General features: G+C 39.1%; 2 protein-coding genes across 3 annotated transcripts; both read right to left on the bottom strand.

Moving 5' to 3' along the window:
• Positions 1–24,549: 24,549 nt before the first annotated feature.
• Positions 24,550–28,356, bottom strand: KCNE4 (potassium voltage-gated channel subfamily E regulatory subunit 4). The gene is made up of 3 exons (XM_063306106.1): positions 28,258–28,356; positions 26,424–27,209; positions 24,550–26,381 (listed from the first exon to the last, which is right to left on the bottom strand). The coding sequence occupies exons 1-2, from the start codon at positions 28,307–28,309 to the stop codon at positions 26,677–26,679; spliced, it is 585 nt and encodes a 194-aa protein (XP_063162176.1). The 5' UTR covers positions 28,310–28,356; the 3' UTR covers positions 24,550–26,381; positions 26,424–26,676.
• A 22,918-nt stretch (positions 28,357–51,274) lies between these two features.
• Positions 51,275–115,556, bottom strand: ACSL3 (acyl-CoA synthetase long chain family member 3). 2 transcript variants are annotated; one of them, XM_063306696.1, is made up of 17 exons: positions 115,396–115,556; positions 96,111–96,209; positions 94,993–95,091; positions 93,691–94,119; positions 86,207–86,384; positions 77,533–77,642; positions 75,872–76,010; positions 74,411–74,564; positions 73,829–73,952; positions 73,235–73,306; positions 70,848–70,987; positions 70,225–70,397; positions 69,963–70,037; positions 64,946–65,137; positions 63,877–63,991; positions 61,583–61,740; positions 51,275–55,323 (listed from the first exon to the last, which is right to left on the bottom strand). In XM_063306696.1, exons 4-17 carry the CDS (start codon positions 94,048–94,050, stop codon positions 55,160–55,162), a joined length of 2,154 nt encoding a protein of 717 aa, XP_063162766.1. In that variant the 5' UTR covers positions 94,051–94,119; positions 94,993–95,091; positions 96,111–96,209; positions 115,396–115,556; the 3' UTR covers positions 51,275–55,159. The 2 variants fall into 2 exon arrangements, with proteins under 2 accessions (XP_063162766.1, XP_063162765.1); XM_063306695.1 differs by having other exon boundaries at positions 94,988–95,091.
• Positions 115,557–144,179: the final 28,623 nt, after the last annotated feature.

The following is a 144,179-nucleotide window of genomic DNA, read 5'->3' on the forward strand; positions in this document are numbered from 1 at the left end:
CATATGAAAAAAACTTGTTGGAAAAATGTGTTCAAAAAATGGGGAATTGATGTAAAATTTGTTTTTGAATAGTATTAATTAGGGCTTTGAAAGGTAATTTGATATGGACTCTACTGAATCATCTCTTTGAACTAAATATTCAAATTAAATCTTCAGATCAATTTCCAGATATTAAATTAAAGTAGATTAATCTCTTTGGAGATATTCAAAGTGAATTTGAAGATTTAAGGGACTTTCTGGTGCTTTATGACTTTTCAAAGTCTTAATATCTTGTTGTACCTTTCTGTCTGCATAAAGGCAAAGGTGGGGAAGGAGGATGGAGTATCATGATAGGTTTTTGCCATTGATTTGAGTAGCCAGCCAATAGGTTCATTACTTCTGCAAACTTTGCCCTCTAGAGGGGAAGGCTGTTCAGCTGTTTGTATCCCGCTTGCCAACTTCCAATCTCAGTACTGGATTTCAAATAGGATCTTGGTTGATTTACATACAGGTAGGCTTCATTTAACAACCATTTGTTTAGTGATGGTTCAGACTTACAACAGTGTTGAAAAAAAGAACTTATAACCGGTTCTCACACTTATGACCGTCACAGCATCCTGTGGTCACATGATTGCCATTTTCTTTTTTTTAATAAAGAATTTTATAAAGTTTGAAACAAAGATAAAAACTACAAAAAAACGAAAAACGAAAGAACACTAAAAAAAGTGTGAAACAAAAGAAAAAAGAGTTTTGAAGATTATATAAAGAAGTGACTTCCAACTTTCAACAACAAGAATATACAGCAATTTCCATAATCAATCCCTTACTCTATATCAAACCAAAATCACATTATTTCTATAAATCCTTCCATCAGCACATATACAAATCACTAATGTAATTACTCCTTCCCCTTATATTATATATGTATGTATGTGTGTGTGTGTATGTATGTATGTGTATATATATATATATATATCAACTTTCCTCCCCCCAAGACATTTATTTAATTATTTCCTTCCTACCACTATTCTATATATTTCTGTCCACTATAATAAAAATCAAATTATAAAAAGCTTTTATAATTAATACTACAACAATCTTAACCCTATTAAACCTAAAAACCAAGCAATTTTTATTATACCTTATAGATACCTTATAAATCTTGCAAATCAAACAAACCTTAAAAGAAGTCCAGTAAATCTTAATCCAAATCATTAAAGAGAAATGAAATCATAATAACCTCATTATCAATCCAATTACACATTCTTAATTTTTTACCCCACTTCAAAGTATACCAAGACATTTACATATCTCCCTATTACATATAAGGCATTTTTCTTGCAAAAATCAAACTGCCTAACTGCCCTGAAGGCACCACTAGCTCTTAAACTCTTAAGCAAATGAAAGCAATCTGACCTGTTTGTAGAAACAAACAATCTTTGAATTTATGCAATTGAAAATGGAGGTAAAGTTAAACACACAGACACACACACTCTTAAGAGGAAGACTAAGTTCGTCTGAGTAAGAAATTAATTGGGGTAGTGGATATATTTATTGCACCAATTTGGGAGTTCTGAGTTCAGATGGAGATACTGGGTAACTATACCTTCAAGCCACTTCCTTATTTTGCAAAATATGGGTGATATAACCCACACAAGAATGTTTTTTGTGAAAGTATTTTCAGCATAGTTGGAAAAAAAACAAGACGTTCCTTAGGAACAGTAAGACAAATTGTAGCCAGAGTGTATGTAGGCTGTGTGGATATTAGAAATAGTCTCTATATAGATGGCATTCAAAATCAATATATACAAATTAACACAACCATATGAATGGTCACCAGTTACAGATCTAAGCCACACAGCAACATCGCTACATATAGAAACCTGAAAGGAAGGAATGAAGATTTTTAACAACTTGGGTAGATTTGTAAATGACAAATTCTGCCATAGACCAGTTAATTCTCATTTATTACTTAGAAGTATTTCCTTGTTTTAGTTCCTACAGTGGCAAATCTGCTCTAATTACTTATGTCTTGTTTTGTTGGGTCTATGTCTTTAGCATTTAAGACACAGACGTTTTTAAAAAGTGTATGTTGTACACAGAATGAAAACGTGTGCAAACCACATGCTTTGTTTTATCTTGGCATGTTGGCAGGTGTACATGGCCTCCCCCCTCCATTTTTTTATAGTAATTTTATTAAAGATTATAATTACAACAGTAAAAACTAATGCAAACTAAAAAAGGTAGAATAAAAAGAAAGAATACAAGGTGCAGAAAAGAAAGAGAAAGAGAAAAGAAAGGAAAGTAAGAATATAGAAAAGAAATAGAAAAGAAATATATGAAGAAGTAACTTCCCACCTTCAGCATAAGTATAAACACTTTTAGTAACTTTTCACCTCCTCTTAATTTACAACAAATGATCTCTTCTTCCAATATCCCATCTCTTATCTATAAACAAATCCACAAAGCCTCATCATTTCAGCCCTGGTGTCAGCAAAGGTCCATTAAGTGTTATCAGAAATAACAACGTATCTATTTTAACCTTGATCAAATAAACCAACTTTATATGTCTTTCCTTTTGCTTCTAACAGTCTTAATCTTTAGTCCATTCAAATAATGTCACAGAACTTGATTTCTTTTCATTTTTCTTTGTCCCTTCTCACAAGATTCTTCAAACTTTTAACAGACTTCTTTTGAAAATCCAATATAGGAAAATTATCCGGGTCAATCTCTTGGCTTATTGTTTGTTTGTTTTTATCCCGCCTTTATTATTTTTATAAATAACTCAAGGTGGTGAGCATACCTAGTACTCTTTCTTCTTCCTATTTTCCCCACAACAACCCTGTGAGGTGAGTTGGGCTGAGAGATAGAGACTGGCCCAAGGTCACCCAATCAGCTTTCATGCCTAAGGCAGGACTAGAATTCACAGTCTCCTGGTTTCTAGCCCAGCACCTTAACCACTAGACCAAAACCCTTTTAATTATTAAAACATCAGCTGGTTTCTTTTGTACATCCAGCATAACATCTTTTTCCATGTCATTTTTGTAACCTGTCATTCGTAAATCTACTTTCAACTTAGTCTTGATCTTGTCAGGTAAAACTTGTTCCTCTTCCAAAACATCTTTTAGACACAGTCTCTCCATAGAGGCAGATGTCTTTGTTGACACTATTAACTTCTGAGTCCATTTTTCAAAAATATCCTTCAATATGTCCAATGTTAGACTATTTTGCTTCATTCTGTAATTGTAAGTCGAGTTTATGTGTTCTTCTTTAACTGTAATTTTTACTTCCCTCTAGTGTCCAATTTTTTAAATCTTAACATTTATGTTTTTTTAAAAAAAATTCAAAACAAAAGCATTTTCCAGTGGGAAGGATTCTTTATAATTATTTCCAAAATCTTATTTAAAATTTATCTAGTCCATTTATAACTTTCTAAAATCAAAGCTTTAATCCCCTTTTGCTGTTTATTCCCCAATTTTTTTTTTAAGTTCTTAAACTTGTAGTTAAAACTTTCTTTTGCTAAGGATTGAAGGAAACTCACCTGTTGCTGTCAAATTTGTCAATCCAAAGGTTCCTAGTAGCTGAAAAGCAGTTAACAAGCAATTTCTGCAAGTGATTAGAAAAGGAAGTAAGCAAACTTTGTGTCCTTTCAAAGGTGCCAACTGCGGTTTGAGGAAAATGGCTATTCCCTCATCTCTCCAAGCTCTAAACTCACTGGAGACCACTATCTTGCAGTCTCCTTGTGAGGAGCAGCTGTCTGAAGCACTTGTGGGCGATCTCAAGTCCTCCCCTTGTCCGGAGAGGTTTCAAAGAGCCAGTCTACTTGCCGGCTCTTCATTCTGCTGTGGTTGTCAGCTCTGCTTTTTGCAGGCCTGCCATTTCTTCCTCCGAAGGGTCTCCCCTCTCCCCTCTATTTCTGATGTATTCCTTCTGAAAAAATTTAGCTGGGACTACAAGTGATGTGTTCTTGCTTTGTCTTCTAGGTTTGTCTTGGAACAGTTTATTTCAGGATACTAGTTTGGACCTGTTGATCTGTTTATTTGTTTTCACTTTACAGGATGTATATTCTACTTTCAGAAATGCCTGAGTAAAATCTCTTATGTATTTCTACCAGACGAGTCTAATACTGTGTTATGAGGCTCAGTACAAAGTAAAAAAAAAAAATTATTACAGTACAGTAAAAAATTTTGTGACGTATTCAGGACAGAAGAAGCATGTGAGTACTGTATATATAATGTTCTTATTCAGTTTTCCATATAAGATGAGGCTTCTATATCCATAATGTAGCTTCATAATGTAGTCTAGAAGTGAACCTGGACTTAACCTGAAATAGCAGGAACTGATATTTCACAGGTCTTAGGTGATAAACCAGGATGATATATAGATAACATGTAGTATATACACATGCACACTACTATGCTATACTGTATAGAGCATATGGTACAGGCAGCCACCATATCTTAATCAGCTACTAACCAGTAACAATATACAGTGACCTAGTGATACCCCACTGCTGACCCAGATGCCAATTCTGCCCCCAAATCTATTCTGACAATTCTATTACAGGATCTAAGAATGCTACCAGAATACTTCTGGTGTAAAATGATAGGTTCATAGTTCATACACTTATCTCCCAACAAGGTATACGGTATATCATCTGTCAAGAATATCCCATTGTAATATTGTATTATTTTACATTGTATTAAATGAATAGACACAAATGTGACACCAGAAATGTCAGCATAAAAAAAATAGGGTGCATTTTTTCAGAATATTCTGTCACTAAGCCTTCCAGTATTTTCAGAACTTCACCTTAGGTGCAGCAATAAGTCTATAAACAGGCAAACATATTCATGAGCTTGGGTGATGAAGATTTAAAATCAAGGCTTAGATACATAAATTGCTTTTACTGCAGATGTGAAAGAAGCTCTTATAATGACAAATATCAGCTACTAAAGCATCCAAGAATCTAGCCATATTTATATCAATTCCAGGATTTAAACTCTACTTCTCCTTTCCCATCCTTGCATGTTAATGGACTTTTTGCTGCCTGCTCCTCAGCCTTGAATGTTAAGGTACCAGCACAATGTTTTCTTTTTGGCTGAATCTGATCTCAGACTATTTCCAGCTTTGCTGTCTTCATCCCTGCCAAGAAATCCTTCAGCATATTTCAGCAAGAAATAATTGAACAGGAGTTTATAAGTGTGTGGGGGGGAGGTTAATAGTAGTTCTTAACATTTCTTATCATACTACATGTGTTAATCAACATAATAATGCACAACTGTGACACACAAACGACTGTGTTGTAAATGGCAATTACCGGTGTCTGCATTTGCTACATTTATTCTCCACCTATTACTTCAATATATTAAGTATTTATGCATGGCTCTTTCATGATGTTTTGGGTGTTCCATCAAAATTTTAGGCCACAGAATATCTGTAAATTCTTAAGGTGTTCTTGCAATATCCTGTACCTTTTCACATTTATCTTTGATTACCAAAATGAAGAAGGGCTTTAGAGGTAGGATATTGGAGGTTATCTGTGTTCTCTCCTGCATTGCAGAGATGGCTGAACAGTTGTTTTTTATTTTATGTTTTTGAGGGTATTTTCCAAAGTGCAGCTGCAAATAAATGCAATAAGTATAAACATGCTGGTGTTATCAGCATAAGGATTACTGCTCTTTTGATCTGCAGATCTCCTACTTAACTCATAGTTGCAGTATACATTGAAGGCTCGGGCTAAAAGACCCTAACCCGAATACATCTTCCAAGGGAAAGCAAAGCACTAGCTCAGCTAAATGATGTCAAAGTACTGTTGGCAACTACTCCCATCACAAATACACTTTCCCAGGCAAAGTGAACTGTCGCTCAGTCATAAAATATTAGAACACCAAAGAAAGCTGATAAGCTAGGAAAAGATACTGGGAGGCAAGCAGAATTCTGGGAAAGCAAAAGAACCCCCTTGAAAGAATTATGTTCATGGAATGCTGCCTGTTGTTCTTTCAAAACCTCATTGTCTTTGTAGTCCTGCCCCATTATCTCATAGCTATATTCTAACGGCCTCACTTAGCTCACTAGGTATATGATGTGCTATATCCAATGATACTTGCTGTTGTCTATACCCAGTCAATTACCTTGCTGTTGTACCTGTATACATGTGTACTCCATACCAAATCACATTTATTTTCTGCACAAATCTATAAAAAGGGACTATAACCCCTCCCTTCTTTAGGCCTGTCTTTGCCTCCAGTGCTGCCAATAAAGCAGTTTGTGCTTCAGTGTAATTCTGTGCTGGTCTCTGGTCTGAGAAAATTCTCCTAAAATGGCAGGACTACACAACTTTTGGGGGCCTGAGTGGCCTAGAGGGGCCATACTTTCAAAATATAGGGGGAAATAGGATAAAGAAGTAGGGACAGACAGGACAAAAGCGAAGTTGATTTAATTAATTTTAATATAATCACAATTAAATATCTTACATGCAGGTAATACAGCTACAGGTATTCACCATGTAATAATTTCCCATTTTTTCACTTAGAAACACTGCCGTTTGTTGGTAATGTTTGTGGAGCTCTGCGGGAATGCTTTTGGGGAAGGGCTGCATGCAGCCCTGGACTTGTTAAAGTTATGGATCAATGCCAAAAAATGATATAAAACCTGTATGTTGCTATACAGGACTAGACAGAGCAGTAACTATATTAGAAACAAGCCAGCAGAGCAAAGCCTTGCAAAGAGAAGATTCAGTGTTGGCTCTGCCCAGAAAACTGTATTGGCGAGTTGGCAGCAGCTTTCATTTTAATCCAAATATAGTTAAGAAAGTGACATTTTAGAAAAAAACCAACCTTAATATTTTAGGCAATATTGGCAGAAGCTCAATCTCTAGGGAACCTTAGTACTTTACATCTATATAGTAGAAGGCTGTACCAGAAACATTGTTATGTTCACTGTGGAAAAGCAAGCTAGCATAAAGCTTGGCAAACTACAACCCATTTTGTCAGTTGTAGCCTGAAAGATTATCCCATTACAAGTATGCTAGTTTTTACAGATGTCACTACAATTTTTTGAAAGAAAATTAATGAAGCTACCAGAGATAATGCACCAACTCTTATATATCGTTTAGCTTTGATTTAGCACTTCAAAAAAATAGCTCAGTTTGAACCATAACAAATTAAAAGCTGGCTTTATTGACCTGAACCAAGTAATAAGCAAGACTCATAAAACTGCATTTTTCTGCATCCTTTTGGTTAACATATAAAAGCCTCTTTCCTCTTTTTAATCAAATGGATGAAATTTGCAGGCTAAATAGATCTTTGCAGAGTTATCCAGTCTCAGAGTAATTCATATGGGATGCTGGAAGCTAACTAGGCTTCTTTAAACAAGATGTTTTTTAAAAGTGGTGTGGGGAACTCTACTCAGAATTAGATGGCTTAGTTGGCATCAAACCCACCAATATTAGACTGATAAGTGCAGGGAGAGATTGTACAAAGTTACTGTATCAGCACGGCTTTTGGACCACATTAAAAGGTTTCTAATTTCTCTCAGTTTTGGTGGATTAACTCTATTACAACTGCCAACTTTATAGAGGAAGGTGACCTTTGGTGAGTAAGCTGAAAAATTGCAGGCTAGGTAGAGTTTTGTTCCATGCTCATTTAAATCCTGTGGCAGAGGGAAAGAGGCTTAAGACTATATGCCTGTAACTTCTTGATTGAACAGAATTAAATGCCATTTGTTCACAATAGTTGTCCCCCAAAGCATTTTGATTGCTGAGTGTCAGTCCTTCAAGGAAGGCAGGTCAAGAAAGAACCATACCTGGAATTCCTTAATGGCCCACTCATTCCTTCCCTATTCTCAAGGTTAGCCCTACATTCTGTAAGGGTTGAGTCTGACTCTGAGGCTGAGGAAGGGGAAATTGAAACTCATGCTAGGCAAAATGGGGAAATCAAAACCAAGAGTGACTCAGCAGAGCGGGAAAGTCTTGAGCAGCTGATTGAGTGAAATCAGGAGCTGGATTCAAAGCTGCCAATCAGCACAAGGGAAAGGTGAGCCAAAAAGTGCACCAAGCAAAAGGAAACTCGATTGGCTCTGGAGGAAAAATGGAGGGAAGGGAACAGCTTATAAAGGAGCCAGTGCAAGGACCAAGCTGCCAGAGACAAACGTTCTACTGAGCTAACAGGTTCTCATGGAGAAGGAAAGCCAGAACCATTCTCAGAGGCCTGTCCTGTAGCTGCTACGGAACCAGAGCCTTTCCAGCCTCCCAATCCTTGCCTTGCTACCTTGCAACAAGCCTCAGCCGAGCCTTGCCTTGTCATCTCGCCATGAGATCCAGTCGAGTCCTGCCTTGCCATCTTGTCACAAAGCCCAGTTGAGTCAAGCCATTGCACCCAGCCATTGCACCCAGCTGAGCTGAATCTTGCTGCTTGCCAAGAAGTCCAGTTGAGTCAAGTCTTGCCACCTTGCCACGGAGTCCAGTCGAACCCAACCTTGTTGCCTTGTTGTGATCCATAGCTGAGTTTTGCCTTGCAGTCTCGCCACGTTCTCCAGCCGAGGCTGGTCCAGTCGCTGTAACGATTGCCTTACTCAAATAAAATGCTCAGACTCCAAATCTAAGTTTAAGGTCTGGTTTTATTTAGAATAGAGTGCAAACAGAGAGAAAGCTGAGAATGAGAAAAGCGCGCCTAAACTCAAACTAAATAGCTCCGGTTCCAACAATGACACCCCCCCCCCTTGCATACAGAACAATCCCACATTCCCAGGTGCTCCTAACGAGCTCTGCTGATTGACGGGCAAAAAGACCTTGACATTTAAGAGATAACCCAAACACATTCCTTCCTGGCACAGCCCCAGACATCTCCCCATACAAGGTTTATCAGCAGCACCCTCCCAGCCAGGAACACGCGTCAACACTCTGGCATGCGAACCGTTACGATGGAGTGAACGTCGCAACGGTGACCATGACAGTCGCCTTGTCTCCATCTCCCACTGAGTCCCATTGTGCTGCCTGTCCGCGAACTCCAGTCAAACTAGCCCAGTCGCCTTGCCACTAGTTCCTGCCAAATCCTGCCTTGCCACCTTGCCACGGTCTCCCATTGAGTCTGTCCAGTCGCCATGCCACAGCCAGCAGTCGAGCCTTGCCTTGCAGCCTTACTGCGTTTCCTAGTTGAGTCCAGTCCAGCCTCCTCGCTGTGCCCTACAGTGGAACATGGCATTGCTGTCTTGCCAAAAACTCTGTCATTGCCAGGCTGGGTTTGAACTGAACCGAACCATTATTTAAGAGATATTCGCCAACTGTATATAGTTGTATTGTAAATAAAGAATTCCATTCTACTCTCCTCTGGTCATCTCCTGGTCTAACCAGAATGCATTCCTTTACACACAACCACTGAGGAAATGTTTCCTGTGACTAGGAGTAGACTAATAACTTCCAATCCATTCTTCTCCTTCCCTTAGGCTTACGTATCTGGGCTACAAAGCCTAGGTGACCAATAGAACACAGGGAAGAGTTCTAGTTTTTGCTTTCCCTCACAACAGCTATTTGTTCCAGGTCACTTTGTATGATAAAGTGCTTTGTGCAGCCTCAAAATCAGGTTAAAGTAGTAGCACTCAAGGCTATAATTCCCAATAGCCTCAACCAGGATAGCGTACAGTGAGGGATGCTGGGAGTTATAATTCAAAAAGTACCACTTGGTTCCTTACTTCTGGTGTAAAGCAGCCTGATTTCAGTTTAGCATTTAAGATTCAGCTTGATTCAGTCTGTGTCTTTAAAGCTATAGAGACAATCAAGGCAAGTATTCAGGATGGTGAGGTGGGAAAATGGGTCCCTTTCTTTTTACTTCTCTTGAAGTTGCTTCTCTACAAATCCTGGGCCACATGGAAACATTCCTTTTAGGGGCTACAGCTAACTTGCAGTATTTCCAAGCATCTCCTAGTGATATAATGTCCTACAAAACTGGGATTTTCATAAAATGTTGTGCTTGTTATTAGTAGAAGGTTTTGGCCTGAGTAAGAAAGATTCATGAGACAAATCATCTGCAAGTCCCACATAATAAAAGCATTTCCGTATCTTAAGATAAAGGTTTCAATATTTTGACATTGAAAAATTGTATCAATTGTTTATTTTTCCTGCATTGAAATCTATAATTTTTCCAGCTGAAGGATGATAGTCATCTTTCAGAACAGAGCCAAGAAAGGAAACATACTCAAGCAGGATGGAAGCCTAACCTTTTTTAAATATTAAACATGTATATTAAATGTGAAATACACATATACACATGCACATGCACATATACATGTATTTGCGGTTTCAAGTGTCTACTTCTGTGGTGTTTTAGACTGAGCTGAGAGTCTGGATCGCTCTGAGTGGGAAACCTAAGGCCTGCCAAATGTTGCTAAACTACAACTCCCAGCAACCCCATTCTTGGCCAGACTTTCTGGAGCTGTTGAAGCAATAATTAGGTTGGGTTTAGTCACCTTAACTACCCCAAGAAAATTACAATGATTCCTTCACAACCTCTTATACAAAATATTTAGTCTGTCTCTGCCTTTGGAAGATTGAAGCTGTTTAATTCATGCTTCTGTTTATGTACCTTCTGATTTTAGCTAGACCAGTTACGTTACAAGCTGTTGAGCAATGTAAACTTGTAGCAGTCTTCTGGAAAATGAGCCAGAACAAGTTGACCTTTGCATGGTATTTTCCCTTTTTTTCCCTCTCCTACACAAATAGATTTTCTGATAATGATCACGGGTAGATTCTGGAAATTAGGCATCACTAACTATACAGCAGCAATCTGACATAAATTAACTTGGGCGAAAGTGCCATTGAACTCAGTGGGATTTATTTCTTTGTATATATTTACATAGTTATCTTTTTAAATAATCAACATTGGTATGATAGTTGCATAACTAACTTTTCTGGGCAATGATATTTGTACATTGGAAAGGTGTCCTGCTAAGGTTCTGCAGAGCAGAATCTGTAGGCCAGTTGTTTATTAGCACATCTGTATATTTTATTTCAAAATGAATAAGATAATCCTGCTCCACAGCCAGTTTGCTCCACATGAAAACTGCACTAATAGAAGAGCACTCTAGAACACTCCAGCACTCCATTTGACCTCCCAGTTTAGAATAGATACTTTATGAAATTTTCATTCTCATTTCCACTCATAATAATTATATGTAATTACAGCAAAATAGATCATAGTAAAAGTAAAGTTTCCACCAAGATGAACTCAGTATCTAGGGAATTCATTAATATATCCATATATTTTTCTTGGAAACAATATGAAAGTGATTTGCTGTTGTTTTTCTCCTCAATATTTTTGTATCCTAACTAGCCTGCAGAACCAGGAACGTTCTTGCTTATCTTCTGAGCTGAGACAAAGTCAGCTAGGTGCCACTGCTGCTGAGAAATGGTGGAAGGACCTAAGCTTGCTAAATAGTTGAGAACATGTCAAGTGTCCTGTAAGTACTGGAACTAACATATATGGGAAAGAATTGAGAAAAAAAGAAGGACCTTATAAATCTTCATTGTGAAACTTTGGAGCTGGAGAAGTAGGTATTTCCCTCTAACTGCATCTCTGATTTGATTTTAATCTTGGCTTTAAGGTTTAATTGTTTTTTCTATTACTGATTTATTGTTATGTTATTTCTCATTTATATTCTTTTGTAATATTGTTGTAAAGAGTAGACATAGAGACTAATTAAGTTGTTCAGATTTTGTTCTGCTTATCTGCAGTTTGCACATTCATAATTGTTTTAGATAATTTTCAATTAATTGCTTTTGGACTTACTATAATGTGAATATTTTAAATAATTTTTAAAGAGAGTATTATATACAAAAGTCAGTGCCTAGATGCTACCTAGCTGTAACATCCATATGCTCCCAAACTAATTCTCTGAAGGCTTCTGGGAAGTTGCCCTTTGAGATGCTGATCTTTCTTTAGAAGATTATGTTTAGAAGCAGCTGTCATACAACTATGAGAGCATAAGAATAGCTTTGTTGGATCAGGCAAAGGCCCATTTTTGTCCAACATTTTGTTTCTCACAGTGATCAAGAAAATGCTTCTGGGGTATTTGCAAGTGGGACATGAAGAAATACTTATCCTATACCATTGTTCCCCTGAAAGTGATTTTTGGAGACATGCTGTCCCCAACCCAGAGACAACACTAACTCTTCAAGACTAATAGTCATTGAAAGATTTATCTTCCATGAATTTATCCAATTACTTTAAAACCCATTCAAGTTCATAACCTTCATCATCACATCTTGTGGTTATGAATTTCACAGGTCAATTATATATACTGTGTGGGGAAAGAAAATCTTAACTTCATTGATGACCTCTAGTGCTAGGGTTTTCAGAGAAGGGTACAAACTTCTCTCTGTCCACTTTCTTCATGCCACATATGGCAATGTTCTAGACTTTTCTCATAAGGAAAATGGTCAAGCCTTGGATTATTTTGATTCCCACTTTTGTACTTGTTCCAGATAGTATAATATATTATTGAATAACAGAATATTTTTTTATTAATATCCTAACATCTTGATTTTTTATAGTTTGTTAAATAGCTCTTTCTAGTTCTTTTCATGGCTGGTACATGGACTCAACTAATTTACTTTGATGGACAGCATATAATGATAACCATATATCAGTTTAAAAATTATTAAAAGAGTCAAGTCAGAGATGAATAAAGACAACCAAATTAATAGGAATCATCTGTCTGAATAATAAGAACTGATCAGAATTTCTAGTTAATCTGAAACAGATCATCCTTAACTTTATGCCAGTCAGACAGAATTTGATGTTTTAAGATCTGATAGTAAGAGAAACCCAAACTTCAGATGTAGTAGAAGTCTATGTGCAGAATTATAATCCATCAATGGCTTCTAAGTTAAAGTTAGTATCAGACTTATTTTTTAAAATATGACATTTTTGACACTGATGCTTTATCTGCCAGAGTTTGATCTGCCAGTCCTCTAATGTTATATATGTTATACATGTTATCATGTATAAAGCTAACTCAGCGCACTTTATATAAATAGAAATAGAAATATGTCAAATCAGTATATAAAATAATTAGGTTCTATCTATCTTTTTGATGCATTAATTATATATAGTTGGAGGTCCCTACAGGGAAAGGGCATCCAAACTATGAGATATTTTGCTGTTTTGTTTTCAGAGCAAAATATTCTGGAGAGATGCTTTTTTCAGTTTTTATTTTTCAAACTATATTCTTCCCTAAATTCAGGCTATGTGCTGAAAAGATCATTAGCCCTACTGCACCATCTTGTGGAAATAAATCAAATGGTTGAAGCACTGCCAGAATCATGCAACAGCTGCAGCCAGCAGAGTTAAGACTGCATACTGTATTTTCATAGCGGTATGATATCTTAGGGAAGTGAAGAAAAGGATTTCTTCATGCAATCAAAAATTCAAACCTTACATCTTACCTTAGCCATTATGGAATGAACAGTCTATTCTTGAACTACAACTTCCAGAATTATTTTACATTGACAAAACTAGCTGGAAGGCTGTTGGAATTTGTAGTTCAGTAATATCTGGAGACGCGGTGGCGCTGCGGGTTAAACCGCTGAGCTGTCGATCGGAAGGTCGGCGGTTCGAAACCGCGCGGCGGGGTGAGCTCCCGTTGCTCGTCCCAGCTTCTGCACACCAAGCAGTTCGAAAACATGCAAATGTGAGTAGATTAATTGGTACCGCTTCGGCGGGAAGGTAACGGCGTTCCGTGAGTCATGCTGGCCACATGACCCGGAAGTGTCCTATGGACAACGCCGGCTCCAAGGCTTTGAAACGGAGATGAGCACCGCCCCCTAGAGTCGGACACGACTGGACTTTACGTCAAGGGAAATCTTTACCTTTACTTAATATCTGGAGGGTCACAGGTTCCTCAGCCTAGCATAGAAAAGTTTTGAATACTGTATTGCCAGTATTTTATGGACTAATTTGCACTGTTCATCCAAAAATGAAAAGCCTTCTGCATCTCCACACTGGGAATCACTTCACCAATAGATTTGTGTGGAGAATGTGTTTTAGTGCACAGGTAAGAAATCAAACGCTATGGCTTTTAAGCCCTATAGAGATTATCCTTGCCTCTTTGGATTCTTCTGTCATCCATATTTTCCATCCCCAGTGAGAGAGAATGAAATCAGAAGTCAGAAGCTGGTGGATTAATCAGAATACGTAAAATGAGTCATCTACAGTACATATTAAATCTTGATTTATTTAGCAATACAATTTCCCACATTTTTAAGTACCATTGATCTGAACAGAGATGTATTTCAGTTCCTTAGTATTTTACTAAAGTAAATCTGGCACCTCACATAAAATGAAAAGTGTTGATTTCTTATGTTGCATAATTTTATATTGCAATCATTGTTGATAAAATTTAGTTAAGGTAGGATCACAATTCTTGTATATTTCTTTACAAATTTTACTTTAAAATCAGATTGTACATGAGAAATGGTACCAAAAGGATAGTTTGAGGATAGTTACTAATAGGCACATGTGTATTAAAACATCTGTGAGGAAGATTGAGAAACCAGTCAAAGCAGGGAATATGCTATTATTCCTCTACCAATTATTGTTTACATACAGTATACAGTATATCCTTTTGTTGGCTGCTTTTCTTCTTACCAGCTTCCAGGAACTGAACTAAGCCTAGTGGGAGGAAAAGCCACTGGGCTGCAGAAAAGATAGGCCTCTAGAGGAGTGTTTCTCAACCTCAGCAACTTTAAGATGTACTGTATGGACTTCAACTCCACTTCAACTTCAACATGCTGGCTGGGGAATTCTGGGAGTTGGAGGTCCACACATCTTAAAGTTGCTAAGGTTGAGAAACATTGCTCTAGAGAAAGAGGTGAGATGGTCAAAAGAAGAGTACCACATCTCATCCCAATTAATTTTTTTTTCCCACTTGCAATTCACCACCATTGGCATTACCCAGATATTTGGTGGTGACCTGAGCTTGAAAGGGCAAATCTGGTCTTTCTAACTAGTTCTTAAGTACCCCTTAGTGAGGGATAGACTGTCAAAGGAATGACAAGCTCAAAATTGCCCTTGTGCCAGAATTATAAGGATCCGTTCTAAAAAAGCAGAATAGCTTTTCTAAATAAGTGCCTTCCATTTCCACTGGACTATTACTGCTACCATGAATAGAGCATCTGGTTGGAGAAGAGTTGTCATAGTGTGCAAAATACTAAAATGCCTTGTGTGTGTGTGTGAACAAAATGGCTATGATCTTTTCTTTTTATGGACTGAGAAGGAAATGGATTCCAATCAGGTTATGGAGGCAATAATTCTTTTTCTTATAGTTGATAAACTCCTAAAAACTAAATAATACAAACCTTCATGGTTTTAACATTAGCTGTTCTTTCAGAGCAAAGTCCTGTACCCTGTTTCTTAAAAAGAAAGTGTGCAGAATTCCAAAGACATTTTTCTCCTGGAAAGAAGCCCATCTGGATTATTTTCCAGAAAGTATGCATGCATACAAGCATGCACAGATGGAGTAGGTTTTTGTAATCATGACCCATATTGTGTATCCATGCCAATTAATCATTCCCCAAGCTGCACTTCACATTTGATCTTAAGGAAGAGCTTCTTTTAAAAAAAATGTTCCCATCTGCTGCCAGTATCTCTCCAGTGACGTAGGAAGCACATGCAGCAGCTCACGTGAAATAGAAGTGCGACACTGACCAAGCAGAAGGAATTTACATCAGAAAAAACCAGCTTGTTTCCAGTGAGTCTACAATGATTCCTGACATTATCCTATAGATTCAACTGTCCCTTTTTAATAGGAATAAGAGAGGGCTGTTTAGCACTAGATGCAACTTGGCATTCATTTTCTGAAACACAGAAAGACCATGCTTTGTTTCCAGAACACTTTTACATGTTTGCTTTATGAGAGTCTTGATGACAATCTAAATCCTAAATGTTCTTTCAAAAACCATTAATCTCCCTGATAAAGTTCAAGGAAACAATGTGTAATTTTCCAGAAGGCAGACGGTAAGTTTTCAATGTATTCAGCCCTGCAATATCCATTATCTATCCATCACACACATATGGGTATGGTACCTTGGGCCTTATCCTGTCAGCACAAAAATCCATACAACTACAAATAAACATTGGCCCATAGAAGGTGGTTATTGTATTAAAGCCATTTTGTGCACAGCCAATCCAAGCTCTTTTCTTGACTTTGCTTCCAGCTCTATTCACTGATTGTCAATTACATATCAGATGAAGAAAGATGATGGTAGAGACAACTGGCCAATAATGTTAGCAAGGGAAAGGAAACGGCTTGATATTGCAGGGTTCTGGATACTTTGGCAGAAGCAATGCCTGAGCTTTAAAAAACATAGTAGTTTCATATGTCTTCAGTGACAAAACATTTCCACTATCTTTCTACAGATTTGAGGTTCTTGGTGTATGTAACACAGAGATCCAAGACAGCTGGAATCTTGCCATCCCTTAGCTAGGGTAGTCTATTTGTCATGATACCCATATTAATCAAAATATCTATATATTAACCAAACATTTTTTTTAAAAAATAACATGATGTGTTCCTTCTTTCCCAGCCTGCAAAATTGTGATTTAATTAGTTTATAGTTCTGGATGCTTGAGTAGGCGTGGGGTTCAGGCATGAGAGAAATCCTGAGGGGAACTTACTGTGAGAAATTGGCATTAGGAAGATGAATTTAGTTCTTCCAGTTACCAAGAAATCTTTTGCATCTCAGATAGCAGCGACAACTATTGAGAAAGGAAAGCTACTTTCAGCCTACTTTTGCATAATTGTAGATCTGTTTCCATAATATTATTATGACTATTAAATTCATGTAGAGAGGAGAAAGATATATCTCTAGCAGATTTCATACTGTTATAAAAATTGTAATCAGGGAACATATGCTTTGGTTCATTTATTTAGAACTTATTGCAACCTGAACAGTTCTGCATAAAAAGATTGTTTATTTAATGCAGGAGAAAGCAAAACAATAAGATTTGCCCATCCAGACAGAGGCCTTTGGCAGCTTAACTCTTATAAATCTTGGGTTGAATTTCTGGTTATCACACCATGTTCATAGCAGTGGAATTGGCTTTTCACCTCATTCCCCCTTTATCTGTAACATCTACAAGACATTCAGATGCAACAGTTCCCCTCCATACTAGGAATAACTATAGCCTTAGAGTTTTTGCTGATACATTTGGTAGGAGAAACTCCACTAACAGATTTATCAAGCCCTAGTAATAAAGAATTAAAAATCAGATGGTTCTTTAAGCAGATGCCATATCTCTGTAACTCTGATGCACATTTTTCTCCCTTTAACACAATTTCTCAGAATAATTCTAAGAAGTGGTACTGAATATACCCACTTCTGGGTTTCCTTATTTATGCTGAAGACTTTGATTCCATAGGCAGCTCAAGTTGGGTCATTTGTTGCTACACAACATCATGTAACACAGCTGGCCAATTACTGACAGACAGATGTAGACATATTGACAACTGCTACCAGATTTGTAATGGCTTCTTGCTATGCACAGCTTTGAATTACTATGCATTTGCCATGTGGTAATAAGCACTGTTTATGTTATAACCACTAGTTAGGCTTGTCATCTATATTATCTTTTCACATACGCAATGAGGTTAGTCTAGCACTTGTCAGTTTCTCTGCATTTCTCTTTAGCTGCAGAAGAGATTTAGTGAGGTCATTCTCATCATTTAAAGTTTACCAAGTAGTTATATGCATGTGGTGGTCAGTTACAAGCTGATAAATGATTCTTTTATCATACAAATATGTACATAGTAAGACAAACTTGCTCTAACTTTGAGCTAGGTTACTGAGAAATAAGCAGGTATAACCTCTATTTTAAATATGAAAATAATTTATGGAGAAGAAATGCCTAATCAAAATGCACATCATTGTAGGAAGGGAAGTGGTAGGAAGAAAATAAATCCTCAAAACAAACACTGAACAAAATGTAGCAGCTATAAATTTTTATGTTAACAGTTGTCCTAAAAAAAAAAGCTCAAATGATTTTCTCAGTAGAAAAGAAGTGGGGTTGTTAGACACCATAACTAAAAAAAATCACAATTACATATATAAATGTATTTTCAACTACCAGAGCCACCAGTTATCCATCTTTTTCAACTAATACATTTAGGTGGTTTTGAAGCAGACACATTGGGTTAGATCTAAATGTTATATTGAGGGACGATCCTCTGAAATCAGTGGGACAAGTGAGTCATTACTATCTTAAGCTCAATTAATAGAACATTATATTTTATTATATTTCTAAGCTAAGGCAAATGTGAGTTCCCTGTGGGGTTCTGCATACTTTCATAAGTCATTCTAGGATTTATTTCTGTCCAAGAAACTATTCTATCTGACTTCAGTATAGCATTTGTGGAGTATAGGATTTGTGAAAATTCAATAGTGTGCAGCAGGATGAGCTTCCAAGAATTCCAGTGGAATACAGCAGCTTTTTCCAACCTGGTATCTTCCAGATGTGTGGGGGCTGCAATTCCCAGTTGAAGTTCCAGAACATATAGTATCAAGGGCAACAGATTGGGAGAAGAAGGGGTGCAGAGAACATGGCTAGAGGAGGTGCTTATTTATATAAAAGTATTATAATGTGTCTTAGAATGAATAACAAGTAGAGTCGATTCATTCTACCCATTACAATAATACAAAATAGGGGCAGATTGGATCAACAGGGGTTTACTTTTCCTCAGGTCGATTCCCATTCAAAAGAGAGCCAGTTTGGTGTAGTGGTTAAAAATCAGGCTAAAACCATGAGTTCTGGTCCCGCTTTAGTTACGAAGCCAGCTGGGTGACCTTGCCCAGTCACTCTCTCTCAGTCCTAGGAAGCAGGCAATGGAAAACCACTTCTGAAAAACCTTGCCAAGAAAACTGCAAGGACTTGGCCCGGCAGTTGCGAGGTGTCAGGACTGACTTGAAGGCACAAACAAATGAAATTCCTATTCAAAAGCTTGTGTGTTTTCCCCCGAAGATCAAGAAAATTGCATGGGGACTAGAGTAAATGTTCCTCTGCTCTGGCTTCATTTGGGATAGAAAAACCGCAACTACTTATAAGTTTTAAAATAGATATAATTATATATTATGGATTTAAATTATTTTAAGGTTAAAATGCAGGAAAGGAAAAAGAAGTTTAATATATTTACAGTTATAAACGTGTTTGGGGTACTTCCAATGGTTAAATTGTCTGTTACTCTAGTTTTCTGATTTCACAGTTAAAATGAAGCAGGGCTTGACTGATGAAACTGATGTGTTCATTTGTTTGCAAATCTGTACCACTGACTGAGAGCCAACAGCCAATCAGATTATGGTGGCAGGCTCCAAGCTGCTTACACTCTTACATTTGGGTCTCTCCTTATGTCCAGCCATTTGGAGAGGACGAGAGCTAGGAAGAAAGCTGAACCAGAAGTCCTCCTACCTCATGGCTACATGGAATGCTCAACACAATCAGTAAAAGGTTGCTATTTCTGCATCAATATTTCCTGCTTGGCAATAGAAGTTCCCAGTTTGATGGAAACATCAGAACTGCAATAGGAAGAAACCTGAATCTAGTACGTGAATAGGTGCCTGGCAATAACACCATATCATTGCTGGGGAGGTCAACTCAATACATGATTGTCTCTGTACTACTTTCTGGAAGTGGCCTGGATTATATCACTTTATACTGTGGATGGGGATATGGGTATTTCTCATGATCTGAGGCTCTTCTTGGCAGTACTATTCTTACATGATTTTCTTCCTTACTTTTCAGTATATAGCTTTCTTTTCTTTCTTTTCTTTCTTTTCAGCTAGAGAAGCACTCTAATGTATACATCCTACTTGTGAAAAGCTTGCAGGCTTGAGGCATTTGGTTGGCTACTATGGAAACAGAATTCTGAGATTTGAATGCAAGTGTTTCATCAGATCCAAAACATCTTTTCCACATGTTATTATGTATAGTCTGATGTGGCAGCACTCCAAAGCTTAAATTTACCTCACTATTGAGAACAGATGAGGGCTCAGTCTAAGTTTGTCATTATTTTTACAATTCCTATTATTTTGGAAGAAATTACTTTAGCATCCAGGAAATAGCTTTGCTTCTTGTCATTGTCAATTAAATATTCAGCTAAGGGGAGTGGTGTGTTGGTGTGTTTTGTTTGTTATTTTTATTCCGGCGAGATGCAAACATTTATGCCAACCTATTCTACCTCCTCCTCCTCTTCCAATCAAATGGGATATATGTTATAGAAGAACATTTTTCTGTTCTTTTCTGAAAGAAACTATTTTATGTCTTGAAAAATACTGTGGATTTATCGGCTAAGTTAAAGTATAGTATATTCATTTTGGCTTATATCCTTTATTAAATTTGTTTTCAGGAACTGATGAATTACATTAAGCTGAACTGCACTGTTACTGCTTCTTATTATTTTCATTGTCGCAGTATGTGGTTAATTTTCTAATCTCCAGACATCAAAGTGAAGGGAAATCGTTGAAGAAACATTCTGTTGAAAACAACTTTTACATTTTTTTACCACTGTTATTCAAACAGATGGAAAAGAAATGGCTTTTTACGTTTGTTTGTTTGTTTGTTTGTTTGTTTTCTCTAGGAGGAAAAATACCAGTGAAATTCTTGGGTAACCTATCAAATTCTTGCACTTTACTATACAAGGTCATTAATGGCTTTTCCCCATTTTCACCTGACCATTGCACAAACTTGCTCTGCCAACCTCTTTTTAATGCTGTGTCCCTATGCAGTTGTCTTCATCTTGTTCCCAGCCCATACCTGAGGCAGCTTAAAGCTGGCTTTAGCTATTCTGGTGGTGTAGTGCTGTTTTCCCCATTCAACAGCCAGCAAGCCACAGTTTTACTAGATGTTCATTCTGCTATAACTCAGTGCCTTTTTCCATGCTGCCTTTGGAGGTAGAATGAGCTACTGTGGCTTTGAGTGAGCATGTCCTCTCCTCCTGGGCTTTGTGCTCCAAGACCATTCTGCTTTGGACAATGGGATAGTTTGGTTCTTCCAAATACACAGGTTTAGCAGTCTTCTGGAATAACATTATACCTGTGTTCTTCAACAACCCAAACAAAATTTGACAGGCATAATGGGAGCACTAAGGCATGAGTGGGAGAGAGAGAGAGACAGAGAGAAAGAGAGGGAGGGAGGGAGGAGAGGAGAGGAGAGGAAAGAGGGAAGAGAGATAGAGGAGAAAGAGAGAGATAGCTTATACAATGCCTCTGTGTCTTATAAGCTGGCCACAGCTCAGCCTCCTGACTTCATGGAGGACCTCAGGAGGCCATCCTGTCATCTTGTGACGTCACTATAAAGACATGGGTAAATTTTTTAAGCATGTTTTTGGGTACAGACTAAGATGTAAGATGTAAAGTATCCTAGATGTAAACTGTTCTGTTTTCCACTCACAGAAGCCAGAAACAGACTGAACCTTTGCCAATAAAATTTGGCTATTTTGCGATTGAATTTTGTTGGCAGGCTATTCAGGTCCTGGGAATTTATGCAGCCACATGTGGTAAGTTACCTAATTCTTCCCTAGGGTCTGGCTGGGTGCTGCTAGGCTCAAAGGAAATACTACTTTTTATTTTAAAATAGCCTATGCATCAGTTGGAGCAAGACTTTCTTTGGTAGGGGGCTTCTTGTGGGGTCATTTGATGGCCATCCCAGATCAGAACACCTAGGCTGCTATCAGCTTCGTAGCACATGGTACTTTTCCACAACCATCTAGAGAGCAAAAGCAGAATTTCATATGACTTTTAAATTTTGGTTAAATTTAAGGTGGGCCTCATGCCATTGGCTCATATTAGCTTATATAATTTTGGAATTTTTTAAATCAATGTTTCTTAACCTCGGAAACTTGAAGCTGTGTGGACTTCAACTCCCAGAATTTCCCAGCCAGCAAGGCTGGCTGGGGAATTCTGGGAGTTGAAGTCCAGACAGCTTCAAGCTGCGAAGGTTGAGAAACACTGATTTAATTAACTGTTTTTTATTCTGTCATTTATTCATTACTCAGACGTGACAGAGAATTCTGAGTACATTACTATCAAACTACTACATGGTTTATTCTATTGTCCTTCCCTTTTTTTCCTTGAGGTATAACTCATGGCATTTCATTTATTTCTTGTGCATCTGCAACACCAGGCATTCACAAATAGTTTGAAAAATGTTATTGACATGTCTTGTGGGAAGAGAGGTCTAAGACCTTTAATGGTGCTTCCCTATGTTTCCTCTAGCAACCATGGAGCATTTTTTAAAAACAAAGTTAAATTTGCAAATTGGCTTCCTGGGAAAAGGAATGTAGGCCAGTTTTAGCCATCTTTTTTCTACCAAACAATGGATTTTAACTTCCAGTGGCTGCTCATCTTTTTATGATTGTCTTGTAAGAGATTTTTTTCCCATTATTTTTCTTACTTTTTATGTTCACTTATTCTCTGTGTGATAGTGTATGCGTAAAATATACACAATAATAAAAGCCAAAATACTTCTAGATTGTAATTTCTCCTATGCTCAAGTGGAAGCGCATTAATAAATAAAATTTTAAAATTTAGCAAGGAAATGATGAGGCACTCCTGCTTTGGTGTAATCAGAAGAGTGTAATAAGGATCTGTGTCTGTTGGTATAATGATATTTTTTCCTCATGATCAGCTATTCATTGTCAATATAGCACTGTGTGCTTTGTATTAAATTCAGTTATAAGAACCTAGGGTGAGCCCATAAATGCTGAAGTCTCATATCTATTTTCCTATCCCTTTAATCATGTTATAATTCTTCACTCAATGGACCTTCCACTGCTACTTTGTGAAGAACAGAAACTGTCAGAAATCACTGTTGTTCTTCAGGCAACATTGCGGCAACCACATTTTTCCCTCAACCCACATTCTGCCTCTCCCTGTCCCGGTTTTCAGTGTCAGCTTTACCCCTTCCCCCCACTGCTGGAAGATTTCCAAATTGGGGGTTAACTAGTCATATCTTCTCTCCCATCCTGAAAGTCTGCAGATGCCTGACTGCTGGCTGTCTGCCTGTTATCTTTTAGCAAAAGGCATTTAATAAGAACACGAGACTCACTGGCTGTTATAATTTGCCCTAAGAGAAAGGCTGGCCTTGTCAGACTGCAGCACCATATCGGCTTGGCCTTTCAAGGTTATCTGAGCCATTCTTGCCTCCATTTCAAAAGTAAGAGCCCTTCCCCACCACTATTGCATCCAATCCTTGATGCCTCAAAAACAGTTTGAAGACGATACGTGAGCATTTTCTCTTCTGCCACCCTCACAGCACTGAGAACAAAGAGGAAAAATAATTGCCAAACCCTGAGCTGCTGCAAGACAGCAATAAAAATCTTCTCACTGACCTCTCTCTCTGAAAAGGCACCTTGCACCTTACCCACATCCATATACTTCTTTCATACAACATGCATTGTCTGGCCATATGCAGAAAAAGAACCCAGGGATTTTCATGAGAGGAAACTGCAAATGGGTCAAACTGAGTTTCCTGAAAGGCCTGAAAGCCAGATGGCGGGAGGTTGCAAGTGAGAAGCACATTCCCTGTGAGTTCCCCAGAGACAGTATTTCAAAGACAGAAAGAGGACTTTACTGCAGTTTCAAATTTATGATGGCCACCACTTGGCTCAGCTTTTGAACACTGCTGGCACTATGGGTTCACAGAGGTGCAAAGCTGCTTTCAGACTGGTAGAGTCCTTATATGGAAGTATACTATGCCCCTGCCCTCTAGGTAAGCCATGTGGAGAACATACTGCAGGCTTTCCAGAAAATCTTTGCCACAGCCAAAAACTGAATCACCAGGTATCTTAGCAGGTCCAGTGACTCCATCTTTACCCATGTCACATGTTTTCTATTTAAGTTTTTTTCTGCTTAAAGCATCTTGCCCCAGTGTAGCCTTCCAAGTGTGTTGTATTGTAAGTATCTATCCTAGACAGTTTTAAGTGCAGAGTTATAATCCAATACATATAGAGAACTCCAGGTTGGGAAACCTGATCTACATATCATCCCCCACTATAACTGGTCTTGAGATGGGGAGAATAACCACATGTACCTCCTTCTTCGTTTGCAGAACCCTTGTTCATTATAAGGATCACCAACTGAGCAGAAGGCACAAAGTCAGCCTATTATATTGCCTTTCAATAGCAGGTTGATATGCAAGATGTAGCAAGTAAAGCCAACTCCAGCTTGAGTTCAAATCATGAGGACATATGGTTACTCTCATGGAACTGATCCTTAACAAAAGAAGCCAGGTCAATTGGGCTGGAGAATTGCTGATAGTTTCATGGGTTCTAAAAAGACCTGTTATGGCCATTGGGAATGATGGCAATGCTCATGAAAAACTAGCAAAATACACCAACCATTTACATTTACTATATACTAGGGCTGCAAAAATCTAAATGACTTTGAGATGGTAGCGAAGGCTTAAAGTCTTCTGTACTCTCTGTTGTCACTTTATTTGGTTTTCTGCAGCCTGGATATGGTAGCCCTACTATTCACAATAGTCAAAGCAAACAAATAAACAACAAACAATACAGACATACAAGCTCTTTGTTTTGGACAGTACACTTGTTATAGAGTTAAAGCACAAAGTAGTCTGAAATGTTCCTATGATTATCTGGGTGGATGGTATCTGTTGGAAGAGTGACAGTTGATTTTGCCACTTACAGCAAACCTGTTCCCATAACTCCAGTGTGGAGTATGGGAAATTACCAGGAAGTGGCTCACAGAATCCTTACTCATTGAATAAACATCCCGTAAAAAAAAACAAAAAGTTATCTTTTTATTTAAATAAAAATGAGTGTTAGTGAGAGAAAAAAATCATATTTAAATACAGTTCAAATATATACAGTGTGGTATCAAAGTATATACACAACTGTCTTTTGAAGCAAACTGAAAAGGATAGAGAGTCACAAATAGGTTTGTTTCAAAATAAATGAAGAAAAAGCAATGGAAAAATATATCAACCCATATATCATTTTGAATTATACAATTTCAGAATTCAAGTTATTCCAGGCAAAATGCCAAAAATAATTTGGCATCTATGAATAATGAAAACAGTTCTTCTTGTAATATAGTAACCCCAAGTTTGTTCTCACAGGACAATCAGCAAAGTTAATAGCAATATATCCATTGTATATAATGAGATTTGTACCCAGTCATCAATGAACAAACAAAACAAGGTTCCTATAACATAATGATCCTGGTGACATCAGACAGACAAAGTGACCATTTTCTTTGATCAATGGCAGTTGATTAGCTCTGTTCAGACTGAAATTAGAACCAAGGCCTTAAAATAGAAGTGAAAAGTAGGACTTTTGCCTCATATATGCCTATTCCCTTTTCTGTTTTTACAGACTGTATCCCATGGCAATGCATATCTTTCTGCGCTATTTAACTTGGAAAACTCACAGTTTTGGCAATGTTTCTGTTCTCATGATTGTAAGTCCAATCTTGATGTTAAATGCAATGCATCATGGAAGTAATGAATTTTAGGGATCATTGTTATAACCTTTTAAACATTATATAACATTTAAACCAATATAATACAAGTACTTGTAAAATACTGTGGCAAATGGTCATCAAAAATAGCTGAGCTATGGTTTAGAATACTTTCTAAAATGAATACATTTTGATTGAACCAGAAATCCAGAACTAGAAACATAACATATTGATGATCAATGTTTTATACTCATTATGGATCAATGAAGAGCTGGAATGATGACAGCTGCTAACCAAGAGCATCTGAGTGGTCATACCAGGCATGCCTCTAGTAGAATATATCTGAATTGAGAATTATAGGCCATGCTCATTTCATGATTCAGGACCCATTCAGAATAAAGAGAAATGTTGAGCTGATAAACAGAACCAAACTATCAGTTTTGTACAATGACTTACTGATCTAGAAATCTACATTAGGGAATGGATGAGAATGGATACTTCCACAGCCATTCCACTGGGGTAAACAAATAATTAATTTAAAATGTTTTTCAGTGATTGTGTTTGTTTTTATAGACTGGGAAGCCACAAGTGCTGTTGTTTCATGCCATTTCACTAGTATCTCCCCTTCCCAGTTATATTAAAAATGAAAGAAGCCTGAAAGGCCCTATAAGTTGTGATCACTGTCTCTAATAGTATAAATACCACAAATGGTATAAACACTTCAGAAGCAGTTGTTGCTCAGATAGCTGTATGAACTTACTTCTTCTATACAACTATATGTATCTGAAAGTTAGGAATTCATTCAAGTGTGCTGCTGCTTAGCCACTAAGTGACACAAAGATTGGCTTTTTGCATTGCATTATTACTGTTTAGCCACTTTTAGCCTAGGGAAGTCTTGTTGAGGCATTTAACAGTTTAACAGGGTAAAATATTCATGTGGCTGGCTGTCAAATCACAGGTTATTCATAAAACAGTCACATACATTTCACCACTACTTCCACATTTGTACATTCAAAAGTAAGCTGAGGGAAGGCCAGGGTGTTTCCTGGGGAGAAAAAAAGCCCCTCTGACTCAAATAACCAAGCCATTCTATTTTACATTATATTTGGGCTTACTGCTTTTCTTTCCATCTTCCAACAACAAAATGGCCCATCCTGGTGATGGATGGACCAAAGCAGGAGGCAAAACCGATTCTAGTTTTTCAAAAGACGCTGAGTCTTCAGAGCTTGGAAGTGCTAGGAATGTTGATGGATGCTTTCTGAAGAGCCCTCGCTACTGTCATTGAGGAGGGCTGTTGCAGCCGACTCTCCTGGTTCATCAGTAGGAATTTCTTCTTCAATAGTGAGGTGAACATCTGGCAAGGAAGATTCACTGCTACCCTCCACAGAACACAGGGTGCAGGAAAAAGCTGGCACCATGCTCTCTTGCAGCATACTGATCATCATGGGAAACTGGACGGACCTCAGTCCTGAGACTGTTGGCAGAGGTTTCATAGCTTGTCCCCATTCCCTCTGCTCATCTTTATAAAGCAGCAGCAAGTTGGATTTCTTTTCTTTCCTCTTGGAGTTCATGTAGCCCAGCATGATTCCAATTAAAAAGATTCCATAGAAGGACATCACAATCAGGATATAAAAGTACTCATTTCCATTACCGCCATTCTTCTCAGACAGGGAAGCCACAGAGCCAGAGTTCTCAGAAGCAAGCATGGACTGCGTTGTGTTAGGATGATCCATTGCAAACATCAAAACTCTTGGGAGAAAGGTGGAACCTGGAAAAGGAAAGAGGTCAAGGCATGAATATCAAGCAGTGATAATGGGAAATTAATCCTAACACATATGTGAACTTATAGTTCTTTGTTGTTCATTGAGATATGCCAATATTTTAGTCAGGACAGAACAGTTTGGTCATGTAAGAATACTTGAGAAGAGTTCATGGGAATTAGTTTCCATGCACATAATAAGCTGTGTTATACATCACCAAAGCTCATTCTTCCTTTTTGTAGCCTAGTGTTAGCCGCTCTGATAACTGTTTGCTCTCAGAATCTCAGGAACAAGTCTTTACCACCAGCTGTCTGATCCTTTAAAACTGAAGAGAGCAAGAATTGAACCCAGGAATATATGCATGTAGAGCACATGATCTAAGTGGTAGTGAGCCACCACTATAACTCATTATACAGTATGTGCTTCTTGCAGATCAGCAGTTTTATGGAAATATGTGCAGTACAGCAGCTGACAGATCTACTAGTAGATCAGAGGAGTTGTTGCCTAATTTCATTCCCACAACCACAGCCCTGTCAGATAGGTTAGGCTGAGAGAGACTGACTCAAAATCCCCCCCCCCTCCTGCCCGAGCTCCCTGAGCAAGTAATGGGCTTGAGTCTGGTTCTCTTCAGTCCAAGTCCAATACTTTAACTAACTCCACTGACTCTCCTTTTTCTTCTTGCCATCCTACTCTGTCCTCTGCATGACTGTATTAAGACCAGTAGATGAAGTGGTTTACACAGCCTGGGTGCTAATGGAGATGATGATCTTAGGACTATTTAGTTCAAAAACACATTTTCAAACTAAAATTTCCACTCAAGCAGTATTTCCAGTTATATCTAAAGATAATACATCAGAGTTCCTTACAAAGAGAGTGCATGGCAATGAATGACTGAAAAAGCAGTTCTAAAATGCAAGAAGGAGAGACAGAGTGGGTTTACAACCAGATAAGGTTTATTGTAGTGAAGCTGTGCATAGCTTACCACTCTGGAACAATGGAAAAGTGTTGTTCTATTCAGTGCCACAGAGCAAAGAAAAAAGGCTTTCAGCAACTTACGTGAGTCTGCAAATAATACTGTGCTTCCCAAAGCCCTAAGAAGACAGTGCATCTGCCAGATTCCTGAAGCTCTGAAACTTTCTCTTGCTGCTGCCAGAATTAATAGACTTGCTTGGATGAAATGTTATGCCATGTGACCCAGAGCGTATAATAGTTTAGTGCTAGAGTCAGCCCACAAACTGAAATGGCCTCACAGTTTTAACTGGTTAAATTCCTGACACCTCTGTAAAATGAAAAACAGTGGGATCGCTGAGTCACTCTTTCCTAAACAAAAGCCAGTGCTAGTTTGGACACAAAACTTGGGTCAAGCGTTGACACTCTACAGATGAATTACGTGACTTGGGCTGAACACTGTTTTGTATGCACAGGGATAAATCCTGCCAAAAGTGGTGGATTGTCATCAGCAGAAAACCCCTTTCATGGCTATGTGTAAGCACTGCTTCCTTCCTAGTACTTTTGCAGATGACCTTTATAATTCACAGAAAAGTTCAACTGCATTGTAAATTAAAGCAGTTAAATCTTAAATTTAATCCATCCCTTGGATCAGACAAAAAGGCTCATCTAGACTTTCAGGATTAAGGTTAGGGTGCTTCAGTTTATAATAGTACAATGAAACATTTGATTGCAGTGGGATTTGCTCCTCAAGTAAAAGTGGTTAGAATGGGCACCATAAAACACCATAAAATGCATTGTAGTTGCAACCTGAACCACATTTCACTTAACTGTGATTGTAAAATGGGATGGTTTAAGGTGATTATGAAAAGCTTGAACAGGTCTGCCCAAGCAGCATCTCTTATTAGACAAAGTACAGGTGATGTTGCCATGGGAACCAAATAGTAGATGGATGTCTTTCAATAAGCAGCACATATTTGTATAGAAAAATATATTGCAAGCAGGATGCAGCAGTGGGCAGAAGAAAATAGATCAGGATCTGTTGTAGATTTCTGAGTTATTTGCAAAGGTGAACAAAAAACTGATTTTTCAGAAGTTTAATACTATAAAGGACATGCTTCTCACATTCCATTTTGTTTCTGAAATGAAGAACATTGGAGGGAAAGCAGGGGTGTTATCTAGCTGTTTTAGTCCATTCATGAGACCCAGTTTTTACATTTTCTTACTTATTCGAGCCAAGCCAAGACCTCACAGTCTTTCTCCTCTGCCTGGAGAAGCTGGCTTATCCAGGAAACGTGGAAAGGAAAGTCCAGCGTCTGCTTGAGAGGGAGCAGACTTTGCATTCACAGGCAAAGCCAGAGCCCTGACATAGTTCTATGTTCCAGATAGCCAGCTTGTCCAGGCAAACCAGGAAAAATGTCAAGTTTTGGCTTAGATCCAGTTATATAGAAAACATTAGGACTTAAGCTCCTAATGAATATTTCAACTTCCACTGATTACTTTTTAATAGAACTTGATGTGCACAAATGTGATTTATTGATAAAACTTTCTCCCCAATTTTTATGTATACATATTCCTATTTAGTTCAGTAGGACTCTGGGTACTACACTGTATTACTTCAACCAAGTTCTAAGCAGAAATGAGGCCAGTGAGTTTAGGAGTGTAGCTGATATCCCCAAATTAGTAAAGCTTTACAGTGGTTAACATTCATCCTCTCTTATGCCTTCTGCTTTTTAATATTTTTAATAATGATTGTTTTTATATATGTATTGTTTTTTAATTTAGTGTACACTGCCCAGAGTCACTGCTTGGGAGATGGGCAGCCATATAAATTTGATTTTAAAAAAAAATCTTTAATAGGTATGTACATATTTATTTACTTACATATAGTATTTCTGCAATATACCACTGGTTTCATACAGACTGTCAGTGGTTTAAACCATGTAAGACCCATACAAGCATAAAATCAATTGCTCCAAAACACAACCCTGGCATCAGAGCATATTCTACATTCTTCAACAATCGATTATCTAACTAAGTGCCATATCAGCAGTATTAAAGGTGGAGGGGGATTTAAATGAGGGGAAAATAGTTTTCAAACCACTCATACTTTTAGCATCCACACTAAAGAAATATAGCAAGCTTATGTCTTAGGTTGTTTTTCATTTGTTTGTTTGTTTTTAAATAAAGCAACCGGGAACACATGTTCTAACATTTAATATCCCAATATACCATCCAACTCAAAAGGACTTATTTATATGGAAGAATTTTTCCCTCAATTTTACATTCCAAAGCCACAGCATTTGTCAAAGATTTCAGTTTTAGTTAAATTATATTATTTCGAGCAAACTCATGAATTTGTGATTTAAAAAGTGATGAAAAAGGTCAATCCTCCTTGAAATTTCAATGGGTCATGGCACTGAAAATTTTGAGAACCTCTATCTTATTGCTGTTATTTATTTGTTTGTTTATTAAATATATATGTTTCACCATACCTTTTATCTTTGTTGAAGTGTTGTGGGTTTTTTCTCTCTCATTAGTATGTCCTAATTATTAGCTACATTGACATTTCTTATTGTGAAGTCCTAACTTCACAAATTACCATCTAAATCAGTTGTTGCCTAGTTTAGATAATATCCCTAGAGAAAAGGTAATACAAAGTGGAATTTGGTATTGCTGAATGATCGAGAACTGAATTCTTGGCTAGTAGGAGGGTAGGGTAGGGTGGGAAAGGAAATCCTGGACTGAAAATTCTTTATACTAACTGTAAATATTTTGCATCAGATTTGGATGGAATTTAGGATACAAAGATCCACAAATTTAAAATCTGACACCCCCTTGTGGCAAAGTGGGTGATGAAGCTCCTGGTTATAGCTTCAGCCTGATTACAGCTCTTGGCAGTAATCCAGTATAATGCAAATTACGTACAGTTAGAAAAATGCCATGTAGAATGCTAGTGTTTTAGTCTTTTAGAATCTGGCATTCAAATAATAATTAATGAATATCACCTTTTAGTCTCCTGATCGTAGTATCTTTGCTTGGCATGTCTTTCCTGCTATCATAGGGTTGCTCCACACAGTCACTGCTCCTAAAAATAGAAAAGTCTATGCACCTGGGCATGTTTCCTTGATCTTCTGAAATGTTCAGTGCATGCCCAGAAATCCTATTTATCTTGCCCTGGAATGATTACTAAAGAATGGCCATATTCACATCACACACTTATGTGTCTTAAATATTTAAATAAGGTTTGTTTAATTAATCCACATTTCTGAATGTCCACCTCACACTGAATCCTAAACTAACCTCACCTTCTTGGTTTGTACAACACACTTGCTAAAAGAATGGTTGGTAGTTTGTTCAATGGATTTGCCAACACATATGAACTGAAACATGCATAGCTGTGACATGGACAGGTCTGTCAACTAGTTAGAAGCCCACTTTAAAATGTCAGTGTTCTAAAAAAAATAATCAGTTTACTTCATCCCTATTAAAAAATTCCACAGCCAAATAATATCAGCAAGCAGCACTTTGTTCTTCGCTATCAAATAAGGAGGAGGAGCAGGGGAAGAATTGAAGAAGCAGTTGAAATGCTGTGGGAAAGAAGCCAGTGGAGCAAGCAGAAAACTCCCTCAAGAGTTGAAAGGCCTATAACTTTATAGAACAGTATTTGCAGGAAAGTTCAGTCATAGTGAAATGAAAATTCATAGAATTTTTCAACTTACATGATCTTTCGATCATAGCAACCAATTATTAAGACCCCCTCTTTGGGATAACCTGTGCTATCTTCAACCTCTCTACTAATGCTACAATATGATAACAGTAAATTGTTAGAAGGAACTGGGGAAAAATACTGCTTATTGGGATAAAAATATATAAAAAAGACACACACCTGTACTGACAATTGTATACAAAAATATACCAGGAAAAAAAAAAAACCTCCAAAGGAAACTAAGTCATGAATTAATTCAAGAGAGATAAATGAATGAGAACAACTAAGTAAAAACTAGTACAATTGACAGAGATTCTCTTTGATCTGAATAAATTAAATATACTGTATGTTATGAAAGGAAGGAAAGAGAAGAAGGGATTAGAAATCTTAGAATGGTTAAACAGTCTAACTGAAGGAGGATAAAATAAGTATTAGAATGGAGATTATGAATAAAGATTTAATCAGCAAGCAAAAGTGATATCATATACAGGACCTCTTAAATACTCTTTCCCCATGCAAGCACTGCACTAATCTGAATTTAGTGCAATAGCCCTAAGTTCTGACAGTGCACTGAAACTCGGGAAGTTGAGCCAGTCAACAATCACTTCAGTTATCTCTCCAGGGGAAACATTGCAAAGACAGTTTTGCCATTCTTCTGGAATTGTGGGACAGCTGATTTCCCACTGGAAGGATCTGTCATCTCATCCCGGCTTCTGGGATTTCCAGTCCTCAGAGAGGTCAAGGTGCCATGATGCCTTTCTAACATTACTTGTCCTCCCCAGTCACTCTGAGCACAGAAACATCTGTGTTCCATCTTGATTGAGTTGAAAATCGTATAAGTTGTCCCACTGTGGACAATTCACTGGCTTTAAGTGTCTCAGAGTGCAACCCGAGTGGGAACTAAAGAGCTGCCAAATTGCTTTGAATGATAGTAGATATCTGAAGAAATGTTTTAATAGCTATTAGACAATAAAGCAAATTTCTCTTCTCAGTCCATCCAGTAACTTGTAAAATAATCTAGTTTCTGTGAAAAAAAAAAAGGAAATAGAGAGTAAAATTGATAGACTAAGAAATAAAGTCCCTTTAGAAAGAATTTAGATTACAGGTAGTCCTCACTTAATGACCATTCATTTAGCAACAGTTTGGACTTACAACAGCATTTAAAAACCCAACTTGTGATAAGTCCTCACCCTTATGACCATTGCAGTGTCCCCATGGTCATGTGATTGCAATTCAGGTACTTGGCAACCGGTTCACATTTACAACCATCACAGCATCCTGTGGTCATGTGACCACCATTTTTGACCTTCCCAGCTGGCTTCCAGCAAGCAAAAACAATGGGGAACCATGTGATTCACTTAATGACCACATGGTTCACTTAATGACCACATGATTCATTTACCGACTGCTGCAAAAGTGGTCATAAAATCGGGTTGGATTCACTTAACGATTGCATAGAAATTCCAGTCCCAGTTGTGGTTGTTAGGCGAGGACTACCTGTATACAACTGTACTTCAAATATCTTCTCTTTAGGTATTAATAAAAGCGAGGGTAATTTATTTTCACTATATATGGAAGGTCACCATCTGTGACAGAGTGCTTTCTCTATCTGTGGAGGGACCATACTCATATGGAAAACCTGAATAGGTGTAAGGTAGTATAAGTAGAGTACATAGTGCTACTGTAGCTACTCCATTCCCTCTGAATATAAATAGATGATCCTTATTTTTAATAAGTACTGAAGAGGTCTAATCAAGCAACCATAATAAGCAAAGAGACATGCAGTATAAGATTTGGGGGAAGCTGTTTCTTAGTGCTACCTATTCAAGACAGTTAAAGTAAAGGTAAAGGTTTCCCTTGACATTAAGTCCAGTCACGTCCGACTCGAGGGGGCGGTACTCATCTCCGTTTCAAAGCCGAAGAGCCAGTGTTTGTCCGTAGACACTTCCATGGTCATGTGGCCGGCATGACTACACGGAACACCGTTACCTGCCCGCCGAAGCGGTACTTATTAATCTACTCACATTTGCATGTTTTCAAACTGCTAGGTTGGCAGGAGCTGGGACTAGCAATGGGAGCTCACCCTGTCACGTGGATTCGAACCGCCGACCTTCTGATCGGCAAGCTCAGCAGCTCAGCGGTTTAACCCACAGCGCCACCGCATCCCTTACTCAAGACAGTTACCCAGGATAAAACAAATTGTTGCTTATGCAACTTTTTTTAAAAAAAGTTTCAGAATGGTTCAGTCTAATTCAGATTATCAAATCAATTTTCACAGATTCAGACACTTTCCATGCATGTTTTAATGATCCAGATCAATTAAATCAAATTTTAAAATGAGCTCTGAATTGATTCAGATATTTGATATCTATACCTGTTAACAATTAGTAATTTTCCAAAGGGCAATTAAGCTATTGGTTATCATTCTTTCAACTGCGTAATTACATATTTGTCCTTGAAGCATTTTACCTTTTCTATCTGCTATGAAAAGTTGCCCAGGCTAGATTAAAGATGCCAAAGTCCTTACCACAGAAATAGAAACTGACATTCAAGAAAACTGCGTGCCTGTTCAAATTAAGAGGGTACATAGCAAGAAGTAGTAAAAAGGGTAAAGGTGGAGGGTACATTTAATTAAAGTCATAGCAGTTCTGAAAAGCCTCCACAGTATTTTCCTCACTGAGCAGACTAATGCTGCAGTTGCATTTTTTTGTATATATTATTTAATTGTCACAAATAATGCCTTGAAAAAATCAGAATGACAATATAGTAACCACTGTATTAGGGCTTTAAACTATGAATGATGACATTTCCAGACTAAACTGCTAGCATGGAAGCTACCCAAGAAACTATCCAGATGAAAGTGAAAACTCCTTTTTTTTTGGCATAAGAATTTGGATAAGGATAAATTCTTTTCTGCTTTCTTTTTCACTTGGCCAGGCAAATATCAGCGTCTAATAAAATACGGATGTCAATTTCACAGCTGTTTTCCTTCATCCCATTTTCATACAGCAAATGTAAGCACTCGCTCTCTGCCGTAATGCTGTCTTTTTTCTGTTGACTGAAACTGCACATCATACAAACCATCCCAAAAGTAAATGCAAAAAGTCACGTCCATGTGTGGAAATAGTTGAGAATCACCCATGTTTTGGATTTATGACATACATGTTGCCTTTGCTGAATCACTCTCAGACAAACGTATATGAGAAAATCTTTTAGATTCTCACCAGATTTTGAAGATTCCCCTATGATAGCATCTAAATAACTCCCCTAGGATAACATCTAAATAATTCTTGACTCTTTCTTTAAAAGTTAAACAACTATGCTTTTATAAAACCACAATTTTTCAGAACTTTTGCACTCTCTCTCTTTAATACAGGATGTAAAGGCTGGAATAATGGACTTGTGGCTTTCCCATCACTCAAGCCAACGTGACTTTAAAAAAAAAACCCTCCTCCATCACGCATTCCTACACAATTCAGAAGCTGTTGATATTGGATTCATGCCAAATGAGATCTGATACAGCATTGTTTTGCTTGTCTGTATACAGTCCCCCCCCCATTATAATGATATTGTTAATGTTGACTTAATTTTATCATAACTGCCTTTTTATAGTATGCACACACCAAAAGCTTGTATAAAAGATGAGCAAGGGGTTAATCAACCAAATATTAATACCAAAGGTTTGCTTAACCCAGTGCATTTTTTGACTTTACAGAACTTTATTGAAGCAAGGAAAGTCAAAATTCACCCCAGCTATATTGCTTACATTTGAATAAACAAAGGAAAATCAAAGAAACACAGAAGCTTTTCTCCAGGGTGGTAAGGAGACTCCTACAATAGCCTATCTAGCAAGCCAGCTGTAACAAAAACAAATGTAATCGTCTATAGTGGGAACTTTTTAGCAAAATTCATGTGAGTACAGATTTGCTGGAACTACTCCTTGCTTCCTCCTTTGCTCCCCGCACTCCCAAATTCATAAATTGTGTGATAAGACAGGCAGAGAATAAACAAAAAACAATTCCATCTAGGCTTTCTGGATGTTCTTTCTGTAGCTTTGCATCCTGTTTTTTTTCCACAGTTTTCCAACATAAAACAAAATATTGATCCAGTCAGTATCTTGCATGCTGACTAAGAAGTTTGGACAATTTCATTAAAATGAAGCTCTCTCATCAGACTGCTTTGAGTCAAAGGTATTATTCTAGTATCCCAGAGGACATGTGGAATATACTTGGAGCAACGGAATGAAAAAGAGACGTCCAGCACACTTCATGGCTCGTATGTTTACGTAATTGCTTGCACTTTTATGAAGGTTCCCATAATATGTGAATGGGTATTTCTCAACAATCTTTGCAATTGTATTTCTACATATGTTTCATCATGCATTCCAACTGTCTGCATTTGACAGGAGAAAATTTATTTCTGGAGCCATTCTCTGGCAAATCACCTTTTCATTCCAGTTTTTGCATTTTGGAAGAATGGCCAACAGCAAAGTGAACGAGTTTCAAAAGAAGTTAAACATATACATTCACAGAAAAGTTGCTTTCTATGGCTACTAATAATTACAGTTTACTGCTGCTTTGAATGCTGCTTCAGTGGCAGCATACCACCGAATGCTAGTTTCTGAGAAACATGACCAGCATCATGCCATTGCACTCACAACCTTTAAGCCCTTGGCTGCCTACTGTGGGAATAGAACATTGCAATAGGGAAGCTTTTGGTCTGAGTCAGCATGTATTCCCATGTCTTTTTGAAGATGTCTTTTTACAGTTTTATTTGTTGGTAAAATTCCCCTTTATTAAGCTTTGACCCTCTTAATAGGGTAAAGACTCTTCAGAGTTGAGCTTAGCTCCTGATGACTTTATGGACATTTCCATGCAATTTTCTTGGCATCAGTACAGAAGTACTTTATCACTGCTTTCTTCTGGGATTGTTGGATTTCCCTGTTTAGCCTATAGCCCTGGTCTGTCATACAAGGATTAACCAGGTTCAAGTCAGCTTAGCATCTAAGCCCAGGCAAAGTTAGGCAGGCTCTGCGCATTGAAGAGCTATTGGAATGAAATAGCTGAGTAAGGCATCTTATCTTCAATATAAATGCATTTACATGCATTCAAAGTAACATTAGAGAACCAGAGAGGTATATTGCCTGCCACCCAAACTGCTGATAAAGTTTTCTTTAAAATAGCAGCAGTAGCATATACCTCAGTTCAGTTTTAAAACGTATCTTGAACCTGAGGTGGGGGGACACCCTTTAAAAAAATATTAATTGGATAAATTTTCAGAGTAAAAGTACATGGTCAACAGAAGGCAAAACAGAATCTTGGCCACTATGATATGATGACAAACAAGGTAGGGAAAACATGCAGAACATGGCTTTTGGAATTCTTTCCAACCCATGTACCAGCACTGGCCATATGCTTGCATGCATGCATTGCAGAGGATGTGCTGGATAGGCTCTACTCTGGGCCAAGTGACCAGGGATTTGGAATAATTTAGTTGCCAACATTTTGAGCCACTACCCAACTGCCTCCTCCATAGGGAAGCCTTGGGAGAAAATTTCTCTCTGCAGCCTCCCAGCTGGATCTGGCCTACTTTTTATGTTGATCTTTCTATTGTTAGCTTCTCCACCCACACCAAGTATGATCCCATTCTGTCCAGTCCTCACAGACTGATTCTGCTGATGGGACAGAAACAAGTCCCAAGCTCCTTTGTACAATTTCTTCCCAACTTTTCATTGGTTGGAAGAATAAAAATATTACAAGTCTTCCTTTAATATTTTGTATCAAATCTTGGAGACCGCACACCTCATCAAATACTCATAATTGAGGAAATACAAATTTCCTATGGATAACCAATCTATGACATGGTATAAAGAGTCTGTGACATTCCAAAGGGAAGCCTGATACCTTGTGATAATGGCATGCAGTCCAGCCTGCATACCTGTCCACTCTCATGCCAGTTCCTACTCTGTCCTCTTCCTCGTGAAATGAATGTACCACACCTACTGGGCTATGGCATTCTGTAGTGCAAAGTACTATGGTACGATTTCAGGCTTTTGATCTCCTTTGCCTAAAAAATTTGACCCTTCTTGCAATTCTTTAAAGTTACAAAAATGCAGACAAGTCTTACTGCATTACAACCCAATATTTGCAACTCAATATCCAGCATAGGTTCACATCATGCACATTGTCCAGTTTGAAAAATCACAACAACTATTTTAGAGGAGCTTTTTATCTTATGATAATAGTGCTGGAAAATTCCCACACATCCCCCCACCAAATAATTCTATGTATCATTTTATTCTACAGCACTTCCAGAATTTTTTTTTTTCAAAGGATGCATTATTGCTATAAGACCTAAACAAAAGCAAACATTTTCCCCAGGAAGCTGAATAGTTATCATCCAGCACCATTACAAACCATCAGCATTAACCCCTTGGAAAAGATCATCCTTCTCCTGCTGTGTTTATTTGCTAGATTCTCTCTTGTCATGAGTCAAGGAGGATTAATGAAATCAACTCTCAGGATTTGCTAGATTCCAGGAGTTAGTCCCCATTCATTTCCCACTGGCTTCCCATCTCAGCACATGCAGCTGAACCGGTGTTATCCTTTTCTGGGGCCATCTGTTTATGATCAGTGAACAGGGCAGTGGGAATGCAAGAGAGTAATAGAAGTCAGAATTTCCCTACTTTTGAAAGCAAAGACTTACTGAAAGTGGGGCATGCAGAGAAATATGAGAAAAGCCCAAAGGCATTCTTCCTGGGAAAAATGATTCCCATTTCTGTCTTCCCAGCAGTAACCCAACCCTTCAAATGGCCTTTTTGAAAAGTGAGAGGTCCCTGAACAATTTGGGATTGGGCTGACAGGCAGTCTTCTGCCCAATTTGGAGCAATCTACCATTTTTACAGGTTTTGTTATTTGGTTTTGTAATCCTGCCCAATCCATAGATTCTGGGCAGCATACAATGGAGGAATAATAAGAATGTTCTAAGAAAGAAGCCAAAGACTAAAACCATAGTAAAGACAAATGCACACACACCCCAATCAGTTGTACAGTGGAGTGGAGCTGTTTAACTCTCCTATGGATTGCTAGAATGCCATGGGCTACACAAACTTCTGGGAGTAAAGTGTTCCATAGCACGGGGGCCACAACCAAAAAGGCCAGTCTTTTCATTAATGTTCCCCTAACTGGGAACAGGCTGGGCACATTCAATCTTCACACGATCGAATCTACTCTAGTACAATACTATGCAGTATTGTGTCTTAATGCCATATTTTTCTGGATCCTTTTCCCCAGAATAAATAGGTCAAATTCTCCTGGGTGGGATGCAGGTTCTTTCACTTACCCTGCTTATTAAGAAGCTGAAGAAGGGGGCTTGTGTCCTGTCTCTCTTTATACAATTGTCTCTCCAACAGCGTGCAGTCTCCATGGCTGCCCACACTTTCATTCAATCGCATGGGAAGAAACCTTAGGAGAATTATTCCTATGAGCTTTTTTCAGATCAGGGAACATGGATAGCCTGGGAATCCATAAAGTAATGAAAAGATGCGTAATTGGAAAGGAGAAACAAACAATCACAGCATGGTAATAACATAAACTCAGAAATTCTGCAAAAATTGATCCTAAGCATCTGAAGAATGATGTTGAAAAATAGAAGTCTCCTTCACAGGGAAGAAAAATTGGGGGAAACGGGAAGTCAGATTTTGCTAGATATTTTGCCTGTATGGCTATCTATGGTGGGAATACTCTACATTCACAGTGGCACCTTGGAGTACAAGAGACCTGACTTGCTACTACCTTCACAGAACTGTTCCTACTCTGACCACTTTTACCCTTTCCTTCTCTCTTTCCTGAGGCTGTTTCACAGTTGGAGCAAGGCTGCAAATGATGCTGAAGTAAAGAGCTGTGGGGGAACGTCACTGAGAATATTATGCCCTGAGAAATGCATTCAGCACTGGTTTTTGAAGCTAAACAGACACAGGTATTAATGCAGAATGGTATATTGTTCTTTAAATAGGAAAAGATAAAAAAAAACCTGTGAATGCTCACAGAAAGTTTCAGTGGAAACACTGCATGTGAAAACCCCAGCGGGTGGGAGTCCCTTAGAATTGCAGTGCAGCAATGGATTGGGGGAAAAAATGTGAAAATAAAACAGCTGGTATGCTTTTAAGGTTAGAATGACCTCGCCTGCTCTTCTGGGATGACTATGAAATGTGTTGGGGGGGTTTTCCTCCCTTCCTGGGCTTCAAAAATACTGTGGAAAAGGATAAGACTCTGCAGCTTCTGGCCTCTTCTGAGGCTGCAGGGTTGGCTTGGAGGGCCTACTGGTAAGTGGGGGAAATTGGGATCTGGAGTCCATGCTTTATGTTACACCATTTGTTTGATCTGCACCAGTGTTTTACACAACCCAGTTAGTGTGGTTTATAAATGTGGTTTCTGATGCAGCATGAAGTGTGAACCCAATCACTGGTAGATTATTCAATGAACTATGGTTTAAGAAACCATGACTTAGTATAGAAGTGCATAATCAGATGATCCCAAGGCTGCACACAAACCTTGAAAGCTTTAAATGAGGTCCAGAGAACACTCCAAAATTTTCCATTAAATTAGATGTTCCAATTTAGATGGAAAGGGAGAAAATCATTTAATGTGTCAACTATATTTTATTTTTTTACATTAATGTTTTTTATACTTGCATATACATTAAATCCAATTTTGTTTTAATACGGACACACCTACATTTGGAATGAGTCCTTGGCATGACGACAAAGTACAGCCCTGAGGCTGAAAAAGGTTCATCCCTAATTTAGTGCAGTGTTGAATCTGGCCAGTATGAAACATACTATTTTTTAACTGTGGGGGATAACAGTTGCCTGGCAAGAGAAGAAGGTGGGAGGATCTTGGGAGCTTGCTCAAGCTCTAACCTGTTTATTCCATCTCCTCATAATTCTTTTGCAGATAGAGTAATGTTCAATACTTTATTCCTTTCACAGTCCAGAGCTTTGAAAAAAGCAATTCATACTATTGGAGTCCATGTTTTTTTCTCTCTATATATATTTATTTCCTCATTTAAAGATGACTTTATGGGAATGATGCTCTCCCTTTATCTTTAATCCATTTCAGAGATTTACTGAACTGTCAAACAGGCTGATTAAAAGAGAAGTCACATGGCTACAACAGCATGGTTTTTAAAAGGCTGAAGCTAGACACTGGGACTGAGCGGTCTAGTGAAAGTCAACCATTAGAGTGATCAATGCTGTTTCCATCCTACCCCTAGGTCTGAACAGAAGGGATTAAGTCAATCTATTTCATCCAAGATTCTCTATAACTAATGTACCACATCTTCCTCCAAAATCTTCCCTAAACAGAAAAGGTTGTAGACCAGGAAGAACTTCTCAAATAGAACTGGATCAACAGAACACTTCTTCAGGAGGGATATATCACCACCTGCTTTAAGATAGAAGATGCATTCCTTCTCTCCCCCCAACCCCAAGCATTAACAGCTTCCTAATCCAGCCACATGCATCCTCCAGGTAGCCTAAAGGAGCCATTTGGGCATGGAACTAGCCTGCAGGTTGCAGAACTTACATTACAGAGAACCCTGTCCATTTCTTCAGAATCCACAAGCTCAAATGAATTTACAATCATTTCACAGGATGTTGCAACAGTCATCCCCTAGGATCTGCCCATGGGGAGTCTGTCAGAGCATATATGGATGCTTTTGTCACATATCCTCTTTTAAAGGGCCATAAGCAACAAGGTTGAAAATTCAGTGTAATTAGGCCTGACAAATGGTCTTCTCCAAACTACTTTATTTAAAAGACTTCTTCCTTAATCCAACAAGTTCTAACAACTTCCAAACTACTGAAACAGTTATTGGTTTTATTTTTAAAAAAAAAAATGAGAAAGGCTTACCTTAAAATTAAATTATTCAATTGATCTCATTTGCCTGGCATCATCTGTCCCCCAACCTCCTTGTTCTCCTTCATTTTCTTCCCTCTTATTCTAGATTCATTTATTCATCCATCTAATTTTCTCTGGTTCTCCCTATGTCCCAATATTTGGAGGATCCAGCCAGTCTCAGATCACTAGCCCCCCACCTGTATAGACTGAAGATGTTCCTTTTGTTCTCTTCCCTCAACATTAAACCTGAAAAGGAATTCCTAAGGCTGGCAAGATATTCAGGAAGCTCTGAGATGGTGGTATCATGATGCAGAGTGTTCCCGATAATTTTGAATTAACAAGTAATACCTTTGGCTAAAAAGGGAAAGTGGAAAGTTCCTGAGGCAGGGATGATGATGATGATGATGATGATGATGATGATGATGATTCTGTTTTGTCTTGTTTTGTTCTTTGATTTCAGATAAGGCTGAATAATTTGGATTGTATATTTAAAAAAATAAAATAAAGCTTTTTGTTAATCCAATGGAGTGCTCATAGTTTTGTTTACGGTTTTTAAATTGTACTCAGCTATTTTCCAGTGGCATACAATTGGATGCTCAGTATAAACAATGAACAGCTGGAGTACAGAAATGTGTGTGGTCTTTATTACTGCATATAATCAGTTTTTAAATATAAATATATTAAATATAAATATAAAAGAATCCAGGAAAGGTAATAAAGTGAGTATTTCGATGTGGGGTAGACAATATTTGATGGCTGAGAACTATCTTTCCTTCCTTAACATGTAACAGGGAATTAACTGATGTTAACAGAGCTAAAACCATGTGTGGGATTTTATGGTTTGGTTTGGGTTTTTTTAGTTGTGTATGTTGAAAAGGTTTAATTCTAAAGTTTACACAGCATTTTAATTTTTTTCCATTCTCCACTGAACAATAGCAGGAAACCATGCTGCCTATCTTTGGCCATTGTGTCTCCACAATAGATTAGATTGGCCCCAACCCTGCTGTTTTTTCACAAGGCCTTAAAGGTGTGGTTCTCTTGCCAACTTGGGAGTCCAGATGTGTGGTGGAGCCCATGCAGTGGCTGTGTTAATTGTTGTTGGGGGGGTGTACCTTGGCTACTGGCTGCACATGTATAGTTTTTATATTGTTTCTTATTTTTTAATATAGTTTTTAACTGGTAGCTGCTAAGATTCATGAATTTGAGATGGGCAGCTACAAAATAATAAATAAAATAAAATAAAAATAATAAAACTCTGATGATGGGCTATGAGCACAAAAAGGCTGCCCTTAAATCATACTCCAAAGGTCTGGAAGCCAATCAGACTTGGCTGCCATACCCAAAGATGTGCTCTTGGACAATCGTTTATTTTTTTTCCAAGGTGGCTAGATATCTAAGCCAAATAACAGCTCCCTAATTCAGAAGAGCCCCAACCCTGCAAGAGGGAATTACCCTCACAATAGCTGTTCTCAGAAGAAAGTATGGAGTATTCCATCTGAACAAAGGCTTTGCCCCTGTGGTGAAGGAGTCCCTGAGACATTAAGCTATGTTTTATTATATTGCTCCTGCCTTAAAGATGCCCGGTTGCAGCTAATAACTCGTCTAGTCAGTTTCCAAGTCACCCAGATCTATATTATTTATGAGTGTTACTATCTATCAATGCGTTTAATTTTTCTGAATGTTTCTGAATTTTGTTTTGCTATTTCCAAAATGCACCATACTTTGATCACCATCATTTTAAACTACTGGGTTTTGCTGTGGTTTTTACTTCTGTTTTGTTTGTTGGGCTGGTCAGTGACCATAATAAAGTACGATGACAACACTGGAAGTACCTTGCAGTGGTTGTACCTTTTTGGAGGTTGTCTGTGGCTTGCAGGCTGCTGATGCCTGCCTTATCCTAAAATCTACAATTTACCTCCCGTAGTGTATTACTTTGCAAGTCAGAGAAGTTCATTTTAAAATGTGGGTTTTACAAGCTTGATTTCAATTCTGCAATGAAAATCACCATGAGATAAGCAGAGAATGCAATGTCACAGTGATTTATAGGCAACCCTCACCTCTGCACTTTCTATTTCTCATATATTAATGAGGTTTCATGTTTTCCATAGGTACATTTCATTCCTTTTCCATTTAGAGGGGTAAAAAGACCAATAAAAGTGGCAGCAAATTCTTATTCCAGGAAAAACTGAAGGCGGCATTGGCTGACCAAGATTACCACAGTATGGCTTGAACATCACAGCATGAAGTGCAGTGCATATGACAGGCCTGTGAAATGAAACAGCACTTGGGTTCCGTTCAACAGGCTAGCCCAGGGTTTCTCAACCTCAGCAACTTTAAGTATGTGGACTTCAACTCCCAGAATTCCCCAGCCAGGATGAGTCCACATTGCTTAAAATTTCTGAGGCTGAGAAACACTGGGCTAGACAAATTTATGAATTCTATCAAGCTGATGGTTATGGCTTGCCTTTACAGAAGAGGAATTAAGTTTAATCTAAGCCGCTCTGCATATACCCATACCTATACTGTACATACACATATACTGTACATAAACATAAACAAGGCAGCAGGAGACGACGGCATCCCAGCTGAACTGTTCAAAATCTTGCGAGATGATGCTGTCAAGGTAATGCATGCTATATGCCAGCAAATTTGGAAAACACAGGAATGGCCATCAGATTGGAAAAAATCAACTTACATCCCCATACCAAAAAAGGGAAACACTAAAGAATGTTCAAACTATCGAACAGTGGCACTCATTTCACATGCCAGTAAGGTAATGCTCAAGGTCCTGCAAGGTAGACTTCAGCAATTCATGGAGCGAGAATTGCCAGATGTACAAGCTGGGTTTAGAAAAGGCAGAGGAACTAGGGACCAAATTGCCAATATTCGCTGGATAATGGAAAAAGCCAGGGAGTTTCAGAAAAACATCTATTTCTATCTATTTCTGTTTTATTGACTATTCTAAAGGCTTTGACTGTGTGGACCATAACAAATTGTGGCAAGTTCTTAGCGGTATGGGGATACCAAGTCATCTTGTCTGCCTCCTGAAGAATCTGTATAATGACCAAGCAACAACAGTAAGAACAGACCACGGAACAACGGACTGGTTTAAGACTGGGAAAGGAGTACGGCAGGGCTGTATACTCTCACCCTACCTATTCAACTTGTATGCAGAACACATCATGCGACATGCTGGGCTTGAGGAATCCAAGGCTGGAGTTAAAATCGCTGGAAGAAACATTAACAATCTCAGATATGCAGATGATACCACTTTGATGGCTGAAAGTGAAGAGGAACTGAGGAGCCTTATGATGAAGGTGAAAGAAGAAAGTGCAAAAGCTGGCTTGCAGCTAAACCTCAAAAAAACTAAGATTATGGCAACCAGCTTGATCGATAACTGGCAAATAGAGGGAGAAAATGTAGAAGCAGTGAAAGACTTTGTATTTCTAGGTGCAAAGATTACTGCAGATGCTGACTGCAGTCAGGAAATCAGAAGACGCTTAATCCTTGGGAGAAGAGCAATGACAAATCTCGATAAAATAGTTAAGAGCAGAGACATCACACTGACAACAAAGGTCCGCATTGTTAAAGCAATGGTGTTCCCCGTAGTAACATATGGCTGCGAGAGCTGGACCATAAGGAAGGCTGAGAGAAGGAAGATCGATGCTTTTGAACTGTGGTGTTGGAGGAAAATTCTGAGAGTGCCTTGGACTGCAAGAAGATCCAACCAGTCCATCCTCCAGGAAATCAAGCCAGACTGCTCACTTGAGGGAATGATATTCAAGGCAAAACTGAAATACCCACATAATGAGAAGACAGGACACCCTGGAGAAGATGCTGATGCTAGGAAGAGTGGAGGGCGAAAGGAAGAGGGGCCGACCAAGGGCAAGGTGGATGGATGATATTCTAGAGGTGACGGACTCGTCCCTGGGGGAGCTGGGGGTGTTGACGACCGACAGGAAGCTCTGGCGTGGGCTGGTCCATGAAGTCACGAAGAGTCGGAAGTGACTGAATGAATAAACAACAAAAACATAAACATAAACATATATATATATATTATTTATTAATCAAATTTATCACCACCCATCTCCCAAAAGGGACTCTGGGCGGTTTACAATAAAACATAAATAAAAATATAAAACTGTAAAACACTGTAATACATAATACAACAAATATAATAAAAACCACGATGGCTGAAAGTTCTTTATGATTTGCAGGCAGAGCTGGGTCCTGCTATGAAACTAACCATCCCCAAGAATGGCTACTATCCCTCCCGCCCCAGGCATAATTACAGAACCAGGTCTTTAGCTGTTTCCTAAAGTCCAGGAGAGAGGGAGCCAATCTCACCTCCAGGGGAAGGATATTCCAAAGGGCAGGTGCTATTGCAGAGAAGGCCCACCTCTTGGACCCCGCCAGATGGAATTCTCTTGCAGGCTGGGTCCGTAGCATGCCCTCTCTGCACGACTGGGTGGGACGGGCTGATGTGAAGGGGAGGAGATGGTCCCTTAGGTAACCAAGACCTTGAATTGGACCCGGAAGCATACTGGCAACCAATACAGCTCGCGGAGCAAAGGAGTGATGTGTGCTGATCTTGGGAAACCCAAGATCGCCTGCGCAGCTGCATTTTGCACCAGCTGTAGCTTCCGGATACTCTTCAATGTAGAGCGCATTGCAGTAGTCTATATGGGAGATAACCAGGGCATGAGTGACCATTTGAAGGGCTTCTTGCTCCAGGAAGGGGTGTAACTGGCGCACAACACGAAGTTGCACAAAGGCCCTCCTAGCCACGGCTGCCACCTGCTCTTCGAGCAGGAGCCATGAGTCCAGGAGGACCCCCAAGTTATGCACTGGGTCTGTCTGGGGCAGTGCAACCCCATCCAGAACTAAAGATGACAATTTCCCAGAAATCGAGGAGCCATTAATCCACAGCCACTCCGTCTTCCCCGGGTTCAGCCGCAACCTGTTGTCCCCCATCCAGGCCCCCACAGCCCCCAGGCACTCGGAAAGGGTGGCCACAGCATCACTTACTTCACCCGGGTTGGAGATGTATAATTGGGTATCATCTGCATATTGATGATACCTCACCCCGTAGTGACGGATGATCTCGCCCAGTGGTTTCATGTAGATGTTAAAAAGGAGCAGAGAGAGTACTGAACCCTGAGGCACCCCACAAAGGAAGGGCCATGGGCTGGATCTCTCGCTCCCTATCAACATCGACTGGGACCGACCCTGGAGGAAGGAGGTGAACCAGTGCAGAACCACGGTGCCCACCCCCAACTCCCTAAGTCAGTCCAGAAGGATACCATGATTGATGGTATTGAAAACCACTGAGACGTCAAGAAGAGCAAGGATGGATGCACTGCCTCCATCTCGCTCCCACCACAGGTCATCCATAAGTGCGACCAATGCTGTTTCCGTCCCATAACCGGGCCTGAAACCTGACTGAAAGGGGTCTAGATAATCTGTTCCATCCAGAATCCTCTGGAGCTGCAAAGCCACCACTTTCTCAAGCACCTTCCCCAAAAAGGGGAGGTGGGAGACTGGGCGAAAATTGTCCAGTATAGTAGGGTCTAGCAATGGTTTCTGGAGGAGGGGGTGCACCAGCGCTTCCTTAAAGGCTACTGGGAACACCCCCTCTCTCAAGGATGTGTTTACTGTCACCTGGACCCAGCCACGTGTCACCTCCCGCGCTGCTTTCACCAGCCAGGAGGGGCATGGGTCTCATTGGCACATGGTAGCATTTATAGTCCAAAGGATCCTGTCCACTTCCTCAGGTTCAACAGGATTGAACTGGTCCCAGATAACCTGGTAAGTACATTCCCTGCGTATCTCCTCCGACTCTGTCTCATGCTTGGAGTCCAACTCAGTCTGGATCCAAGCAATTTTATCCTGCAGATGCCCCCAAAATTCCTCCACACGGCCCTGTAGATGGAAGTCTGCCTCCCTGTGGAGGGGGGTATCACGAGAGAATCTCAAGGCCACCAGGGCATGATCCGACCATGACAAAGGGGAAAGCTGTAATTCTCCCCTCAGATCATCTTGCCACTGCTCCGACAAGAAAACTAGGTCTGGGGTGAGGCCACTGTCTCTAGTCGGGTCCTGAATAATCTGGAACAGGCCCATGGCTGCCATGGTAGCCATGAACTCCCGGGCTGCTTCCGAGGCCTGCCCCAGGGAAGGCAGATTGAAGTCCCCCAACACCATAAGCCTGGGGAATTCCACTGCCAAACCTGAGACAGCCTCCAGCAGCTCAGGCAGGGAGGTTGCTACACAGCAGGGAGGCTGGTACAGTAGCAACACTCCCAACTGTTCTCGAGAACCCAGCTTGAAGAACAGGGACTCACACCCATATGTATATACATATACACACACACACAGTCTTTTTCTAATACATACTTGCCTGAAATGTCTCAAAAATGAGATCAGTGCATGCAACAGCGGCCTGCAAGGATGGCAGAATAGCCATTTATTACTCTGGGAAATCTTTTTCAACATTCTACTGTTTCTTTATTGATCACTTCCTGTAATAAAACTGCTTCTTCTCTCTGGGAGATCTGATTTTGGTTTAGCTACAGTAAAAGTTTGATTCTCTGATTTACTCAACTTCAACAAGCTATTGAGAAGGATCTTTCTTATGACAGCTGACCTTTATTTGGGAGAAACAGCTGGCCAGATGCTGAGAACTGAAGAGAGCTCTGATTTTATCAGTAATTATGGAAAACACTTTGGAAATCCTAGTACAGTTGGTAAAACTAGGGGGTTTTCATATAGTTCAACTGAAAAGCATGTGAGTTGGAAGCTTGTAATTAAGTACAAAAGTTAAGTACTTTAACTATATTTAATATTTTCAGTTTCACTTTTTTATTGGTTAGACCAATGACAGCATTTAAAGTGTAAGTTTCCTGGTCTTCCACCAAGGTGGATGTAGATTACATTTTGGTCTAGAATGTGTAATGGTAATATTGTTAAAAATTGGTGCACTTTATAGTTGACAGAAGCTTTACAGTACAAATATGGGAAATGTAACAGACAATATTGAAAGACTTGTAAAAATGACAGTGTCCCTTTGCATATCTTTAAGATTCTAAACAGAGTAGTATGGGATCAGATGAAAAGTCTATTCTTACAGAGATAAAACAGATACCAAGCATACGAGCAGGATTTGAGCCACTATAGAAATTAAATGCTGGACTAAACAGAACTCTATGTTCTTAAAGAGTATTTCTCTTTCCTCAGCTTCCCAAGTACGTTTCATTGGAAGACAGGGAGAAAAAGTCCTTAGTTCCCACAGTCTGTGTATAACTTGATACATATTATGTTCCCCTTTTTTAAAAAAATCTTCTCCAACATGGAGAGTTTTCCAGTCTACATACTTGCTTACGTTTCATCATGATTTTATTTCTGTGTGGTAAATTACTGATTTTTAACTTCCCTTAGAACTCACTGAACTCCGTGCTTAAGATTCCTCTCTCTGACACATATGCATGTGAATCATTCTCCATACAGATGGGACATATAATGATCCTAGATCTTTAGCAATGAAGTGGTACAGATAACAATAACACCAGAATTTTTTGCATTGCATATTAAAAATAAGCTTGCTCATGCACTATTTAGAAGAATACTAAAGCTATGTGTGTTGTTGAAATATATGGAAATAATTTTTAAAAAGAAGTAGAAAAGAGCCAGCAACAGATGAAAATAATTAAATTTTAACCCATTGACATACTCTGGGAGTAAACACATCAGATTATGTCAAGGTCAGTTAAGGAACTGTGCACACAGATGAAAATTTAAGGCAAAATGGCAGGATGACAAGTTTGTCTTAATGAGGCAAAGCAATTAGACTACTACTAGTCACCAGAATCAGTTGATTTGAGAATTAGGATTAACTTGAACTAGAATCCTTCAAAGTAACCAGGATTGCAGTTTAGGACAGTCATTCTTGGCAACCATTATATTTAAATGCTATGAATATATTTCTGCAACAAAATATACTTTGTTTTAAAAACTGCAGCTTCCTTAACATCTAAGGATCAATAGATTAAGGGGTGAGGTACCATCATATGTATAAGTTTTTTGTGTTGCATAAGGTTCTATAAGAGACAGGAAATCCTATCCAACCATAGCACACAAGCCTCTCTATATAGCATGAACTCAGTTTTAAATTGTGGTATGATCTAATTTGTTACCCCTCTGATATGTTGGGCCATAGTTGCCAATAACAAATCTGAGAGCAGGAGATTGGGAAATGCTGAAAAAAAAAATTCTGAGCACTGAAGATGTTGCCTTATACAAAAACAATGCTGCCAGATTGCATAATCTCCATAGGCACCAGAATTTACAGAATATTGTTTCAAAAGATAACATTAAGATAAAGTTCACATACATTAATGTACATTCTCTGATCTCTTTTTCTTGCCAGCAGGTTTTTAAGGGTAAGCTAGGGCAAAAAATTATAGAAAGATTGTACAGACCTGACTGTATAACATGACACCAAATAAAACACTGTACTCTTCATATGAATAACTATGGATATAGAATTAGCTTTTTTTTTTTACCTAGCCTGCTTTCAAGGCAAGTTCATATACTGTATATGTAATAAAGCAGTTTACTTAATTTCAGTTTAGTACATTGTGTGAACCCAGCCATTGTGGTTAATAAACCATCAGTATCCTAGTTAACCTCTTTAAAAAAAGGCATAGAAAGCAAACTATTTACATGGTGTAATGCTGGCAATTTTTTTTTTCTCAATACTCAACACTAACAATACTATTTTTCTTTTGAATTTTGCATTGGAAGATGCTCTGAAAATTACTGTACTGGGATATACTACATATCTAATTCAATGATATGATTTCACTACCTGCAGTCTGAAATGCCAAGTCCAAAGACTTTTCTCATTTTTTCTCTCAAGGCCATACTGTTAAAAGCTATATGTGCCTCTGTAATCCTCACTACACTAAACCTGGTGTTGGTTCATATTCATCATTTTCTAGAGCTAGTTGCTAGTTTTAGGTAAAAATTTCAATTGCTTACAGAAAATTGGAAGCAGACTTTTAAAAATACATTTTTCTTCTGACCAATAGGCATTTGTTTGAGCTTAGAAATATTTCAAGCTACCTTTCTTCTTTAATGTTCACTCAGTGTGTCATGGGAAAAGAGAACATGAATCAAAATGATTGTGATGATGACCTGGGCATTTTAAAAAAAATCCTTCTTTGTGCAAGCTGGAGATAACGATTTCTGTTTTGAGTCTGGCAACATACTTGGAAATAACTCATTTTCATGTATTTATGTATAAGAGTTCATATAATCTTATATGGCAGGAATGGCCAATGTGCCCCACCAGAGGTTTAGAAATTCAATGCTCAGCAGCTGCAGCTGGTGTGGCCAACAGAGAATAGCATAAGATGGAGGTCAGAATATCTAGAAAGCCACAAGTTGCCCACACCATTCTAGGTGGTCAGGTTTAGGATTAAGGCACAAAGTGAAACATCCAGTCACAAGAAAGAAGTAAACTTGTGAAACTCAATTTTATTTTGTCCAATGTCCAATGAAATGTCCAATGAAAAATAAATAATTCATACAATAAAACTCTGTAATAATAGACACATTTTAAGCAGTTCAGAACAACAACCAAGATCCATGAATTTACATTAAATAACCAATTACTAGAACAACTGGTCATCCAGTTCCATTTTAGTTTGATGCAGTATGGGTACAGCCTTAGAGTTCCCTCTTTTACCTGGTTAGAAGATATCAGTTGCAAATAATTTTCTTACATGTACAAAAGAACATAAAAAAAAGAATGTACTTGAAGAATAAAATAAAAATCAAATGAAATGGAAATGAAAAGCAGAAAGACAAGTTTACTTTTTGTTACTGTTATTTTTAAGATTTCAATTTTGTTGAGCTTGCTGCATAAATTCTCAAGTTTTAATGGATGAAACACATCTGTGTTTCAACTCCATATTTTTTTTCTTAATTTTATTTAAAGCAAATGAGAACCCATAGCACAAATTTTATTACAGGTTTTAATTGCACACTGCTTCATTACAGGTTTTAATTGCACACTGCTTTTAGCTTTAACTTCAGCAAAATATTTTACTGCTAGAAGGACAGTTTCCCCTGAGGTAAATAGATGTAGTATATCTGTAAACTGTATCCACTGAAAACTGTTTTCTGACACTGAAGATACATTAACTGCTGCTAAGTTTTTGTTTGTTTTTGTTTTGTTTTAACAGAATTTGTATGGGGTTCCATCTGAGTGAAATGAACTAAAGTTGGGAGGAAGCAGTGCTTGGACTCTTTCATGACACACACACACACACACACGTGTTTGTGTGTGTGTGTTCAAATTCTACTGACAAAGAGACCTTTCAGTTTTCTGGTTTTCAAAGGGAAGACAACAAGGCAAAAAGCTGCATGTGATTCCCCCACTTAACATAATTGTATTTTTGTCCACATACTATGGGGATGAAACACAAATCAGATACACCCTGACAATAAGTCAATGGGAAGAAGACTATAGTCACTTCTACTGCTGCAATTAATCTTTCAAAACTAGTTCTTTACAATGAGAAAAAGTAAATGATCCCACGTACCCATAAATCTAAGGGTTTAACAGGAGTACAATAAATCTGCTTAGTACCTGAATCTAAAAACCAAAAGTGTAAAAACATTACATAGTAATCATGAGATATTCCCTATTGTAATCCCAAGTGAAGAACATCAACTGAAGAAATTGAGCATTTTTAAAATGTAAACCTATTTCTAAGTGGGGAATGGCTCAAAGTTTTGTAGGGGGGAGAATGGTGCATATTGCACCATATCTTTGTCGTAAACCTTTCCTCAGGGAAGTCTGGGATTGAAAACATGGAAGAACGCAGTATGCAGTCTCTCCCATTATATTTTGAGTCCTCACATAATCTTTCAAATGGAGGAATCAATTAAACAATTCTAGAAATATTAGGGACAGGGATTGAGTCCATAGAACCAGAATATTGAAACAGAGGATTAGTTTGTGTCCAAATGCCACCTTCCAGCTGTTACAGTAGGAACTAGAAATATGTGGAATTCAGACAATCCATTAGTTTTTTACAACAGTGTCTTCACTCCTAGGTTTAATTTTTTTTACAAATTATACTTAAAGTGAATTTTAACAGAAATTAAATCAACACTGTTGATTTAATTATGTGACTTTAAAATTTATGTTTTTCCACTGACCAGTTTCATTCCATGTGATAAGAATAACATTTTCATGAAGTGAAACCCAACACAAATCTCTGATAGTACAGATTAATTTTCCAAAGAATAAAGCAACGTCTGATTAAGTCAACTTGTTTTAACCGTTATAAGTAGCCTACTGTTCCAAACACTGCATATTTGAAGAAAATGTCACACTGTACACGATTTTTGTCTTTCTAATTAAAATGAAACAGAATTCTACTGTTTCTCAAATGAAAGCTATTGTGGCTAGCATAGAATGGCACAGTCTATACAAAATTAAAACATTTGGAAATCCAACATTTCTGATTGGAAAGAAGAAGCAACGAAAACTTAATTCTCAACTGAAGCCAATAGCTTCAAAAGTACTTAATGTTGGCTTAATAATGTTCAAATGTTTTTGATAACCATTGCCTCACTACCCAGATACAGATTAAAAATCATCAGGTTTGTTAGTTTGTTTTGTGGTATCATAGGAAGGAAATCAAAGCATTTTTCACACTTGTAAAATAACATTCGCTAATATATGTGTTTCCGGTTCTCAAGCTGGCTATTGCAATATATAATTGGATAAATGAAATCCATATTTAAACTTTATATGTAACCTTAAATCATCATGAAACACAGATGCTCATGCAGAAGAGAACAATCACCATCTCCTGAATGGCAAGAAGAGCACCACCTCCATTGTCCATCTGGGGCTTTCCCCAGTCTGTGGTCAGGTCTGGTCTGCTTCTGCAAAAGTATCCATATGAAAAAGAGCATATGGACAAGAGCCAAGAGCTTTGCAGTACTATTTTAAAGGGACTATAAAATGGAACTTACTGTCAAGTGACAGGTTTAGTGCATAAAAGAAGAATGACATGGACTATGTCCACAAGCATAGTTAACTAGTAAGAACTGTTTATAAACATTCTATCCAAATAATACAACCAAGATTCCTGTAACCAGGTAATTAAAAATGTCACTTCTATCATCATTCATGTCTATTAAAACAAAGAGAATATAAAAACGAACAATGGTTCATTGGAAATAGACTCCAAGTATACAATCCATTATAAACTGATCTTATACAGGGAACTCTCCTATTCCATCATACCCTCTTCCCCACTGAAATGTATGCAAGAATGCTGATCCATTTAAGCTGACTCATGCAGGAAATAGCCATAATGGACTTTCAGTTTATTTAATTGAACTGCTCATTTACACACACACAAGTAAAGGGAGTAGGTCTGAACTGTAAAACAATACAATCAAAACAAAAGTCCCATTTGAGAAACATTACCAATCAAAATGTAATTTAATTAAAACTGAGTTCTCACGAGTTTCAATTATTCAATTTCTTTATTAAATGGCCTGAATGTATTTTGAAAAGTGAATTACCTGTGTTAGGCAGGTGATTCATAGATGTAACATTTGCTATGTGAGAGCGCTCTCTGCATGACTAAAATACTGATATACCTTCTTTTGCAGGTGTTCTCACATATATACAGCACTTTGCCATGACCATTTTTCTTAACTGAGATTAAAAATAAAATATATATGTAGGAGGAAATTGTCAGGCATATATTTCAGCTGTTCTTTATTAGTCAGAATCTCAGACTATTTCTCTTAGAATTTGATCCAAAATAATTGCACAGCAACAAATAACCTCCATCTTCTGGCTAACAATGATTTTCAACTATAAGTGATTTCATTGTACATAATTTCTCATTGATACCTTTTGAATATTAAATACGTATGTAAAAAAGACCCTCAGAATAATCATTTGTTTTATAGCCAAGTTCTTCCTCTACTTAGCCAAACTTCAAAAAAGTTACAAATAAACAGAACATTATACAGGATCTATAAATCCGGTTTAAAAATCTGAGGCTTCAAAATCATGATAGCCCAAATGGACTTGTAGGAAAATCTGCACATTAACAAGATAGCACAAGAGACTGGAACAAATGAAGACAGACAAATATTTGCTGTCTTTGAATTTTACTAATCCTGCCATTAAAGATGCTGATATTTTCAGAAGTAACAGCATATGCTGAAGGGAAGGAGAGATGTTTTTATGTTGGTCCCAAGTAGTAGGACTTACAATTCAAGTATTTCCTATTTGATCTGAGCTCACCATAGCAAAGTGATACAAAATAAAAAAAGACAAAGAGAGAAAGAGAGGGATGAGTTATTTTACTTTTGTTCCATACATTCGATTAATATCTTCTTGATAGTGTGAAGTAAGCTCTTTACGTTTTAGTTTGAAGGCATCTGTCACCAAACCCGTTTCAGGGGTCCAAGGTTCAGGGGACAACCGAATTTTGAGGGGAATTTCAAATTTCTCCAGATTAGCTGTAACAAAAAGATAGAATTTCATCTTACAAATTATATCTCCAAAAGGATATTATAATCTTGGAACAGATGTTATAAACTTCAAATAAATGCAGAAAAAGATAAAAGGTAAATTTTAACACTTTTCCCTTATGAGAAACATCTAAAACCTACAGGTTATTTGACTTGGAGCTGGGGATGTGGCAAGCACAATTAAGAAATGTACTGTGTGGAAAAATATTTTTCCCTGTTTTGAAATAATACTAGAATTTAGGATCATAAAGATGGCAGCAAGATTCAAGAAATACAATGTAATATTTGTTTATGGAGTGCCTAGTCACAAAATGTAACAATGGTTGATAGCTTTGATGTCCTTAAAAGGTTCTTACAAAAACTCAGTGAGAAGAGTCAAATCATAAGAGTTAGAATGGGGTATTTGCACAATCAATTCCAGTCCCCAGTTCAGTAAACCAATTTAAAATATCCCAACTTAAAGCATCCCTGATAGAAGGCTAGCTAGCCCGTTTGAACAATGAACAACAACAACAGTGAAGTGGTAGGGTAACAGTTTCCATCATCTAATGTTAGAAAAATATATTTTGAACTATTCAATTAGAATCTGCTCTCTACAACTTGAATGAATGTGGTGTCCCACATTCTGGAACAATGGAGTAGGGAGTTTCAGCTTCACCTAGGTAACATCTTTTCTTCTCTTCCCATGACTGACATCCCCAATACCTTCAACCTCTCTTCATAGAACCTGGTTTCTAGTTCCCTGATCATTTTCATTGCATTTCTCTGAATCTTTCTGAATTTGCCTAAATTATTTTTAACTGTGGTGCCCAAAACCAGACATAATACTCTAAATTGAATTTGACCAATTCAAAATAAAGTGGACATTTCCACAATTTTAAACTATATTACAAAATACAGGTAGTCCTCACTTAACCATTCATTTAGTGACAGCTCTGACTTAACAGTGTTGGAAAAAACAACTTACAACTGGTTCTCACACTTATGACCATCACAGCATCCCTGCAGTCACAATTTGGGCACTTGGCAACCAGTTTGCATTTATGACCATCGCAACATTCTATGGTCATGTGATTGCCATATTCAACCATCCCGGCTGGCTTCTGGCAAGCCAAGTCAACGGGGAACCATGTGATTCACTTAACGACCACGTGGTTCTCTTAACACCTGTGGTAGTTCGCTTAATGACTGCCGTAAAAAAGGTTGTAAAATTGGGTTGAATTCGCTTAGCAACCGAAATTCCAGTCTCAGTTGTGGTCATTAAGCAAGGACTACCTGTATGCTTTTTTGTAGCCACATCTGCTGGTATATATTTGGTTTGTAATAAATTATCGCCATGGGGTTTTTTTTGGGGGGAGGGGTACTTTTGAGACAGTCTTGACCCCCAGATTAGTCCCTGAAGTTTTTCTCGGTGACATTTTTGTTAGTGGTTTGCCACTGCTTTCTTCTTAAGGCTGAGAGAAAATGACTGGCCCAAAGTCACCCAGCTGGCTTTGTGTTTAAGGCACGACTAGAACTCTAAACTATCAAAAAGTATCAGTATCTGACTAGTCTGTGGTTCCCTGGATCTTCTTTTTTCCCCTTTTGAAAACAGAGGCACTGTCTGGCTCTTTACTCTTTGCCCAGGATTTCTTAAAGGTAATACTGTGTATTAAAGTTCGTTCACTAACCTAGAATGCAATTCATCTGGCCCTGTGGTCAGTTCTTCTGGTGACTATAAGGATTTTTTTTCCCAAAGGAAATATGCAACTGAGTAACAATGCAGGAAAGCAACAGCAGGAGGAGGATGGTACTGCAAAATATTTCATGCATGAACTACCTTGTGCACAGAAATATTTTCATAGTTGTCTATCAACTGAAATGGCTGGTTTGATGCTTTGTTCTAGAAACTTGATTGTAGAAGTGTTTTCAGTGTTTGGTTTAATTTTAGCTGCTGAGATTGGAAGTTATTTCATTGTAACTGGGTATTATCTTTGCGTTCTTCTATCTGGCCAGTACAGCAGGAAGGGACAATCACATCCTTACTGCTATTGACGTAGGCTGGAGGGTGGGGGGACGTATGTATGTGTAAATCTGGGTAGAATTATGAAGTGAAGCATCAGGCATTTAAATAGCATGTGCTACAGAGGCAGCTGTTCTGGACCTAAGTGCTGTTGTTATAAGACTGACTACAGAACTAGCTACAAAGGAAGAAACAGCCACGAGGGACCACTGGATTCAAAGCTGAACAGATGCTTCAGCTGGAATAGTGGGGACTGGTATTAAGGTTTCTGGTTGCCTCCCTGACTTTGAGGCAATCTTCATAGATATTTTAGAGTATGGATTAATGTATGCTTTAATTTTAGCTTTGATTCAATTCAGTGGGCTGAGCTGGGGATTATTTACACAGAAAGAGGAAGAGAGGGGGATTCTACCACTACCCTCACTCCCTTGCTTTTCTAATCAGCCACCTTTAAATTGAAATTAACATTTCTCCCTCTCAAAAACAATCCCTTGCTTACTTGCTTATTTGGAGGAATGAATTCTTTTAATTAGTCTATGTACACACTGACATTGATAGCCCTGCTGCTTGCTAAATACCCCGATACACATACATTAAATAGAGCTTTTTCTGTTACAAAAAGAAACTGGGCTTTAAAGCTTCTCCCTACTTCCCCAGTTTAGGGTTAGCTAGATACATTCTCCAAATTATCCCTAACTTAAAAAAAAAAGCTGAAGAACCACAGCTGGACAAGCTAATTCAGTTAGAGGGCTAGTCAAAGGGAAAGCAAGGCTTGCTGGTCAAGGGAGGAGGAGAGTAACGGCTGTGAGGCCACAAAGTATTTTTACTTCTATATAAATACTCAACTGTGTGTCCCCTTGATCCATGTGAGTAGAAACTTATAGCCAAGGCAATTTCTGCACTTGAGCTTTCTTCACAAAGAACCTTTTCAGTGCAAAGACAGCTGCACTAAGCCATGTTCTGTCATTGTTTTTTTTCTTACAAATATCCTTGGGTGAACTCCAGGAGAAACTGGCAGGCCAGACTGTGGAATCATGCAGTGGCTGAAATCTTGGGTTTGAGCAAGTATTTGTGTTTTCCAGCCTATGTGATCAAGAGTGAAAGGGATGACAGTCCGTGCTGGCCATTCCCCATGGTAGACAGAGCTCCTGGTTGCAGAAGTGGCAACCAGGTGGCAAACAGGAGACTAAGTCACAAGCATGAATGCCATCCATTGGATGCTCTTTGCCCAGCAGTAGCCAGGGCACCACTTCTAGAACAGGGTTGTTTTTTGGTAAAACCTGCATGGTGCAGTGCTAGGAAATTCCTTAGTTTGTTCTGCAGTACTTTAATGAACAAGAGAAAGGTAAAGGCACAGACCACACCTCTTTGGGCCAACCAAAGCAAAGGTCAGGCCAGATTTGGCAAACATTGGCAGGCAGTACTCCTCTTGCCCACCAAACAGCATCCCTACCTAGAGGATGTTCTCCAGTTTAGGAGACACTTCATCACTCCCACTTGCAAGTCAACATAGCAGAACGATTTATCTTCCCTAAGATGAACCTCCTCTCGCTGGACTTCTCCAACCTGCCACTGAAGTAGCCTGAGGATCAGCCCTTTCCCTTACTCTCCAAACTGCAGACAAGAGCCTGCCTACTACATACATAGGGGCAATGGTGAGAGGTGAATGCTGTCCCTAAAACACCAACTCACCTGGGTCACACATGGACAGAATCACTCAACTCGAGCAAGCCATATTGGGATGAGTCCCTGGTTTACATCTCTTGAGAGAGATCTACAGGATTGGCTCTGCATGGCTCACCTGGCTATCCCTTTTGCCCCTAAGCGACATCCTTGAGCAAGTGAGACTAATCTTAAAGGAGACTCTACATGTATTTATCTAGTCCTTGTACCATCTCAGTTACAAGAGATTCATATATTGTCCCTCCTATATCTGACCATCCTCTTTCAATCCTACTGCCGTGACCCATCTACCTTTACACATGGCCAAGAACAATGTGCTGAGCCTTAGTCCCTGATCCAGTTAGATATTCACAGCACACATGCGCACGCACACAGAGGCAGCCAGTAGGCAATGCTTTGGCCAGCAGGCTACACAGCCATGATAGATGGAAAAGAAGACTATTCTCCCCCACTGATCATGACATTCGCTGTCTGTCTGGCAGATAAGGTACTACTGTTTCTGAAGATTCTTGTGGAGGAGCTGGACTTCATGTGGGTGGGTTAATGTATGTTGCCTTCAAAAGAAAAGCAGAAGGAATGCTAGAGGTAATGTCAGACATTGTGTGTTTTTGTTCACAGGTGACATAAATGCTAAAGTCCTAGTACAATGCTATACTATGCATGCTCTTGGTTACTGTTGTTTGCTTATTTATGTATACACCTCAATTCAGTTGGACTCTAGGCAGTTTACAACAGATATGGCAAAATCGAATAGCAATACAATAATATCACAACAGAAAAAAGCACTGAAATTCAGAATACCATTACATATGCAATGTCACCTTCAAAGCAGTCTTAAAGTTCCACAATCAACAGGATCAAGAGCCAAGAACCATAAACTTTCATACAAGCACTGCTAAACTCAGCAAGCCATCATTAACTTAGTTTATATATTATATTTTTTTTCTCCTAACGTTGTATACTGATGGATTGCTTTGATTTGACTGGCTCCTTTGGAATTTGTAAGTTGGGCTTCATTTATTCATTTGTACATAACGTTTTCCTACGTCCTTTCGTCTGTGGAACTTCAGAGTGCTGCATGGTGTTCTAAGCTTTGGCAGAGAGAGGGCATTCTGTCCATGCGTTTGTGAATTGCTGATGCCATCCATGGAGCATTTTGCTGCAAAGGTATATTTGACCTTGTCAGTTTGACCAGTTTGATGCCATTCTTTATCCCTTTAGCAGGTCAAATGTAAAAATGAACTGTCATTTTGCTGAGGAAGAATGTGCTTGGTTTGTGATTTTACTGTTTGTTAATGATAAAGTAAATCTGATTTATGTTTGGGATGCAAATGCTGATGAGGATTTTCTGCATTTATTTATTTATTTACTGGATTTATAAGGCCACCCAACTCAAATAATGTGACTCTGGGCGGCATACAACAGAAGAACAAACAATAAGCCAACAACAACAAAAATTACATTAAAACATTACACAGAATATGAATACAAAATATAAAATGGCAAGCACATTAATAACAACCAAAAGGATTTCCCTAAACTGGAATCTCTATCTGTACAGTAACCATTTCTTGTTCTTATTTTACCAATGAGAAACTTCATTTCTTGTTTGTTTGTTTTTGCAGCCAGCCACTGCCAGGCTGCCAAAATGGGGGTAAAAATAAATTTGTAGTGAACCTTTAAATATTGGGACAGAGGGGGATACTCTGTGTCCCTGACTGCTGTAAGGTTATGTTTAAGAACAGATAATATGGACTTTGAAAAGGAGGATTATTCTAAAACATTTTTAGACTACCCCTTTAATAGGCTAACTGGATTTAATTAAGTATTTTCTGCCAGAATGTCCTGCTTCCCTGGAGAAGGTATCTGCTTTAAAGGGTTGTGTCTTGTGTGAGAGATTCAGAGTTAGCCTATCTCCCCTCACATTTCTTTCAATCTATCTACCCAGGGCAAATGATTGTTCTCAAAATTTAAGGAACACTAGGAGTAAGGCTACTAATCTGGACTGAAAAAATGCAGGTGATAGCTAAATGGCAGCAATGAGTTACAGCCTTCTATCTACCTTTCTTACTGTCCAGTGGTCACTCAGAGTATATAAATACGATAAATAAATAATTTTGCAGCCAAGGAGGTTTGTTTTGAATCTCACTCTTTCCCGTGGTCCAAACATCCAAAACTGTTACAATTTTTGTTTCTGTTGAACCATGGCTGATCCAAAATTTGGTAGAACTTCTAGGATTCAATGTTCTGAGTTGAAAATAAAACACTTTTTCTGTTTTGTGCACATGGGTGCTACTTTCATGTTCTGATTGTGGGATTCTTGGAAGCATCTGGTTTTTTACTATGTGAAACAGGACGCTGAACTACAAAAGTTTGGACAGTTCTATGGGATTTGTTTTAGCAACTCCTACCTGTCTGGTTAAAAGAACAATAAAGAAGAATCTTAAGAATATATTTCAGAAGAATTTATCTTCACTGTTCCCTACTAGTATCCCCATATTAATTCTGTGTAATTCTGTATACTATTTCCCCACAGTGACTTGCACAAAATTGGTAACTTACCTGTTCTAGCAGCATCATCTAAAAGCTTCTGCACTTCTTTCTCCATCTCAGAACTATTACATATCTCTTCCAAAGTTCCTCTAAATCCTTTCTTTCTTGCTAACTCTTTAAGCTCTTTATGATTTGGCACAACAAATCCAATGACGTAAGACTGGAAACTAAGAGAGATATGCACAATTTTATAATTAAATTGCCAATCTGTTTTATAAAACTTTAATACTTTTCTACATCTTTATTGAATTTTTCCAAAAACTTTTCCCCCAAATATAATGAAGCACATATTACTTTTGTCACAGGGGTTTCAATTGTGACAACATCTTCAATTTTTCACAGTTCTTGCTTCATTATTTTTATGCTCCTCAAAGATGCAAGAAATCCATCACACTGACTATAAATCAGATATAATATTTAGCAGTGGAATGGCATCATAGGAAGATTCCTTTAGCTGCCTAGAAATCACAGGGCTGGAAAGGGCCTTAGAGGCCTTCTAGTACAACCTCATGCCCAGTACAGGAATCCTCACACCATCGTGGACAAGTATCTGTCCAATCTTTTCTTGAAAACCTCCAATGATGGAACACCCACAACTTCAGGAGGCAGGCTGAATTGCTTAACAGTCAGGAAATTATTCCTTATTTCAACTTTGGATCTCTCACTGTAAAGCTTCCACTCACTGGTTCTTGTCCTACCCTGGGTGCTCTGGAGAATACATCCACACCCTCTTCCTGGTGACATCCATTCATGTATTAGAAGACTGATATGAGCCTTAATGTTCTGTTCTTTAGGCTTCAACCCTCTTTGTAGTATTTAGCCTCCAAGCTTTTCACCATCTTCATCACTCAGAGTTCTTTCTGTATTGTAGCCTGTGATCTTGATACTATATCTCTATTGATGCAGCCCAAAACTGCATTGGCTCCTTTGGCAGCTGCAGGACATTGCTGGCTCACGCTTAACATGTGGTCCACCAACACACCCAGATCCTTCTTAAAAGTAGCACTGCTAAGTCAGGTACCACTTCTCTTGTACCTGTTAATCTGTTTTTTCCTAAGCGTAGAACCTTACATTTCATACCACTGAATTTTTTTTCCCAATAGGCCAAGTTTAAGTCTATTGAGATTCTTTTGAATCTTGAGCCTCTCTTTTGAGGTGTTAGCAATCCTCCCAGTTTTGTGGCATCCACAAATTTTATAAGCATCCCTTGTGTTCCCTCATGTAAGTCATTTATGAATGTAGGTGTTTATTCTACTAAATGCTTCATAATTTCTCTAGGCACTTTACAGTATAAAATTAAGAATGTAAAATAGAAAATTTAAAAAAAATGATACAAAATTTAAAAAATATAAATAGAAAATTAATGTAACTTTATTAACCTAAGCATCATCTTAACTGCAAGGGACTTCATTGCAATGTCTGATAGAACCAAAATGGGTGAAACAGAATTTGGACATCAATACTGAAAAATATGTTAAACTGGGAGGACAGAGCAGTCTTAGCCTGGTACTGATAAAATAATAGGGAAGGAACCAGATGAGTTTCCATCAGTAAAACATTCTAGAACTGTGGGCCAGAGACATGTTTCCATCTATTGACTGGTACATTTTAATTTGTTAAACCTCTAGTGTTATTGAGGAAGAGACAAAAGAGATTTGGCATTTGAGAGTTAAATGCTCTATCCGCTATAAACACTAAATGAGAAACAAACAAAAAACTCAGCCAGGCAGCAACATGATCTTTTTCCTCAGGCAAAAATCTATTCCCTACTTCTCTTCTCTTATTTAGGGCTCTTTAATTTTCTGAAAAGGGCAGAGAAAGGTGATGGGTTAGTCAGGGTTTCAGGACACTCCAGGAAACCTGCCCAGTGAGATAGCTGTGGGAGGGAGAACTCCAGGATTTTAAAGTCACCTTCTGGTGTACACAGCTGTAAGAGGCAGACGGGCTCTAAGCTGAGAGATCATATAAAAATTCTGATTCTATAATGGCTGGGGACACTGGGAGAAAAAAAGTATCAGCAACTCTCTTTCAGAAAGAGCTAAATATGGGCATTTCTGGACAGTAATTCAGAACTAGTTGAAATAAAAAAGTTTATGTAACTTTTTTACAGTTTTAAAGAACACTCAGTGTCTCATGTTGAATACAGCCAGAAGGAATATATTTTTCTACAACATGTGTGCAGATTCAAAAAGGCAATTACTGCTTTTTTCACAAAACCATGTAATACCAAAGAAAGACATTTTTAGAAAGTATATGTTGCCCATGCAAAAACAAACACAAAATTATACTAACAACCGCCTTACCTGCTTGCATATACACAAATATTTTCTACCAGGGGAAGATTCTTCAAAGCTGCTTCAACTTTACCAAGAGAAACATATTCACCTGCCTGAAGTTTTACAAGATCCTTTTTACGATCTACAGAATGGGAAATTAAAATGAATGTTATAATGATTAAATGACCCAACATCTAGATATAAAGGATTAGATTTATTATGGTCCTACTATTCATTTCTACTTTAAGATTATCTGGCATTTAACAAATCTAGATAGGACAACTTTTATTAACTTCTAGTAATATGTATTTAACAGATCCAAAATGTCTTAGCTTTTATGCTGAACTGAATTTTCTAAATACATTCACACATTATGGCAACCCACAAGTAAAAACTGAAAGCATGAACTACTCTGTTAAATGCATATTTACTTGGAAATTAATCCAATGAATTAAAATAAGGAAGTCAATGCAATGTCTTGCCCACTGTGTATCTTCCTGCAACCCCAACCATCTCAAATTTAGCCTAATAACTACATCTAAAACACTATCTTCTAAATAGAGGGTTGTCCAAAAAGAAATATCTAAGGTACCATCTTAACAAAGCTATAGACTTTTAATCCTACTGAGATTTAAATTATAATTACCTCTAAATAAGCACAGATAGGATTGCTCCGCAACTGAGTAGTCACCCTGATTTTAAAAATGCTTAAATTTGGTAGACTGTGTCCTTACACTCTAAGGCATCCTTCCTAGTGCATGGAGTTCAACTTCCAGAACTCTCACCAATGGTCGAATTGACTAGGAATTCTGAGAACTTAAATCTACATATCTGGAAGATGCTTAAACTAGAGAAAGCTGGTCTAAGGTTACATGCCTACTCTAGGCAAAGAGCCTTACTAAATTCAGTGAAGCAACCATATTATAAGTAAATGATATTCGAAGCAAGAAGAAATGAACTCTCAATAGAACTCACTCTCATACATATATCCTTAGCATTAAACATGTTCACATAAATAACAGAGAACCCAATCTACTGTAGTGAAATGATTTTGCAGCAAAAAGCAATTCAATTAAGTTCTGTGAGCTTCACTCACCAATAATTTTTAGACACCCATCTGATTGGAATTCCCCAATATCTCCAGTGAAGAGCCATCTCTGTCCACTCTCATCGACCATAAAATCAGTTTTGGTTCGTTCTTCATTTTTGTAGTATCCCATAGTTACGTTTTGTCCACCAATAACAATCTCACCTCTAGGGTATGGTTTATCTGTATTGAAGTATCCACCTGTAGAACACATATATTTTAAATGTGTTATTTTTCAAATTCAACACAAGTGAGTTTGTATACACACACAATAAAAAATTTACACACATACATACACACTGTCATACATAGACAAAGCAGCAAGACAGAATTCTCCTAAATTTGTTCCTGTTCCTATCCGTGGATATAGTGAGCAACCCCATTTTGCAATGTGCTATTCTTGGTTTATTATTATATTGAAACAAGAGTTCTGGCTTGCTCTGAAAGAAAGAAAAATGAAAGAATAGACCCTATGATGTATTGTTAAATTTTCACTTCTATGGAGAGAAACAAACAGAGTTTCCAGTTCATACAAATAAGTAATAGATGGAAACACAGGGGTTCTGCAGCTGTTCCAGTGAGAAAAAGAGCCAAGTAGATTGCCCATTAATGTTGCGTGCAAATGCTAGCACTAAACTACAATTCACTGAGGGTGTGGAATGGAAGGTCTCTGCAACAAAATACTTTGATGGACTGGAAACTAAGCAATCACATACACAAAAAAGATTGCTGTACAAATGGTTCTCAGGACTGCAGTCTGTGTAATATAGCAGTTGAAGCTGCAAGCACAATTCTAAACAATGAACTGAGAGCTGTCTATCCAGCATCCTAGACAGAGGTGTTTAGTTCTGTCATTCAACACTGGTCATCTGCATGGTTAGCTAAGGATTGAAATGAAGGTTCTATCAATCTGTAAATCCTGTTTAGGAAAAAAAATCCAGAAAGGACTGACTTAGCTTGGAATCAAAATGCAGTATTCAGTTTTCTTTATACCATACCCAAACCATTCAAGATAATTAATAAACACAGGTTTGCAGAATTAAAAAAAGGTTAACTTTCTCAGTCATTATGTAATTACAAATGAATTACCCCAAGCAGGTTAAGTGAAAATGACATAGTGTGTGTAATAGGCCTGAAAGTGGCACCTACAATAAATATTTGAATTCAAGGCTTCTATAGGTAAATCCATAGCGTTTTGGCACAAGACCAAACATTACTTCATTCTGTTACACATAGGGTCACCATGAGTTGTAAATGACTTGATGGCAACCAACAACAACAACATAGGTAAATCCAGTATAATCCACAGTACACTTTTTAAAGTGCTAGTTCCATAGTACTAGCTTTTATACTTATCTTATTAACAATGACTCAATTTTTCCATTGTATCATCCAAATATAAACAGCAAAAATAATTTATTAGAATTTTGTTAAAGTCAATGGAAATAAGATTTTAAGGCCCGCAAATCCTTCTGTATATTCTCTTCATTTAATATTTATTTACCTATCATACTTAAAGTGTATATTATAATTTTAAAATGCAGCATTTAGTGAAAGAATCCAAACAGCTTGAAATAGAATAAATATGCAGAAAATATTGGTAATCTCTCATCTTGCACTTTTTAAAAATATTTTTTGTTCAAAATTTATGTGCACATGACAGATTATTTTAAAACCTGCCTGTAGAAAGTGCAGTTAGAAAATAAAATAAAGCATGGATCATCCATGTATTTGGCCTCAGTATTACATATGAAACACATGTATACACTTCTGCAAATGTTTATGATTTCTTGATAATACTTCTAAATTTGTAGACATACATACATTGGATGCTACCTCTCTGTTCTTTTCTTTTGAGAAATTTCAGACTGCAAATGCTTTTGATTAAGATTAGTCTTCTTGTAATTTGTAAAGACTCACGCGTATCGGTAGTGTCGTATAAAGAGGATACTAATTACTATCATTCCCCCAAGCCAACCCTACTTATTGAGCTTGCCAGTAATATGGCCCAAGAATTGGTGGTGGCCCACTGAACTTCTGGACACACATTCCCCTATCTTCAAACTGGAAAGAGAGGGTACGCAATCCAACATTTACTTAGAACCATCCAGACTCTAAATAAAATGAAGGCCCTTTTAGGCCCAAGAGCTTCCAAACGAAGAAAGGCTGCCTAGTCAGTTACTCTATTAAAGCATTCAAGTGGCTGCAAATTAATTCTGCAATAACATCATGATAGATTCTGTTTCTTCAGAATCCATTCTACCAACTCTCTCAACAGCTTTCCTTCTGGACCACAGACTGCTCCAGCACCTCAGGTACCACAACTAGTCATGTCAGTCAAATATGAAAAATGAATTTGTATGTAGCTGTTGGAGTAGTTCTGTAATGGATTTACAGCAGCATGGGCAGTTATGTGTACCCCCCAGAAGGACATGAGAGCCAGTTTGATGTAGTGGTTAAGGCATCAGGCTAGAAACTGGGAGACTGTGAGTTCTAGTCCCACCTTAGGCACAAAGTCTGCTGGGTGACCTTGGGCCAGCCACTTTCTCTCAGCCCTAGGAAGGAAGCAAGGGCAAACCACTTCTGAAAAACCCTGCCAAGAAAACTGCAGGGACTTGTCCAGGCACTCTCCATAGAACTGGACATGACTGAAACAATTAAAAAAGGACACACATTACACCTCTGCTCCACAAGTTGCATTGGTTACCAGTTTGCTTCCAGGTTGAATTCAAGGTGCTGGTTTTGACCTTTAAAGCCCTACATAGCATGGGGCCAGGTTATCTGAGGGATTGCCTCCCCCATCCCATCAGGGGCGGCAGGAAAGGCATGTTGCAGGTCCTGTCTGCTAAGGAATTCCATCTAATGAGACCCAGGAGACCAGCCTTTTCTGCCACAGAACCTGCCCTTTGGAACATGATCCCCCTGGGGTGAGGTTAGCCCCAACCCTTATGGCCTTCCAGAAAGCCCTCAAAACTTTTTTTTTTTTGACAAGGATTAGTCTATAGCCAATCTTCCTGAGAAAAATGGGAGTTCACAGGATCCCTCCTACCAAGGGTCCATATATTTTCTCTTGGCTTATGGTCACCAGTGATTGATCTATCGATCTATCGATCTATCGATCTATCTCCTGCCTCCCTTTCTTTCTTTACAACAACTCTGTGAAGTAGATAGAGCCAGGAGAGAGTGATTGGCTGGTGACACAGACAGCTTCCATGGCCGATGGACTAGAACCTGGGTCTCCCTGTTCCTATTCCAACACCTTAATCTCTATACCACAATGGCTCTCTAACTCAGCTGAAAGAGAGAGACTATTTTCTCCCTTTGTGCCAAATAAATATTTTAAATACCAAACCTCCTAATGGTTCCAACTTCTAGTAATGATCACACTCACCCATATGTAGAACATAGGCCAGCACGGAGGAATTATTATTTTTTAAAATAAAAATGGCACTGAAATAAAGGCAAAAAGTGATTTGAAATCAGGATAGCCTTTTTCAAATCCACCTCCATTTTTCTCACTAGATGAACTTGCAGTGCTAACAGTGAGCACCGAGAGGCTGCAAACAAAAACTATAAGAAGAGATAAAAAGACGATAAGCAACAAGGCCTGGGTGGACAAGTCTTCACAGCTCTTCTCAACAACAGCAGAGGGGGGTACTATCCAGATCTCAGGGGGAACCTTGTTTAAGAGGGCAGGCACTGCTACAGGGAAGGTATGCTTCCAGGGTCTTGATAAATGATCTTGTTATTGGTAACAATCAGCACATCCGCAGATACTGAGAATGCTGGTAGGACCCATTTCGTTATAAATCTTATTAGCAAAATAAGATTGCTAATTGCTAAGATTTTATAACTGTACGAGTTACTTTTATGGTGACTGTAAATATAACCTGGTGTATACTAATCTTACTGCTTTTGTGATTTTATGTGCCATTTTAATTTTTGTTAGTTTGGTGGATGGCACATAATCACTAAAACTTTTGTTTGTTTACATGATTCTAAGAAATTTTACTGAAAAACAGATGTCCTTAATTCCAGAGGTAATTATCAAGGCTAGCAGCATCAGCATTATATGAAGTGAAAAGTTCAAAATATCTAATTTTCTATGTTGGGGGAAAAGAGATAATTATTGACTTTTCGGTCACTGCAATTCAATTAGAGATTCAGGAGCCCTGCTCCCCCTTTTCTACTTTGATGAGGTAAGATATAATAGGCATTTCACAACATGTTGCTGGGAACCATGCAGACCTGGAACAATATACCATAGAGGGGCTGGCCTTAAGCTTACTAAGATTGACAAGGAAACTAAAACAGGGCTGTGTAATGATTGCCTAACAGCACCTAACAGCTCAGGGCCATGTCTGATCAAATTCTGACAGCAAAATTATTGAAAATCTGGATTATTTCCCTGTAAAACCTGTATCATATGCTCTTTAAAAATAAAAACTTCCCAAAATTACTGAGGAAAAACACAAGCCCCCCCGACTCATCAACATATTGCCCACATCTCCTGCAAATGTTAATTATTGCCTCCAACCATTAAGAAATGTTCTATCCCTGCTAAATAAAAGCAGGAAGACTGTCCATACCCCCTCACTCTGGGACAGCATTGATGATAATAAGCCCTACACAGATGGAAAAGTGTATGACATGTGAGACTGTGCTTTATAGCTCCCTTTCCCAAAAAGATGCCACTTATCTTTTTTTCCCCCTTGGTTACTATGAACAGCTTCAGCAGGGTTGATTTGATGTTCAGGAAGAACCACTAAGGGAAGAAGTAAATACACAAATGCCACTGCTTTTAAGACACACAAGTGTATATGGAAGGCTAAAGGATTGGTAGATCTAATGAGGTTCAGATAGGCCTGGTTTAGAGCTCAAAGAAACTTAATAGAGAAGCTGCACTCATTTCTGCCACTAAGAGTCAAGCCTTTCAAGCATGTTAAGTTTCACTGTAATGTATGAAACCTGTTCTAAAAGAACCAACACACAACCATTTAAGTTTCAGTTCAAGAGAACTTCCTACCTTCTTTCCAATCCACCAGCTTGATTTCACAACAAACTAAGGGTGCTCCCACTCTGCCTGTTGTGTAGTCCCAAACTGAAATTTAGGAAAATAAAATATAATCAAAAAATTCAGAAGTAATTTCAGAAACTGTTTATCATGTCTTTCAATAACTAACTCTATGCAATGTCAGTGTTTTGAAGTAACATCAACCAGCATGCTGATAACATCCAATTATATTGCTACAATCTGATTGCCATGTTGATCTACAAATACTACTCACCTTCTGTTATTGTTCCAGCCCCAGAGGATTCTGTCAGGCCATAGCCCTGTCCCACAGGACAACAAAAACAGATGTTCATAAATCTCTGAGTTGCTGCAGAAAGTGGAGCTCCTCCACAGAGCAAGACCCGTATCTTCCCACCTAGCAGCATCCGGACTTTCCGGAAAACGAGGCTGAGAGAGTGAGAGAGAGAGAGAGAGAGAGAGAGAGAGAGAGAGAGAGAGAGAGAGAGAAGAACAAGCTTTCATTACTTAACAACATCCTTTCAACTGTAATGGTGTACACAACCAACCAGAAGATTTATGACTGACTTTGCAAAATGATGATTCAGTAACAATGAAACTGCATCTTATACATGGTTACCAAGAAATAAATTATCCTTTTGTCAGTGGAACATTCCATAATAAGAATGCTTGTTACAGCCAAAGACTGATAAACAGATTTATACAGAAAGATATTATTTTCTTTTAAATAGTCTAGCTGGAAGTAACTTTCAAAAATAACATTACTGTTTTGCAAGCCCAACATCTATCATTTCCCAAATGGGCTCTCTTTAGGAGCCTTATACCCCTTCATAAAAATGGTAGTCTTTAGAGAAAAACAAATCAACCTCTCTTACCAACCTGTCACATACTGGAGTACAATAGCCTTTTGAAATCTGTTCCATCTTGTAATTATAAGCTAAAGTAAACAGATTGCGCTGAAAACTGGACATTTCATTAACTCGATTCATGACATTTTTGTAGATTCGATCCATGATTTCCTAGTTACAGAAACAAATTACATCAAGGAGAGATAAACTGCAGTGTGTTACACATTTACTCAATTGCAGTAATCTGGAGGAGTACTGCATGATATAAGATTAGATAAAATCTTAGATTGCCCCAGTAATCTGAACATACAAACGTATAACAATACAATTCAGATAAAAGGAAAAGCCTTCAAACCATTACTGCAGAAGAATGTAGTCAAAAATAATCACAGCAAGTCCCAAATCTTTTTCCATGCTTACATTCACATCACTTGTTAAGTACTTAAGCACTACTTTAATGTAAGGGTCTAATGACTATTTATACATTTGGTGTGATTGGGAGCCTTTGAAAGGCTAGAACAGAGGGAAAACAATACTGTGCAGTTTGCCACTCATATGGTGCCAAAAACCGCTTTTTGCTTTTGTTTTTTTCAAGTAACGAATTACATGAGTGTCACGTACAAAAAATATTCCAAAGAATCAGATTTATTTAGAAAGCTTATTTACAATGTTAATTCAATAAGATTTATATTTCCTTTTTTCCCTCTCTCCCTCTCCCATCTCCTGCCTGAGACGTGGTTACCTAGAAAAGAATGGAATAGTGTATGGCTATATATACATCTATCCTGATGCAATTCTACTATTTAAAAGACATAAATGTCTACATAATTCCATACATTAATGTCATTAACATAGCTTCTATAAAGTTGTCAAGTTTTTGTTTTTCTCTTTTAATTACTTCCCTAAACTGTTATTTCATTAATAGTATGCAAATATGAGGCATGAAGCATAATAAGAAAATAATCAGCATATTAAGTTATTCCATAGCACCTTAAATTAATCTCATGTCACTTTCATGGGAAAAGACACAAAGAGCTGAAGTGGGAATGAGGGGGCAAAAAAAGTAACTCTTTATGATCTTATTTTAATCTGTAGTTATCAGGTTCTAACTAACATTACATGTTTAAAGTACTGTAGTATTTGTATGTGGTACATGTTCATATCACACCTGTTATGCGAGCTGCACAGGCTCCCAGTTTCTTTCTTTCCACGTGCAATTCAAGATACTGGTTATCACCTTTAAAGCCCTACATGGCACAAGCCCAGGTTATTTGCAGTATTGCTTCTCCCTGATGGTATCTGCCCGTCCCAACAGGACGGACAGAATGGGCATGCTCCAGATCCCTTCCCTTAAATATTCCCTCTCGTGGGACCTAGGAAGTGTGCCTTTTCCGTAGTAGCCCTTACCCTGTGGAACACCTTTCACTCTTCCATATCCTGCCCTGGAGAATAAAAGTCTTAGTCTTTTCTGTAAGACATCCCTTCATGTATTTGAAGGGTATTATCATACCCACCCTTAGCTTTCTCTTCTCAGTCCCAATTTCCTTCAATGTTTCTTCACAGGGATTAGTTTCTAGTCCCCAGTTATCCTCTCTGTCATTCTGTGAACCTATTCCAATTTGTCTGAATCCTTCTTAAAATATATTCCCTAGAACTAGATACAGCAGCTGAGGTAGATTCTGACCAATGCAAAATGAAGTGGAATAGTTAGTACCCATGATTAGTCAGTACCTCTGTTAGTACCCACTCAATTCATGACATTTTTGTAGATTTGATCCATGATCTCCTAATTACAGAAATAAATTACATCAAGCAGAGATAAATTGCAGCATGTTTTAAGTTTACTCTATTGAAATAATCTGGAGGAGTACTATATGGTTTAAATGATGCCTCTGATGATGCATCTAAAATTCCATTTCACTTTTTGAAGCCACCTTCCAAATTAAATGCATTCAAGCAGTACAGTCGGCCAAGCATTTTTTCAATAAGTATTACTGCCAAGCCAGATATGTTCAGTCCTATGCCTTTGCATTTTATTTGCATTTCCTAGGGAAATCACTGGTGGAAAGACTTTTCATTTCTTGTTCCCTTTTCATACTTTTGTCTACTCAGAAGGAAAATTTGTTAGAGACTATGCTGCCAAAATTCCTATTAGTTCTCCCTGTTCATTTGGTCAGTGAATTTGCTCCCTGGAAATTGGCTCCCTTATATTCCAGGCTCTGCTTACTCAGAATATAAGCAATCAATCACTCATTCAATCATGCATTTTTAAAGGAAAGTTCTAAGAACACAATACATACTGTAAATATGAATATTTTTCTTTTAAAACGTAATTTCCATAATCACATGGCTCACACTGATCACAAATATTTTCCACATATATTCAACAACATTTTAAAGATGCAGACATCAACTTACTGGAACAGCTGCCATTAAAGTTGGCTTCAATGCAGACACATCACCTTTACTTCCTTTCTTTATTTTAGATGACTGAAAGAAAAATAAACAAAGTAACTTGTTACCTTCCTCAAAACTGTTTTTATTTGTCCAGCATGTAGCATATACAGACAGTCCTCTACTTACAAACTTTCAAGTTACAAATTTTCTCCAGTGCAAACAAACCTGTCCACAGCTCCAACCGAGAAGATCCCAGAAGGCGGGAGAAGGCAGGAAAGGGTTAGTTTACAGCACACCACATACATATGCTTGGCAGCAAGGTCGCACATTGTTTTTATACTTGATAGGATTTACAAACAAAATAGACTTATGAACAGCCTCTTTGAATGTAACCGTAAGTAGAGAACTGTCTGTACTAAAGAAAGAAAAGTTTTACCATAACTTCTAGTCAGAAAACAGGCCAAGAATATTTTGTCAGAAATACGAAAAACACTGAAACTTTTTTTAAACAGACAAACATTTTCATTTTGTATTTAGGAATATTTTAAACTGAAATGTAGCATATATCATCTTTGGAGATGTGTGTGGGTGTGTATTGGGAAAAAAAAAACTTACCTGATCACTTAGAGTTTGAGGTGATGAATAACCAATTCGGCAACCATGGGCCAAACAAACAAGTTCAGCACTTAATTCTAGAACATGAGCAAGAGGCAAGTAGCCGATGTAGGTATCTTTCTCTCTGAAAACAAATTAAGGTATTTGCCAAATTATGCCAACCCATTGCTAAGACTATAATACCATGTTATAAAACACATCTTGACAGAAAAATGTTGGTGTGCTATCGCATTAAAAACAAAACAAAAAGAGGAAGGCATAAAAATATAGATAAAAGATGCAGTTTCTCTTATGGTGTACAGAAAAGTAGGTATGTCCCTAAAGATGAAGCCCAAATGCATTTAACAATTTAAATTGTTTACAATTCTGTTAGTAGTTTTCCTTCTTGCATTGTTCTTTGTTAACAATAGTTAAGTGCAACTGGAAGGCAGCCCTGCAAATGGGTACTCTCTTCATGCAGGCTTTCTTCTATTATTTAGTTTTCTATTACAGCCTTGATTTAATAAAATAATTTTCATTGATTATACTATTGTTAAGAAATGTGAAAGCTACTCAAACCCCTAAAGCCAATTGAATACATACCCCAAATTTGGAATCCTTTCAGCCATCCCAGTTATGCTAGAAATAAGATTACAATGAGAGATCATGACTCCTTTTGGGACTCCTGTAGAACCACTTGTATACATAATAACTGCAATGTCTGAGGATACTGGTTTCAACTTCTGTTTGAGGGATGCTTTACCAAAAAAGGGCAGAAACATAAATATTCATTAGATGAAAAGGCATGTGCAAAAATACTTTTAAACTGTCCCCAACATGCACATTCCAACAGGCATAACCAATCTTCTTTTCTTGACAAGGGAACCACCAACACATCCGGAATCTTGCAAGTTTTCAGCACTCATACTAGAATGGGAAAGTTTCCATGATCTTCTTTTTTATTTCTGTTCTGTGCTTTTTTTTTTAAAGTTTCCCCCACTGATATCAACAAAAAGAATTAAGCACATTTGTACTAGGTTTAATGTACTTTCAAAGAGGAGCTTGGTGAATAAAGGTTAGCCACATGTTCTTGGGAAAAGATGTAGCTACTTTAAGCAGCTGCCAACAGATGCTACATGTATGCCCAAGCATACTCTGGAAGTGCATTTTTTCCTTCAAATCCAAAGCTCTTTATCACATATCTTGATCTCCACTGATAGACAACTGTGGATATAGTTCTGAAAGCAGCCTCAAGACGACAATATTCCTACTGCAGAAGCTGAATTCATGCCACTCCCTATTCAATGTGCTGATCTTAACTGATACCATCCTGGCTTGGGACTACAGAACTGTGTTTCTATCTGCATGCTTAAGGGCATTCCCAGAACCTATGCTCTGGGTGACCTCCCAAACCAGTGGCTTCGTGGCAGCAGCCTCTTCAGTGGAACAGACTGAAATTCTGGAATGCCTTCCTCATGTGGTACTTACTTTATTTTCCAGCTTTGAGCAAACATATTTCTATTTTCACAAGTCTTTTATCATACTAGTGCATACATTTTGATTATGTATGCTACATAGTAACTTTTTAAATAATCTGTCAGCTGTTACTTATTATTATTTATATACTGCATTTTTAGTTGCTACTTGTGTTCAAAAAGTTTAATACTGTTATTTTAGTGTATTGTAAACAACCCCGGGAAAACTTAGTTTTGAAGGGTAGGCTTAATGTAACAAAAACAGATCAAGTTATTTTTAAAAATTCTAATGATTATTTGGATACATTGTACGAAGATTTAACCCAAAACATATGCATTTCAATTATTATCCTCTCTATGATTCCCCACCACTTCCAAGAAACATACAGAGCTCTTTTACATTTTAGTCAGACCACAGGCCCCTCTAGTCCAATACTGTTAGCATTCAGCAGCAATAGTTTTCCAGATTCAAGCAGCTTTATCTGGAAATGTCAAGGACATAACCTGGGACCTTTTGTTCAATCTCTATTTTGCCTTTTCTATTCCATCACCATTAGAAAAAAGAATCAATTGATTGAAGAGTACATACTATTTTCTCCTTTCTCTCCAATAGCTTGAACAGATGACATAGTTTGAACAGTAACACCTTTTGGAAAATCTGACCATGATGTCGGCTTGCCATCCACAGTAATAATGTGACGTAGTAGAGGAACCTGAGAAACAATATACTATGGAGAAGAAAAGTATACAGTGTTTAGGTTCTTCACAATGCATAGAAGATATTTTTTAAAAATTCTGCTATAATTAAACACAACTCAAGATCAAGTCACAGCAGACATTAAGAAATAGATTACTTCACATCTATTTCAGTGCATTCTACTGCCAATACCTTCTCTGACAAGATAATATGTTCACAAACATTTTGCAGCATGCTATCTGTTTTAATATATAGATTATACAAAGAGACATGTGGTCCCCAAGTATGCTGTGAATCAAAGTTTTGGCCCATGAAGCTAATATTCAAATAAGATGTTAGCAGTCCTTTTATGGGAAAACCCTCAGATATGACATGATTTTTCCATGCTTTGTTCCACTGGGTACAAACAGATAATAACCCATTTTGTCACTTTCTAAAATTTACCAGCCTTTCCCTCCATTCCATTTTAAGTTGCTTACACTGTAGAAATGACTAATGGATGTAACACAGCATTTACAAGATAGTTTTTCAAAGTTGCTTCCACTCTGAGCTTGCACATAAGTTACATATAATATGAAAATCAGCTCTATGCAGCACTTCAGATGTTTTAGAGCACACAAGGTTGTTCATGTACAACCTCTCTGCCACTCCTTAAAGTAGCTGAATCTTTTCCAAGGATCGAACAGCTGCCCTCTGCAATTGCAGCACATCCCAGGAAAAGCAGCATTGGATTTAAGGAGTTGCAGAGAGGTCCTAAGCACTGCAGGGCATCTTTCTGCCTTCCACTTTGAAGTGCCCTATGGCCCTAGTTAATAGGAAATGGTTATCAAGTACAACAGACAGATACAATATACAGCATCATCCATGTAAACTGCACTATGCCGAGCAGGAGAAATAAGCCTTGTTTAAGAGGCTAATGTACTAGATATCCAAGAATGCAAAGGACTATGTTTATGCATTGCAGTAGGCCAGTTTGCTTAAGCCTGATATATTATATATATTAAAAAAACCCACAACAGACTATATACATACAAAATGTTAAGCAAAAAAATATAATTTACAGACAGTTGCTGGGTTTCCACAATGTGTTAAATTAAAACAAAATAACCACATTATACTTTAGCATGATACATAAACCCAACCTGACTATCAGAGTTATTTAAGCATTAGCTTAGGCACCACATAAAACAGATTAATTGCCTTTTTCTGCATACAAGCTATCCATGCTTTTGTATTTTTGTGATCTTATAAGAAAACAAAATCTGTAGAAAGGGGAAAAGAAGAAAGATATATTATTATTATTATTTATTTAATTTGTTATGCCTGCCCACTCCAGAAGACTTTGGGTGTCTTATAACAAATTTAACAAGTTAAAAACATAGTAACAAAACATAACAGCCTGGAGTACAAAGCAAAGTAACAATAAAAAACAAACACACACAACAGTGACTCGACACACACAGTGACCCCATGCCTAATAAGCCACATGAAACATTTTCTTCCACAATATTAAAGAAATAAAAGAAGTTTATATACCTGAGAGCTATATTTACCTTCAATTTTGTTTCTATCAGTTCCTTGCTAGTAATTATGGTTGTCACCTCAGTTTCATTTAATCCATGCACTATTGCAGGGCCTCCCAAAGTAGCGTAGAGTGTGACAACTAGTGATATGGGAAAAACAAACAATAAAAAACGAACATTTCCTATTGCAAACATCCAGAATACTTTAAAAATGTATTACATAGTGAAAATACAAACACAGTATAACAGTTCTTTGAATTCAGTATTTTGAACTGTAAGAACTCTTAAAAGTTCAGGAAGTACTGTAATATGGCTTCACAAGCTACATTAGTACTCATTTCCTCACTGCAGCTGTGTTTCTTTAAATGTTGTAAGAAGAATACCTACAGGTAGTCCTCAGGTTATGACGGTAATTGGGACCCAAATTTCCATTGCTAAGTGTTTTGGTCGTAAAGTGCGACATCATTCAAATTCAAATTTTGCTACCGCCCATCTTCCCCAAAGGGGGACATCATGTGACTGCATCGCTTAGCAATGGCAATCCTAGCAGTCCCCATTGCCATCCTTGGGAAGAAGGCATTATGTGGCCAGCAGCTGCCTTGTGAAGGGCCAGGCCATGCACACTGTCAGCAGCAGGAGCAAGAAGATGGTAAAGGTCAGCCAGGGGCGGCAGAGCACAGGGCGGCAGGGTCAGTGGAGCGCAGGGAAGTCAAGAGGGCAGATATGAGGAGGGAGATAGGTAGGTGGGGGAGTTGAAGCACCCTTGCAGTCCTAAGTGTGGGCGAACTGCCAAGTACCTGAATTTTGATCACAGGACTGCAGGGGTGCTGCAATGGCTGTAACTTTGGGGACCAGGCGAAAGTACCATTCATTCAGCACAACTATGAATGGTCATTATGTGAGGACTACCTGTATTCCTTTTGACAGGACAGAATACCACTTTGAATTCAGCCTATTATATCTTTATTTTATGTCATGAGTACTGATGGCGAGCTAGAAGGGGCCTCTATCCAGGGGGGAAAACGCATGCGTAGTAGTGAGGAGTTAAGCAGCCATTCAAAGAGACACAGATCAGACCCGCCTTGACTTTTGGGGTTTATCTGTCTGGGTTTTTCCCACACTTCTTCAGTTTGTTAGGATTTTCTGTCTAATGTAGCAGTAATAAAACACTAGAGACCTATTCCTTGTCTCAGCCTGGTTCCCGACTGTTAGGACAAATAATGTGAAAACAGCACAAAAACTAATTTTATTTTCAGATACCTACTACCTATTGTTACAACTCTGAATATAAATGCAATTACTGAAGAGTAAATCAGGGCCATTCAGTTTTTCCCAGATAAACATGATTCCAAAATAACGATCAATGTACTAAACTTAAGAAATTGCTCTGATCTTATAGGAATTATTTTAAAATTGCAGGTTGCTACTGATAATTAGTTGCAGGATTGACCTCAAATGACTTTTTCCTTCCAGCATTGAGAGGACATTCAACCATTTGGTAGGAAAAGTACTTCATTCACAGTGCTGGGCATGAGGCTCTTTGCTCCATTTGGGAATTTTGAAAGGCCTACAATGCATGTCCCTACATGAATAATTGGACAGTTTTATCGATGGCAAGGTATAAATCTAAGATGCTCACTAGAAATTAAATTCCAGTGTAATCTAGCTGCAGCATACAACCTGATCATCCTATGGAAACCGCTACATGACTTGACTTCAGTATGGCTGCCATATACAGGGTGTACGAAAAGTCAGGCCCTGTCCTAACAGCCAGGAACCACGCTGAGACAAGGACTGGGTCTCTAGTGTTTTATTACTGCTACATTAGACAGAAAATCCTAACAAACTGAAGAAGTGTGGGAAAAAACCCAGACAGATAAACCCCAAAGGTTAAGGCGGGTCTGATCTGTGTCTCTTTGAATGGCTGCTTAACTCCTCAGTACTACGCATGCATTTTCCCCCTTGGATAGAGGCCCCCTCCTGCTCACCATCAGTACTCATGACAGGCCCATAGGCCAATCACAATATGTTTTATTGATTTTTTTTTTCAGAGAAAATATTACTGTACTTAGGAATGTTCAAATGCCATGCATCAAATGAGTAAGGACGTGTTTAGAAGAAAATGGCAACCAACTTGAACCTTTAAGTTCACCCTGTATAATGCTGCAATATCATTATCCTGACAGTAGACATCAAAAGCCTCCATGCTAATGTCAACCATTTCTCAGAAGTTATATCACTGGCTTGTGAACTCTCTGGCCAGGATGGCAGTCTGAATTTGTCAGGAATATGTCATTACACTGAGGCAGTTTTCACTTTTTCACACATAGTTTACAAACATGCACACCAGCTCATAATTCCAAATCATTCTGTTTAGCTGCATTTGTGGAAATTAAGCTACTTGTAAGGAAACAATCTTCTTAAATATGTTAAAATAATTCACACTGGAAGCAAAACACTGGCTAGCCTCAGAATAAGCTATGTTTTGTTTTAGTTTAGCCCTGTTGAATATGCTACAATAGCTCAGTTCACACAACACACTACCATAAATGATTGGCTAGTCTCACCCACTGCTAAGCCCAAACTAAACAGGACACCTTATGGCTCAGTGGCCCCTACAGCAATGGAGATTAAGGTGTCAACATTAGTAGAAAAACAATTATTTCTTTTGCCTTTCAAAACATGCAAAATAGGCATGACAGAAGACAACGTACAATATCTACTTTGCAGCTTTAACTCTCCCAATATGAAAAATTGGACAACAGACCCAAAATTTTACCAAGAGCCTGGAAGTTTCACCTGACACTGAACAATGTCTTAAAAACCTTGGAGATTGAATTAAAAAAAAAAAAAGTGTGATCCTCGTCTAGAGAGTTACCCATAGTTGGCTCCACATGAGATTTGAGCTTAACCACTGGTGCTCACATATAAGCAGATGTAACTAAAACCCATTAAATAGATTATTTTATATATAATAGAACAGTTTCGGGTTAATCTAGAAGCCTTATTTGGGCATTTACTCTTTCATAAGGTTAAAATCATGTGAAGGGAAGCAGGGGGCTGGATTTGCTCTTCCCTTCTGCACGAAGGGTGACAGTGGTGATAGAGCAGCTTTTACAAAGAGCTCCTCTGAGCTTCTTTAAAAAAAAAAATAGCTGCAGGGGGTCATCCTGACATCTTCCAAAAACAGAGGAAAAAGATATGAATCAGAGAAGGTCCAAAATTATGGCAGAAACCTACATATGTGGAGGATGCCAAATGAAGAAAGAAGAGGGGCAGGTAACTGAGCCCACTCTCGTATTTCACTGATTCCCAAACAAGGCTAAAGAAAGATTCAAATCAAAAACATTTCATTATCAGGATAGCTGCTGTTCTTTCGAAAATGACAGTTATTATAACCTTATATATTTTTGTAAAAAGCTTAGCTGAATTGGAATTATATTCAAATCTTACTCTCTAAAAATCAATGGGTTTGAAAGCATGCATACATTTCTTTGTTTGTACTTAATATTTGTAAGCCACCCCTATCAAGATTCTGGGCAGTAAACAACAAAGAAAAATAGAAGCAATAATAAGGAAATAAAAACAAAACTATATATAATTAACATGAACATATATAATCTATCAATTTGAGCAGAATGTGTTGTTATAATTGCAACTGCCTTGCAGAATATAAGGATGGAAAGCTGAACATAACTTCAGGGGAGTGAGACCGCGGCTTATTCCCCTCGTGGCACTGGAGCAACAAATGCACGCCTATCTAGTGCAGGAGGTCTGGCATTGGTTTCTGGTTCAGTTCCAATACAATTTTAAGTGCTAGTGTTAACCTATAAAAATACTCCATAATTTGGCAATGGTTAATTTTTAATTAATAGTTTATTAATTAATGGTTACTTCTTAAATGGAAGAACAAAAGTTATGCTATGACCAAAAGCTCCTCCCAGGAAAAACATATTGGACAAGCCAATTCAGGCAGAAGAACCCAGTTCTTTAGGTATGTAGGCGCCAAGCCATATAGGGTGTGGTAAGTCAAAACCAGCACTTTGAGCTGAACCTGGAAGTATATTGGAAACAATGTATGGCTCAAAGCATGTTGCCACTTTTTGTGCCAACTGCAGATTCCATGTGGCCTTCAAAGGCAGCCACATGTACAGTTAATACAGTAGCCTAGTGTAGAACTGATGAGGGTATGAGTCGCCCTTGATATGTTCCACTGAGGGTTCAAATTGAGATTATTTGATAATGTGGAAGTTTTGGCAGGTTCTGGGATCCAAATATGGTAGGAATGCTATGATCTGCCCAGCACTTTAAGTGGTTAAACATATATAGGTTTTACTGGGAAAGAAATTAAAATTTGATTTCAGATCTCATGAGAAACTGAAATAGCCTCCCATCTTCCAGTCTCAATCCCTCACTTAGCTTTAGTTGTCACTGTTACTTCACTGATAATGCTGGAAACAGTGATCTTTCCTATTCCTCTATCAATTGCTCTTGCCTATGGCACTACCAATGCAGGTCACCTCCAACCAGCCATTCATTTGTTCTCCAAGAACATGGGTATTTAGAGCATTAGGAAAAAAGTACTTTTCAAAAGTCTTTTGTCTGAGTGTAATGACAAAACTACTTCCTTATTTCTTTGGAAATAAGGAGCTGGGGCAGGGGCTGTATTTTATACAGAATACAATTCCAAATTGTTGCAAAACAAATGCACATTTCTTTAACTTGGTAGGAGTAAAGTACAAAACACTGTCTTTGTTAGTTCCCATGTGCTGCTTGTGCTTATTCCAGTGACCCCTATTATGTAAACATAAGCTTTCCTAGCCAGCTCTCAGCAAGCTATAGCAGAAAAAACACAATCTCTTAAATAACGGCATCAAACACCTAAAAAGTAGCGATGAACAAATCAAAAACAATCAGCAGTAACAAAGTCAAGAAATGGTCCATGGTCCAGTGATGTCATGGAACAAAAGGCCAGACAAGCTACAGCAGTTGCAAGCCAAATTTGCACAATCTGATCTACCAAGTTGCCACTTAGCACTGTGTATAAGCCTCTTCCATGTACACATCACAAACAAAAGCAACAAGGAACTGTATCAGTAAAAGCCATTTGCTTAATATTCGCTACTTTATAGCAGTGATTCAGGATAAAAAGAAAACTCATGAAAAACTATGTGCAGTATCAGAAGAGAGGCATTCCAAGCTCCCTTCTCAATTGTGACAGCAAAATTTCGTATGCTCAATATGGCCCTTACCTTGGCTGCAAAAATATAGTCAGGTTGGCCCTCAACAACTAAATGGTTGCTGATCTTGAAATTATAATATTAAATACATGTTTTAAAAGGATATAAATGGAGAGTGGGGACATTATATTTCCATTTACCATAAGGTTTGACAATTTGCCTATCCTCAAAAGAATAAAATAGATATTTTTAGTGCTGATACATATGTAACCCTCTCAAAATATAAATTAAAGGTAGATTTAAAAATGTGATACTATTTTTGTGCTATTTTATCCCAAAAATAAACTAGGATTTTAAAAATTAGCAACTAGCAAACATTGTAATAGCAAGCATATTTTTGTGCAAAATTAAATAAATTGTAATCATAATATTTCACTGGCCAATTCCAACTTTAAAAAGATGTCTACGTGACATCTGCCAGCAAGTAAGTCAGCCAAGTTCATTCAGTTGGGATCACCAAATGCTACATCATGCTGTGAGCTGAAGCACGTCTCAGGAACTTGAAATGTCCAGTTAAATACTCACTATCTCTCTAACTATCCTACTCAATCATAAATGCAAACATCTCTATACCAGATGTTTCATTGTTTCATTACATTATCACATTGTAAATAGAACCCTCTTTTTGAAAAGTTACTGAAGTCTAAGAAAGAGAAACTTGCCAAATTTTCTTTAAAAGAAATATATCATAATATTAAAATGCTTTAATTTCTGTTTTTAGCTTATGAACTCCCTGAGGATTTTTTTAATAGCTGACACTGATCCAACACAATAACTTCCAATGTAATTCACTGTAGTATTGGTCTGCAATGTCCCTAAACAGATGTACTAGGCTGATTCAGACACAAGGTTCATCTCCAAATAAAGGTAATAATTATATGCTTCAATTCCTAACTTCAATTCTCTCTCCTGACTCAAAGTCCTAAGCAAACTAAATATTTCATCCAACCAGCCAAATCATAATTTGCACAAGCCACTGAGGCAAACATCACACCAGTTGCACTGATACTTATATTGATGTCCATCTACAACACAGAAAATTTAAAGTACTTCAACTCAAATCAGTATTTGACACATTTGAAATTAAAGGCATACACACCAGATTTGGGGGAGTACTTATCAGACATGTAATAGAAACTGTATATGACAACAGAGGTACACTAAAGGATTGTGGGCTTTTGATTCATCTTAACTACAGATGGTCAGCATATGGATTTTTGTTTATATAATTATGTGTTTTGTTTTTCTTAGTTATGTATAATTATTATAATGGTTTTAATTTTGTTTGTTAGCCACCAAGAGTGCTTATAAATTGGGGAGGATTATAAATACTGTAAATAAGTACAATAACAATATTAATAACCATAATGATATTTTTCACTACTCTCATATAAATTTATACTAAGGAGTGTGAGGGCTCTAAACCCAACAATTCTTGGCAAAAATGAAGACATTCAGTATAATATCTATCTGAGGTTGTTACTGTTCTCATATCCTCTTTGTGGGCTTCCCAAAAATACTTCATTAACCCAGTCTGCAAACTGAAAGCTGTGCTAGATAGGCATTTAATCTGATTCAGTGTCCTTTTTTTAAATGAAGTTGTCTGTAGATTAGATATGTTAAAATTCAAAATGAAAAAAGCAGGAAAATAAAAAAGAAACTTAACAGTACAACACAACACTTAACTGAAGAAACTGAAAACGAATGGTTGGGAAGAGGTATAAAATGCATAAAATGGAGATTATGGAATGCACTGAACAATAGTCTCAGGCAACACAGTGGAGCAAAATCAGTACAGCTGATAAGCACAAACCAAATATAAAAGGAAGCAGATCACACTTGAAAATACAAAGCTGAACAGGCAAACAGAACCAGATAATAACGCACTTATAATGCACTTAGACAAGGCAAGGCAATTATAATGTAGCTACTATAAACTGCAGTTTGCAAATTTCAGTTAAATTTTACAAACTATGATTTGCTTAAGGTTTTATTTCAAAGAAAGAGTCTGAATATACAAGAGGAATAGGAAAGCACTGGTATTAGACTTTATACAGCATCAGCCCATGGTTATACATTCTGTCTGAAACAGATCAGGGCAAAGTTTAAACAAGTCTTTTTCTCGCTCTGTTTGATCAACTTCATTATCAATTTCTGTCCTCATTTTACAACTGAAATATTTAGATGGAGTTTTACTTCTACTACAGAAATATTACCATGGAGGATGATGCTATTGTATATTAGCCACATTACAAACTAGCTTATTTCTTGTTAACTCAGCATGTAAAAGTTCTGATTTTTAGCTATTCAAACACTTGCAGATTAAATCAGTTTACTAAAATCACAGCCTGAGCTACAAGCTTCTAAAATATAAAAACCTTCAGAAACAAGTAGAAAATGCTATGTCCAGAGCTGACAATTTACTACAGGCAAGCTGTGTGTGTATATGTGTCTTTGAATCAGTCTTAACTCCAGGTGACTACATGGATCAATCCACACAGTTTTCTTGGCAACTCTTTTGGAAGTGGTTTGCCATTGCCTTCTTCTGAGGGCTGAGAAAGAGGGACTAGCCCAAAGTCACTCAACTGATTCCTGGGCTTTAGGTAAGACTAGAGCTCATGATCTCCCAGCTTTTAGCTCAATTTCTTTAACCATTACACCGAACTGCTCTCACAGACTGTAGTGTATGTATGTACTGTACCGTACATAACCCTTACCCAAAAGCAATCCAAGTTTAGTAAAGATTATTACCAGAAAAGTGGGCAAAAGACTGCAGTCTTAAATTCAGCAGGATCCTGAAAAAGAGAATGGCATTCCAGAAAGTGTGTATGGGAGGGAGGAGGACAGTGATATCTGTTTCCTCATGAAGGTAAAGAGTTTTTGAACTCAAGCCTCCTTTAAAAACTTACTCTACCTTCCAGAATTCTTGATGCCATATATCCCAGCGCTGACCCAAGACAGAAAATTGCCTATCTATTAATTAGGCAATTGAAAACCACTGTAAATGAAAGTGGGACTGGCCAATGAACATCCTTCAACCAACCTCAACTTTCTTCCTCATTATCATGACCTTTCTGCTTCCTATATATAGTGCCAGATGCTGGAAGAACACTTGATTAAAAACAAATAGCTCTTCACTTTTTAAAAAATTGCTAAGGAGGAAAAAAAAAAAGATCAGAACTCAGAAAAGAAATCCCAAAGTAATATCTAGATTTCCTTGATTTCCCTAAAAGCTTTTCTTCTTAAGTAATAAAAACATCAATATTTGCCAGTAATGTTACAGAGAGGACAGACTGACCACTCTATAGTACTCCAGGTATGTTAGAACTATAGCTCCCAGAATTCCCAGATGGGTATTCCTCCAAGTTGTGGATTCTCTTTGAATGACTGGATAACTAACAAGCAGCTCGCACACAGAGGCACAGAAGAAATATACCAAAGGCTGATACTGTACAAATACTTACGTTGAAAGTTGTTCATGAAGCAAGCTTGTGCTACAATCATCCATTCTGCTCTAGTTTCACAGAAGATGGCAATGTTGGTCTTTGGTTTTTGGCCCAGCATTGTTAATCCATCACCAAATGCTTTAGCTTTCTTAAAAACATCATCATATGATAGCCAGCGATATTCTCCAAGTACAACCTGAAAAATATATCAACATGTAAATCTAGGGGGTAAAACTTATCTTTGTTGAAAATGCACTTACATAATTAAAATGATTCATGTAATTAAAAAAAAACACATACAGGAAAAGTAATCCATTGGAAAACCATTATTTATCTCTTTAGTCAGATTATGATTTTTGCCTTCAAAATATGAAATTTGAAAATGATATGCTACATTATCTATATGGACTACTTAAGAACTATAAACATTTAGTAACACTGCCATTGGCCATTTGTGAAAGAGTAGCAAGCTTTTCACTGACACAATCTAGCATAATGTGGCCAGTATGATCCATAAGAACTATTTGCTTTACATAAAATATGCTACTTCTACATGTTTTAAACCCATCACACAGCCAGTCAGAGCTAGTTCTCTGTACAGTCTTCTCCAACAGACATATTATACCTAGGCTGCACTAGGTAACAAAGAGATACAGAAAACCCCAAATTTTGCTGCCATCTGTTAAGATTCTTCTAGTCCAAAAACTGTATGCCTATCTCCATTTCAATATTCCAGTTTCAAAGAATTTAAAAAGCATGTATGTATAACTAAATGTAACTTAGATATCAAATGAAAAGTCTTGTTCATTATTTAAGATTTAAACAGCTGTTTCAAATGTAAAAACTGATTGCAAATTTGATTTTTAAACCACCCCCCTCTTTGGCATCATGTTTGCTTTTCCAGAACAAGAAACCGAGTTACTGGAGCTATTGTACAAGATAATTGCATTGTTGCTGTCTTATATCTAGGCAGAGCCCTTGTCTATCCTTTAAATTTGCTTATTCCTCTTTCGTTGTCAGAGCACAAATTGAGAGAGAGGCAACTAAGCATAACAGAGCCATCAGCTATTAAATGCAGTGTTTAGTATGCTGAGGTCTGTCTATCTAAAACTGCAATCCATTTAATCATGTGTTTGAAAAGTAACAATAAAAAGATAAATGGTGCCCTCTAGAGTATGCTACTTGCTATATCATTTAAGGAGCAGTATAAGTCTTCTAATCATAAGTAAATTAAATTATAACACCGCTTCTACAAATCTTATGGCTATACTTCTCGGAACATCTACAAAGAGTAAGCCCTATTCTCAGTAAGATACTGCCAAATCAATGTATTGGGTGCAAAGTACAATTCCATTCAGATAGCTTTGTTTTTAATCCACTTGAGAAATACATTATTTTAAAACACGTTGTTTTAAAATCTACTCTTAAATTCCCAGATGATTTGTCAAATTCCCAGCTATTAGCACCAGCAGCAATTGCTGCTGAATATATGCTGCACCCTTTCTAGGAAAATTATGGAGTTAAAACCCCAGATATAGATTTGTATGTGAATTTACACATTATTTTGTACTTACACCAAAATGTTTTAGCACTTTAAAGACAAACAAATTTATTGTGCTTTTGTAGATTACAGTCTACTTCATCAATTCTATGAAGTATTACCCTGAGTTACAAGAATTTATATACCCACTGTTGTAGGAGAAATTGTAAACAGTGAAGTTAGAGAAAAACAAAATACAGAAAGTTCAGACAATGATCTTAGTGAAAATCGAAGTAGATCTCTTAAAATTTGCCTACTAATGTCTGTTCTACACGTAAGTACATCTACTGTAATGCCACCACCACATGGAACAAAAGAGCACCAAATGTGCTTATTTAACAATTCTATTCTATGGTCTGTAGGTTGCTACTCATACCCTAAGATCTTCCTCAAAGGCCTTGATATCCTTAGATGCTGCAAACTCTGGAACATCCTTCTTAGAGAGGCACATCTGGAGCCTACTTTATTATCCTTCTGACACCAGACAAAGAGACTTTTATTCTCTCACAGGCCTTTTCATGCATTATAACATCTTAATTTTTGGCTACAAAAGTTTTGTAACTAACTTATGTTTGCTCAGTATGCTTTTTAATATTTTGTCCTTGTTTATATGTTGAGCAGCTCCTCAGCTGTCTTAAGCTTCTTCCATTCAAAGGGGGATGCATTTTATTCCCACGGCTTGCAAGGTCTTCTTGCTAAGGGTATCTCTCAGCTTCTCTATGATGTCCAGATTTGCACTTTTACACATTTTAACACCTTAGAAGCTGTCCAGTCCAAGCCTGTAAGAGCTATCACTGCAGTTCCAAGTTGCATCAAAAATGCTGCCTTACAGTATTTTTGTGAGTGCCAGAGCCTGTTACTGTCTCAATTTCTGGGGGTTTTTTTCCCCCTTTGTGGGTCTGGCTCCACTGGTTTTCAGAGACCACTTTAAATCAAACTGGTTAACAAGAGCTAATAGCAAATTCCAGTCTTTAGGTTTTTCTTTGAAAGAGCTTCTGCCCGTTATGGTTTGAAAATGTCAGGAGTCATCTTAGGTAGCTTACCTGGCATACTGATCTTCAAGCCAGTCTAAGCCTAACATCCAACCACATACTTCATGCATTGTTCTCAAATGGGCATGTGCCACCATCCTGTTTCTCCACCATTCTAAACCTGAAATTTCACCAGGATGGACACACTACCCTCCTGTCAGGGCCAGCCCAAGAACTTCAAAGAATCAATCCAGCCAAACTTCAGTTCTTTATTTGCTTACACCATATAGACAGAATCTTGCTAGACTAAAGCTACTCTACCTAACCTCAGGGGAAATAACCTGGGAAGGCTCTAGGGCGGGGCTATTCTGAACCTCTTAGTTTTTCCACATTCCATTTCTGAACTGTCTTTTATCTTGCCCTCTTCCTTGGAATGTGCTTCCTCCTTCCTGAGAACCAGCAGCATTACTGAAATCCACCACACCTCTGCAGTTCTATGGGAACATTATAAAAACATCCATCTTCAACAGCATTTACATCCATGAGGGGGCAGCTCCGTGGAGTCCGTAAGACACATGCTCCTTTGTTGCTCTTTTTACAAGGAATCTCAGAAGAGATTCATCTATCCCATTTCAAAGAACTGCCCTGGTAGACAGCAAAATGTTTGTCACTTCTTCTATTGGACTTCTGATCCATCTTTCCAGGTTGTCCGATTTTGTGCCTCTATTTATTCTATTTGTCCCACATATGATTGAAGATTAGCACTACTCTTGGTGATCACCACTCATATTTGTATTATTATATTAATTTTATTCTTAAGTAATTTTTTGTATCTACCTTTTAGTCTTGCCAATAATTTTAGGTGTATGTCTTTCTATGTAGCATGTTCTGGCCTAATGGCTGTAATAAACATTTGTTGTTTATATGTTGTGCTTGTTTATATATTGTGTACTGAATATTAAAATTCTGTATTTAGAGCCATGTAAGACATCTTGGGAAAACTGCACTGAAGGGTGGCATACATTTTTAAAAATAAAACAAAAAATTACAGCAAGTGTGTTTTAAAGCCTTTTTTCCAAATGAGTATTGCTTGATGTTATACTAACAAAGTACCTTTTTAAAAATAAGTTTTAGACTCCTTAAATAACGTTATAGGATGTCCCAAATACAGTTTGACCTCTCTCAGTTTTTAAGTCATTGTTTTATCTCTATTGCTGACTTAAATGCCAACATGAAACTAGGAATATTTGTTTATAAAGTGTATATGACAGCCCATTTTGCTCCTGCAATTCTGAATGATTATTACGGCTTAATTATTGTTAGCCAAACTCCCCAAATGAGATTAAAAATAACCTCAACAATAATGTTAATACAGTGCAACCAAGGTCTTCAAGTAACTTACATCCTTCAACTATACAACCATAGAATCAGGCTCATCTAACATTCCACCCCAATGCCTGAGGGAATAACTGTGCTTTTAAGCTTTTTGGAATACCAAAAGAGTCAGGGCCATCTGAACCTCAGGGGGAATGGTGTTCCATATGGCATACAGTATGAGAGAAATGATCAAAGAAAAGCTCCAGCTTTCTGGCTTCATACCAACTTGGGCAAGACGACATGAAAAAGCTAAATCAATCCTTCCCAAAAATAGGAGCCAGCTATGGAAAGGGAGTCTGTTTCAGTATTCCTGTGGACCCTACCAAAGTTGCTGTAAAGTACAAATTTGAATATTCAGGTCTCTTTATTCTCTCCTTTGAGCATCAAGCCTGAATCTGACCCAGAAGCTGCAGCAAAATAACAATTTTTCACAAGTATTTGCTTGAAGACTGTGTCTGATTTTTATAAGTAGGGAAACTAATAAAAATATCCTACGAGATGAAGGTCATATGAGCTAAAGAGTTACAGAACAAATGGTCTAGACTGCATTATAGAACTAAAGAATCACAATGCTTCCTTAATTCAAAACAGATCCACTTGCAGATAAATCATAACTCATTTTTCCCTTCCTTCTTAAAAAAATAACGAAACACTTATGAACTGTTTTTCCATTTCTTGGGTATATGATAACTTCCATGAGAGAACAGCTTAAAACCCAATACTAAGCATTCATTCCACCAATTAATTTTAGGAAAGAAACTTAATAATATCTGTATTTAAAATCCCATTTTGTAAATAATAATGTATTCATTAACTCTTTGGGCTAACTGAAATGAGGAAATGCACATCTATAGATAACCAGTATTTACTGTTCATGAATAGAGATTCTACAATTGTTGGTGAAATTCACTAGTCAACCTTTACTTAGAATTAGCCATCGTTTCCTCTGCCCCAGGAGAAAGAACACCAGGGAAGGAGTTTCCCTAAGGTATAACCCCCACCCCAAGAGGTTCATAAAGATTCAGTTTCAAGCAAAATGCTCCATATGCAAGGCAAATGTAATAGAAAATACAAGCTTATTTCTAAAAAATCAGACAAAAGTACAGTGTTGGGGCTCTTTTTATTTCAATATTATTCAAAAAGGTTATTTTGTTCATTGGACAAACTAATTATCCTGTTTATGAAAAAGAAAAAAAATGAAAAGAAATCAACAGCTGGTTACCCAGCATATGAAACATTGCTTTGTTCACGAAGAAAAATTACAAAGACTAAGCACCAAAGAATGCTCTGCTCTCGGTCAAAACCCTTTTTTATTCTTTAGGCAGAATTCAGATATTTTGCTCTGCAAGTTTGTAGAAAGAAAAGAGTAAAACTGGGCATTCAGAAGAAACAGATTAAGTGTGATTACCTTCATTAGAAAATGAGAAAGGAAAACTTTAGTCCTAAAACTTGATTAGGAAAGCCAAGTTTTTAAAAAATTGCATAGCACATAGTACATTGCCCAAGCTCTGTATAATCATGCTAAGGAGGAATATAGACACTGAATTTCTGCCTTCTATACAATCTATACAGATAGCAAACCTGATATTGTAGAGCCATGGTATTTTCAAACCATCCTATGCTTTACAAATTATATAAAGGAAGAGAATTCTTCCATTGCTACCTCTCCGTTCGCTGAATTTCAACTTATTAGGAGAAATTGAAAAACAAGGATGTTCTCACAAAAGAAATATTTTGTATGTTATGTTTGAACCAACAAATATTTCAATGCATTACTACAAATGGGAATTTCTAATTCTGCCTGCTTTGATATAATGCTTACATTGCTACACACTATCCCCTGAATTTGGAACCATCAGAACAGTCAAGACCTGGAAATGAAATTATAACCCACTGATTTATACATGGGCACAAGCTACATAAGGCATTTCTTTCCTTCTTTCCAAAATGTGGTAAGACAAAAAGCCAGAGAAATTCAAGTGCTGGGCAAGGCTGATCTCAGTATTTAACCCTTTTCTGGAATGCATACTCAGACATTAATTAGTTTTTTTTTCTTTTTGGTCATGTTTAGATTATTTTAATCATTATAATGTATCTAGGTTTTCTTTTTTCACTGTATCTTTTTCTTATTGGTGCTTTTTTTGTTTGGATTCCATCATCAAAATAAAATAAATATATTTTTAAAAAAATTAGAATGCGTGCTAGACAAAGTCCTGTGTTTAGGAGAGTAGATAACCAAAAATGCAAAGGTAGGTATCGCTGGTAAACTGATAATGACATTTACAGACTCCTCTTTAGAAACAGCACAGGCAGTTAGAGTTTGTAACCAGTACTTGCAACCAGGAAGGCAAACAGGAACAGGGAAGCTCTGCAAGAATTCAGTAAGGGAATTCTTACTGAATTCCATCTACTAAACATCAAAGCTGAATTCATCAACAGTATGAGAAATAGAAACTTGGTGGAACATAGAGGATCAGTGGAGTAAGTTTATATCCAGGAATGCTATTTATAAAAAGAACAAGGAAGGGCACACCAGGAGAAGTGTTGTTCTTTATAGATAAAAATCTAATGTACCGGAACCCTTTGGAAGATTAGATTCCTCCACAGAATCATTACAGGAACCAATATCTGACCCTCCATGTTCTAGCTAATTTAGACAACTACCACCCATCTCCAGCCTCCTTGGATCCAGCTAATTTAGGCAACTACCACCCATCTCCAGCCAGCCTTTTTGGGGAAAGGATGCAAAGAGAGAGGTAGTGAGATAGCTACAGAGCATCCTAGATGTAATGGATTACAGGATACTTTTCAATCAGGCCTTAGCATGGGATGGAAATCGCATTGGTGATGCTAGTTGATTACCTTCATCAGTGTCTAGATGAAGCTAAAAATATTTAAGGGGAAACAAGACTTTACTTAACTATATTCAAAACATAAAACTAGCCAGAGAAGCAGTTGGACTCTTAAATGACAAAAGAGTGAAAAAGGATGCTCTAGGAGGTTATGATGATTGCAGAAAAAGTGGAAAAAATGCATGTCTTTATTTCAGAATATACAGAACAGATAGCTAAACCTGTACTGAGTGGCTGAGTGAAATAGGAACTAAAACCGATTTTAAAAAAAATACTCTAATCTTGAGAGTCCACACAGAAGGTAACAAATGACCAAATCCAAATCACATCAACCCAAGAATTCTTCAAGAACACAAAAGAGAAATCGTTATCTGCTAGCAAAATATATATTTGTCCCTCAAATTGGGTTCAGTGCCAAAGAACTGGAAGGTAAAAAAGTGACATCAGTTTTTAAAAGGAGACTCACTGGAAGTTCAGGGAGTTACAGGTTGCTCAATTTAACATCTGCTCCAGAAACTTTTAGAAAGGTAATCAAAGACAAATGAATAACTAAACACAAAGAAACAAACCCTGTTGAAGGAAAATCAGCACTGATTCTGCAAAGGTGAATCCTGCCTCACCAAACCTCTACAGTTGTTTTAGAGTATCTACAGGCCCATGGATGACGTTGAACTGCAGGATAATCAGCTCCCAACTCCTCCCTATAGAGAATAAGGCTATAAATCTTTCCCTCTTTCCCATTAAAAAATAAACACAACGCACCTTCTTAAAAACTTTTCCAGATGGCTGGATTTCATCTTCTTCCTGTAATATTTCCCGTGTCCCCAGGAGCTTCTTGTCTTTAAATTTGCTTTGAGCATATTTGAAAACTTTATCAAGTGTATCACATCCAGGATATACTACAGATGCTAAGCAATGCAAACTATTAACAGATCTATATGCACTTCCAGGCATGCTATTCACTGGTTTTGCTTTAATTTGCTTTGATTTGGTTATGATACATCTTGATCCAGAAAATAAATACCATGGAATAAAAGTTATAAATGTGTATACCAAGACTGCAAAGTTTATAATATGAAAGAGGAATGGATTAATATCATGCTTTAACTTCATTGTATCCATCTTTGAAGACTGTAAGTTACTCAGAAGAACCTGGCAAGTACTGTGTATCACATAAAAACCAATGAAGACCTGAAATAGGAACAAAGAAAAGTATAGTATCACACAATAATAGCATTAAGGATTTAACAAAATAAAGTAACATATTTTTATAAAGTGTAATTAAAAATAATGTCAAGGCAAAGCTGTTATATTTTATTCCATATTTGTTTAATGAAGTAATTATTTCCTCATCAATAAAACTTACATAAATTTTCTTAGCCTAAATACTGGAAGAGGTTTCTAATCTTCAGATATGAAGCAATTGTATCTTCCATTGAATTGATTTTTTTCTCAACTACTTTGGCATTTTCATAGGTTTTTCTGCATTCACCTAATATACAAGAACCGTACATACAAAAAGTATTTCAGTGGCTTGATTCATGTATTGTTTAACAATATTTATTGGTTTATTGAATGAATCACACAGGCCAGGCTCATACAAAATATTAAGGCAAAACAAGTACGCCAGATAACATCCTGGTGTATTGCGTGAACTCACCTAATATCATTCATCCAATAGTTAGCCACTGAAATACTTTTTGTACGTATGGTTCTTGTATATTAGGTGAATGCATAATGTACAAACAAAATTGCTAAGTTCACCAAAGATCTCTGAATCCTGAACAAATTACTGCCTAGGTCTGTCCTGACTAGATTGTGGATGTTGCATTTCAAATAAATGCTGGAATATAATTATAGTGGTCTTAAATGTGTGTTACAATGTTACTTATTCTTAACAACTGGATAGATGGCAAAATCTTTCAATACCCATGAAGTTAAAGAAAGTTAAGAATATGAACAATGCCTTCCAATGACCATAGGTCTACAAACAGCTTGTCTTAAGCTAGGAAAACTTTTCATCTTTGAGAAATTATGTAAATCACAAGAAGCACCATACCTTACTTGTTCACCTTGCTTACTAAGCCATATTGTTATATGATGTACCCTTTAAACGTTGGTTTATTTCATTAGCAAAACTTGCATTAAAGTTTCCTGTGGTATCTGCAAGAGAGTGAAAGGAATAGCGCATTACTAACTGGCAATGAATATATAGCAATATATTCTACTGATGAAAAGTGAATGTTCTCTTTTCATAAATAATTGGTAGCATAAAAGTAGGTTAAGAAACAGTCCTAAGACCATGATAAAAGTTGTAGCTATTTGGGAATGGCTTTTCTTATTAGTAGCAGACCTCTCACCGCCGCCCCCAAGTAGTGGAATGCCCTTTTCAGAAAGACATGCTAAGCACTTACTATATTGTCTTTGGAGAGCCAGGCAAAGGTTTTTTTTTTCCTCCCTCTCAGATTTTTAAATTTAACTTAAATTGTGTGCATTTCTGTTTCAACTAATTTTATCTGTTACTTTTAATCTCTGCTTTTTAGAGACTATTTTAACTGATTATTTTAAATTATTACTATTATTGCATGCTGCCTCACTAGGCACTCCAGCGGTTTACATTCATAAATGCAATAAAACGATAGTATAATACCACAATCATAAATAACATAAATATGTGCATGTATAAAAATATTATTATCCTCAACCAAATTAAAACCATCAAGACAACAGTCCCCAAGTATATGGCACCCTCTGCTGCAAAGCCTTTACAGAACACAAAAAGAAAAGCATGACCTAATGGTCTTCCTTAACATTGGCAACATCCTAACCTGTGTGGGAGGGGAGCTACTAAAGAGTATGAGGGCATCAACTGAGAAGGCTTTTTAACATACACAGGTTCATATTTGGGGAGGGAGTCTGGAAGGGAATCCTGGACATCCTCCACTACAAAGTAGAAGGTGATGCCATACTGAGTATCTTCCAGCGTTTGAGAATGCTTCCCATCTTGCTTTACTGCTATTCACATACAGTATTCAGCAGCAGAGATGACCTATTACTTTCAAAGATACATTTGATAATTAGGAAACAGGAAAAACAATAAACATGTGTTCATCTATTGATTGCCTAATTCTGTGAAGTTAAACTAACATAAAATAAAGTACACAGTGTCAACACAAACAAACCTAAAATGACTTCTCATTGTTATGATTGGTATCAATGGGAAAGCAATTTCCAGAAACTTCAGCCTCACCTGGATTGTTCACAAATATTGTTGAGCAAACCTAAAAATATAAAGTAAAAATGAAATAAGCAACAAATAAAAAAGAATTAAAACCTTTTATCTAAATTGATATAAAATAATATCTATAAAGTTTTCTTAATATAATATTCTAATATAATTACTTCAGATTTATTTTCCTGATTATAATTCATTAACGCAGCAGAGAAGTTCATATTAAAATTTAAAAATTAATCTTAATTAAGCAAATTATGAAATAGATTGCAATTTAAAGGTGAATTCATGGAACAACCACCAAAATCTTGTGATACACTGATTTTTAGTCCATACTGCAATTATCACAGGCAAAATGCAACAGGTTACAACAGGCTGCAAGTACCACAGGCAAAATGGTATTAGCATAGCATAACAAATATAACTGTAAGAGTCTGCCAGGAGAAAAATTGTCCTGCTCATAGTTAAACTGTACACTATCGCTTGCAGTTTGGGAGGTGGCAGGTACAAGGTTTTAAACATTTTAAAACTGCACAATCAACAAGAATGCTCAGAAATATGAAACTGCAAGACTACTGGCCACATTTGTATGGATGGAGAATCTAGACTTCTAGCACTCTAGCCCTCAATGCTATGCCACAACTATTGAGCAAGATTCTAGAGATCAGAATGAGTTCTCTATTTTTTATTTTTAAAATAATTTTATTGAAGTTTTTAATAAACATAGTAAAAACTACTACAAACTAAACTAGAAGAAAAAAGAGAAGTTCTAGAAGGTGCAGAAAAAAAGTAAAAGAAAAGAAAAAGAAAAAAGTAGAAGAGAAAAAAAAAGGCAAAAACCACAATAATAAAGAAGTGGCATCCAACCTTCATCACACTGAGCATAAGCTAATGTAGTAACTTTTCACCTTCTTTTAAAGTTACAAATAAACTCTTCTCCCCATAGCCTAACTTTTATCCATACGCAATCCAGAAATTGTCATCTGTTCAGTTCTAGTTCAGCAAAAAGTCCATTAAGAGTTACCAGAAACATCAAATCAAACCTTAATTATGGCCTATGGGCCAGAAAGCACAACAGTAAAATACATATACTTGTAGTTATTAAAAAAGCTTTTAAAAAATTATTTTATTTATTTATTTAACAAGTTTGTCACCACCCATCTCCTCCCACTGGAGAGACTCTGGGCAGTTTACAGTAAAACTAGTCAATTAAAACAAGAGGAATAAAATATAAATACAATATATAAAAATGTAATTACAATTAACAAATAAATATAAAAATAAGAATAAAATCCAAGTGGCAGAAAGGTCTGTTGGCAGATGCTGGGAAAGCCTTTAGCCCAGGAGAGGTCAAAAAAAATCACACACCAAGCATTTCTATAAAAATAATTTATTTACAGAAAGCAAAAACAAAAGCAAAACATTTAAAGTACGTAGCTCCCTTTGGAGCAAGCCTTGCTGAGCTACATTTCCAGCAGAGAGAAAAAGAGGAAGTGAGAAGACAAGTCCGGGCAGCTCCTCCCCTCCCCCCAGGCTATTTGCATGAAGCACGTGAGAGGAGACAATCTAATACAACCCCTTCACCTGGCCAAAATGATTAGGCACATATAGCAGTCTTAATCTGTTAGTAGGAAAACCTCAACAAGGTCTAATTCAGTGCATGTGTGTGAGGAGCACTCTAAGGCACTAGCCATCCCCAAGCGTAACTACTCCCCTCCCCAAGCCAGGTGGCAGAGCCAAGTCTTCAGGCTCCTCCAGAAGACCAGGAGTGACGGGGCTAACCTCACCTCCAGGAGCAGGATGCTCCAGAGGGCGGGAGATACTGCAGAGAAGGCCCACTTCCTGGACCCCGCCAAACAGAATTCTCTTACCAACGGGGTCCGCAACATGCCCTCTCTGCATGATCAGGTGGGACAGGTTGATGTGATGGGAAAGAGGCAGTCCCTCAGGTAGCCTGGCCCCATACCATGTAGGGCTTTAAAGGTGATAACCAACACCTTGAATTGAACCCAGAAGCAAACTGGTAGCCAATACAGCTTGCATAGCAGGGGTGTTATATGTGCCAATCCAGGAGCACCAAAGACAGCCCACGCGGCTGTATTCTGGACCAGCTGTAGCTTCCAGATACTCTTCAAGGGTAGCCCCATATAGAGCACATTGCAATAGTCTATATGGGAGATAACAAAGCCATGAATGACTGTTCGAAGGGCTTCCAAATCCAGGAAAGGGCATAACTGATGCACAACATAAAGTTGTGCAAAGGCCCTTCTGGCCATCACTGCCACCTGCTCTTCAAGCAGGAGCCGTGAGTCCAGGAGGACCCCCAGATTACGCACCGGGTCTGTCTGGGGCAGTGCAACCCCATCCAGAACTAAAGATGACAATTTCCCAGATACAGAGGAGCCATTAACCCACAGCCACTCCGTCTTACCAGGGTTCAGCTGAAGCCTGTTGTTCCCCATCCAGACCCCCACAGCCTCCAGGCACCGAGAAAGGGCAGTCACAGCATCACTTACCTCACCTGGGATGGAGATGTATAATTGCAATAAAATTACATGAAATGCATTATTTATTTATTTATCTAATTTATCCCCGCCCATCTCCTCCCGTTGGAGGACTCTGGCAGTTTACAACGATCGATTAAAACCATCACAATAAATACAAAAAGTAAAATACAGTAAAAAATAATATAAATAAAAAATAAAGAATCTAAGTAGTGAAGAATCTAAAACAGTCCAAGTGTGGGAGGAGTGGTCTATAACAACCATCCCCATGTAGTTCTATTCCCCTCTCCACCCCAAGCGAGGTGGCAGAACCAGGTCTTCAGACTCCGCCGAAAGGCCAGGAGCGATGGGGCCAATCTCACCTCCGGGGGCAGCATGTTCCACAGGGCGGGAGCTACTGTGGAGAAGGCCCGCTTCCTGGACCCCGCCAGATGAAATTCTTTTACAGACGGGGTCTGTAGCATGCCCTCTCTGCACGATTGGGTGGGACGGGTTGATGTAATGGGGAAGAGGTAGTTCCTCATTTATTACAGTAACCATAATACAAATAGCAGTAGCAATCACCAAAACTTGTGCTAAACTTCAACTGTAGGTACGACAGATACAACAAATGATAGCACAAAATCAGGCAACCTGGAAAAATATGTCAGGGTCAAATAGAAGCAGTGACAGATAGACATTGTGCTCTCTACCAGGGCAGTTCTTTAAAATGGGATAAATATATATCTTCCTTGATTCGCTAGAGAGCGAGCAACCAAGGAGCATATGGCTTTGGGATTCCATAGAGCCATCTCCACATGGGCATAAGCACTGCTGAACAGGGATGTTTTTATACCATCCCCACAGAACTGCAGGGAGTAGAACATCCAATCTGGCCAAGGTGCAAGCCCAATGACGAGAAAACCCTCTTGAAAAATTATTTGGTGCTAAAAGGGATTAATACAGTTGATTAATCAAAGTTGGTTTATGCTCATTACCATAGGGTGATCAAGTGAACGCTTCCTGCTGCAAAAGCTGCTGCAGAGACTACAGAAGGAATATGCGGCAGCAATTTCATGAATGTAAGCTCATTCAGTAAGTAAATGGGAAGAGCTTACAGGAATTTCACTGGGGAGATTTTTAAAAAGTCCCTCACAAATGAGTATTGGGAAATGGTGTTAAATGAAAGATGTCTTGGTTTCTGGGAACATTGTCTAAAATAATGGATTACTGGCCCAAAGTGGGTTGTTCTCATAAGAACTGATAAAAATGAGCTTGACTGAAACATGGCAATTTTGATCAGGAGGGCTTCAAACTGAATTCTGAGGGAACTGAAATGAAAAACCTCAACCGAAGACCTAAGATAAAGATTTAGGAAGAGGACTGTTACAGCATTCAGAAAAAAAAGAAAAAAAAAACTAGAACGAAACAGAATACTTGCTCATTAAGCCCATGACTATGTCTATTTAACGTTCCCGGTATGGAAAATAAGAAAGATGAGCTTAACAGGTTAGTACAGAAAGGCAAATGTGACTTCACAGAGATCCGCAAGTAGAATGACTCCCATGACTATATCTTTTGGCTATTGTATTCCAATTTATTAAGAGAGAGACTGAAGCAACAGAAAGAGAAGAGTTGCAATGCATGTTAAAAATAGACACATTTGCACAAAAAATCCACTGAATGAACTTGATATCATCACGAGCATCAAGGTTTAAACAAGCAGAGGACAAATAAAAGTAATAGTATTGGCAATATGAATGGTACTTTCCAGTCTTCAAGTAGTAACAGTGACTGAAGACTTTAATTATCCTATTATTGTTGGGTTACAAATTCCGCCAAGCAAAAAATCAGGAATCTGGTAGCACCAACTAACAAACTTTATTAAAAGGCACACACTTTCGTGAGCTGCAGCTTGCTTCATTACATCCTCAGCTCACAAAAGTGTATACCTTTTAATAAAATTGTTAATCAGAAAAGGTACTACCATACGTCTTCTGATTGTTTGCTGTCATAGGCTAACACAGCTCTCTTCCTTCAAACTCTGCCAAGCATGGTCCTTAAAGTAATTTTTGACACTTTTCTGCTGACAACTATCTTCTTCAGACATTGGAAGAAGATACAAGATCAGCTATCCTTAACTTTATAGCAACCATACAATGCTAGAGTTCACTTTAATGAAAACTAAAGCTAAGTATACTTGAATCTGTATACTGGAGTTTAAGAAAGCATATTTTAATAGAGCAATGGTAATTCCATGACAGGAGAAGCTTATGGGAAAAGGGCTCGAGATTCAGGGAAGTTCTTTAAAAAAGAAAGATTAAAAACACAGTTGCAAACAGTTCCAAAGAAGGAAAAAAAGGATAGCAAAACAATCCAGAATGAATAAAGATCTAAAAACAGTAAAACACACACACAGGAGATGAGAAAAAAGACAGGTCGGCAAGGAATAGTATTCATACCCTAAATTACAGAGGTGCTATGAGAATGGCTAAAGCTCAGAGTGAGCTGAGAATGACAAAGGATAAAAAGAAAAACAAAAAGCCTTCAGATATTTTTCAAACAAACTGGAAATTATCAGATCATCAACTGTTCCATAAAGATGCCAAAATATTAACTGGTTACGAAGAAAAGAAAAGCTATTCAATCACTATTCAGGCTCAGATGTTCTTCAAAAAGAGGGTATGTGTTCCAACAAGCAATCCTGAAAAATTCTGAAGAAGCAGAACTGAAACTTGAGACTGATAGAATTACAGTCAGGAAATTTCTATTTATTTTGAATTGGTTTAAATTTTCAAGGCCAGAAGAATTGCATTATGGCATATTAAAGGCAGTTGCTCATGGTTTGGCCAAATAATTGTCATGTGTGATCTTTGAGAAATCCCAGAGAGGGAATGTAGTATCAGATGATTGAGCGTACGTTGTTCCAGTTTTCAAAGAGTCCTGTACTCTTAAACTTTTTCATTAAAAACTTAGATAAGGATAAGGAGGTATTCCCTATCCTATCAAATTTTCAGACGACATAAAATTGAGTGGAATAATGAATATCCTGGAAGACAGAAAACAATCTCGATAAGTTAGAGAAATGGGCAAAGAATAACAGAATGAAAGATAATTTTTAAATGCACAGTTATAAGATGGAAAATATCTCGCTTGGCAGTGGAACTTGTGAGAGAGAGCTTGGAACAGTTCTTTATCACTAATTAAATATGAGCCATCATCCGGCTGACTTTGCCAAAAAGGAAAAGAAAATGCAACTGTCTCAAGTCTAGTTTTTAAATCATGGAAGGTAAACATACACATTTTACCTCATTCTGCATCTAATTCATGAGTATTCTGTTCTGGGCACCACATTCATAGAAGATTCAGAAATTTAGAATAGGTACAGAAAACAGAAACAAGGATAATCCAGAGTCCCTCTGGTGGGAGGAGATGAGTAGTGACAAATTTGATAAATAAATAAAATAATCAAGAACTAGAACTAAATTTAGTAAAGAGATATTGAAGATAGGAAGAATGTGTAATTTTGAGAAGAAAAGACTGAGAACGTCATACGGAAAACTAAGACCTGTTTTCTATCATCTCAGAGTACATGACATGAATAATGGGTTTAAGTTACAGGAAGGCAGATTTAGACTGTTGGAAAAGCAGTAAGTTTCACAAAGGAACCAAATACCCAGAGAGTAGTGGACTTCTTTAAATCGATGTGCTTAGCAGAGGTTGGATAAACCATTTGTTATGGATGCTTTAGTTGATTTCTAACACTAAGCAGATGGCTACACCTGATAGCTTAAATTCCCCCTTTCAACTTTGATTCTGTGATCTTGTATGTATAATTGATGTAATTCTTTGATGCTATATTATTTAAAATTATAAAACACTTAAGTGGTAGATTATTAAGGAAGGTATACTAAACATGTAGTTAACTATATATCCCCAAATGCAAAAAGCAAAAGATGAAATGGCCATGGACTGAAAATAGCAGAAGAAAGGCAGAAAATAAAACAGAAAAAAAAATTGCTCAACTAAACACTGGGTACCAGAGAACAGCAGGAAAAGGGAAAGTCATATTTAAATAACCAATGCAAAGAAACTGAGGGAACTAGGTAAGAGATATACTGGAGAAAGAAAATACAGGTAGTTCTCATTTAGTGACTGCCTCATTTAGCAACAGTTCAGAGTTATGACAGTGATAGAAAAAGTAACTTTATGACCAATCCTCGCATTTATGACCTTCGTAGGTCTGTAAGGCCAAGCAAAGTTGAAGGAAGATCATAAAAGCAGGCAGTTTTACTTAGTGACTGCTTTACTTAATGACTAAGTTGCCAGTCCCAATTGTGGTCACTAAGTGAAGACTACCTGCACAAAGGAGAGATAGTACAAATATACAGAATTGTACAAAACAATTCCAAAATCAATTATAGATATTAAGGTTTGATCACTGAATTAGAGCCAAGCATCCTGAAACAGTTAAGTTAATTGGGCTCCCAAAATATCACTAACTGATGAAACTTCAGCAGAATTCTTTAAAATCTTACAGAATGATATAGTTAAAAGTGCTATATACAGTTTGTAAGCAGGTATTGAAAACGCAGCACTCACCAAAAGGCTCACAAAGACTAATTTATATTTCAATTCCAAACAACTGAACAATTATACTTTTCTCACAAGCTAGCAAGGTACTGCTCAAGCTTTTGCAATCCAGACTTCCAACAATACATTGAACAAGAACTACCAAATGTACAAGCTGCATTCAGAGGAGACAGAAGCACCTAAGATCATATTGGGGAACAGTTACTGGCTGCTGGCTGCCTGTAGCTGGTCTGCATCTTTGGAAAGCTTGGAAGGCTCTGCTACTTCTTACTCCAACTATATCAGCTTCAAAGTCTTGTTGCTCAATCTACCAAATTGTTTGTATTAAGTTTCAGCTTCTCCACACACCCAACTAGCTTCTTCTTCAACTCTGACTCAATAACCTATCCCTCTTCTGTCATTCCCTGTACCTTCAAGGATTCTCTTTTCTCTCTCTGCAGTACAGGTGTGGTCCTCTACTCTCTTAAAGTCCCAGGGAACACAAAACCATAAGGAAGAAAAACCCATGTTAGCAGCTTTCAGTTTTCCCTTCCACATGACTCTGCATTGGGCTGCTTTTCCTTTAAAAGCCCACTCAGAAGTTTCAGCTGGTCCAGAATATAGCAGCCCATGTACCATCTGACACCAACCTGCAAGAGCATACTACATTGGTGCTATGAGCCCTGCACTGGCTTCCAGTTACCATTTAAAATGTTGGGTTTTAACCTATTAAGCCCTTTATGGCTTGATACCAAGTTTTCCCTCTAGAAGTGGTTCAACTGACTTGATTTTACCAGAAAAAGCAGCTGGTGGTTCCTCATTTTTGGAAAGTGTGGGGCACCAGGCTCAGAGATACTAGTTTTCCATAGCAGTGCCAGCCCTCTGGAATGGCCTTTCATTACAGCTTTAGCTACCTTCTGGATGCAGCTGAAAAAGGGCACTTGGGACCTGATACCTGTGCTTTTATTCGTTTTGGTTCTGTATGTTCTGTATGTTTTTAAGATTTCTATCTTTAGGCAGGCTGTGAATATTTTGTTTGTGTAGTCCTATAAAAATGCCATGACTCCTGAGAGATTGTGGCTGGGTATAAATGTAATAAATAAACCAGATTCCTCACAGGGAATACTCACATTGAAACTAAAGCATAAATATTTTAGAAATGTAACACAGAGGCAACAGTCCTTAAAAAAAGCAAAAATCAAAGGCTCTTGAAAAAGAGGCAGAGAAAGATGAAGGGGTTAGATACCATCATTGATGAGACAAGCATGAGCTTACAAAAACTCAAAGAAGCAGTTACTGACAGAGAATGCTGACAATATTATCTTATTGGGTCACAAAGAAATGGAAATAACCAAATGATTGCTGATGATTACGTAAAGTAGTCTCAACTATATATCCATGTTTAAACATTATGCTAAAAAACACTGGAAGTTTTAGAAAAGCAAAAATTTTTTTGAAGCTCTGTATAAACTAAAGCATGGCATACATATCACTAAGATAGCTAATTATGTTATTGATAAGGAAAAATAATCTGTTATATATCTGTATACAGATATGTTAATAACCAATAAAAATAGACCTCCACTTCTCTGACTACTTTGTAAATTTCCAAGGACATCTTGCTGGCCAGGGCTGAAATACTACTGGGCTTACTTTCAGAAAATTCTACTGGTACCTTGTAACACTTACTTAAGATAGAAACACATAGGATCAGTTGCAAATCTCTGGGTGGTGTTCAAAATGCTAAAACAATTCACCTCCTTCTTAAAAGCTGTATGTTTAAAATGGTATTTTTGAAACAAAAAGAATTGTAGTTATGGTTTCAAATGATTAAATGCAGACCAAATATTAATGCATGTAAAGACCAAAGGGAAATACATTATGATCTACTTTAATAGTCCCATGTATATTATTGGCCATACAAGTACATAACATTATTTAGCACATTATATAGAACTGCACATTTTCTCATTTGGAAAGTAGTAAATAAAACTTGTGATTATAGCTTATGTAACTTGGGGTTAGACAAAATTACACCAAGATTTTCTGGCTGCTGTATTTAACCTGTATTTAAAAGAATCCAATTCAGCTCTATTACATCAAATGTATTCTGCAAAAATGTATTAAATGGAGTTTAATATAGTAATCTATTGAGAGCTGATTTGGGTAGTGGTTAGGGCACCAGGCTAGACACGGGGAGACCATGAATTCTAGGCCCGCTGTAGGCACAAAGCCAGCTGGATGACTTTGAGTCAGTTGTCTGTCTCAGCCCTAAGAAAAAGGTGATGGCAAACCACTTCTGAAATCTTGCCAAGAAAAGTGCAGGGACTAGTCCAAGCAGTCACCAGGAGTCAACATTGATTTGAAGGAACAAAAAGTTATCTATTGACTATATCTGTTCACTATATCCATAGTTCAGAACTAAAATAAAATAAAATCACAAGATCACATGGTCACAACATAGGTGTTGCTACATTTAAATCAGCAAATATGGCTGCTGTCCAAGAATTATACAACAGATCATCTGATTCTAGCAGATGTAACACAGAAAAATAATACAGGCTTAATTAACACCCAGCTTTTAAGTTTGACTACCGTTCTACCTTATACTCCAATATGTAAACTATACAAAAGTAAATCTCATTGCAGCCATAGCCAGCTGCTGCTAGCAAGAACAAGCAATTCAAATTCAATTAACCATTAAATGGTTAATCTTCATGGGATAGTAAAAGGAAAGCATATCCGGAGACAGTGAGCTAGTACTTATCAAAAACACGAAGAGTTAGAGGAGGGAGGGCTTTTCTGTGAATATTTTAAAATCTTCCCTATATCTTCTCTTTGTGGTTCCCAGGGTTAACATGAGTCATGTCCCTGGTTAAGAAACTGGGAGAGTAAGTTTAAACTGTAGGGTAAACACGGCATTCAGAGAGAAAATAACCGCCCTCTAGTGTCCTTTTCTTAAAATCGCACGACTCAGGCTACAGTTAGCTTACTTGAAATCTACTGCTTATATACGTATTTCCTCAGAAAGAACGTAGTGCGAGTGAGGGAGAAGTACCCATTATCGAGCACTTTCAGATCCATATCGTATTTTTTTAATTGCAGCTCTCGGCTTATGGGTAAACTCATCCTGCGATTCCCCTGGTGGGCGGGAGGGCCGCAAGCTTTTCCCGCGATCCTCCCACCCACCAGCTAGTCCCACCCCCCGCCTGCCTTCCCAGGCAGGCCCACTGCCATCCACTTCCTCTACCTTGGGGTTAAACGCAGCCTCCGAAGAGGGGTTGCCGTGGAAACGGAAAACCTGCTTTGTGACGCGATTCGACACCAGCCGCTTTTCTCCGCGGCCCCCACTTCTGACTCACGCAAAGGCGGCCAAGTGGCAGCCCGTTCCTCGCGCGGCTCCCAGCCAACATGTACTAGACCGCTACTCTGCCCCGAAATTGGAAGCGCCCCCGGCGGAAGATTCAGGCACTGGTAACAAACCCAGCTTTCAAGCACGGTTACAAGCACTTCGCTATTAAAGATAAGTAAGGCAGTGTTGAAAAGGGGTTTGTGCTGGGGTCTTCTTTGGGAGGAGAGGGGATGGTTCCCCTTTGAATAATTACGAGTTTGGCAAAGTGTTCTGTTTTGCCTTTTTTTTTTAAAGCAGAAAAGCAGTGTTGCAAGTATCAGCGGTTTGGAAAACCCTGGCCTAGAACGTAACTTAGGGCCCTTCAGGTTTTTTGTACTGCAGATCCCATTCTCCCGACCATTATTTATGTTAACTGATATGGTATAGAATTTCAACCACAGTTTATGTTTAAAACCTGCTTTTTAATGATTTTCTACGTATTTTGAATTTACTAATTTTTGTAATGCTACTGCTGTGGAAGGTTTTTAAATCTTGCTTCTTTTTATTAGACATATAGAAAGAGGTATATATAGCCAATTGAAAAAAAATAATTTCAATAGTTACACGGAACAGTCAACTTCCAAGTAAACAGATTAAACCCTTAATTATATCTTCAAGCTGGTATGCTGAAATTTCCTTCAATCATTTTCAAATGTTCTAGCCACTAATCTCACTAATCATATTATGGCATACAAAGAGATTAGATTGCAATCCTATGCACTAACTTATTGAAATCCATTATTCAACTATATAGTAGCTAATAATGAGCATTCTTAAGGCAGTTTGTAAACTTCAGAACTGAAGATGAAAATATGGTTTTGCAATAAAATTATGAAAGAAGTAGATGTTAACACAACCTGACAGCATATTCCAAATTCTCTGAAGCTTGTTCTTAAAATTATGGAATGTATCAGAATAAACAAGCTGTTCTAATACTACTATTAGGAGCCAGAGAAAAAAGAATGCTGTAATCTATAGGTGGGCATTTTGAAGAGAAGGAAAATGTGCATTCTACTTTGAAATTTAATAATGATATTGAATAAATATTAGCTGCCCACAGAAACTGGAGGGCACTGAAATTACCAATGACACTTCAAATTTTATTTCATTATTATAAAATCCACTTCTTCATGGGAAGCTCCGAAGTGGAATCTTACAGTCTTTCAGATATGTTTAACTTTTTTATCAGGCAAAATCTGTATTTATAATATGAAAAAGTAGCAGTATCCTCTAGCTTTTGCATAATCATTTCTCAGTAAAATGAATATGCAAAAATATTCTTGTGTGTTAGTTAATGTGATTGCCAATAAAGCTGTCACACTTAACAAAAATATAAAATTGTGTTGCTGAGTCCAGGATGTTAGGGGAGCACAGTATCTGTATGTCTTCTGGAATTGTTATATGGTGCCTCAGTTCTCACTTTCTCCATGGACTGTATTATTTTAATAGTTAATGGCTGTTTATATTGTCTTTGTATTATTCCTGCCCAGAGTTATGTACTTAAAATAGGCAGCTATATAAATTTTCTAAACAAAATAATTGAAGTTTTTGCAAACATAAACATCCATTATTGATTACCAGTAAACTGCAAAGAGTGCATTTGCCTATCTTTTTCAGCTACTACTGCTGCAGCTCTTCCCACTACTATCTCCAAGCCTGAAAAGGTTCATTCAGTGCAATTGCTCTTAAAATGTTATTTCAGACAAGTGTGCCCAGAGTCTCTCTTTGTGGGGGAGATGGGCAGTGATAAATCTGATAAATAAAATAAAGTGTTTTTTTAACTCAGACAAGTGGGGGGGGGGGTTAGCCTAGCATTCTGTCAGGAACAGTGGCTAACCAGCTGCAGGCCTTAATATTAGCTCTGTTCAAAACTGAATTGCAGGAACAGGAAAGATGAAGTAACATCACCATTAAATCTGAATGTATAAAACTGACCAGAGAAGAGCAAGTGTTATCCTAATGTTCAAAAAGATCTTCAGCAAGGTTCTAGGACAGATTGTTAAGCAGCTTATCTGAGCACTTAGAACACTATCATAAGGAGCCAGCATAGGTTTGTCAAGAACCCAAGTCAGACTAAATTTTTGTCTTTTTATGACAGACTAGTTTGATAGATCAAATGAATGCTGTTAATGTAATATACTCTGAGCTTAGTAAAGCACATGACAAAATCTCTATTTTTGTGCACAACATGGATAGATATGGCCTAAAAGATTAAGATACTTGTTCTAACGAACTGTAAAGCATCCTCATAAATTATCTGCATCCAAGTGGAGGACAATATCGAATGGAACCTCAGCCCTCCTTGCTACGGAGAAGCATGGCTTTACACTCGATCAGCGAGCTGACCAGCCCCAAGCCAACACCTTGTTATGGGGCTAGGAGTGCTATCCCCCCCACCTGGAGCCACAAGTTTGGGAAAGTGAGAAGAATGGCTCCTTAGAGCAAGCCATCAGTTGCTTGGACTTCCAGCCCCACACCAAGGGGCTGGCATGATGCCTGTCACCTCAATTACTTAGCATGAAGCTGTGCTTCTCCATAGCAAAGAGAAATGGCAGCAGTAGGAATAGGTTCCAGCAGTGGCCAGGTCAGCATGTTGATGAGAAGCAGCCTCTTAGTCTGCTCCATGGGCAGGGAGCAATGCTTCACTTTCTAAATATTGTCAAGTTGCTGCCTTAATTCCACCCTATTGTGTGTTAGTGAAACCAGGCCACATAAAATGAGCTGGAGAGACACTGTGATAAAGCAAGGGGAAAAAATCTCATCCTGCTAGAAACTAGTCTAAGGCTTTTTTTTAATGCAACCCTTAGTAGTGAAGATCCAAGATACCATCTTTCAGAAGAAGCTCATAGACAGTGCTTAAGTCTTAATTTGATGAACAAAAGTATGGTTGAATTCAAACCACATTATTACTTGCTCATTATTAAGAGCCTCGTGTGGCGCAGAGTAGTAGGCTGTATTGCAACCAAAACTCTCCCCACAGCCTGAGTTCGATCCCAGCGGAAGTTGGTTTCTCAGGTAGCCGGCTCAGGTCGACTCAGCCTTCCATCCTTCCAAGGTCGAGGTTGGTAAAATGAGCACCCAGCTCGCTGGGGAAAAGGTAATTACAACTGGGGAAGGCAATGGCAAACCACCCCGCTCTATAGTCTGCCAAGAAAACGTCATGAAAGCAGCATCCCCCAAAGAGTCAGAAAATGACTCAGGGACCTTTCTTTCTCTTCTTCTATTACTTGCTCCAGCTTTACAATTTGCACCATGCCATGAAGTGGAAGAGAGTATGGATTATGACAAATATCAAATAAATGTGCCTATTCTAATACACATGTGCTCATTTTCTGGTATGTAAGGTTGTTGCCAATAGTAGGTTTATAGTTGAATGCTCAAAAGCTGATATCAAAGTTTATCATATTGTATACTACCCACTTTTTCTTTCTGAATAAGCTATTATTTACAAATAATACATTCATATTTTGAATTGCTGACATCACTTCAACCAAAATTAATTGGTTGTTCAAACATGGCAGCCAATTATGATAGCTTCATGTAGAGATAGCAAATAGTGTATACACAAGGAGAGAGCATGTGGCACATTCCTGTAACTTGAACATGGAGTCTCAACGGAACCAGATCAACACACTAGAAGAGACTAACTGAAAACTTTAAAAATAATTATAGTACTTTACCACTTTTACATATTAACAAAGATAGGCCTGTAGACTTCCACTATATCTTCATACTATCTGAGGAAAATGTGTACATCTCAGATCATAAGATAATCATTCACAACTTTGTGTATCAAAGTATAGCGCCAAGAGACACTGACCATAACTTACACATTTTATAGAAATGTATTATCAATATATTGTGAAGAAGCAGGGACTCATTTTTGCTGTAACACTGTTTTTATTAAATGTATATCCTATTACCTTCAGAAGCTCTAGGTGGTTTACATGGCGATCTCCCTTCGTTTTATCCTAACAAACCTAAGAGACAGACTGGGCAGGGAGAGGGAGAGAAAGAGAGAGAGAGGCCCAAAATCATTCATTGAGTTTCAGTGACTGAGAGTGGACTTGCACATGATTCTCTGCAGTCCTATCTAGCATCTTAACCAGAACAGTACACTACTTATCCACACAGCATTTGTTTTGTAGTTCACAAATTGTGAGACAAGTAAAAACCACAGCAAAACCCAGTAATTTTAAAACTGGTGGTGGACAAAGTCTGGTGCATTTTGCAAATAGTAAAATAAAATCATTTTGATTAGATAGTAACAACCATAAATAAGACGGATCTGGGTGACTTGGAAAACTGACAGTTATTAGCTGCAGCTGGGCATATTTAAACTAGGAGCAATGTAACAAAACGTAAGTTAAAAGTTTCAGGAACTCCTTCACCACAGGGGCAAAGTCTTTGTTCAAATGGGATATTCCATAAGTTACCTCTGAGAACAGCTATTGTGAGGGTATTACATCTTGCAGGTTGGGGCTCTTCTGAATTAGGGAACCGTTATTTGGTTTCGATATCAAGCCACCTTGGAAAAAAGTAAATGATTGTGTAACAGCACATCTTTGGGTATGGCAGCCAAGTCTGATTGGGTTTCAGATCCGTGGAGTACAGCTTAAGGGTAGCCTCTCTGTGCTTGTATCCCATAATCAGGATTGCATTAAGTGAGACACCACAGCACCTCAATTTCTCACATAATGTCCTACCCCAAAATGAAACAAAGTCATCACTTAAAATCACAGGTGTCAAGCTTATGGGAGTAAAAGTATATTTAACCCTTGAGAGAATGCAAATATGAGCTTCAGTTTAGTCACACTAGCCCCATGGCACAAGACCACATTGGGAACACATCATGGTCACTATGGGAGCAGACTTGTATTAAGCTCTAGGTCAAGCTCAACTGAGTCCTCCTGAAATGATAATGCCCTAATATTGTCCTCCCATGCTGAAGCAGGTATAACAAACAACAGGAAAGGTTGAAAACTAGGTAGCAGGTTATCTGGTGCCAAAACAAGGCTGAATTCTTAGAGTGAGCACTAAATTGTTATTATCAATTCTCCTAACAAAATGCAGTTTTATTGGGAGGTAGAGGCAGGTGTGGATACAATGAAAAGTAATTTATTGTAAATCGCCCAGGGCCCCCTTTTCAGGGGAGATGGGCGGTGATAACAAATTTGAAAAATAAATAAATTCAGGTTTGCAGCATTTATGACCTTGGGCCAGTCACTCTCTCTCAGCCCAACTCACCTCACAGGGTTGCTGTTGTGGGGAAAATAGGAGGAGGAAGGAGTATTAGGTATGTTCACTGCCTTGAGTTATTTATAAAAATAAAGGGATAAAAATTAAATAAATTTAACATTTAGAGAGTGTTATCAATATAAGGTGATAGTTCTATCAGAGTAGAAAATACTTCAAACAAAATCTTTCTTACTGCTGGTGAAGGGGAGTGCCCTGTCTTTAAGATAGGTTTAGGTCCTCAACTCAAGTTGTCCATGAACACCAGGCCCAAGTAGTCTAAGATCCAAATAAACATCCCAACATTTTTAATGACACATCCAAGTAATGACAGAGCTCTAACTAGAACAAAATCATTATTCTAGCTCCAAATCTTTCGTAGGCACCTCCAATCCAAAAGCCCAAAAAACATCTGCTGAGATACTCAATCACTTTATCTCAGCATACCAAAATGGAGACTGGTGGCCCTTTCTCTCTAATGGACTTCTTCCTTTTTTGGGATGGGAAGATGTGCCTCATATAGTCATTTTTTAATTATTATTTTGGTCATTGGCCAGAAAAGCGTGCCTCATATACACTATTTCTGCATACAATACCTTCAATAATACAACCACTTCTTGGGGACCACCACTACAAAGTACTTTACAGAATCCACTGAGCTGCACTGTAGTCCTGCATGGACGAGTTGAAGTTTACAGCGTTTTCTGAAGATATAAAGTTTGAAAAACATTGTTATAAACAATTGCTCCAATTAAGAAAGCTTTTGGAAGAGGTTCCAGTGCACTCATTGAGTTCTTCCACCAGTAAGTACTTCCATGCTAAGCTCTATAGAATGGGACAAAATATAATTTCTGAGATAGAGGTAAGCATGTTTTCAAAACAGAAGGCCCCTACATGCTATTGGTAGTAGAGAAGTATACATACCATTTTATCAAAGCTATACACTGCAAGAGTCTCATACTAAGTTCACATGTACCCCAATGCCTCATGTGATTTGTTTTACCCTTATATTTTGTACAAATGCGATATTTGACACCAAACTGTTTGCCTGTCTGATAAAGATACCCTTGAAATGTATTTGATTTAACTACCATTACTGACAACTAGTTTGTCCACAACTGCTAGCTGAATAGAATGTATTTTGTAATCCAAGGCTTCTAGAAGTCATCAGGATGAAGAAACCTACCATTATTTTTAGAGAAAAGTAACACATGCCTTCAAAATCTCTATGATAAGTGAATGTTAAGAGACTCATTTGAGACCAGAAACAGCAAGGTCCTTGATCACCTATTTGCATGTAGATTCACTAGAATTATTTCCTGAGCATGAGATACATGCTAACATCAGAAAGATGCAGCTAAATACTGAGCAAACATTAGCTATGTACCTTCTGATTACAGTATCTCAATTATAATAAAGTGATCCGAGAGGTCCATTTTGAATTCAGATGACATAACGAGTCTGAAACCTTAAAAATAATGCAACAATTCAGGAACAGAGCTCAGGTTTTATTTTACTGCTTAAGATTTCTTCATCAGCATAACATCTTAACATGGCCATAAAGAACTCAGATGAAGCTACTCAACACCATGCTGGAAATGCAACACATATACAGATTGTCACTGAAGATACAGACCAAATGTACACATTATTGTACACTTCTGAAAGAAATATTCTGGTGTGCATAGGTTGCACATTCCTGATGTAAAGAATGTATAGTTTGAAGATCCAAAATTGATTATAAACTTTTTAAAGAAATTTCTCACAAGTAATTGCAAAATAGTTAGAAACATCTAAGCAAGTGGAGAGATAATCTGAAAATTCTTTATACCTTATAAACCAGTGCTGCAAGTCACATTACAAGTAATAGTCTAATTACAATGTTCCTCCCAAACTCTTTACTAACATCTTTTCAAAATAGTTTATTATCAGTATTTTCAGCTGCATAATATTGGCTTTATTTTACTGATAGAGAACACTGAATTCATCACATTAAAGATTATCCTCCACTATTATTTTTTCCTGGAAGCCTCTTGGTTTAAAATCATATAGAGGTACTAAAAAAGCAATGAGATGACCATACAGTTCCACAGGCATATTGTAGTACTGATTTTATGAGTAAGTTTACAACTACTCACAGCAAAGACAATTAATATGACCCTCTCCTACCATTTTCGGGCTATAAGAATATACTGGAGTCTCAAACTTGAATTTTGTAGTAAAAATAACATTTACATGTTACTTGGAGTCCCAAGTAACTCCTATTTCAACTTTCTGTAAATTCATCAAACATACTAAAGATTACTGGAGCATATTCCAGATACCACTGCAATTTCTATTAATGAAATGCATGGAGATTTGGATAAATAAGGATTACAGTAAGTGAAAGCTGCCCTCTTAAACATGAAGGGCAACTTAACATACTGATATACCATTTGTACACAGCAAAAGGAGTAGTCTAGAATCGCAGTAAAAAAGGGGGTGAGGTTCTTATTCTTAAGTATTTTATATACCTATTGAAGTGATTCCATTTACTATCATAACATAAACTAATTTGATAGTTTTTTCTGACTACTCTAAAGCAGAACTGGATTCTGGCCATGCAATCCCATTTATAGAAACAAATGTATGCTCATATCAGTGATGCTAGTCTGCAGTAGAGGTAGTAAGAATAGAACTGGCACAAGTGCATAAATGCTCATATGCTTCAGAAGACGACAGTAAGTTCTATATTCACATTTCCTAATACAAATCAGAACTTACAATCACATATGAATTAAGAGAGTCAAAAAGTAAAGAATACTTTAACCACCTTATTATAAGTAAAAAAAAAAAGTCAAACAGTATTAGGTAATTGACAGCAGGACCTTTAGCATACTTTCCACTGCCAAGCAAAGTATATTGGATGTAATGGAGCTTACTCTGAATCAACATGCATAGGATGACACGACAAGCTCACGAAAGCATCATCAGTGAATGAAGCTTAAAATTTGCACATGTGGCAACAACTACCGTTTACCATAATTAAGTATGAACATGCCTGAGGCAGGTTACTAGAAGATACGAAGTGAAGTAGATACACAATTGTCGAGACAGTCAGGACATTTATTAAAAAACGACCCCCCCCCCGCGTTAACACGACTTACTCCCTAGTGAGCTTACACGGAGTTGCAGCCTTTATTGGCCTAACCCGGGGGCTGTAGAAGAGGGAAGCGAAATTGCCTACGTGCATCTTGGAGTAAAATCATGCAGTATTAGCCCCATGAAATAAAATCGGGAACTATGCAACAGGCCTCTCTAGTCTATGCTTGGCTCCAAAACCTTTCGTCTGCTTCCCACAGGCAGGATGTCTTCCTCATGCCAACGCTGTGTCTGCCCCGATCCCGATCCTCTTAAGGAAGGACTGACTCACTTCCTTCCTCCCTCTGTCACAGCGTGGGACGCTCCCAACACGATCCTAAAGGGGCCCCATCCTCCAAACCTGTCCCCTCTTCCCTCCGCGTGCACACACTGTCCCCTTTCCCGGCTCCCGACGGGTCTGCCGAACTCACCACTGCGGCCAGAGGGGAAGCCGGTAAGCGACGCTACTCTTGTGTGCCGGGAGTCCCCTCTGCGGAGGATGCGTTAACTCCAACCTTGGGCGGACCAGCCCTGCGGAGCCAATGAACAAGGCCCAAGTCTCTGTGATGAGCCTCCCCCTCCCCCTCCTTCCGCCTCGAGCTGGCGCACCTCACAATCGCCGCTGCGGACCGTCCTCATTCCATACGCCGCGGCAGCGAATCCTCATTGGTTCGCGCAGGGTGGCGCGCGATGGGCTGGCCTGGCTGTGTTACGTTCTAAAACGGTTGTGTCGGTGAGAGGTGGGGGAAGTACGCGCGCGGGAGAGAACAGTGTAAGGGTTACTCTCGGTCATTTTTGCTTGGGGTCACGGGCGCCGGAGGAAAGCGGCTGCTGGCGGTGACACAATAGACCCGTTGAAGTAGCAGCGGCGGCAGGGGCTGAAGGGTGGCGAAAGGAGGAAACTCTGCCTTGAAATACTGTATTCTCTTTGCAAAATAAACGCCAGCGCTATCCACTGATCAGGCGCTGCCCAGTTTATAGAATTATTGTTGCCGCTGTTATTAGCCTCACCAACGTTGCACGGTCCTGTCCCCAGGCCACCTGATAATCTAAATGCATGAGAAGTCGAGCAGCAGTTTATTATGCTATTCGGCTTTCGTTATTTAACTTCCGCAGCTAAATAAGAGATTGAAAATACAGGTACTGGACTTCCTGATCCCTCGTGTTCGCCCTTCTGCTGTAGAACGAAATCATGAATGAAGTCGGGAGAACTAGAAGTGTTTCTGATTCGGTTGATTCGATGGAGGGATTTAACCGTATAAATAGTGTTAAATCAGGAAACATTTCTCTCCCTCCTCCAGCCACTTTTAGCATTTAATTAAGACGCTTCACTTTATAAAAAATTGATTTAAATAAACCCTGTAATATTTATACAGTATAGCAAATGAAGGGCTTTAAATGGAGCTTCCCAAAGCAGCATGTATGACTGGAAAATCACCTGTGTTCTTCATCTCTGCTCCTTTGAGGCATGAAGGCATCATTAGCTGGATCGGAGATTATCAGTGCCTCTTTATGACAAGGGTGATGCCTGCAACCTTGAAGCAAACAGTGTTGTGCCCAGTATAACCATATTTGACAACTATTGTCCAGTCTCCAGCCTTCCCTTTTTGCAGATGATTGTAGAGAGGGGGTGGGTATTCAGATACTGAGTCCTAGAGGAAATGAATTATCTGGAACCCTTTCAGGTACTGGTGAGTGTTACTGGTGAATGTCATTACGCCTGTATTTTAGCTTGCCAGTAGGTTTCCAGGTGCAATTCAAAGTGCTGGTGTTGACCAATAAAGGCCCAGGCCCATCTTCTCCTACTTTAACTGGCCCATCAGCACATCCTTGCTGGGAGAAGCTTTTGACCTATTCCACTCTTGGGAAGTGAGGCCAGGAGGTACTGTTTCTCAGTTGCTGAGAAATACTTTCCCTTAGAATTAAGATTTGCTCCATTCCTTATAAGGTTTCATACACTGCTTAAACAGAAATTTTCCAAAGAGCATTTGGAATAATTTGTCACTGCCACCTTTAGTTTGCTTTGAATTACTTTAATGTTGATATTATTTTATTTGGTTTTGTTACGTTTTATTTATTTTCATTATGATTATGATTTTATTGTTGAAATTTAAATCTCTGGCAGTATGCTGTTCCATAGGGTACTGTGACAGAGAAGGTGCACTTCCTGGGTCCCATTAGATGACATTGTTTAATAGAGGGGACTCAGTAGTGGGCATGCGTAACCTGTCGTGAGATGAGCAGAAATGACTGAAGACAGTGTAATAAATAACCTGGCCCTGGGCCTTAAGGGCTTTAGCACATATCGGCATCTTGATTAATACCAGTGGGAACCAGTACAGCTTGCAAAGTAGAAGTGTTACAAGGGCATACCAAGGCACACCCATAACTACCCATGCTGCTGCATACTGGACCAGCTGCAGCCTCTGAGTGGTCTTCAAAAGCTGCTCCATGTAGAGCACGTTGCAATAATCCAGATGGGAGTTCCAAAGCATGAGTGACAGTGAATAGGGCTTCCTGGTCTAGAAGGGATACAATTAACACACAAGATAGAGCTGTGCAAAGCCATTCCTAGTCACAGCCACCACCTGCTCTTCAAGGGTCTATGAGGACCCCTTGAGTGTACATCAGCTCTGTCTGGGGAAGTGCTAGCTGTTCAGAACCAAAAATGACAAATTAGGAGGTCCCAAAATTCATAGCCACACAGTCTTTCTAGGGCTGAGCCTGAGCCTCTTCCCTCTAGGCCCTTACAGCCTCCAAACACTGTGAAAGCACCTTAACAGTATCACTTGGTTGGCCCAAGGTAGAGATGTATAGTTGAGTATCATTAGCATGCTAACTGGATAACCTTACCCAATGGCCTCATGGAGATGTTAAATAGAAGTGGGAAGAGTGTACAGCTTATGGAAACCCATAAAGGAAGGGTTTGGGGCTCGACCTCTTCTCCCTACCAACACCAACTGGAACTGACCCCAGTGGAAGGAGGAAAGCTACTGTAACAGTGTGCCTCACACTTGCAGCCCCTGGGTTGGCCCAGAAGGATATTATAATCAATAGTATCAAAAACTGCTGAGATATCAAGGAGGGCCAGAATGGATGCAGCACCACCATCCCAATACATCAAGAGCTCATCAACAAGTGCAATCAATGCCTTCTCAGTACTATAACCATGTGACCCCTGACTGAAAGAGGTCCAGATATTCCACTTCCTTCAGGGCCCTCTGAAGTTGCAACCCAAATATCTTCTCAACATCCTTCCCTCAAAAGGGAAAGCTGGTGACAAGATGAATATTGTCCAATGCTATTGGGTCCAGGCTTCTTGAGCAGAGGGCAGACTACCAACTCTTTAAGCACAGAGGGGACCATCCCCTCCTTTAAAGATGAATTCACCACTGCTTGGACCCAATAACACGTTGATTCCTAGGAGGCCTTAGCGAGCCTGGATGGACATGGATCTAAGCACAGGGGGCTGAACAAGTAGTCCCAAGGATCCTGACTACTTCTTTCAGGACCTACAGCTCAAATTCTTCCCAAATAACTTCAGATGCATCAATCAGCTTCACGTGTCTTGCACATCTGGAATCCAGCTCAGAGCAGATACAAACAACTTTATCAAATGCCTAGAAATTTCCTTCTCACAGCAGCCCTGCAGGTATTCCTCCAGGTCCCCCTTTCCCCAAGTGGGACTGGGTCCTCTTAAATAGGGCTATTGACTGGCAATCTATGGATATGATTAGAGTGGAGAAATAATTACATTTTGCCACTCTTACTGCCATGAGGTAATCTTTAATAAAGGCTCTTACCCATGTTCAGTCAGATTCACTTCTCATCTTCCTCCCGTAGCTCTCGGTTTGTCCTTGTGTTCTTGTAATTTTAATTAGTTATTGGTTGTTTTATTTATTTACATTTTACTGTGGTTATTTTAACTATTACGAATGTTTTTGTCAATTATTGTGTAAATTGCCATGAGTCTCCATTTATTCACTTTATATGAATAAATAAATAAAACTTCACTCTTTCAGTGGTCTTTACTCTTAGATGGATTGCAACCTCATAAATTGGTGGAGTTTGGTGATGCACTGATTCCACCTCTGGTTAATATTTGCAGTCTGCGTGGCATTGATCTCTGCAACACTTTTATAAAGCACATAGCAATCAGCAAAGTCACTGAAGTTGTCTGAACCTATGACAAAGTATATTTTGCAAACTGCTGTGCACAACATCCTGCTTTCTCTTTTTTGTGTGCTCTTCCTTGGTTTTCTGTTTAGTACCCAAGGCCTGGACAAGTTTTGCAGGAAGTTGCATATGTCTATGGGTTTCACGTCAGCAATTTTTGAAATAAGTTAGTTTTATAAAATAATTTTGAGTTATGATACCTATTTTCCACAAATATAGCCAGTCTAACATACTATAATAAAAACATCAAAACTTCAATGATACACACACATAGTATCTTCTCTCTCTCTGTGTGTGTGTGTGTGTGTGTCTCTCTCTCATTTACTGGAGAGACTTAAAAAATAGTAATTTGGGATAACCCCAATTAAACCCTACTTTTAGTTCCTGCCCAAGCAACTCTTGACAGCGAATCAGAAAACAGGATTTTGTTGTCTGTTAAGTAGTTCTACAGATCCATGGTGCCTACTGTATTACATTGATGTTTCCCACTGTAAAATTTTGGGTATATTCTCATGATGAACCCATGATTAATTGAACCGTGATTTGTTCAGTTAACCACATTTTCTGAATTTTCATAAGAAAATAAACTGCAAACTATATAAGCAAATTTCACACAACATACTAAGCTAAAACGTGTGTGACTAGTTTGTAGTTCTAAGCATTTTATGAATACAACAACCATGGGTAAACAACAGAAGCATCTCATACCATATCAATGTATGGGAGTCATCATTTGGTTGAGTGTTATCCTTCAAGCATTTGCAGAGAGTAACAGTTTGACATGAGTCATGGTTTCACTTTTCTTCCCATTGACTGGTAGTGGGAAAACCATCAATCACTTTCTTTAACCTGTGGTGGGGCAGGCTTAGGCAAGTGTGGTAGGTGCCTGGAGGTTGGACTTCAACTACTCAGTGGCTTGACTAGCAGGTTGCCAGCATGAGGGTGATCTGCACTAGTAACCTGTCACTGGGACTATCTACAGTCTTCTGTAAAATGAGTAAACTTGTATCTAAGAATAGTCCAGTTGACAGATCAGTTACTGTGGGTGAAAGAGGGTATGGGGTGAAGCAGAAGGGTGCTCACCTGGCACACTGAGAGAACTCCTCCCTGCTTCATCCTAGGCCCATCAACCCATCAGCTGGGCTATTTTTCAACACAGGTATATTTGTCTGCTAGGCTAATGTTCAGAAATAGCCTGAGTGAGAGATCGCAGTCACAGTGGAGGAGTTACCAAAAGCATTGGGAATGTTCCCTTCCATCTCACCTGCACCACTTGGGTTAGAAGGGGAAACTGGGGGAACTTGGTCAATTTCACTCTGGATCCCAAACATCCCAAATGAAAAGGTGCTGGCAGTGGGTATACATGGCCAGCAGCACCTATAAGTATGCCATGGAGTATGCAAAATGGCTTTGGAGTAGGCAAAAAAATAAAAGTAAAAATATAGAAAGCAATAAAAACAATATAGTGCAAACCCATATGAAACTTCTTGTTCTCATAAGCAGCAGAAAGCCTGTATGCACTCATTTGGGACCAAACCAGCAATGCACATCTGGCATAATCTGATTCTCTTTCTCACTTTAAATAGGCCTCCTCCCCTGCAGAGAGTGCTAGTCCTGTTTTTTTAAGATAAACACATGTTTAAAATCAGGTTTAATGCTCTTCCAGAAGAGTGCTATACCAATATGTATAAGGCACCTACCCAAAGGGCACATTGCAAGCCACCAGTCAGATATTATGTGAGCAGATGCATCTTTGAAAGCCAAGTGCTCAATCTCCCTTGCATCAAAACTGCCATGGAAGGGAGTGCCCAGCAACCAGAAGGGATGAGACTTACCTGTAGCAGTTGAAAGTGGCCATAGGAAGCTGGGCAGATCCCAGCCCCTGTTCCTTCACACTGTTAATGAGACATCCTAGAATGTTCATATGGCAAGATGTGTCAGGAGAAGACTAAAAACACTACTTTAAAACTGGACCGCCTACAGATGAATGTAAACTGCTTCAGGGATGAGTTTGGGATGGGACAAAGGGACCTCTAAAAATGGTAAGCAAGGTGTCCATGCCACACTGAGTGGTGAATGTGGATAATCCCATACATGGAAATGCAACTGCTTTATTCATCTCTTTTGATGCAGTCTTTAGTCAGATTTTAGGAATCATCAGAACTGAAACACTTAAGGAAATGCTAGATGTCCCTCAGGCAGAGAGGTTACAATTGCAGGATTTTCCATTGTATAGGAAATTGGACTGGATCACCTCCAATTCTGAACTTCTATTATTTTTAAGGACATTCTGTTCTAACTTTTATTAATTAGGTTTTCCTTTATATGGAGGAGAGAAAGAGAGAGAGAAATAATATCGCAGAAGCAGCAGTAGCCAAAAGAGTGTTAATGTGTGACAGCAATAAGGGTAAAATCAGCAGACAGGGTAAAGTCAACAGATAGGAAAAAAATGAACAGACAGGGTAAAGTCAGCAGGTCAAGTAACTCTTAAGTGAGGCCATTTTGACAATTAAGGTAACTATTAATCATCATTGCCAATAGCTTGTTCACATGTAAAGCAGCTACTGGAGAAGTCAGCAAAAGTTTCCCCTATGACCTGACCCAGCCGTGCTGCCACTGCAATCCTGGCATTAAGAGGATATATAGCAGAGTTCCTTCTAGAATGGACTGGTTGCAATTTTAATAGCAAATACGTTATAAATGTGCTAAAGTCACAGGGAAAGTCAAAATAGACAGACTAAATAGGTAAGTAAGGAGAGTTTGCATGTTTGAAGAGCAACTTCCATGATGCTAGATTACTGGCTGCATCAACGGGAGCTAATGGAACTCACAGTTGCCTATCCTTTGAAGCAGGGGCAAGTAGCCCTGCAGAACTGCAGTTTCCATCAACTCTCACCACCGCCCATGGAGTTTAGGGCTGATGGGAACTGGTATTAAATAACATCTGTGGAATCACATACTGCACTTCTGTAGGGAATTGGACTAGATTAGGAAAGCCTTCACTCAACCAGAAAGTTTTTAGAACTGGGGAATCAGCGATTATTTCTTTGTCTCAGAAGGCTGTGAGCATGATTTTTAGATAAACTACTGAGTCCTGTTAAGTCCTCGCTTAACAACCACAATTGGGACCAGCAGTTGCATCGCTAAGCAACATAGTCATTAAGCTAGACATCACGTGGCCATGACTTGCGATTCTACTGCCGGCTTCTCCATTGACTCTGCTTGTCAGAAGCTGGCTGTGAAGCATGCAAATGGCAATCACGTGACCACAGGACACTGCGACAGTCATAAATGCCCTCCAGCTATGAAGTGCCTGACTCTTGATCACATGACATCATAACTTTGAACAGTTGCTAAACAGGGCAGTTGTTAAGTGAGGACTACCTGTAGTTGGGAATTTTGGGAGCTGTAATTCCAACACATCTGAAGGACAACAGACTGAGATAGCCTGGCCTAGAGTGTATATTTTGCAACTGTTCAAGAGCATACCATGCAGAACTACATTTATTCAAATCTGTAATCAGAAAGATAAGGGAGTACTAGGTAGCATTAGTCAGTCCTATTTGTGGCCAGTTCACTCCTCATACTGACTCATGTATAGGTCTGAATCTAAACTGGCATAAGAACAATGCTTTGGATGGCTTCTGAAGGCCAAATTACATGCATTGTCTTATGTTTAAACAGGCACATTCAGCTTCGCTGTTTTGACTGTGAAAAAAAAGCAGCAGGCAACCACATCCAGCATAGCTTCAAATCTGGATTAGAAGCCTATAATACAGTAGCTTGCTCTGCTCCATCTGGCTGCTCTTTGTCTCCTAAAGTGGTATTTACAGTCAGTAGCACATAGGAGGAGCAAAACATACCAAGGGAGAATACTTTTTAAAAGCAAACTGATGGGAGACTTCAGTGATAGGAGAGTTCGGCAAAGCATGAGGCAAAACAAAACGTAGTACTCCTCCCAAATCAAGATGCTTGGTTCACCAAAGCCAATTCAATCATTTAGGCACATGAGATAGAAGCTTCTCCCCTTTCCCAGCAGTACTTACTGTATGTAATAACTGAAATATTAAATAATTGAAAAGGAACTGCAGTTTCATGGAATCTCAGACTTGATGCCTGGAATGGCCATCTTTTTTTGGTTAATGGTAGAATTGACCAGTGAAACCGCCATGCAAATTAGAATTACATCTGTTTGGAAGTGTCTGATTAATTTTTCTCTAAAATTAAGCACTTATATTGGGCACGTCACATGCAGTTTGGACTTAAATCATATGGACCAGGAGATCATCCTTCTTTGTGCTGTGTTAGCCAGGAATCTTTAACCTACCTGAAAATATCATTTATGCATATAAAAAAACTAGATGCATCAGCCCTTTGATTAAATTTAAAAGAGACTATTTAGTTAAAACATTCTTACAGAGTTGGAAGAGGCCATTTAGACCATCAAGACCAAGGCCCTGCCCCATTAAGGAATCCAAATGAAAGCACCTGCATTTTTTATGCTCAAGGATTTATATTATGCTTGAACTAAAATATTTCAGATGAAGAACAAGGATGGGTCAAGCATCCCTGTCAGCCAAAAGCAAGAGGGAGCTTCAACAAGGTGGACAAAGGCAAGTAACAGAGAGAGCTATCAGTCTAGCTTCTCAAATGTACACTATTAAATTGATGGGCTGTTAGCTCTTTCATTTTTTGTGTGCATCTCTCAGTTGAAGCAGAGAGCATGAAACATAGCCAGTATTATTGAGAAAGGGTTGCATTTTGAATTATATTAAGATTTAAGAACACTTATTGGATAATATTAAGTAGTTAAGAAATTGTTTTGGTTTTTAATGGGATTTTATTGGAATTTTACTGTGTTTTTATTTAAGTTTTTATTGCATATTTATTCTGTGTTGTAAACTGCCCAGAGTCCCTCCGGTCGGAGGAGATGGGCAGTGACAAATTTGATCAATAAATAAATAAATAAATAAATATTGCAGGTACAGGTTCAAATGACAGAAGAGATTGCTAAGGCATTCTGCCAAGACTTCATGTGTTTCAACAAGTTAAAGCTGCCTGATAGATTGCAGAAAGAGTATAAATAAACATTTATTCAAGGGAAATGTTCAGCGGTTCCATTTGTATTTCATCCAGGTCTTGATTCCTTTTGCTATTTTTTGGGAGTTGCCCAAGTATACATATGGCTGACTGGCTTTGCATGGAGTCCGCATTGATCCTGTTTGTTTTTTTTGTTTTGTTTCAGCCAAAGCTTTGAACCAAATGGTCTACCAATCTTCAAACTTAGAGGAAGAAAGGAAATGTTTAGTATACTCTAAACTGGACATTGATCTCAAAGTTGCCATAGCGAATGGAACCAAGGAAGCACGTTTGAACTTTACTCTATTAGAAACCCTATTCCCCCTTTTGTATCTCAGGAGACATTTTAACTGAAATACTATCTCCTGCACTTTAACATCTTAATTGTTAGGTCAAGGTACACGCCACAGTCAGTTGTATTAACATTTCCCCTCTTTAAAAAAAAAAAAATTACTTGGAGACAATGGGCAGGAACAAAATGCACTTAGACTGAAAATTCAAATTTAAGAAGAGGGCCCTTTCTCTCTTTCCCTGGAGACCAGTTTGTTTTTCTAAGACTGGACTAGTGTGGTTTATTTGTTTCTGGCAAGGGGAAATAGAGCTGTTGGGGCCCCAAGACAGATGGTTCGAAACCGCGCAGCGGGGTGAGCTCCCGTTGTTAATCCCAGCTCCTGCCCACCTAGCAGTTCGAAAACATGCAAATGTGAGTAGATCAATAGGTACCGCTTCGGCGGGAAGGTAACGGCGTTCCGAGTCGTCATGCTGGCCACATGACCCGGAAGTGTCTATGACAACGCCGGCTCCAAGGCTTAGAAACGGAGATGAGCACCGCCCCCTAGAGTCGGACTCGACTGGACTTTACGTCAAGGGAAACCTTTACCTTTACCTTTACTAGCTTCAATTGAAGGAGAAGACCGAAACTGGTGTCCAAGGCTTACATATATTCACCACTCTCAGGGACAAATGGCAGCAGTGGTAGCTTCAAGTGTTCTCTTGGGGATGGATTGGCACCAGCAGGTTTTTCCAGTGCTACAGGTATCAGATCTGGACAGCAAAATCCAGATAACCACCAGTTGGCACCAAAGAGTTAGGGTTTTCTGTATTCCTTTGCTGCCTTCTAGTGGTCACCCTAGTCACTTACCTGCTGGCTGTTTCTGCCTGCCACTTATCCTGTCCGTCATGTTGCCTTAGGCAAATGGCTAGGTTTGTTTAAGGGTGTGTGCCAGCTCTGCAGATGATGACCAGATCTGCTTATTTTAAAATCTGATGCCATCCCTGCCTTAATTTATTTGCAACACTCTTCATGTCTCAGGAAGTTAGATGGGCACAGCCATGATTGTTCATGGTTTACTGACACATTGTGCAAATCCAGCTCATTATGTTTTGCTCAAGATCCTTGTGTGAACTTAGGCAAACTTCCTTCTCTGAGCCTATTTTCAATATATCTAGAACTATTCGTATCTTTTTTGCCTCCAATATATCTTTTCTACTGGAAAATATCCCAGAAAGGATAAAAAAATTGTTCCACAAGGGAAAAAATGTCACCTTTGTATGAACTTCTAAATCCAGACTGTGGCTTTCTTACAGCTACCCAAACTCAAAAACTCACTTTTTAAAGGAAAATATGCCAGTGGAACTGTGTTCAGATAACATATTTAACTAGTCTGCTGCTAGTCCTGAGTAACTAATCAATCTCTTTTACAGACTTCAACCAGCAAAAATTAAAGAGAAACCCAGTAGAGTCTGATGCCACACTGATGCCACAATTCAAAAGAGTTAGTCTGTTATGTAATCAAACAAAAATTCACTATAAACTATGTTTACGATGTTAACTGGAGCCCCAGAGCAGAGTCACTGCTCTGAGCAAATAAAATAATTTCCAAATTAGCTATGAACTTCTCTTGCAATCAGTGTGAGCCCTTCTTTCTTGCAGGTCTGCTTAGCATAGCCATAATTTAATCCATTTATCCCATTTTTTTAGGTTCTTGTGATAGTCTGAACAACCATTACTAACCACACTAGCTACTGTAGGTCTGCATTTCTGCAGTGAGGCTTCAAATATCCAAACCCATTTTAGCCTTTCATACCATGCACATCCAGCTAGCGGGTTCTTCTGTTTATCAGGAGTATCCGCAAGGGGTGGGGTCAAAAAAGTCAAGATGGCAGATGCAGCCACATGACGAAAGCCCCTCTCTTTTTATGTGTGCCATATAAAAAAGGGGCATGGCCTTGATCGCGCTGCTGCAAAAATCATCTTGACTTTGTTGAGCTTTGTTGTTGAAGACCCTTGCTGTTTATCCTTTTTTTTGTTTTAGCCTTCTTATGAGGAAAAGTAGAGAAGCTGCCTTAGGATCTGTCAAGAGGGACAAGTGGGTAAGAGGCTCAACTCCCACTGATAAGCAGCTAATGGCAGAACATAGGAAACAGCTTTTTACCAACAGGTGACCTCCAGATATGTTAGGATCATGTCATTGGAAGACCTCCGGTGTAACACATCAGACTGGAAAATGATATTGCGAAAGCAGCCATAGAACGCAGGGGATTCACCTGGTAAGCTCTTGTGCATGGGTAGCACTGATGCATGAGGCAACCTGGTGTTCTGGCTATCTTTACATGGCAGAGATACCCAAGAATAGCTCAGAGTAATCCACAGCCTTGAAAACAATCCACATATGCCTTTTTGTTTTATTTTTGTTGATGAGATATGAAAAGACCATGTGACTCCTCCTGGAACACTTGGACATTTCTTCAGAACAGCTTCCAGATCTTCTTCTTCCCTTATTTTTAAACACAAAAGCTATGCTTTAGCTCAGTGTTTTCAAACTTGACAACATTAAAAGGCATGGACTTCAAATCCCCAAATTCCCCATTACATTCAATGCTGGCTGGGGAATTCTGGGAGTTGAAGTCCATGCCTCTTACAGTTGCCAAGTGTGAAAAACACTGTTTTAGTTCCTCACCCTGCCAGGTTTCAACTCAAAAAGTACAGTAATAATTTCCTACTGGAATGGATGGAACACAAACCCCAGACCAAATTCCCTGGCTGGAGCACAACCTGTTTTGCAGGTTAGCTTTCAAATCCTGAATGTCAGAAATAAGCGAGGGGCAAGCAAGGAAAAGGAAAGACAAAAGAAAGGTTTATTATATGATTTATAAGTTTAACTTCCTTCATTCTCTAGATTCTCAGACTTACAGGCAGACTGCAGATGTTGGATTATACTTAGGCAAAAGTGATTTTCCACAGTTCTCATTTATCAGGCAAATGGTTAACTTTTAGGAACTAATGGGAAAGGATTGTTTCAGAAAAAAAAGATGGGACAGAATGTATATTTATTGTTATTACTGACATCCCTTTGTTTACATTTTTCCCAAGTCAGATTACAATAAAATATCAAAACAATAATAATTGTAAATTCCAAATTGTGTGAAAATGAATTAGACATGTACACTTGCATATATGAAAGGTAAAAGTCAAAACAAAAGTTACTTACAAAGACTAAAAAAAGTTTCATTCCTCTTCAATTCTAGCACCCCAGTTTACAGAAATATTTTATAATCAGTTTGTGTATGTGTTGCATCCCCAAGCCTGTTCAAACTTACCATTATTGCTATATTAGTTCAAAAAATAAGAATCCAAAAATAGGTAAAATGATTTTTTTTTAATCTTTTGTGGGTGTTGAATATAATCAGCCAAATTTGTCCAAGTTTATTAAGTCACCTGTGCATGATTGCTATATTTTATACACGTCTTATTGTGCTGTTTGGGACAAGAATAAATCTTTTACTGCTTTTTCTCTGTATAGTGTCAAACATATGAATATATGTATGCATTATTTGATTTATATCCCATTGCTTCTTAGGAGCTCAAGACATCATACATAGTATTGCCTCCTCACTTTTCTCCCACAACAACAGTGCTGTGAGGTAGGCTGGGCTGTCATGCGCTGCCTACCTCTGAATAACGTTCAGACGCTGGTTTGCAAATCAGGTTCTGGTTTATTTCAGGGCAGGTACAACGTTGGTAGAAAAAAGCTGAGAGTGACAGGAGCGCGCCGGTGCGGGGTTTAAATACCCCGCGCCGGTCAGCGCCCCCTCGCTCACGGTCACGTCACCCCCCTTTGTCCCATGCGTTGCCCTGCCATTGGTTGAGGGTTTCCAGGATCGCCCATCCTCAGGTTTCCATTCTTCTGCTGATTGCTTTCAGCTGGGCGATCCCCGTTGTATTGCCGCTGATGGCTTGGGTGGCTCCGTGATTCGTTTAGCTATTGTTTGTTAGCCGTTAGTCGTTGTGGGTTGATGGCTACTTAACTTGTGCCCCTTCACTTATTTCCTTGTCATTGTCATGAGTGCCATTGCGCTGATGACTTTAGCTCAACGGCACTCATGACATACTGCCCCCTTTTCGAATAGTGTTCTCCCCCGGTTTTCTTGGTTTTCCCCGTGGAGCTGTCAAAACGCCACATTTTTTTTTTTTTTTTTTTCAAAGTTCCCGCCGGAGTAGTTGTCGCCCCTCCCTTTGCTCCTCCCTCTACCACGTGCCTTCCCAGGGTGTGTCCATGGTGCGCATGCTCGGGTTCTGACCTGGCGTGCGCATGCTCCAACCACACCCTGTTTGTTTGGCTCAGTTCGGCGAGGCGAGAGGCGTGGCTGGTCGGGTGCTGCTCAGCTCCAGGTAGGGCCCTTCTTTTCTTATTTAGAGTGCGTCGCCTTTGTTGTGTCTCCTGGGCGTTGCCCCCAGGTTGCCCTGTTGACTTGCTTGCCACTCCCCCGCGGCCGGGGGGCGGGGGGAGGGTGCTGGCGATCGTTTGTCACCACCCCGTGGGCCCGGGGCGGGGGGAGTGAGTCCCGGGGGGGGGAAGGTCCACCCAAGTCGCGGGCTTGGGGGGGGCCCTTTCCCTTGGGGCACGGGAGGCGGGGGGGGCCTGCGGGGGGGGGGTTGGTTTTGCTGACCTTGATTGCGGTTTGTCGGGGTATGCCCAGTGAAATGCTCTGGTCAGGTCAGGCGCGTTAACGTTGTGCGCCGCCACCCATTCCGGGTGGGGGAAGTGTTTCCACCTGACCAGATAGTGTAGAGTTCCTCGTTGCTTGCGGGAGTCGAGGATGTCCCTGATCTCGAAGTGGTGTTGCCCGTCGATCATTAGCGGTGCGGGCTGTGGCGTGCTTGGGTGCCATCGGGAGGTGGTTGCCGGTTTTAGGAGGCTGGTATGGAACACCGGGTGGAGTCTCCGGAGGTTGTGTGGCAGGTCCAGGCGTATTGCTACCGGGTTCACTATTTGCGTGACTCGGAACGGCCCGATGTACTTAGGCCCCAGTTTTTTCGAGGGTTGGGTTGACTTTAGGAACTTGGTGGAGAGATAGGCCATATCCCCCGCCTGGAACGTCGGTTGTTGGCGCCGGTGCTTGTCGGCCTGCTCTTTGTAAGCAGCCTGTGCCTCCTTCAGCGCCGCCGTGATTACTGGCCATGCTTCCGCGATCTTCCGTCCCCAGTCGCTGGCGTCCACCTGGGGTTCCGGGGGTTGAGGTAGCTCCGGTATGGGGACGAAGTCGCGCCCCGAGACTACTTCGAACGGGGTTTTCCCCATGCTCGTGTGGACGGCGTTGTTGTATGCGACTTCGGCGAACGGGAGCAGTTCAGCCCAGTCGTCTTGGTGGTAGTTCGTATATGATCGTATAAATTGCTCTAAGGTGGCATTAAGAACCTCAGTGGCTCCGTCCGTCTGCGGATGCCAAGCCGTAGATAGGGCCTGTTGGGTCCCCGTCAGCTTCAGGAAGGCCCGCCAGAATTTGGAGGTGAACTGTGTGCCCCTGTCGGTCACCACACGTGCGGGACATCCGTGTAGCCTGTACACGTGGATGAGGAAGAGTTTGGCTAGTTGTTGTGAGGATGGGACCGACGTGCAGGGGATGAAGTGGGCCTGCTTTGAGAAGTAGTCCTTCACCACCCAAATGGCCGTTTTCTTCTGGCTGGGTGGGAGGTCCACTATAAAATCCATAGAGATTTCCTCCCATGGGCGGGAGGGTTCTGCCACCCGTTGCAATAGCCCCGCGGGTTTGCCTGGTGCCCGTTTGGCCCTAGCGCACGTTGGGCAGGACGCCACGTAGGTTTTTACGTCTCGCCTGAGCGCGGGCCACCAGAATTGGCGCCGTGTTAGGTGTAGGGTCTTGAGGAACCCAAAGTGTCCCGCTTGCTTGGCGTCGTGTGACCTATGCAAGATCGCCTGGCATTGCGAGTCCGGGACGTAGATTCTGCCTTCCCCCCATGCCAGGTCTTGCGCCATCGTTACCTTGTCGGGGTTTGCCAGGAACCAGGGGTCGGTTTTGAGGGCGGCGGCGAGGTCCGTGCGCATTCCCCCTGGTAGTTGCGGTTGGCTTCTTTCCGTCGCCGGTTGTCCCGCCGTCGGCTGCGCCGTAGCGTCGAGCTGCCTCCGTGCGCCGCTTCGGGTGGTCACGGCCATCCCCAGTTGCGAGGCGGATAGGACCGTCCCAATGGTGTCTGGGGCGGGCTCTTCGTCTTGGGGCAGCCGGGAGAGGGCGTCGGCCAGGAAGTTCTTCTTGCCCGGCATGAACTTCAGCTGGAAATCAAAGCGGCTGAAGAATTGGGCCCATCGGACCTGTTTTGGGCTAAGGCGTCTAGGCGTTCGTAGGGCCTCGAGGTTCCGGTGGTCCGTCCAGACCTCGAATGGTTGGGTGGCTCCCTCGAGTAGGTGACGCCATGTCTCTAATGCCGATTTCACCGCGAAGGCTTCTTTCTCCCAGACGTGCCATCGCCTCTCTGTCTCGGAGAACTTCCTTGACAGGTAGGCACATGGTTTCAGGAGCCCCGTGGAGTCTTTTTGTAGCAGGATGGCTCCCAGGGAGAAGTCTGAGGCGTCGGCTTGGACCACGAACGGCCGTTCTGGGTCCGGGTGCGCGAGGATTGGCTCCGTCGTGAACAGCGCTTTCAGCTTGTCGAATGCGGTCTGGCACGCGGGAGTCCAATTCAGCACTGTGCCTGGGTTCTTGGCGCGTCGGGTGTCCCCCACCCCTTTGGTTTTGAGGAGGTCCGTTAAGGGGAGGGCTATCTCAGCGAACCCCCGGGCGAATGACCTGTAGAAATTCGCGAATCCCAGGAAGCTCTGTAGTTGCCGTCTGTTGCGGGGCCGCTCCCAGTTTAGCACCGCTTCGACTTTTGCGGGGTCCATTTCGATGCCGTCCCCGGAGATTCGATACCCCAAATAGTCTAGGCGCTCTTTGTGAAACTCGCACTTTGTAGGCTTTGCATAGAGCTGCGCCCTTCTGAGCTTGTCGAGGACTTGCCTGACTAAGGTTACGTGTTCCTCGTGTGTTTTTGTGTAAATGAGGACGTCGTCGATGTAGACCAGGACCCCTTTAAACAGATGTTCATGCAGTACCTCATTGATGAGCTGCATGAACACCCCAGGGGCCCCCGCGAGTCCGAAGGGCAGTACCTTGTACTGGAAAGCGCCTAGGGGGCAGTTAAACGCCGTCTTCCATTCGTCCCCCTCCCTGATTCGGATGCGATAGTACGCCTCGCGAAGGTCCAATTTGGAAAAGACTTTGCCCGTGGACAGGTGGGCGAGCATGTCCTTCACCAGGGGTAAGGGGTATTTGTTGGACAGGGAAGCCGCGTTTAGGCCCCGGTAGTCGGTGCAGAGCCGTAGGGTCCCGTCTTTCTTCTCCCGGAATAAGACGGGGGCTCCGACCGGTGAGCATGCTGGCTCTATGAATCCCCTGTCTAGGTTTTTATCGATGAACTCCCGGAGGGTTGCCATCTCCTTCGGGGTCATCGAATAGATCTTTGGTCTAGGTAGGGGGACGTCGGGCAGTAGGTCGATCCGGCAATCCGTCTTGCGGTGGGGGGGTAGTTGGTCTGCCTCTGCCTCTCCGAAGACCTCGGAGAAGTCGGCGTATTGTTCTGGTAGGTCTGCTGTGGTAGCGGCGTTGTCTTGTGTGGTCGCCTCCGCTCGTCCTACCGTGGGGTTGCTTTTGCCAGCTGGTACTGGTGCTCGATACTCGCCGTCGCCGAATGTGAAGGTGCGGGTCGCCCAGTTGATCCGCGGGTTGTTTTTCGCGAGCCATGGCATCCCCAGGACTGCAATGGGCCGTCCGATGGGCGTGACTACGAACGATGTGCGCTCGGTGTGAGTGCCCATTTGCAGGGTGACCGGCTCGGTTTGTAGCGTGGCTGGTTTCCCTCCCGCTGTAGAGCCGTCCAGCTGGTGGAATGCCAGCGGCGTGGGGAGGGGGAAGCAGCGGAGGTCGAGTTTGGCGACTAGGTCGGGGTGGATGAGGTTTTTTGAGCACCCCGAGTCCACTAGTGCCGCGGCCGTGGTGGCTCCGTTGCCGGCAGAGAGTTGAATTGCTGCCAATATTACGGAGCTTTTGTCGTTTCGTTGAGGTGGTCCGCGTTGCTGTCCCACCGCCTGCCTCGCCACGCGTCTCAGGGCAAGCGGGGAGCATTTCCCGCCGGCTGGTCGGGGTCGGTATTGTCCTCTTCTCCCCAGTAAGCGTCCCAGCCCTCTTCCGGTGTCGCTGTGGCCACGGTCATTCGGCGGTGAGGGGGCGGCCCCGGGTTGGGTGGTTTGGGGCTAATTTTCGGGGCGGGCTTGGGCGCGCTGGTCGGCGGTCGGTTGGCGAAGCAATCCGCCGTCTTGTGCCCTAATTTGCCACACCTCCCGCAGGGCTCCCGGTTGAACTTCTTTTTTGGGTATATGGGGCCGGCCATCCCCCCGTGTGGTGCGGGTACCTTTTTCCCGACGTAGTTTGTGTCTTCCGTGGTTGTCATAAGGAAGGTGCGGTGCGCGTGTTCGGCTTTCCCCGCGAGGTGGATCCACCCGTGTAACGTTTCTGGGTCGTCGCGGTAGAGGGCCCATTGGAGAACGTCGCGGTTGAGCCCCCTTTTGAAGATTTCCAGCAGGGTGGTCTCAGACCAGTCGCAGACCTTTCCCGCGAGGGCTTTGAACTCCAGGGCGTAGTCAGGGACCGTGCGTGTGCCCTGTTTAAGTCTCTGGAGTGCGCTTTTCGCCCGTACTTTAGCTAGGGGGTCTTCGAAGTAGTTTTTCATCTCTTTGATGAAAGCAGGGAAGGTGGCGAGGGCGGGGGAGCTGGACTCGTACAGTTGGACGTACCAGTCCGCCGCCCTGTCTTGGAGTTTGATCGCCACGGCGGCGATCTTGTCGGCCTCGGAGTCATAGGAGTGTCCGTGCCTCCCCATGAACTCCCTAGCGTTGGTAACGAAAAACGAGAGTTTTGAGGGTGTCCCATCGAAGAAGATGGGGAAGTCCTTTGGGGCCCGGGCGTTTTGCGCGGCCCCGCCTCTCGCTTCCCGGGGTGTGGTGTCGGCCGCCTGTGCCGTCTGCTGGCTCTCCGCTGGCCCGTGTGGGTTCGGTGCTTCGCTCGGGGTGTGGGCTTGTGCGGGGACGTCGTTGGGTGGCGCGGGGGGCATAAGCGCCTGGAGCATGGTCCGGAGTTCCGTCAGCTGAGCCCGCATGGCCGCGAGTTCAGCTCGTGCCTCCTCGTCCACAGCCCGCGCCGCCGCTGGGGCCGGTTCCGTTGGCGCGTCCTCGGGGGTGGGTTGCCGGTGGGGTTCATCGTCCCTCCGCCGCGGGTCCGCTTCCTCCTCCGTCTGATGGGTGTCTCCGTCGTCCTCCTCCGTGTCGAGCACCGTGGGGCTGTCGCTCCACGCCCGTTGCTGGGGTGCGATGTGGGGCGCGGGGTCCTCCGCTGGTTTCGGAAGTCGTGCTGCTCCCTCCCGCGGTCGGGTTGCCTCCGTCGCCATCATCTCCCCTTGGGGTTGGAGCTGAGGCTCGGGTCGGGTGGGGTGGGCGTCCATGGCTCCGGGAGTCCGCGGTGCCTCTGGCCTCGGTCGGTCCTCCTCTGTCTCTTGCCGCGCGGCTCGCCCTCCTTGCCCGCGCCGTTCCGGCCTCATCTTGCTGGTCTTCTCGCCGTCTACTCCTCCCGCGGCTCGTTGTCGTCCGGTGGGGCTCGGCGAGGCTGAGTTTATGACTCTCAGCTTTATGTCATGCGCTGCCTACCTCTGAATAACGTTCAGACGCTGGTTTGCAAATCAGGTTCTGGTTTATTTCAGGGCAGGTACAACGTTGGTAGAAAAAAGCTGAGAGTGACAGGAGCGCGCCGGTGCGGGGTTTAAATACCCCGCGCCGGTCAGCGCCCCCTCGCTCACGGTCACGTCACCCCCCTTTGTCCCATGCGTTGCCCTGCCATTGGTTGAGGGTTTCCAGGATCGCCCATCCTCAGGTTTCCATTCTTCTGCTGATTGCTTTCAGCTGGGCGATCCCCGTTGTATTGCCGCTGATGGCTTGGGTGGCTCCGTGATTCGTTTAGCTATTGTTTGTTAGCCGTTAGTCGTTGTGGGTTGATGGCTACTTAACTTGTGCCCCTTCACTTATTTCCTTGTCATTGTCATGAGTGCCATTGCGCTGATGACTTTAGCTCAACGGCACTCATGACATGGGCTAAGGGAGTGACTAGCCCAAAGTCATCCACTGGGTTCCTGTGGATGAGAGTGGAGTTGAGCCTGGCCTCCAGGGTGCTGGTCCAGTACCTTAACTGCTCCACGTCACTGTCTCCCTCTGCCTCTCTCTCTCTTTCTAGGACTATAATATATGACATCAAATTTCATTTATATTCTCAGAGGGCCCAAGGATGTTCAAAGCAATTTCTTTCCCAAGCAGTAACTAGATTCTGACTCAATTTGTATATAATGCTAAACCATAATGTAGTTTGTTTCTGGCTTACAATAAGGCATGAACCCATCTATTACAAAACAGGCTAATATGACTTACAGGACAATTCACAAACAATGCTGCTTTAGCATTATGCGTGAGATCTGCTTAATCACACCAAGATAATTGTAGCAGATTATCTTAAGACCCAGTCTAGAAGAAAACTGCAAAAGTAGTTTCATAAGCGGAATATCGAATTAAAATATAGTGGTTTTACTTTTCAATTGCTAAAGATGATAGATAGATAGATAGATAGATAGATAGATAGATAGATAGATAATTAATTGATTAGTCTTACAACCATATCAAATCAAATCAAATAAAGGTAAAATACAAGTTGTATTTCAAAGATAAAATAGGTAAAGAAAAATACAATAATAAAATATATATGTGCTAAATACAAACAATCAACATTCAGATAAATTTATCACCTTTACACAATATCCTGAACTTTTCAGTAAAGTCAATAGATACCTTATTAGTGCTGGTGGTTTTATAAATCAACTCTTTCACTCTGTGCTGAGCAGAAATATAAATATTCATCCATAACCTCGGAGTAAAATACTCAAACTGCTCAGAACGGATACAATGGCTGTGTATCCTTTGTTTGTTATTGAGAGGTCAAGTCCCCAGGTATCTGTGCACAGGGTTGAAGCCTTCATAAAGCCGCTTCTCAAATTTATTTACAGCCCAAGCATTATTACTCAAAAGTAAGTCACTCTAAGTCCAATAGGATTAAATGCAATGGAAGTTTGCTAGATAAATTTCTCTTGGACTTAAAGGATATACCAGCACAATATACTGTACAGCACAAGATAATAACAGTGTTTCTTTTAAGTAATTTGTAACTAGTAACTAGTAAAAGTGAAGAAATATTACTCTGAGCTAACTGTGCAATTATTTTAATAGCTTGGTCACTGAACAAGCCAGCATACTGATTGTAGAAGAACGAGTTTGGTTGTTCAATTTTTTTAAAGATTAGCATGACATTTACTTCACAGAGCCAAACCCATGTCATGGAACTCCTCACCTTTTTTTGCCAATGGTTTCCACCTGTTTGACAAACTAAGCTGCCATGCCCACCACTTGGTATATCTACTATTAGCTTGTAAACAGGTTTTGTATATACTTTTCCTCCCTCAGGAATGAATGATAACTATTCACCTAAACATGAGAAAACAAGCATGGTGACAAATGGTTTCCCACATGCACCACTAAGTCAGGGGTGCATAACGCTCTCAGGACCAAGGGCCATTCTTGGCCCACAAGGATCCACACTCTAAAAAGTAGCACATGGAGGCACAATAAAAATTAAATTTTATTTCACGTACATTTTCATTAACATTACATATATTTAATATTTACTCTCCTTTCATATCTTTTCCCTTCCATCATATTAAAAATCACAGTGTTGGTGGTCTGAGGGGGCCAGGGGTCCCCTGGGGGGAGGGGCAAAGCTTAAGATGGCAGACACATCTGCACAATCAACCCTTCCCCCTTTGAACATGCATTAACATTGCACACACATACAGAAGGGCAGGGCTTTGAACGCACAGTTGTGCCCACCATCCTGGACTCTCTGAGGGAGCGGCATATGCAAGACTTCCTGGGGCTACAGCTGTACCTCCATAATGAAGTATTATAGCTTTGGTTTGTATAAGGTCTTAATGCACTATGCAAATACAGGTTCTGTAATTTGTAAACCACACTTTATGATTTAGCATGTTGTATGAATCCAACTACTACGGCTCGTTCAAGAAGCCACTGTTAAAGTAAGCCAAGTTTTAAAGCAATGCCTGAACCATCCAAGGGAGATATTAACTTTACTCCCAGCTTCTCATCTTTCCATTCAGTGAAAACTGAGTCTGTTATTCTCCCCCTGCCTCCAAAGTTTAATTTGGAAGACTGTCTTCATCACACAGAGTACTTTTTCCAGCTAAAAGAAACAATGGCTGGATTCACATCGCATACAAAGTCAAAACCAGTACGTTATGTGTGAGCACTGTGTGTGACCCAGTCTTTTTTGGAGAAGAATAAATGTTGTACTGCAAAAATTATTTTTACTCCAAACCCTACAATATGAAAAATGCCAAACATTTAATCAGAATGCTTCAGTGCTTGGATAATGTAATCTTATCTTGCCAAAGTTCTGCTGGGCGTTGTACACCATAGATAGATAACTGCTAATATACTTGAGCCTTAAAAGCCTTGGGCTGCAAAAAAGAAAGAAAGGAAGAATAACAAAGAATCAAACATATAGTATTCAAAACACAGCAATTAGCAAAACTGCAAAAACAATAATTTAAAAGGGAAGCAGGATTATTTATTTAAAAAATGTTTAAATGCTTTCCCTCGTCTGCAGATAAGAAACAAGTTTAAAATAATCAAAATTCACATACACAAAAATGAAAAGACATCAGTTAAAACAGTTACACACTTCTCTAAATACTTTTTGATGGGCCACATTCCCATGATAAATACTTTCACTGGGGAAAAAAACAACATTTTACAATTAATATTGAATTTGGGTTGTAGGTTCAATTGTTCTTTATAGATCAGAGTAACACAGCAAATAGATGGTATATTCCAACCAACTCAATTTACTGGTAGTATTTGAAAATATTATTACTGTAAGCCACTAAATATATTCTCATTCAAAATCTGTAACTTTGTAAGTTTTACTAATGAGAACTATTAATATTCAGCTAGTCCAAATGTTGAATTCAGTTAAATTCAGTGCAGTGTAGTACATTTGCATTTAATTCTAACATAAGGGAAACTATTATATTCATTATAAATAAGGTGAACTTTTAACCTCCATGAAAATCAAGATAATTTAATAATTACAATAATATTTCAGAAACAATAGTAATAGTTTAAGAACAGAAAATGAATTACAATAAGAAAATAATCAATGAGGCCAATAATCTCAGTTCTGTTTTGATCCTTAAAATGCATTGTTAACACACCTGCTGTGTAAAGAAAACTCACAGCTTTTGTGGCTTTTTAACTTAGTGGCAGGAAGATTAAAGGAGAAATCCAATACAAGTAGATAAAATAGTGGGGCAGGGAGAAGTTTTTTCTCCCCATCTCATAGTACTAAAACCCACAGTTATCCAGCGAAGTGAGATGGTGTGAGATTCAGAACAGCTAAAAAATAAGCTTATCTTTACACCATGTGCAGTTAAACTATGAAATTCACTTATACAAGAAGTTGCGATGACCAGGACAGCTTTAAAAAGGGATCCAACAAATCTGTGGATAAGGCTATAAGGCTACTAATCACAATGGCTATATATTTTTATCTCTACTATTAGCGATAGTATGCTCTTAATACCAGTTTCTGCAAAATACAAGTAGACAATGCTATTGCAATCATGTCCTGTTTGTGGGGCTTCTTATAATCCAAATGGCCAGTACAAGAATAGGATTGTATCTTTTCACTTGACAATAAATCAGTATCTGGCTTCATATATCACATTAACACAGCATGTAGTGCATTTAATTTAAGAGTTGTGTGTTGGAAAACGCCAGCTTTTGTGGTTTATAAATCATGGTTTATGGCTTAAATGTGTTATATGAACTCAGCCAATTATGGCTTATTCAATAAATATGTTAAAACAATCCATGGCTCAACATAAGAGCAAAATTGCTGAGTTCAGTGTAGCTAGTCCTTAGAAAATGTTCACAGTTATAGTCCCTCTCGCTCTTTATTTATATATTATATAATATTAGAAATTACATATGTGTTATACAGCTATTTCATACTGAATTGCCAATTTTTACCATGTTACTTTACAATTCTAAATGTGTTCATGCTGGAAAAGGTTTCTGAGAAATAAATGAAAATTCTTCTGAGTAACTCTGTGAAGGACCAGCTGGTGACTGTTCTTTTCTTTTTCTTTTTTTATGTAGCTATAGTAAGAATTTTATTTTTTTACCTGTTGATGGATCTCCAGTAGACAAAAATACCAAGGATATAATCTAAGAATTGAGAGCCACTTTGGTGTAGTGGTTAAGGCATCAGACTAGAAACCAGGAGACCATGAATTCTACTGTAGTCATGCCTGAGGCACGAAGCCATCTGGGTGACCTTGGGCCAGTCACTTTCTCTCAGCCCTAGGAAGCAGGAAATGGCAAACCCACTTCCAAAAAACCTTGCCAAGAAAACCTGTAGGGACTAGTCCAGGCAGTCACCAGGAGTCAACACTGACTTGAAGGCATGCATGCACATGCACACGTGTGCCCACACACACAATCTAAGAATCACTGTCTGCAACTTAATTTGTCAGTGAGACATTAAAGAAAAAGGTGTACTGTATATTATATCTGGTCGATCTTTCTCCAAGATATTTGGGCATATTAGTTTGAGCTTTGGATTATAGCCATGCTAATTCACTTGGAATCCAAGATGCAGTTTAAAACAAATGCCTGTATTTTGTAGAGACTGATTTTAAGAAGAATATGCAGTCTTTGAGCGGATGGAAATGAGATTGAATTAAGATCAAGATTTAGAAGTTATTACACAAAAACACACACATACATACCTCCTTTCGAAAATAAAACTCACAGACTCTTTTCCAGAAGATTAGTAGCAGCTGCCATGCTGTATATGCAAGCATCAGCTGTCTGATTCTTTTCCTAGACTGTCAGCCAGTGAATCATTTAATGTTATGGGATTAGAACATTCAGGACATAATTTTCATTCTGTTCAGCACTTGTGAATCAATGTCAAGAATTCTGCCCTCTGAATAATGCATGGGCAATTGCATCACAAGAGATCAGAGCAGGGTATGTATACGCAAGGATTGTTACTTGGAGAGAAATAGGTTATGCATCTTGCCATAATTCTTATATATTCTTATGGCATTTTGACCTTTTATTATCAGTTTGTCCAGAATTAACACATCAGCAACGTGCCATACAACACTGTTTATCTGTGGTTGCCTCCTATCATCTGTTATCAGTCATTCTTTTCAGACAGAAAGAAATCTAGAAGTCATGAATGAAGCAAAAACAAACAAACAAACAAAAAGCCAGCATAGCATCAACACAATGATACGGAGAATTTCCAATGTGTACTATAGGATATGGCAATCTTCTGTTTAAAAGGTTATAAAAATCATTAGTCAAAGTCCACACAAAGTTGCTTAGCAGAAAAAAAAAAGTGCCCAGTTGAAATCTTAGCCTGAAGGAACTAAGTTCAGTGGGTAAGAGTTCACTTGATAAGATGGTGCAAGACAGGCAAAGTGGTTCTACTAGGTGTGTATATGTGCATGTAGTGTATAAATTAAAAGACCATGAGCTGTTTCCAAAGCATGGACTCCTGTGTCAGAATATATCTAAAGCCTATGTGTGGAATACTGCTTGTACACTGAATTGTGAGGGACTTGGTATGTCTATCTAGGATATTTTTAGGAAAATAATGTTGGCAAATACTTTTCCCTCAGCATTTATATCAGAGTTGAAGAGTCCAACTAGATTTTGTTGGACTTCAGCTCTTATCAGTCCTACTCAGTATGGACAGTAATCAAGAATGATGGAGTTGCAGAGATGTCCAACACAATGTAGAAGATGCTGTCCATCTTTAATTTAGGATCTGTGCCACATAAAGTCATGTCTGAGTTTGCCTTTAGAATATATGACTTTATTTGACATACAGTATTTATACACTATTTCATATGATGAAGCTTTGTGAAGCAGCTTACAATACAAATAATAAAATACATTAAAGCAATAAAAACAATGCTCAATAAAACATTCATTAAGGAGATGGAAAAAAGAAAAAAAATCTCCTAATGTTTGTTTGTTTATTTGATTTATATTACTGCCCCTCTCCCCCAATGGGGGACTCTGGTGGTTAACATTCATACTGAGTAAGCAGATATATTTTCAACAGGCACCTAAAAGGTTATATTGTATGCACCTTCCAAATTTCAGGGGAGAACATTCCAGAGTGTGAGCACCTCAGTAGGGAAGACCCATTTGCAAGCAGCTACTAGATGGCCTTCGGTATCAGAATAACAATAACTGGCTGCCTAATTCTTTGTACATGAAGTGGGAACTAACCAGGTCTTTAATGGTGAAGGTGGTTATCTACCCCAATCCCTGCACTGAGAATCTCTGACCAGAACCATCTGACCTCTGAAAACCTGTAGCAAGAGAATTTGCCACATTGTGAGTTCTGTGGCAGACTTTTCTACTGGCTGACCACTCATGTAGTCGGGAATATTTTGCTAGTAGTTTTAACCCACTGATTCTGATCCTATGTCCTGGGACAATAAGAATAAATATACTCCTCCTTTATAAATTCCTTTATCTCCACCTCTTCTGTCTTAATAATTTTGTGATTTTTCTGTCATGCATTTCCAGGGATCATGTCTTTAAAGTGTGGTTCTGCAGTGAAAATTGCCCTCTCCCCATCCCAGATTCCAAATTTCTGAAGTTAATACAGGAACTTTGAAAGTCTTCATGATATTTTCTGGAATTCTCTTTCTTTTTATTCCTTACCCATTCTTCTAGTCATGCTTTCTCGATTCCCATTTTATATTGCTAGAAGTATTATCTTTTGGAACTAACTAAGGGCAAAGGCAATCTGATAATTAAATTTAAAAACTTGGCCTTCAATCTGCAGTTGAAGGATAGCTGTTCTGTATCAAGAATCTCGGGAAATTATTATTTGCTTGAACAATGATCAAAAGCTGAGTGGAGAGATTTAGGAGTAAGCCTAGCTGTCTTTGGTAAACTTCTGATGCTTGCCACATGAGATAGAAATCATAAATCCTTTTTACCTAATGATTTCTTAATGATAAATATAAGCCAACAGTGGAGATAAAAGAATTTTCGTCTTTTTTTTTTTCAGAAGCTGTTGCAGTATTGCAATGCAGCCAGTGCTCTCTGATTCTGCTTGTGCAATTTAATTCTGTTTAAGACGGCTGGAATCTTATAATCCTCTCCCCTGGCAATAAGCTTCCTTTAACACATTTGGATTCAAACCTGAATTTTAGGATTGCACTGTACAGATAGCAATTTATCCAAATATTCTATACAAAAAAGTGTTTGCGTAGATCATTTTTTAGGCTAGGGAGAAAGAAGGAAGAACTTGTGGCAAATGCATGGTTTAATTCTCTGCAAGAAGGCTGCAATCAAATACAGGACTACGTCAGAACAAGCCCGACTGAATCTAGGGTGACTCACGCCTGAGGAGAGAAACGGCTTTTTCAAACCAACACCCTTATTTCTGAGTAGGTGAGCAGAGGGAGAAGGATGCAGCTATAGCCGTTGTGTTAGTAAACTCCATTTGTGTGTCTGTCATCTATTTTGCCTTTGGCTGTAATAAACTTTTCCTGCAATTGTGCTGTAAAAACCTCTCCATCCCTGGGGTAAAAAAATGAACCAAATGTAAACCTGGCCTCCCCCCCCCTCCATCCACACATTATTTAGGTATCTTGTTTGGTTGGACTATCCTTTCAGGGCTCCAGAGAGAGAACAGTACCAGAGAAGCAGAGGAGACAGGCCTGAAGTAGACACCATGTGTTGTGCTGTGTGAGACACATTGAAATAACCTTGTCCCTGTTTCTGATTCTGAAATGTTGACAGGCACAGCATGCTATGAGAAACTGTTCATATTAATTTTTCCATGACCCATCACTGATCAGCAGCTACATCTCATTTGTCAACTGCCTCCCTTCTTGCTTACATGGACAGGGTTTAACAGTTCAGGCTTGTAAATATTTATCCAAAATAACCTTTACCTAGTACAATGAGATTTGCTCCTAGAGGAGTTCAGGGTTACAATTTTAGGCTGGTCTCTCACATTCCAAAACTGGAAACTTCTCTCCATTAACTTACCTTAGATCAGGGGTGAGCAGTGGCCCCAGCACTCTAAGATCATGCTAACTAAATTTGGTGGCCAATGGCTAATTTTCAGTGGCAGTATTTGTGGAGACTTCTAATAAACAAGCAGCTTCCATTTCTGTCATTTCTCTCCATCCTTCAGCCAATGGCCTAAAATCATGCCACTGAAATCTGGGTATTTTGCAGTTGAGTTTTGGTAGTATGATTCGGGCCATTTTGCAGAAAGGGGGAGGTCTAAGATTTTAAAAGGGGGAAAAGGGAGAGCTTTTCCTCTCAGAGGCTTTCTGCTCCAATTCCCATCTTTTTAAAAAAACTGAAAAACAGGCTCTAAACAATTGGCCCAGCCCCTTCTTGTAACTTTACAACCTCTGATGATGTCACCTGCAGAGATCAAGAATTCCGGTGAACAACAAAAGGAAAATAAAAAGGAAAGGTGACATCTAGTGGATTAACAGAAACATAAAGCAGGTGTGCTTTTTATCCCATAGAATTATAGAACAATAATAACTTCCAGCATTAATGAACAAGGCAAAGTTCACCTGGTCCTTGGAACAGGGAAGTTGTAGCTCAGTTGTGGAATACAGATGGTCCTGGGTTCAATCTCTACTGCCTCCAGGTAAGACTGGAAAAAAATGTCCATGTCTGAAACTCTGCAGATCTTCTGACAGTTAACATCCAGATTTACAATGCTCATTTAGGCATAGTTTATTCAATAAACAATTAGCTGAGTTCATACAAAACACTATGCTAAAAAGCCACAGTTTAGAAATGAGAATAGTTTGACTTGTGCACCATGCTAAGCCACAAACAAGCAAACCACATTTTGGAATGTGTGAATCCAGTTGGTATTGACAATACTGGGTTAGATCAAGTATAGGGCATGTTCATATGTACCAGATACAGAAAGCCAATACATTTTCCTCAGTTGTAATCAAATGTCTTTCCTATCCCTTCCATTGTTGATGCTGTAGAAGCCCACTTTCCATATAAATATATTTATTATTAATATCTGTTGTAACCAGTGTTTATGGATTAAAAATAAGAAATGTCTTCTGGATATATAGATAAGTAAAAAAGTAAAGACACCTACTAGTGATTCATGAACCTATCCATGTGGACCTGTGCATGGACTTGGTTTGCAATTGCCTTTTTCCATGACACTTTTTCAACTTCCCAGTCTAATCTAGGAAGTTGAAGTTTCTTTCATCTAAGACAAACATCCACAAGTTGCCTTTCTCTGATCAACACCTATAATTGATCCAGCATATGGGGGTAGAGACTCTTCAAAGAACAGGTAGAAATACAGACAAAGCTCAAGACAAGTAACAGAATTAAACTAGGCTTTGTTATCCTAGCTAGGC

Source organism: Candoia aspera, chromosome 6 (genome assembly GCF_035149785.1).
Source record: "Candoia aspera isolate rCanAsp1 chromosome 6, rCanAsp1.hap2, whole genome shotgun sequence".
NCBI classification, from domain to species: Eukaryota; Metazoa; Chordata; class Lepidosauria; order Squamata; family Boidae; genus Candoia; species Candoia aspera.

Coding starts and splice junctions, on each gene's coding strand:
- ACSL3 (XM_063306696.1), bottom strand. CDS start 94,050: ATGGATACAATGAAGTTAAAGCATGATATTAATCCATTCCTCTTTCAT. Junction 86,385..93,690: donor CTGGAAAAGTTTTTAAGAAG/GTGCGTTGTGTT, acceptor TATATTTTTCAG/GTTGTACTTGGAGAATATCG. Junction 70,398..70,847: donor TGTACTCCAGTATGTGACAG/GTTGGTAAGAGA, acceptor TCACTCTCTCAG/CCTCGTTTTCCGGAAAGTCC.
- KCNE4 (XM_063306106.1), bottom strand. CDS start 28,309: ATGCACTGTCTTCTTAGGGCTTTGGGAAGCACAGTATTATTTGCAGAC. Junction 27,210..28,257: donor AGTATTATTTGCAGACTCAC/GTAAGTTGCTGA, acceptor TTCCTTTTCCAG/GTTCCACCTTTCTCCCAAGA.